Source organism: Peromyscus eremicus, chromosome 5 (genome assembly GCF_949786415.1).
Source record: "Peromyscus eremicus chromosome 5, PerEre_H2_v1, whole genome shotgun sequence".
Taxonomy (NCBI): Eukaryota; Metazoa; Chordata; class Mammalia; order Rodentia; family Cricetidae; genus Peromyscus; species Peromyscus eremicus.
The window spans coordinates 32,671,065-32,815,243 of NC_081420.1; the positions used below are offsets into that span (position 1 = coordinate 32,671,065).

Here is a 144,179-nt window from a genome sequence, read left to right on the forward strand (position 1 = left end):
TTTACAGCGGGGTGGGAATATTGATTGCTTTTTCCTAGGCAGCTTGCACAACACCGTCAGATACTATGAGAGCTAGCCCTCAGGTAGGAAGTTTACAGGTCAGTGCCAGCTCGATTCCTCCAAGTCCTGTGTTTGCAGTGTGTGGTGTCTCGGCAACAGGGTCTTACTTTCAAGTCCTGGAAGACCACCAAGGACAGTGTCAATCGCCCATACTGTTTTGGGAAGTTCGTAGACGCCCCTAACCAAGAACTCCAAGGGAAGTGTCCCATCCCGTGTCTAGCTGTTTGTAAGGTCTTGCTCATTAATTGTTGCCTTTTATTCCTAGGCAGATGATGTCCTATTCTGAGAGCCCTTTCCTGTACCTTGTCTTGAAGGTGTCCTGCCTTTGCTTTCTTCCAAGTTTCACATTGAGCTGCCACTCATCTTTAAGGCTGTTGCAGGGTGGGGGCTTGGGGGAGGGAGATAAAAAACAGAGAGCTCTTTTGGGATCCATAGTCCCAGAAGTGAGGCTGTTTAAGTGTTTTCTACAGGAAGAAAGCATATTTGTGAACAAACCACTCTAGTGGGTCAAAAGACTGTGCTTCTACTCTCATCTCAAGTATGAAGGGGCCTAGTGATGCGTTGGGCTGAGCACTATAATCCCCAAGCTTCAGTTTCCTTAAATGCAGAAAGGCAAAACACTGCTTTAATTCTGAACCTGGTTACACATCAGAATTATGTAGACAGATAATTAATAATACTGACTCTGGGCATAGCCCCAGATACATTCAACCATGATATCTGCAGAGGGGGACTCTGGGATGTTTGTAACCAAGACTCTGTGAGCCATCTCCAGGGAGCCAATGAAGTCCTGAGTGAACACATGTTGTTGACATTAGCATGGCCATGTCAAGGACGCCGATGTCTCAGACCCATGGCAAAGCCTTCCCCAGGTCAGACTCCAGACATAGCAAAGCCTCGCTCTGGTTCTTGTGTGAATGCTGACTGACTGCACATACTCCTCCCTGACATTTATAGCCTGAGACTGCTCTCCTACATGCAGACTAGCTAATCCCTCCTCCTTATGCTGTACATAATAAGCTCGCTGAGTTCTAGGGTTGTAAAATAGGTGCCCTCTGTCAAAGCAAGCACAACCCATCCAATCCCAGCTTTTCTGTATATGTGTCTGTTCTTTCTTCATCCACAAGTCGCCCCTGTCAGGTTTCCAGGACCAAAACATGAAGGATGTGGCAGGCATCCTTACCTTCATACCCCAAGATCTCTTGTGTAGCTGGAGTTTTCTCCAGTCCTGCCCAGCACCACAGACCCCACAATCGCTTATAAAATATCACTCAGAAACTTATATTAATTAAACTGCTGGGCCATTAGCTCAGGCCTACCACTGACTAGCTCTTACACTTAACTTAGTCCATTTCTGTTAATCTATCTGTCTCCACATGTTCCATGGCTTTACCTGCTGCCTTTACATGTTGCTCCCTGGATGGCAGGCTGGCATCTCCTCCAGCTCCCACCTCCCAGCCTCTTTTCTCTGTCACGCCTATCCTATACTTCCTGCCTGGCTACTGGCCAATCAGTGTTTCATTTATCAATCAATCATAGCAACATATATTCATAACTTACAGGACATCCCACAGCACTCTTGCCTTATTGACATGCTTGGAAATGCAAATAATAGGTGCATAGCAACCTTCAAAAACACAGTATCTTAGCCAGTACAACTGGGGATCCTTACAGGAGGCTTAGCTGACTCTAGACATATCTTGGTCCAATTTTTAGCTCCTTTTGTGTTCTCTGTCTTATCCAGTCTTTTCTCCTTTCTCTTGCCAATGTTAAGCAAAATTGGAACCAAGTATAGCGTTTTCTGGGATTAAGACCATTTCTAGGGAGCTGTGGGTGTGGTTCAGCGACAGACCACTTGCCTAGCAGGCATGAAGTCCCAGCACTAAAAAGATAAGTCTTTCTAGCTAAGAGACAAACAACCCAGCAACTAGACACCTTCCTGTGCTTAAAGGTCACCAGAGCAGTCTACCTACCGGAAATTCTCCTCCTTGGACCTCGAACTTCTGTCATGCCCTTGCTCTGCTCCTCAGTCTCTGTGTTTAGACCTCCCAAAGTGTCATTCATTTCTAGAAAAGCAACTTGCTTTTCACAAAAGGCTTCAAATACCCAAAGTCCAGGGAAACTTTGAACCTTTGCATATCCTAAAATACGTCAAGGGCCAGGAGCAGAAGATGCTAGCAGAAGACCTATATCTGTAATGCCAGCTTGGCTTCCACCCTCCTCCTTCACTCCTTGAGTTCCTTAGCTCCCCTGCTGCTTAAAGTAGAGGTGAGGATTAATTACTGCTGCAAAACACAGCTCTCAGCTTAAACGGAATATGGCCAAGATTATTCTGAGCCACAAATGAATGACTGTGGACCAGGAACACAGAATCATGCTGCCCTGAATGACTTGCTCCAATGTGGAAGTGGTTGCATGAACTTTACATCACATCAATTTCTCTACCCCTTGCATGTCCAGTAAGCTTCCAAAGTGCCAGGGCCAGCTAGGGTACATCTGGAAACCTCTGGGCCAGGTGAGTGCTAGCGTTACTCTTGGCTCTAAAGGTGTCTGTTGCTCTGAAAATAATCTCTGCAGTTGGAATGTAAAGTAGACCCTTCACTCATCCAATCCAGGATCCCAATCCCAGCTCCTCCACTATCTGGGTGAACTTGGGCCTGTTACTTGCGTTAACTAGAGTTTATGGGAGGCCACCATTCTGAACTGAGCTCCCACACTAGGCACCAGTAACCCTAATCAAACCAGAACGCAATCAATCATGCTAAGGAAGCAAGTAGATTTCCAAACAGGTTTGTTTCTCCTAAAAGAAAATTTCAATCTACCTTCATATCATATGAAGCACTCCAGGATTCACTTGTCACAAAATATAAATAACCTGAACCAACCTGATGTCTCCCAGATTTTCCCCGTTGTTTCCACCTTATAGAATCTACTGTCTACCACTGCTCACTGGTGACTCATTCTATTTTGTCACCAGAAGCTGTTTGGTTAATGAACAACAAATAAAAGCCAATTGGACCTCCAGCTGAATCTGCCGTGACTTTGTCTCCACACCTGTGTTCCCTGAGCCTGGGCTTCCACCTCTGCAAAGAAGTTCCCAGAACTGTAGGAGGGGAAACAAGCGAAAGGAAGCTGTTCATGAATGCTTCTGCTCTTCTTCACAGCTGGGAGTAGACAAACACAGGGAGTTTGACAAAGCTCATGTGAGCTGGGACTTTTCTAGGAAAATAACTTTCCTCGTGGTCCCCATAAAGTCACTTGCTGGGCCTGGAAATTACCTCTGCAGGCAGCCAGGCCAGTGGAGGCTGCTTGATGGTGCAGCTGATGCCCTGACTATTTGCTTGAGGTCAATGTGTCTTCAGACAAGGGCAGATTTAACTTCTGTGGACAGCAGGCTGGGGGATGTTGCGGTTGCTGTCCTGGGTAGAGCATTAGCCAGAAGAAATAGCCACTCTAAATTTGCAGGAAAGCAGGGGTAAGGCCACCAGTCCAACAGCTTTCTAATTTAGGAGTGCTGCATGTCCCCAGGGCATCCCGGTGGTACAGGGGTCTGAACCACATCTTCTAGCATCACTGTGTAGGGCATCTTGGACTTGCAGTGTCTAAGAATGTCAAGCCCACACCAAATACAACACATCTGCTAACTAAGAAAATGCATTAATTAGTGAATGGAGGGAGCAGGCGGGTTCACACTATGTCAACTAGCTGTTTGAGTGATCCCCCACTCCCATGCCATACCATGCTTCCAGTATCCTCTACAAACCTAGGCCTTTACCTCAAACACTAATTTTGAAAGGCAGGAACATTTCCCCATGCAAACACAGCTCAATCAAAACTGTCAAGAGCAATGACGCATTAAGCTAATCCATTCAACCGTTCATTCACTCAATAAACACTTACTAAGTCTTCATTACACAGCAGGGCCTGTGCCAAGTACCAGAGACAATGGGGGAAGAAAGATGAAGTTTCTAGACCACAAGCATTGATTTTTGTTTTCTAGGCTTCCTAAGTAGTTCAGATGTCCAGCAGAGGTGAGAAAGTGAGTCATCTACTCACTGCCCAGACACTTGAAACGTTCAGCCCGAGCCCCACCAGTTCCAGGAACAACTGTCAACTCCTATGTTCCTGTCCCAGCCTCCTCCCGCTGCCCTTTCCTTTCACCAGTCGGAAGCTCAGACTGAATTCCTTACTGCTTTTCTCAACTACTGAATAATATTGTTCCTTGGGGCTACCTAAAAAGCCAAGCACAAAAAATAAATAAATACCAAACCAGACTACTCTACATTTATCTTTAAAAAAAATAAATAAAATCAGGAGCTGGAGAGATGTCTCAATAATTAAGGGCACTGCTGTTCTTGCAGAGGACCCAGGTTCAATTTCTAGAACCCACAACCATCAGGAACTCCAGTTCCACGAAACCATGTCCTCTCCTGCCCTCTGAAGGCACCAGGCACACACATGGCGCATGTACATACATGCGGGCAAACACTCATACGCATAAACTTTTTTTAATTAAAAAAAAAGCAGAAAATATATTGATTTCAACCCAACCTCCCCCTGCCCATCCAACTCATTTTTATTAAAACACACCTTATATTACAGACAGCTTGGAAATCTATGGCAATAAATATAGTTCCAACCCTGGTCCTAAAGAGAAACCATATGGAAAATGTTCTTGGAGAATAAGGCTGAATTTCCCTTCTATGCGCTGTCCCTTCAGAGCTGATGAAAAGCCTCACAGAAGCAAGCTGGCTGCCAGCTGTCTCCTCCCATCACCAAGGTTCTTCTCTCAGAGGTGAGGATGCTTAAGTACAAGAAAGCCTGGGAAGAAAGAACTTCTCTATTGCAGAAGTTCTATATGGATTACTCGCGCCTCATGCCAATCATGATGGTTACTGTTCTCTTCAGTGTGGGTTTTTTGGGTTTTTTTCCATGTTTGTACTTCACAATATTTCTGCTGAAGGCTCTGGTATGTTTTCACACCTATATCCCACCATTTATTACAAACACTGCTCTTGGGATTCTAAGGTGGGTTTGCCTGATGAGTTCATGGTTAAAATGAAGTGAGCCTCATGCACTGGGTTCACACTACTTCACTACAACACTGTGGAGGAACGCGGGGTCCAGGATGCTCTGATCCTTGCCGCTCAGCTGTAGCATGCAAGAAACCTCCCACTGGTTGTTGCATTCTCCCCATCACCATCAGCTTCCACACGTTTTCTCTTCCGCTATCTACTTCCTCTGGCTTCCTACTGGCTCATTTGTTCCTGTTTCCGCCACATTGGGAGGAGGGGATGGTTACAATGAACACGTATAGGTATCTTCCTTTCTCTCTCCTAAACATCACACTATAACAATAATTTACCCAGAATTTACACTCTATTAGCTACTATACGCAATTCAAGGACTGGTTAAAATACACAGGAGATTATGCATAAGCTTTATGTAAATTCTATGCCATTTTACATAAGAAACTTGATCATCATTAGACTCTGGAATCAGAAAGTGGTTCTTGAACCAATCCCCCATGAAACCCCAGGAAGGGACTTATATCCTCTTACTCAGCACCAAGACTGATACATGCTTTAAAAGTCAAGGTAGAAGACTTCCTCATTTCACTGTCCTAAGACATACTAGAAGGGTACCTCATGGAAAAGCCCTGGATTGAAGTCTCAGTGACATCACTAATTCTGTGACATGAGGCCACTAGCCAGTGTCTATACTCCACAGTCCCTTCCTTTGTAAGGGAATATAATGTGGTGGTACTGTGTTCCCCAAAATATTGTGCACCCTAATAAACTTATCTGGGGTCAGAGAACAGAACAGCCACTAGATATAGAGGCCAGAAAATGGCGGCGCATGCCTTTAATCCTAGCATTCCAGAGGCAGAGATCCACCTGGATCTCTGTGAGTTCAAGGCCACACTGGAAACAGCCAAGCATGGTGACTCACGCCTTTAATCCCAGGAAGTAATGGCAGGAGGCAGAAAGGTATTTAAGGCGTGAGGACGAGGAACTATAGCCTGGTTAAGCTTTTAGGCTTTTGAGCAGCACAGTTCAGCTAAGAGGCAGAGGCATCCAGTCTGAGGAAACAGGATCAGCTGAGGAATTGCCGAGGTGAGGAAGCTGTGGCTTGTTCTGCTTCTCTGTTCGTCCAGCTTTAACCCAATACCTAGCTCCGGCTTTGTTTTTATTAGTAAGTACCTTTAAGATTTATGCTACAATAAGCATACTTACAATGCTGTAAATGAAGATAAGAAATCATATAAAGAAACCGAAACTGTCCCCATTTCTGATGTAACAAGGAGAGCACTGACCATGTTACAGTGCTAGAACTTAAGACAAAGAAAGCCTCAGCTGTGTACACATTTGTGAAAACACATGCAAGTCGAGACAAACAAACAATTCTTCCATAAGGAATCATTTCCTAAAATAGAAATATATTATTTATTCAGTGAGAAACTGATTTTTTTTATCATCTGATCAGAACAAATTTTCAGCTCCCAGGCCATTTGATTGAGAACACATCACTGAAGCATATATTCTATTATTATAATTATTATTATTATAATTATCATTATTATTATTTTCCACATTTTAAATATGTGTTTCCTTCTTTCACACAGACTATTTCACCCAGTAGAAATGCCCCAAAGGAGCCACAGCACAATCATAATGAAGACAGAGTAGAGCATTATCATTCAGTTGCAGCTTCCCAGCATGACAGTTCACCTAAAATAAAGCTGGATTTAATCCACTACAAAAATCAGCTTGTGTCTACATGTTGGCCATGATCACTGACACTTTCAACATATGCAGGGAGAAGACAGAGCCTCTACCTACTGAAAGCAATTATTTCTTGAAAAGGTATTCAGCCACCTTTGACAGTGTCAGTGTCTGGGTGCCTTCTCAGGGCCAACTCAGGTCAAGTCATGCAGATCAAAGCAGTCAAAATGGAAAGCAGTAGCCCCCACCCGCTCCCCAGCTCCAGGGGCACACAGGCAGGAAACTTTCTGATTTTCCAATCTTGGCTCAGTTCAGAAGGAAAGAAGGGAACAATGCATTCCTGGGGGAAGTAATGCAGCCTGCTGGAGGGCACATCAATCCATTCAAGCATTCAGGGTTCATCTTCCCAGTTTGTGGAGTTTTTTTTCAACACCCAGAAAACATTCCTCCATAATCACTTCTTTCCAAGGGCGTCTAAGCATAGGAGTTGTGTCCACAACCCAGTAAGGCATGCAGCCAAGGGTCTGGAGTTGCCAGGGGAAAATCATGTCTGGGAAGGTTCTGATTTCAGAAATCTCGGACAAGTCGTCTCAGCAGACATCTCCTAAGTGCTGGAGGCAACGCCTGGATCCATGCATCCAGATTTCAGTAGGTGGAAATGATTTCAGAAGAGCTAACCCAGTGGCTGTTCTCTACACTGTGTCACTGAAAGGCCCTGTAATATATGAAGACAAAGCTAGACATGGTGATTTAACTGTACAAAAAAAAAAAAGGATTTATAAAAATATTCCCTGCAGTGAAAAAAGACTGCATGTAAACATCTCCTCTAAGTCACTGGAGAACCCTCAAGTCTGTTGGTTTTGTCTTCACAATGTCCTGCAATTCTGCTGTTCAGCTTCTCTCTGTGGGTATCAGTCCGCCTTCTTCTGTACAGAATTTGTACTTTGAGGCTGCCTTTGAAGCTGGCGTGGTTTGATTGGCAGGAAAAGGACTATCAGCAGACTTACGATGTGTAAGAAAAAGAACATAGACCTAGAAGTAAAAACACAAGAATTGCCTTTCAAAGAGGGGCATAAATGGAAAACAAACTCCATACACAATGACATCATCTTCAGCAGGGCAAAAGGAGGCACTGTGCTCAACAGCAGCAGTAGCAATGAGGCACGATGCCTCAGGCTGGCCATGTGCTCCTCGTTTTGGCAGGCGAGCAGGCTAAGGATGAATGAATCCACAAAGCTGGGTGAGGCAAAGACAGACAGACGCAGCACTGCCCCATTGGCATAATCAGACCAAGAGAACTAACTGTGTGAAACCAGACATTTCTGCTGTTTCAAACACTGAGGATGACAGAGCACACGAAGCCCACCCACTCTGTGCTCCAAGCGCAAGCACAGCCTCATCTCTCATGTACTTCTCAAGACTGAGGAGCTCCAGTCTACATTAGAAACTGGAAAGATCTTGATTAAATCAAAAAACAAACAAACAAACGAATACAAAATTGTTTATTTTATGATTTGTTGCAGGGAGGCTTGCAAAAAAGTGCCACAGTCCATGTGTGGCCAGAGGACAACTTTTAGGCGTCAGCAGTCTCCTTCTAGCATGGGTTCCTGGGATCAAACTCAGGTTGTCAAGCTTGCACACCAAGAGCTTTTAGTGGCTGAGCCATTTCACCGGTCCAGGGTCTGCATTTTGAAAGCTCCATTAGAGCTTGAAAATAACTTCCATCTAAACTAATAAGAACCAAGTTTGACTTTTGACAACGGTTGACCGTCATTGGCATAGTGTAAATGCCAAGTAAACACTGGGCACAACGTGTTAATAAACATATGTAACTAGAAATTGTTTCTGTTAGCATAACTATTCCAGATCCATTGGAAAGGCTAAACTAATACTTTAGTCAACTCCCTCTGCCCTGCTTGCCTGTGCTCTTGCTCTCTCTGTCTCTTTCTCTGTCTCTGTCCTCCCCCCTCTCTCCTTACACCCCTCCCTTCTCTTGATAGTGAGGATTGAAACTAGGGTTTTGTGTATGTTAGGTAACACTCCATCACTGAGCTGTATGTCTAACCTCTCTAATGTCCTCTAAGGATTAAAGAAAACAGTTAAAAGACAAGGGATCCACAACTGATGTGGATATTGTTAGGGTCCACGAGAAGTCCCACAAAAGACCACCAGACATGTATGCAATCAACAAGAGCATTTAATTCTCCAAAGCAAACATTCCAGCATGCTGGGGTCAAACCATCTGACAAAGTGGCAAAATGGCAACCCCAAGAGATGTTTGCAGGCTCCTTTTAAGCAGAGCTAGGGGAGTTCCAGCTCTGGTTAGGTGTACTTTGAAGTGATTGGGTCTAGACCCCTACTGGTAGAGGAATCATTTTGTGATTGGCTCGTGACATCTGGTCAGCAACTATGGTTGCAGTGTCAGGGACCTGTTTGACCGAAAATAGCGAGAACAGTTCCTTCTTGTGGCTGGGTAGGACCCTGATTGGCTACCAGACTGGACATACTTCCAGACATGAGTCAATGTAGGATGGTGGGGTAATATGGAGAGAGATCTTAGCAAACTGGCCCCTGGAGAAAGAAAAACAAAAACAACTGGCCCCTGCTAGGGTCAGTCCTGTTATAAGAGGGGACAGCTGCTTCGATATCATTCCTCAGTAATGACAAGGCCAAATAACTCACATCTACCCTAAGCTGCTCCACCTTTAGCAAGAGGAACGGCTCCCTAGAAATATTTATGGAGTAGTCAAAGCACTAATGTATCTGCACTTGCTCGTTTGTTCCTTAAACAGTAACTGCTTATGATGGATGAAGCACAGGGCCAGGACAAAGCTTAGTGGTGGAGCACGTGTTGGCACGTGTGGAGCCCTGGCTTCAATTTTCAACACTAAAAAAGAAAAGAAAAAAACCCAAAAAGTATTAAACTAGGATTTCCAAAAAAGCATGAGTTTCTGCCCTGTCCCCTGGGAGAAGATCAACAGGAAAAGCACAGTGGTCCTTTGATACCCACGGGATATCAGTCCCAGGGCACCTGCTTATGCCCAAATCTCCAGACACTCTATTTCCTTTATGTAACAGTACCATGCTTACATATAATCTACACAAGCCTCTCCTAAGGTTTTTACCACCTGTACTATACTTAGAAAACTGAATAGACTGCAAATGGCCAAAGGAAAAGAGCAAGTGGAATGCTCTGTACATGTTCTACCATAGAACCAGTTTCCTCTGGACTTAACAGGACTAGCCCCATCTTGAAGCAGAATGGCTGTAGTGACCTACAGAAGACCCTGGTCCACAGTCATTATGGTGATAAACAGAACAACATAACAAAAAGCCAATCCACAGAAAGGTTAAGGGGCTGTTTATACTCCCCCTTGGAGACAGAGAGGGTATCACATGATGCTTCCCTGAGATTCCAATCACTTCTCTCTCCACACCAACTGTGCACAGTATTTAAGATATACAAAACTGACTGGGGTTTTGATTTTCAGTAGTGAAACCAACATGCTAAAATTATTGATGGTTTGGTAAATAACCCCAGTAAATAAGCTGACTCCCCATCTGGTCTCAAGGGGTCTTTCTTTAATCTGTCAGCTTCTTTTCTACCTGGGGTGCAGATGTTTCTTTATGTTTTTCAAGGAAAGTCACAAGAGAGACATCAATATGGCACAGTGTCTTAAAAATATTCTCAGCCCATGGATCCAAGGGTCAACTGGGTATGATGAACAGCTATTTAAACGGCAAAGGAGAAGTAATCAACCATCTAACTTAGTGTGTAAAGAACACTGAGAGTGAAGGGGACCTCTTATGAAAATCCCTGGGCACAGACTGGATTCTCAGAGGTCATAAGCAGGGCTGCAGTAAATTACAGCTTTAAAATGAACACACCTAAGATACTTTGTCCTTCTACTTTGGCCCATTTCCTGTGGGACATGAAGCAATTATGTTAAATTAAATCCAAGTAGACAATCAAGAAAAGCAAACTTCAGTCTCCTAGTAAATGTGAGTGACCTTTTCTGACAGTACACATCGCCTCTAAAACTATGTGCAATGTTTCATCTTTCTGTTATAGGAAGTCTTAAATCAGCTATGGTCTACTGAGCACTCTCAACACTGACTTTGGTACTCTAGCTATAAATGATGTTTGTTTCCAAAGAGCCGGCTAGCTATAAAAGTTATTTACAAATTCTAACCTTCTTCTTTTATAAAGTGTGTGTTTGTGTGGTGCTTATGTGTGCATCTGTGTGGGAGAGCTAAAAGACCAGCTCGGGTGTTGTTCTTTAGAAACACTGTCCACTTCCTCTGAGGCTTGGTCTTTCACTGACTGGCCAGACACTCTCCAGTTAAGCTTGGCTGGCTAGGCAGTGAGCCCCAGAGATCCTCCCGTCTCTGCCTTCCCAGCACTGGGATTACAAACGTGCTACCACATCCAGCATCTTATGTGGGTGCTGGGAACCTGAAGAGCATTTTGACATCAGACATGGAGATACAGAGTTTGCCCAGCTGGCTTTGGGTCTTGCTTTGGTCCAGTCTTTCCTCACTATGTCCCTTCCATACGTTTTGTAATGGTAATATCTATCCTGTGCCATTATATGTTGGAAGTATGTAATCTTTTTTTAAAAAAATTTGATTTCATAGGGGATTACAGTTAAGAAATTGCATGATCTCAGAAGAGATTTGAACTTTGGACTAAATGCATTTTGCATTATAATATTGTTACAAGTTTATGGGTGTCAGGGAGTGTAATGTGGTAGTTTGGATGTAATTTGACCCCATAAGCTCATAGGGAATGGCACTATTAGGAGCTGTGACCTTGTTGGAGGAAGTGTGCCACTGTGGGGGTAGGCTTTGAGGTCTCCTATGCTCAAGTGACACAGTGACACAGTTTACTTCCTGTTGCCTGCAGATCAAGATGTAGGACCCTCAGCTCCTTCTCCAGCACCAAGTCTGCCTGCATGCCACCATGTTCCACCATGATGATAATGAACTAAACCTCTGAAACTGTAAGTCACCCCAATTAAATGTTTTCCTTAATAAGAGTTGTCATGGTCATGGTATCTCGTCACAGCAATAGAAACCCTAACTAAGACAGGATCAGACTCAGGTCCTCAGCTTGCAAGGAAAGTGCTTTATCAAATAATCTATCCAAGGCCAAATTCTAACATCCTTACATATTGAATTTAAAAAAGCATTGTTTAAAGATAAGTGTGTGAGTACTGGGCTTTCAAACAATTCCATAGGTTTCTTTTTCTTTCCCTTTATTCAGTTTTTTTAACTTTTGTTTTTTAACAAGGTCTCATGTTGTAGAATATTATTTTAAGATGTGTTACATTTGTTCATGCTGTGGAACATTTGTTTAATGATGCAAAGACATGTTGCATTCTTTTATGTTGCATTTGTTTAACTCTGTGAAGCTGTGTTACTGTGCCTGTCTAAAACACCTGATTGGAGCTGGGTGGTGGTGGCGCACGCCTTTAATCCCAGCACTCGGGAGGCAGAGCCAGGCGGATCTCTTTGAGTTCGAGGCCAGCTGGACTACCAAGTGAGTCTCAGGAAAGGCGCAAAGCTACACAGAGAAACCCTGTCTCGAAAAACCAAAAAAAAAAAAAAAAAAAACACACCTGATTGGTCTAATAAAGAGCTGGGCAAACAGCTGAGTGACTAATAGCAAGGCAGGAGAAATAGGATAGGTGGAGCTAGCAGGCACAGGGAATAAATAGGAGGAGAAATCTGGGAGGAGAAGATCAAGAAGCAAGAAAAGATCAAGGAGTGAGAGAAGGAGGAGGACTCCAGAAAGGTATATAGAAATAGAGAAAGATAAAAGTCCAGAGGCAAAAGTAGATGGGATAATTTAAGTTAATAAAAGCTGGCTAGAAACAAGCCAAGCTAAGGCCAGGCATTCATTAAGTAAGAATAAGGCTCCTTGTGTATTTATTTGGGAGCTGGGTGGTGGACCTCCCAAAGAGCAAAAGAGCCAAAAGAGTGAAAAATAAACAACTACAGTCTCACACAAAGCATATTGGAAATGTAAATGCAAAAGACGGAGAACATCTGAGACGTGAGTTTGTATAGTCCCTTAGCATGTTGATCAGTTTACCAACTCCGAAGTAAAAAAAAAGACAAATGTCCTAGGCATCAACTGCAGGCATCAACTGAGAACACTGGAAACTTACTTGTATAAACTGATGGTTGGCTCAACTGCCAACAGGACAAAGGGCGCTGCCGTGTAAGAGACAGCCAGCTGAGTGGTGGCCCAGGTAACCACGTCATAAGCAACCTTCCGAGCTTTGGAGGAAAGAAAGTGATGTCTGTAGTTGTTCCTCACCTGCAAACCAAGAAGGCAGAAGTAGGAGGCAGGAGCGAAAACTGAAATGACTTCCACTCAGTCACACACACAAGAAGTGGGACCACAGGAACACAGGCTGAAGAGCAGAACCAAACATCTGAGTTCCGTTTTCAACCAAAACCCCACCAGCTTTTCTTATTACATGTATGTATGTATGCATGTATGTATATATGTGTAAATATATGTGTGATATAATACATATATACATATCCTTTTTAACATCTACCCCCCCCCAAAAAAAACAGTTAAAGAACTTGGCACAGAGCTGGGTGGTGGTGATATGTGCCTTTGATCCCAGCACTCAGGAGGCAGAAGCAGGAGGATCTCTGTGAGTTCAAGGCCAGTCTGGTCTACAGAGTGAGTTCCAGGACAGCCAGGTAGCCAGGGCTACACAGAGAAACCCTGTCTCGGAAAAAAAAAAAAGAAGAAGAAGAAAAAGAAAAAAGAAAAAAAGAACTTGGCACAGAGCCCTCCAAAGCCTTTTCTATTTACATGTATCTACATTTATAGTCCTAACGGCACTGGTGAATTTTTTAGCCAGCTTGATGGTTTTTTGTTTTGGTGTAATCTGTTGTATTCTTGTTGCCACGTCCATAAATATTAATCTTCAATGTTATTTAAGGTAATTAGGGAGACTTAGCTTGTCTACTTGCCCCTTGTTTTGCTGCTACAGTTTTGTAGTGCATGCTCTTACTGATAAGTCTCTGTGTTATACCGTTTCCATGGCTACAAGGGTACAAGCATCAACTATTACCACAACTAAAAGCAACTGCTGTTTACTGCGTGCTTCCTGTGTGCCGTGTCTGTGCTAATAGTTTACATGGACTGTGTCTGTTGAGTCTTCTAGCAAGCTACCAACACTTCCTGATGAAGCAAAAGACCTTTCTTAGGCTGGGGATGTACTCAGTTGGTAACTACTTGTCTATGACGCACAAAACACTGGGATCAGTCCCCAGCACCTCTTAAATCTGGGCACCATGGCATGGGCCTATGATCCCAGCACTCCAGATGTCCAGAAATGGAGGCAGGAGGATCAGAAGTTCAGAGTCATTTTTTACATACATAGGGAGTTCCAGGGTAGTCTGAGCTACAGGAGATTCTGTCTCAAAATAACAGTAAACCGAAACAAAGACCCCACCAACAACGATCCTTTTCATCCACTCTCACCGCCTCAGAACAGAGTTTGCGGTTCCATCCATTCAGAAATGCTGGGCAGGAGGTGTGAAATTTTAATAGCTAAGTAGCTGACCTCCAGCCTTCCTGACTGCTGAGTTCATTCTCTTGCTAGAAGAAAAAACAAAACTGTAAGCTCTGCTCCATCAGTCCCCTTTCCCATCCGCTACCTAACATACTTGTGAAAACTGTTTGCAAGGCAGCAATAGACAGGATCTATATAAATCAAAGTCTGTTCCAGAAGAGGCCACTGGAGTAAAGATACTTTAAGGCATGATACTCTGAATACATCAACAAGCAAAGCGCTGACCTTTACTTCTTAGTTTGTTCAAGCAATCTGTTCTTTAGTTTTGATTCAGAGCTGGAGTTGGTACATGAAGAACAAACAAAAGATCTTTCCTGCTTCTTCTCATGTTCAAATATGTATTAATATTTAGAATTTTTAAAATCAGCATGAATAGCAATTTTCTACCTTGTTCATATGTAAAATTTAATATATTTCACCTAAGTAAAACAAGAACCTTCAGGGGAGAGCTCATTTTATCCGATATGATATCTGGACGCCTAGACACTGACTGGCATGTGACAGGGCTGCTGAAATATTCATAGAAAAGTGCACTGAAGAATGAGTAAACAGTAAGAGCTCGGAAGATAACCCAGTGTGAACTGAATATCCAGAAGCCACTTTAAAAAAAGAAAAAAACAAAACAAAACAAAACAAAAAACAACCAGGCATCATGGCATCCAACTGTAGTTCTGGAAGCAAGGGAGTGGAAATAGGTAGATCCTTGAGGCTCATTAGCAGCCAGCCTAACCTGCTGTGAGTTCCAGTCCAGCAAGAGACCCTTTCTCAAAATAAAATAAAATAAAATAAAATAAAATAAAATAAAATAAAATAAAATAAAATAATAAAGGGTGCAAATTGAGAAACAACACCCAAGGCTGTCTCCTGTTCTACACACACACACACACACACACACACACACACACACACACACACAAATGCACCAACAAACACTCACCAACCCACACCCATACCCCATGCACACACCAGGCAAAATGAGTGAATAGCAAAATTTACATATAGTACAACTAACGTTATTGGAGCCTGAAATAAGAGAGACGATCATCATGATCAAAGAACAAAATGAAACCAAATCTAAAACTCTGTACTTAACACAGTAACTTTATGCTTAGATTGTATCAGACATATGAGGTTAGATCTGGTCTCCAATAGATGCGGTTCCTTAGGCTGCTACCTCACTGACTTCTCAGAGACATGGTGAATTACTTCTAGGCGTAGTATAATGACACGAGAAATTAAGCAGGGTATAAGCAAACTGAAGTGTGATAGAGCCTGCATTAATTAATAAACATGATCATCTGTACATGTACATTCAGTTTTCAATGATTAAAAATGTGTCTTTTTCTCAAGGGAGTCATTTGTTGCTTGTAAAATTCTTATTGTTTTACTCTCTGCAAATTAATCAGTTAACCACTTTTACAATGGCAAGTCCTTATACGTTGAAGTATTTCTGTAATAAGACAACGTTTTATACGTTATTTGAGTTTTCCAAATATCATTCCAAAAAAAACCAAACAAACAAAAAACAAAACAAAACAGTATCCAGAGAGGAATTTATCACTCTGCATCAGAAAGTCACTCCCAACAACCTCACACCTTCACCACTGCTTAAAGTAGAACACACACACACACACACACACACACACACACGCACACGCACACGCACACGCACACGTACACACATGCATGTGCACCCCAGGTTGCTAGAGAAAAAGAGCCAACAGCTGAAGGAAGCTTACCGCTCTAGCTGCCAATGTGACAGGGACTCCAGTTAAGAATGTAAAGTAGTATCCCGGGTAAACACCATGCCACAGAGCAGACAGCAGGAAGGTGAGCTCGGTAGGGTACCAGGGGACCCGTTCATAGCACACACTGTAAAGAGAGGAAGGACCAGCAAACCCATGGTGAAAACGCTGCATGCCTCCACCTGCATCCCTTTGGGGCAGATCTCATGGAAGTTCTCAGATCCATTCTGAGAGATGCCTGCCTGACTCTTAGGAGGGGCTTGTAATGCATGTAACCTGTGCGTCTCTGGCATCCTGGAGCACTATCAGACATGCAGCTCATGGCTCTGCTATACATTTTAACCTCATTAGACTAAATGGTCTGAAGCCCATCACATGGTCTACTATAACAAAGGTCTCAGGGGTCTCTTTCAACTCAACACAAGTTCTTGCCTTACAGAAGCAGGGTCCACCAAAGGGCAAATCCACTAGAAGTACTGATATGAGTGTCAACAGCATTAAAATGCCTGGGCTCCAGATAAGCATCCGGAGAAATTATCTTCATTTAGCCAACATTAATTTATCTTTCCAACCAGGCCCCTATGACTAATCGACATGACAACCCTTTTTATCTTTCTGGTAGGAACTCTATTGAGAAATTAGTGTGGCAATTAGAGGACCTGCTCAGAGCACATCAGATTTTAAATCAAGATAGAGGTGAGTAGTTCTTACCTCAAATGCCTGAGACAAGAAGCCTTTTCAATTTGGGATCTTTTTTCAGAGTTCAGAGTGTTTGCATACACATGAGTTATCTTGGGGTCGAGACCCAAGTCTAAAATACAAGCTCATTTGTGTTTTGTGTATATCTTGCACACACAGCTGGAATGAAGTGTCACCCAATATTCTAGTGTGTGTGTTCTGACTGCCATCTGTCACATGAGGCCAGATGGGGAATTTTCCTCATAGGATATCATGTTAGTGTTCAAAAGGCTTCAGACATGGTGATACTTATGGTTTCATGTTTTCAGATACGAGATGTTCAATGTGGGAACTACACTGAGAAGCTAGAAAAGTCAGCGGGTTCCTTTGAAGATCTTTGGCTCTTCTTGAGCCAAAATTAAAGTAAGTGATAAGAAGTGAAAGGGGGCTTTCTCCCCAGAACTCAGGCTATGCATTGCCAGTGGCAGTCAAGGTAGCCACTACATTCTTCAATAGTGACAGGGTCCCAATAGAAAATGCAACAGTAAATTCAAGCAGTTGTCAAGAATCCACCACTGATGGTTCAAAAGTAACTGATTTTTGTTGTTATCCTTGGCTGCACTGGTACTCACTGTAGCCCAGGCTGGCCTCGAACTCACAGAGATCCACCTGCCTCTGCCTCCCGAGTGCTGGGATTAAAGGTGTGTGCCACCCACTGCCCAGCAAAAGTAGCTAATTTACACCTGGATTCAGGGTTTCATCTCTCTTTCATTAGAGGAAAACAAACGCAACTGAAAGAAAAACACAGGCTTGAAACTCTGTTCTCAGTAAGATTTCTTTTTGGCATGAGAACTAGCCATGCACCTTTTTATTTTTTTTCTTAGTTCTTTGTATCTTTTTGCATGAGTGAAATATTTCATTCTCAATCGTCTTGGGCTGTACACTCCTAATGGAAACTGTATGACTCTAGGCAAGCCAGGACTACTCAGCATAAAGAAATAAAGGCTGGTATTAAAATTGCTTACAACATTAATTAAAAACAATCATGTTCATATCAGAATTTAAAAACGGCAGGAACAGGCAGTTTTCAGAGAGCATCACATCAGCTTTATTTGAAGAATTACTACATTGTGTCTCCTTTGCACCAACAGTTTTGAAGATTTATTATCATGTATGTATTTGCATGGTGCTGTGGGATGTGCTGTATGTTAAATGTGTTGCTCTGATTGGTTAATAAATAAAACACTGATTGGCCAGTAGCCAGGCAGGAAGTATAGGTGGGACAAGGAGAGAAGAGAATTCTGGGAAAGTGGAAGGCTGAGGCAGAGAAACACTACCAGCTGCCACCATGACAAGTGAGATGTAAGGTACCAGTAAGCCACAAGCCACGTGGCAAATTATAGACTAATAGAAATGGGTTAATTTAAGATATAAGAACTAGATAACAAGAAGCCTGCTGTGACCATACAGTTTGTAAGCAATATAAGTCTCTGTGTGTTTACTCAGTTGGGTCTCAGCGGCTGTGGGACTGGCGGGTAAGAGAGATTTGTCCTGAATGTGGTCCAAGCAGGACCAGGAAAACTCTAGCTATAGCATGGAGGTTTTTACACATGAGTGCATGTGCCTTGGAGGCCAGAAGAGGGCACTGGATCCCTCAGAGCTGGAGTTACAGGTGGTTGAGACAACCCACGTAGATGATAGGAACCGAACTCGGCTTCTCTGCAAGAGCAGTCCACGCTTAAGCCCACCCACCCCTTCAGCTTCGTCTCAGTGTTTCGAATTGTGAAAGACACTGCTCATCAAAAGCAAAACCTAGTCTCTTCCTATGCTCCCTGCAGGTTCAGGTGCATTCACGAGGTGGAGTTTGGTGCTCCAAAGACAGCATATTCATAGTTCCCTAACAAGTAATGCTTCCCAATTTAGAATGAACACAGAAACAGGTCAGAGAAAGGTCAGTACAAACACAGGCATGTGGGGTATGGTAAAGCTCTCAGTGCTAGGAATAGCAGTGGCCCTCTTCAGGGATTTGATGTTGACACTGACTTCCTAAGATCTGAAAACTAGACTCTCCTGGGTATCAAACTAAGCAGCAGAGAAGCCAAATGCCTAGTTCCGGGAACAGACCTTTGGTCCTGTATCTGTCACTCATAGATCTGTGACTGGGGGCACTCCATATAACCGCTCTGCTCGCTTTCTTCAACTAAAAAACAGAGTAATACTACTAATAGCATCTCACAGGATTGCTGCAAGGAATAAACGAGAGTGTGGAACTGAGTGATGAGCATTATGGGATGAAACAGGCACGTACTGGGATCTTCTCAAGTCACCGTTTCCACTTTTTTATTTACAAGATGTGGATAATAATGTCAAAGTGTCAGATGGTGTGACTGGCAGCCAACTGCTGCCCCCGCCCCCCGGGAGTCCCTAAGCATATCCCTGCCATGAGCAATAAGATAGTTCTTGTGTCCCTTACCATTTCAGCCACGTAGATGTCTGAATATTCCAGTTTTCTAAGTACATTTTGAAACTCGTAGCAGTCTAGAAACAAGAAAATAACACCTATCATTAGCTTTAAAAATACCCAAGCAATGGAAAGTCCTGCCCAGAACTCCCTTGCTCACACAGACGATGTGGATTTCAAGCGGGATTACTCACACACAGTTCAGTCAGCTGTTCTGCCACAGGCAGTAACATTTTCTGGCCTTTATAAGATTTACTTTGCCGCTAAACCTTGGCTTGGAGACTCAAGTCTGCTCAAAACTTATTTCTACATTAGAGCAAAACTGAGGGGAAGTTCTGTCAATTCCCTCCCACTCTGATGTTTAAAAAACAAAGTCGAACGACTTAGAACTACTCTAAAAGGAGATTTACCACAGGGAAAGTCTAATTATCGGATTGTAGGGCTTTCGGGACAAGTTAAATGAAACTGTTATCTTTGTACTGTGTGACCACGTGCAAACTAGGTCAGCCTTTTACAGTCACTTCTATAAATAGCTTCCCAGTCCCAACTGCATCCAATTTTGCCTGAAATAGTAAGAGACTTCATGCATGAAGGGATCACAATACAGAAAAGAAAATAAAGAACTATCACCCGTCTGGCAATAGTGTAAGTCAGTCAACTGCCAAAGAAGACAGCCCCAAATACACTATGACCTGCGCTTTCTCATTCAAAAAGTAGCAAGAAGTGTGGTTTTCCCCCCTGGAAACTCTTCAGCCATAAGAAACCTTGTTTAGGCCACACACCTGCCTAGTGGAATATGCTTGAAAGGAGAGAACAGGCCAAGAAGGTAGATGACACAGAGATGCAAGATGGCCTGACAGATAATACAGATGACAGACAGATGAGAGAGAACACAGGTTGGATAGACAACAGATGATAATAGATGAATGGCATAAAAAAATATATATAGGTAGTATGCTTCTTAGTTTTTTGTCAACTTGAAACAAGCCAGACTTATTTGGGAAGAGGATCTTCAATTGAGAAAGTGCCTCCAACAGATTGTCTGTAGGCAAGACTGTAGGTTGTTTTCTTCATTAATGATTGGTGTGGGAGTGGTGGACACTGTGGATCGTGCTGCCCCTGGGCAAGTGGTCCTGAGATGTATAAGAAAGCAGGCTGAGAAAGCTATTAGTGAGCAAGCCAGTAAGCAGCACCCCTCCATGGTCTCTGCATCAGCTCCTGCCTCCAGGTTCCTGCCCTGTTTGAGTTCCTGTCCTGACTTCCCCCCAGTAACAGACTACAATGTGGAAGTATAGACTGAAATAAACTCTTTCCTCTCCAAGTTGCTTTTGGTCATGGAATTTTATCACAGCAATAGAAACTCTAAGACAAGTAAACAGATATGGATAAATGACAGATAATAGATCAAAAGACAAGAGGAAACTGGATGATGGGCAGATGACAGATGGAAGGTAGATGGATGATAGGTAACAAAACAGACAATGCAGGAGAGATTGTTAGGAGATTTATTACTTATTGAGTTTTTACTTCTAAATCCAGTTTGTTTCTGTTACATAGCTAACAGGATGCTGTAAAACATGGCCTGGAAGGACCGTAACTAATCAGACTTCCTTGTTGTTCCTTTGGTCTTGCCCCACATCAAATACAATTAGTGTTCTCATTTTCTCTTACAGTAACTATGTAACTTACTATCAGCCTTTGACCCCAACCACATGCCCATAATGGAAGGGAGCTGTCTTGGGTGCACAGTTGGGGTAAATTCACGGGCAGCCAAAAGCCAAGGGGGTCAGCTCTGAAGGGCAGTCACCTAGAGTGCTGCAAGGGAGTGAAGTCGCTCTGCAGTCTTCATATGCTTTTCCAAGAATGGGAAAGGTAGTTATGACATCTGGAAACTTCCCATTGAAGAAGTGGTTTACTATAATGGGGCAAATTGCTCACTCAGAACCAGTTCTAAATTTGGTACTTTTTTTTTTTTAACCATATTTGCCAGGGCTTTCTGACCCAAGGAACTCTCAGATTCTCTAGAATCCAAATATCAGTATCTCCCTCACCCCTAGCTGTTTCTGCGATCTGATAAGCCTGAGGCAGCAAACAGCACCAGGAATTTAAACTGAACACATAATGCAATTAGGTACCAAGTGCTAAGTGGCGGTGGAAGAAGAGGAGGAAGAGGAAGAGATGAAGGAGAAGAGGACGAGGAAGAAGAAAAGAAGGGAAAGAGGGAGGAGGAGGAGGAAAAGGAAGAGGTGGGAGAGGAGGATGGGGAGGAGGAAATCGAACCCTCCTTATAAACTTTTGGTTGGTGAAAGGCAGGCCACCTTCCTGCTGGAGGCCTTCCAAACACAGAAGGCCTCAGGCGGAAGAAGGCAGAGGTTTCCTCAGAGGCTCCTTTTGGTCTGCTTTCCACCAAATGTGGGTGGAAGATGGTCAGTCTCCTGGGTTTCCTGCTCTCCCTGTCTGTCCCCGGGTAGATGGAAATAGAAAACTAACCCTGAGTGGGCTGACTAGGGGACTCATGCTCCTGCTGCCCAGCGAGGAGCTGGGCCTTCCTCTACTTCTGAAGGACAAAAGGTTCCGTGGCTCCGAAGTCATGTCTGTGCTAGCGCCAACAAGGTAAAGCAAACTGAGATGATGTGGTCTGAAGGGAACTGTTTCCGGAAGACACAAAGAGAACTGTGGTCCGAGAGGAAAGACAGATGAAAAGACACACTATCCTGGTGGCCTAAAAGGTCTGCGTTGGGATAGTCCTCAGAAAATCAAATGAATTAAAATTGCCCCCCCCCACAAAAAAAAAACACAGCTGAGCATGCTTAAGGCTAAAGGCATAAGCCTCTGGTCTACACTCTGGACTGAAATTCAAGTCAAACACAAACAAAAGAAAATGACATTTTTACTTTCTGCTTGGTGGAAAAAGAATTAAACAATAGAAAGATTTTTCCAGGCTCTTTTTCAAAATTTTGGTGTCATTTTTCCTCAAATCATTAAACGTGTCAAGAAAGTAGGTCTCCTGGAGACAAGATGACGATAATGTGGAGGAGGAAGAGGAGGAGAGGGAAACGATCTGAAATAACAAATGGTGAAGGGAATATGGGGGCCAGGCATCTCCCCCAAACAGCTTTCCCCAGGATTTGGAAAACCTACACTCACAGCAACTGCTGGCTGTATTCACTGAGGCCATTTGTTCCAGAACCACAGTGTTCTCACCTCTATCTTCCAGATGTTCAGGTTAGACAGCAGATCCCAACAGGAATGCCCGTCCGCGTCCACGCCGCTGAACCCAAAGCCAGCTGCATTGTGCACTGCATCCGCTGTGGGTTTAAGACAAAATGTCAGGAACCAGGCAAAGGTCTTTAAAAGAGTGCAAACATTGTCTAGCTCCAATACTGATGCTTATTCGGTAGTTTCTTGGAAAATGAGCCAAAAAACACACAAAGGATTTGGCATCATTATGAATCAGGCTGTTTGGTGACCTTGGTTTCTATTAATTTGTTCTGTAGCCTTTGAGTGCTTGCAAAAACACACAGCACTGAATGTCCATGGAATGGACAGGGGAGTTTCAAGGGGGGTGAAGGAAAGAGGTAAAGATGTTAGCAGTGGGATTCAGTGACTGGCAGGGTTTGGAGAAGAGAAGAAGGTAAAACACACCCCTGCTTAGAGGAAAAGGCAATGACCAAGAGTGATCACTAAAGATGTGACGGGATTTGTTACTTTCCCTGTTGCTATGAGTAAGGCAATTTAAGGATGGTTTCTTCTGGCTCATGGTGGGGAAGGGATGATGGTAGAGACATGAGGCAGCCGGTCACACTACACCTTCAGTGAGGAAGGAGAGAGAAAGAGAGAGAGAGAGAGAGAGAGAGAGAGAGAGAGAGAGAGAGAGAGAGAGAGAGAGAGAGAGAGAGAGAGAATTCTGGCTCTCTATTCACTTTCTTTTTTTTATTCAGTCTGGGACCCCAGACCATGGTTCCATTCACATTGAGAGGAAGTCTTCCTACCTCAGGTAAGCCTCTCCGGAAATGCCTTCAGGCATGCCCAGAGGCATGTGCAACAGGTGACTTGAAATTGCACCAAGCTTATTAACAACATTAACCATCTCAGGTGTTAAAGGGTAGGCGAGCTACCTCAGGAGAGACCCAGTTCTGGAAGAAAACAGGAGCGTATCCTTGACAGGCTACATAAAGGAGATGATTGGCTAACACAAGATACAATTAAGGAAAGTTTACATCCACAACAAGGTAGAGATGCTGGCCTGGGAACTGGAAGCCAGCTGCAGTGGAAGCTACACAAGGCCACAGTGATGAACACCCTGCCAGTGTGTAGTAGCAGAGCTTGGGAGGTAGAGACAAGAGGTTCAACAGTGTGGGGTTATTCTGGGCTACATAGCAATGTAAGACTAGCCTGAGCTATGGAGGAAGTTGAAGACCAGTTTGAACTACACAGTAAAATTCTGTCTCAAAAAGAAAGAAAAGAAAACAGCAAGTCATCTTACTCACGAAGTCATTCTGAAAGTCCCTGCCTCTATCTTTATTTACTTAACTAAACTATAAGAAAATGGCCCCCAAAGGAACAGTCTACCTCAAATCAATGCCTTAATGAGGTGTTTTGTAACCAACTGGAGTCCTGACAAGCCCTCACTGTTATGATGAAGACCAAGAGAGTAATTTTCTCCTTTATCATATTCAAAATTCTGTTAGAATAAGCTCTTCAAGAAAATAGTCGTTAATGACTCACACTAATTAAATCAAAGCACTTTACAGTTCTAGACTGGAGGAGGTCCTAGAGGATCCTCATAAAAGTTTAAGTCCAAATGCAGACAGCTTTTCAAACCCACTGGAAAGGAGCCTGCCTACAGAACAGCCACTCTGAAGGAAACACTCTTCTCCAGGTGGAAGGGGGGCTCTGAGCTCAGGGGTCCAGCATTTGTCCAGCACTTTCCTTGGGTTTCATCCCCAGGACAGAGAGGGAGGGAAGGAGGGAGTGAAAGAGGGAGAGAGAGAGAGAGAGAGAGAGAGAGAGAGAGAGAGAGAGAGAGAGAGAGAGAACACAGCCCTATGTTCATCTCTTCTATTTTTGGCATAGTTGATGATTTAATGATGATTATCTTAGGCTTGGCTTCAGTTGAAAACTATCTGGTTTCACAGAAGAAAGGATTTAAAAGGACAGAGCCCCGTGACATCCTCTCTCCTCTAGAGGGAAATTCAGTAGAGAAGAAAAAGAAAACAAAGCAAGCAAATGCCTGAAAAAGAGCCTCATGGTGTCGACATCTATGTGAGAACAAATCTATGAATGACAAACGTCAAGTAGGTGACAGCTAAAATCACAGCTGGACAGCCCATGGCAAGGCCAGAAGAGCAATTCTTAACTTCTAGCCTCCTCCTTCAATTTTATGCCCAGCACTCCTGGTCAGAGCTGAAAGAAGCAATCAATGATTGTACATAGTGCGCGCATGTGCATGTGCGTGTGCATGTGCGTGTGCGTGTGCGTGTGCGTGTGCATGTGTGTGTGTGTGTGTGTGTGTGTGTTCCCTAGTCGTCATCTGCGATAGTCAGATGTTTTCACAACACACAGGAAAAAAACAACTTCAGGCAGGGACAGATTTACTTCAGCTCAGCCCGATATTGCAATCCATCACTAGAGGGAAGGTGGGGTGTGGCAGAGCATGCCACATCGTGGCGCTCACGAAGCAGGCAGAGCAAGAATTCCCCTGTCCTCATCTTTGCCTTCTCCCCCATCAAATCCCATTTGAACCCTCAGCCTACACATGGTGCTACCAGCATGCAGGAATGGAATTCCCTCCTAGCTCACTGTCTCTGGAAATGCCCATACAGACACACCTAGAAGTGTGTTTTGCTAATAGCCTGTGTGTTCTCAATCCCAGTAAGCTGGTCCTCAAGATGAGCCATCACACACCTTTCAGGGGCTCTGTACCCAACACCTTCCAGGTATTTCCTATTTACCCTCACAGCAGCGTGAGGAGGATCAGGAAGGTAGGCTCAGCAGCATAGTAATGGAAGAGCTAGAGGAGGTGACAAACTTCTGGAAACCTCTCCCCTAAGGATAAAATGTATGTAACAGTGGCACCTATGTTAAAGAGCTATCGAAATGCGCACAAAGTTCACAGCACAGGGTCCATCCAAGGAAGGACTCAGGAGATGATGGTGGGGGCCATTTTTACTGTAGTGGCCTCCTCTGATGGGAGTGCAAAGGAGACTGAGACTGGAGATGTTTGTTCATTGTGCAGACCATTCCAGGGTAGGTAGCGCCAGAATCTGAAGGTCAGAACTGATTCCACATCCTAAAGGGCTGAGAGCTCCTTTTTGAGATAACTGGCTCCCAGAATCGCCCTATTTGGAGAGTCGGGATTCCCTGTTCAGCACGGCGCTTTCCGCAGAAGTTTATCCGAGATTCCATCACGACCTAGAGCAGCCAGAGTGAGGTTCTGACTCATAGCCCCAGACTGGCTCTCCTTTACCCATGCATGGTGTAACTTACATGTCAGACAAACTGATTTGGATGCCCCTTTGTTGGAGTTGGTGGTCCTTAGGACACAGCCCAGACAGCTGGGCCTCTTGAATTAGTACCAATTATTTGGGGTGGGGGGGATCAGAACTGGATGTTAAGTCCAAAGAAAACAGTTTTATTATTTCTGTATAAACAGTAACTAGAGCAAGTCTAACACAGTACAGTACAGCTGACATCCAATGAGAGGCCAGCTTTAAGGATTAAATTTATAATAATTTATAATTAGTACATCAATTATATGTAAATGGCATTTTAAAGAGCCGGATAAAACAGTTATTCGGTTAAGCAATTTAAATATTCCCTGATGGACTATTCATTGCTTCTTTATTCATAAATAATACAAAGGTTAATTTCAGACTAGCCCATGTAATCGAAACTGGAGAAAACTTCAAATCTCAGCTATGCAAATTAACGGAGTGTTTCCACTAAACAACCAGGAAAACACAAAGACGGGGCAGAGGAGACTGGGGAGAAAAGGAGCTCTGTGAGCAGGGAAAGCTGTCCAGAGGAAACACATCTACATTCCAAGAGCCTGGGGAGTTCTCCGCAAGGGCAGAATGACATCCTGTTCCCTGTCCCCTCCCACCCAGACCCTGTCAGCACAACCCACACCCACCTTGTGTCAGACTCTCCCCACAAGGCCACGGAATGGCCTTTTTTCCTCCTTAAATCTGGAGCTGATTTAGTCCAAAGCCAGCCCTAAAGCCCTGAGATACAAAACGTGGGAGCAGACAGGATAGGGAGAGAAGAGAGAGAGCAAAGTCAGTGAAACCAGAGAATGCAGTAAAAGGGAAGACATTCTCAGCACTCCCCAGCCCCTCTCTCATCATAAACACACACACACACACACACACACACACACACACACACACACACACACCCCTGCACACATTCATACTCAGGTTAGAGCAGAGAAAAAGCATTAACTCTTTTGCATGGGAAAACACACAGATACAGGGATCCAAATAGACTCCTAGCTACCTGACATGGAAATGCCTAGCTACTGGAGAAATAAAAAAGGGAGCATTATTAACTAGTAAAGCAACAGCAGAATTGGGAAGGAGGGGAACAGGTTTTTGAAGCACATTTACCCTCCATATTATGCCCCTGGGGCAACTCTTGATGCCTCCTGCCTGGATGATGGAGAGGTCTGTGTTCCCACAAAATGCCATAGTCTTGAGATGCAGAAGATGTTTCCTAGCTCAAAGCCTGGTGTTCAACAAACAGCCCCTAAACTAAACTGAATGGAGATGGAAACAAAACACAGCACACCACAAATTCTAAAACAGTTCTCTCTAATGCTGGGTGTAGTAGTTCACACCATTAGTCCCAGCAGAGGCAGGTGGATCTCTAGTCTACAGAGCGAGTTCCAGGTCAGCCAGGACTACCTAGTAAACTCCTGTCTCAAACAAAATAACAAACAGCTCTAAGTCTAATGTTCTGGCTAAACATTAGAGAAACACTGCTTTTGGGCTGAACTTACACGTAGATATTTTTGCAGCTAAAAATAACCAGGCCCCAGGAGAAACTGCTTATTGGGCACAAAGTTTATGTTTGGGGCAATGAAAGTTTCTGGCTCTTAAGCTTAACTGTCATGAAGAACCTGCCAATGCTGGACTGCATGCCTAAATGGCCAAACAGTCTATTTTGTATTACATATATTTGAATGAAGAAAAAAATAATTCTGCATCTGCAAAGTTTAATTTGGACCATAAAATCTAAAACACAAACTAAGAAGAGAGCCTGAGTCATGTGCTATTCCTTAACCTGCAGTCTGTAGACAAAACACTGGGACCTGCTGAATGACCAGTTTAACTTAAGAAGCGAAGTCCCCGCTCTCTCTAACCTTCCCATCTTAAATCAAAGTCCTTTACCAGTCTTGGTAAGCGCATAGGTTCTTCTCTTAGCAAAGCTTTAAACAAGTTCATCTAAAATTATTTCCAAGGAAAGAGATGAAGCCTTGAGATTGGCCAACATGCCCCAATAGAGAAGGAGAAAAAAAGATGTGTGATAAAAACCAAATGAGGCTGAACTTTTCACCAGGAAGAGGAAAACCTTGAACTCAGCTTCCTTCCGAAGCAGCAAGCTCAACCAGCATTTCCTTCATCACGTGCAACCTCATCTGAGATGCGGGATGGTCAAATTCATCGTACATACATACAACCCGGAGAACAGCAACCCAGATTCTTCTGGAATCTTCTCTTAACTTTGCCCTGCACTGAATGGCCATGTTCAGTGGTTGGAAGCAGTTATGAACATTGGGTTTAAACAGCAGCCCAGATATCTCCTCACAGATAACTGAGTTTACGAAGGGTGGAAGAGAGGAGCGCAATGTTAACAGTTAAAATTGGCACTGGCTTCACCGCCACAGGAAGGATTGGACTTTATCATGATTTCATGATCCAAATGATATTCAGGCTAAACCATTCAAGGAGGACCACTCCATTCCTCATTCATTTTGGGCCACTCCATCAAACTTACCTAATGTCCATGCAAAGTAGTACTTGGGCTTTGCGGCTTGCATGACGACATATAAGTACCAAAGTCGACTCAGAAAGTCGGCCTTATGTACAAACCAGTCATCAACAAGGAAGGTGACAGGAAAGGACTTTGAGAGTGTCAAAAACAACAGCAGAGACATCAAAGTCAGGCACAACTTCTGTATCACAGCTCTCTAGAAATGGGAGGGAAAACCCATGTAACTACTCAGGTATGAGGATCACAGTTTTGGCAATAGCATTTAAAGAACATGGTTATCCAATAACTTCCCTAGAAAGAAGGGCAATGGATATGGGTTTTCTTCCGCAAGACACAAATCTGATAGGATTAGGTTAGGATTAGATACAGAACATACATGTAACCCTTGAGGATTGGAGGTATTCATTGTAAACATGGGACATATCTGAATGTGTCTTTCAGTATCTCCTACCAACATAGGTTAGGTAGGATTGTTGTCCAAAACATGAGGGAAATGGATACCACTATAGGGTAGCAATTTTCTACCTGAAAGCAACAACCATTTGCTTTCCACTAGTACAGGCCTGCAGAGTCAGGGAAACATGCTGTGTCACCAGCCAGGAGGTAGAGGCTTCTGGTATAGTGGCTTCTGCACAGGTGATTGATCACCTGAGCCAGTTCGTGAGCAGATAATGGAGAGCATTAGCTTCCTCGGAAGACTCAAATGTTTAATCTGCAGCTCTGTTACAAGCCTTCTGTGATGAGGGAAGAGGGGAGCTCAGTTGATAACATTCTTTCAGCAGATTGGCCTGTGGCGTGTCTATGGGGCATTTTCCTAATTGCTCATTGCTGTAGGAGGGCCCACTAGGCAGTTGGGCCTGGGCTGTAGAAGTAAGGTATCCCAACAGGAGCCGACAAGCAAGCCAGCAAGCAGTTCTGTGGTCTCTGTTCAACCTGTCTCTGGGTTTTTGCCTGTAGTCACTGCCCTGGCGTCTCTCGGTGATGACTATAACCTGTAACTAAATGTGCCTTTTCTTTACCTCGCTGCTTTGGATCATGGTTTTATCTCAGCAACGAAGACACAAAGCAGAATATCTGGGGTTAGGGTGTCCTGACTTTAGGTTAGTCAGGATTCAGTAATTTTGCCCAGTTCCTCTGTGTTTTCAGTAAATATCATCCTACATGTCTGTAATTTCCAGCTTCATAAAAACGGGTGTCCTTTCTAATACAGCACAGCAATGGTACCCTTTCCAGAAGTGACTGGGGCTTAAGTGAACAGCCATGATGAGGAGCGGAGAACAGTGCCTGGCTCTGAACTGAGCAATCTTACAGAGAGAAGAGCCTCATTCTAGGGACCGAACCCCAGGTCTCGTGCATACTAAGCAGATGCTCTATCACCAAGCTACACTCCCAGCTATGACTCTTTAGTTAGAGTGACTGTTAGCTAGGATCAGCCCTGAGAATGAAACCCATTCTCTGAAACTCCAAAAAAAACATACCGAGTACTAAAAACTTACAGTGGGAGAAGGTTCTGGCAAACTCTGAAAACCTCTTTGCTTCCAGTTCATTTCCAGCAACTTCATATGTATATGTCTCCCTTCGATGAAGGCTACATAGTCCTTGAAGTTATTACAAGGGCCAGCTATGACACTCATAAAGTTGAGATGGTAGCTTAAGTATTCCAAAAGCGAGGGCTTCACTCTGTGAAAGTAAATGAAATTTAAAACTTGAGTCCTCATCCATGCCCAATTCTCCTTCAGCATGTGCCCGTAGACCTGAAACCTTATTGTCCATGGCAAGGCCTTTCACTCTTCTGTTTTCTATAAAATCCAGCTAAGAGAGACATCGTTAAGACAGGAACCATGGATGAGATAGGTGACTGAGAAGGTCACAGTTCCACGTCACCCTCTGCTGGTGAGGACACAGAGGGAGGGATCTCAGGCAAAGGTTACTCTGAGGCTGGGAACTGCTCTTTTCTCATCACCTCTATCTGCTGACATCACAACATGAAGGCATAAACAAAGGCAGGGCGAGAATCTGGCCTAATGTCAGCTGCTGAGATGCTCCAGAGAGGGGAAATTCTCTCCTGACTGCCAACATAAATACAAAGTAAATGGTGGGCGGACCCGACCGGTTTCCACTTGGAAGCCACACAAAACCAACGGTGACAGTCTGTTGTCTGCTTTGGTGTGTCTAGGTCCTGAAAAAGAGGCCAGGGAAAACCTGGAGGGCACAGCTCTGCCTAAGGCTTCAAGGGCACGCAGGAGGCCTGTTCTAGCAGGGTATTACTGTAGGAAAGGAGTACTTGAAACACCGTCGCTCATTGGCTCCTCTGACTGTGCCTTACGCTGATTATAGCTGCATAGTGCTGCGCAAGAGATCAGACTTATTCACACCTGTCTCCAAGTCTCAGTTCCTTAGTGAAGGCACCTCCTGGGACTCCTTAGGGATGCCAGCTGCTTCCGGTACCCTCTAGTAGGAACCTCTCCCCCAGCCATGGCTACTCTTTGTGAGCCACCAAAAGGCATTTTTATCCCCATGTCAATGTTTTTCTCTTGATTCTTTAGGAACCCTTCCTTTCTCTCTAACACTATCCCCTTTCCGCTGCCTGTCCACACTGGCCAAAGACCACCTTCAGAATCCCTCTGACTCCCCAACCTAGACAGCCTTCTGTCCCACTTCCTATCTTTAGGTGCTGGACCTAATCATACTACATGCATTGGCAATTACTATTTCTCAAAGGCCCCAGACACAAGTCCAACAAAAGTAATTCTGGAGTGGACACACACATCCTGGAAAAGGAAACTCTCACAGGACGGACAAAATCAGAGATGACATCCATCTGCTCCTGACCTCTACCCTACAGCAGACTCAAACACACACCAATGATCTATATGCAAAGTCAGCCACTGTTTAGCACTGTCCAAAGGCAAAGATTAGTAGACAGACAAGGGCCCATCAACAGCAGATTCAATAGTAATATCACATCCATATAATGGAATTAACATATGAGTATTAAAGAAACTCTAGAGAAGTGATTCTCAACTTGTGGGTCTCGACCCCCACAGGGGTCACATATCAGATGTCCTGCATATCAGATGTTTACAGTATGAGTCTTAACAGTAGCAAAATTACAGTTATAAAGTAGCAGCAAAAATAATTTTATGGTTCGGGGTTGCCACAACACAAGGAACTGTACTAAAGGGTCACAGCATTAGGAAAGGTGAGAACCACTGCTCTAGACACATCCGAAGGGCTTGAGAATGCACTAGTAATTGCTAACTTACTTCACAGCAAGTCGGTGTTGCTCAGCAGAAAGGTCTTCAGCTTTTCGACCTAATCCTATGGAAGTGAAATGAAATTCAGAGTAAGGTGTTTAAAGTGAAATAAGTAACTGATCCTAAAGGAGTCTTCCCAAACTCATTTGGAAAAAGCCGATTGTTTTTGCTTCATCTACCTTAAAGAATCCCTGCTTTTTCATTTTTCAGAAGCCCTGCAGGAGGAAGGCATTGGTTGAGAGTGAACTTAGAATGCACAAGGCCCTGGATTCCATCTTTCTGATGGGTGTAAAGTTATCCTAGATTAGTCCCCCATGAGTCCATGTGAGGAAGTCTCCATAGGTTTGTGTGCACAAGAGAACATTCTGGGTTCCTTTATTTGATCTGCCTAAGTAGTATATTAACTCCAGAAAACCCTGCCCATCACCTCCACTTAGAGATGCCTTACCACACAGCAGGATTCCATTGCTCTAGCAGTTGTAAGAGTGCCTTTCGTGGGCTGAACCAGTTCAGATGTCTCCCTCATGATGCTAAGTGGGAAACTTGGTGTGACAGCTGACAGTGACTGTCAACTTGACAGGACCTAGAATCACCTAGGAGACAAACCTCTGGGCATGCCTGTGAGGGAGTTTCTAGAAGTGGTTATGTGAGGTGGGAAAACCCACCTTACCTATAGGCAGCCCCACTCCAAGGGCTTAGTAAAAAGGAGAAAATGAGCAAGGCACCCACAGATAGTGTGGGTTAAACGCGTGCTGCTCTGTGGCTGGCCACCGCCCGCTGCGGCCATGCTGGCAGAGGAGAGTGCTGGAGGAAAATCACGAGCCATAGTTACCTTTCTAGAGCTTTATTGGGAGAGAGAGGGGAGGAGAGAGAGAGGAAAAGGAAAGAGAGGGAGAGAGAAAGAGGGAGAGAGAGAGAGAGAGAGAGAGAGAGAGAGAGAGAGAGAGAGCGCAGAAAGAGAAGGAGGTCCAGATGGAAGGAAGGAGCGGAAAGGAAAGAGAGAGACGCACAGAGGGCCCACCCGCTTTTTAGGCTGGGACACCGTCACAGGCTGATGATGTAATTGAGGACCGAATCCTTACAGATAGGCCTCTCTGCTTCCTGACTTCAGGTGCAATGTGACCGTGCACTGGTGCCGGCCGCCATGTCTTCCCAGCCACCTCCAGCTGAGAGCCTGAATGAACGTGTTCTGCCTTAAGTGGCCTTAGTCATGGGATTTTGTCACAGCAACAGGAAAAATAACTAATATACCTAAGAACTGGGACAGTCGTAACAGGGGAAGCTGAGAGGATTGAGAGGGGACATAACAGGGAAAGAAACAGGAACTTTCTCCTTCCAGACAGCAAAAGGAACATAACCCTAACTGCAGGGAAAACACAAAGAATCATCAGACTTTTGTCTTTTGTTCTTTGAACTCAGCCACAGCGGATAAACTTCCAACCACAAGCGATGTTTGCTTCCTGTAAAATGTACATGCTATCTTGGAGTCAAAGAAACTAAAGCATTATCTTGGTGGGTTTTTTCCCCCTCTTGTTTTTTTGTTTGTTTGTTTTGTTTTGGAGATAGGATCTCACTACATAGCCCAGGCTGACCTTGAACCTGAAGCCCTCTTGTGTATGCTATGCAAGTGCTGGGAGTACAGAAGTGATCCCCATATTGGCTCTGAAGTACAAGCATCGTAAGAACTCTAAATCTGCCTAGCAACCACGAAGGCAATTCCACAATGCACTTAAACTCGGGCCTGTAATCATAGCATATGGAAGGCAGAGACAGGTGGATAGAGTTTCAGGCCAGCTAGGAGACATAATAAGATCCTGTCAAAAGAAAATGCCTAAGAAAAGACAGAGTGTTTCTGGAATTCCCTCATTCCTCCCACACACAAGGGGGAAAAAAGAAAAGGAAAAAAGTAAATAAATACTTCCCTCTGTGTTAGGAATACTCCAGGAAATGTGGTAAAGGGAGAGTACTTTAAAATGTAAATTTAGGCCCCAAGTCTATTTCAAAATGAAAAAAAAAAAAAGAAGAAAAAGAATCAGTGTCAAAAAACAAAACAAACAAACAAACAAAAAGACCCCACCCCTTCTAGCCCAGTATGGTTTCAGCTGAGAGGAAACAGGAGGATTCCAAGATCAAGACTAAACTGGGACACACAGTGAGGCCATGTCTACACACATATGTACACACAGAGCCAACAATAAAACCCCACTCTCTTTTTTCCAATGAGATCTCAACACACCCACAGCAACGTACAGAATTGAACTGACTTGGACTATCGGTTCCTTCTGTTAGTCTATACAGGTAGGCGTGTCCAAACTTTTGACATGGTCACACAAAGTTGTCATGTATAAAATTTACACTCAAGCACAGAACAGCATAGCTAATCCCCACCCCCCACCCCCCACCCCCCACCCAAATCTTACAATGTTTTAAGTAAGTTTGTAATTTGTGGTTGGACTACATTCAAAGCTATCCTGGGCTTCCATTCCTCAGGCCCATGGGCCATGGGTTAGACATTCCTGGCAGCCACCACCAAATAGCATTTCCATTTTCCTGGGACTTATTGATTCTGACAGTGTAAGTCACATTTGGGGATGTGTCTGAGCTCTGGGCAAATCAGGATGGTTGGTCACTCTGCAGGCACCCCATTCTTGCTGTGGAATGACCCAGTTCTACGTAGAGTAGCTAAAGCCCCAAGTATGAATGAAATACAGGTGTCAATTAAAATGTAATCTGTCCTCACACTTGAAGTAAAGCAAGGAAACTAATTGTTGGAGAGAAATCTTCTCAACCGGTCTACTATAAAGACATGTCAACAGTTGAGATCCATCTCAGAGCAGTACAAACCCACAGGGCACCTGCCCACTGCACCCCTTAACCCTGTATTGGAATCTTCCACCTGGTTGAAAGTCTTCCTCCCTTCCCTGGAGAACCCCTCTAAAGACGTAAATCGCATGCTCTGACCATTGTTAGGAAGGGCCTAAGTGAAAAAAGTGTTCTGTTTTAAACAGGCAAAAGACTTTTCCTTCTCCTAGCTTTTTATAGGTCAGGATAATCTTATCAGATGATTTTTCCAAGCACACACCTCCCCCAGGGGGCTAAAAACCCAGCATTAAACACCAATTAACCAGCCAATGCTGTTAAATTTTTTATTGCCCTCTAAGTTTTTCGGAGAGGAAATCAAAGCCAAAAAGGAAGCCGTTGTCTTAATAAATTTGGGAAAGGTCAGAGGGCATCATGAATTAACTTGAAAATGTAAACAAAAACCTCACTGTTCTTGGAGCAAACATGTTAGTAAATATGGACTGTGGGTTCAGTAAAGAAATGGGGAGTGATGGCTGGGAAAGTAAAAGGGTGTAACTATGGAGGTCTGGAAACTTTGAACAAGAGAGAGCGAGGCCTGCCAGCGCTCACATAAAGCTTGGACTGTGTGTAAAATACACGCAGGGAGTACTGGACACCTGGATGGCTCTGAGATCCAAGGGGAAGACTGTTTTCTCACCATCGTGAATTTGGAAAGCCAAGGTTGTAATCTTCTGAGTGACAATCATCAGAGGCCTAGAAAGAGGACAGAAAATGGAAACTGGTTCAAAAAAAGAATAGAAGAGAAACTTCTATTACTTTGCATGGTGGTTTTCACCTTGAAGTTTACTAAATCAAATACAGAAACAACTCTAAAATATTCAATTTTTATCCCCCTTGCAATCTGCTTTACTTGTGCAGACATAATAACAGTACTTGCCGTGGTACTCTGTCCTCTCCTCTAGTCTTGATATTGCCTTTGCCAACTGAGACAGTCTGGGACAGTCTACATGAGACCTTCACATGACCGGGTCAATAAACATTGCATCATGACAAGGGGTGAAGGAGAGCCAGCAGGATGAAATGTTCTTTTCCATGTTTCTAGCCTAAGAGCTAGCCCATATCGTTTAGACAGATGGTAGGCTAGACCATTTCTATTTGTCTAAGTGTACTCTGGGATGTTCAAATAATGACGAAATCAACCAATGACACATTTCTCAAACCATGCTCTCAATGTTAAGAGACACAGGATTGTTACTGGCTTCCTCATTCATGCCTGCTGCAGTCTGCTTTGTTTTGTTAAAGGCAAGTCTGGAACGCATACATAATAAGATATATCTGTCAAATGCAGCTGTCAAAAATAAGCAAGTAGTTAACAAAAGTAACAGCAACCTTAAACTGGTAAAGCCAGCCACTGTTGGGAGACCTTTCATGGGAGACACGGACAGACTTCTATTCGTCCCAGATCAGGCGCCAATGAGAGCCAAGAGAAATGAATCCACTCAAGTCTAGCTTGGAGAACCAGTGAGATGGACTAGTGTTACTCACAGGAGCATAGGTGAAGAGTTACCAGTAGGAACGTGGGCAACTTCTGGGCAGCTACTGTATGGAAGAGGACTCTGCCCCCATGTCCCCTGCAAATGTTGACTGTTTGTATATCCTTGAGGAGGGGTCAGACCCCATGAGCTTTAAGGGCCATCTTGTGAAGAACCTTACACACTTCGCTGGTGAGCCATGTGAGGGACTTGTGGGAGTAATTGCAACTGCTCTATTTTAAAACAGCAACAGCCATCTCATGCTCAGAAGATAGAGTCTCACAATATTCCCAAATCAAAACTTTACCTGAAAAAGAGCAGTCATGCCAAAAAGCTAGGATAGTTGGATGAAGGTAAGAATCATCATTTTAACTTTCCGCTATTATATTACATCCCTGTAATCCCATCACCCAGGAAACTAAGGCAGGAAAGAAGGCCAGGAGTTGGGGGCTAACCTGGGTTACCTAGAGAGACCCTGTCACAAAAGAAAAATAAATTTTTGTGCTTCAAAGTAAAGAAAACTAAAAGATGAATGAAAATATTTATAAATCATATATTTTATAACTTAATAACAGACAGTTCAATTTAAAAGTAGTCACATATTCTCAATAACTCTCCTCTCTTTCTGTGTGTGTGTGTGTGATCTGTAAATGGATAATAAGCACATGAAAAGATGGATGCTAGTAATTAGCAGTCACAGAAATTCAAGTGGGAACCACGGAGAGGTACCACTCCCAAGCACCAGTACAGCTGTAATCAAAGTGATAGGCAATGGCAAGGGTTTGCATGGATGTAGAGAAATCAACACCCTCACACACTGCCAGTGAGAGCACGTGGTGATTAATTTTGATCATCCACTTGATTTGATTAAGGAACACATAGGAAATTAATGAAGCACACTTTGGGCTGTGTCTGTGAGTGCATTTCAAAAGGTTTAACTAACGCGGGGAGATTCACCCTCCATGCAGATCGCGCCATAGCCTGGGCTAGAGAAGCAGACTGAATAAAAAGGGGAATGGAGCTGATGAGATGGCTCAGAAGAATACCAACACCTCTGAAATCCTCCTCCATCTCACAGCATGTTTGCAGAAGCCCAAGAGCCAACAGGGAGGACTTAAAACAACATAATGTTTGGGCTAAGAAAAACGGAGCTAGGTCTGCCTAGAAGAAGGGAGGGCATCTGTGCTCTGCTGGATGGAACAGGCGACAGCACCTACAGCCAACAAGAAGGGAAGCAGGTCAGTCACTCTAGGGCAGCAAGCCATGCCATGTTCTTTTATGTTGAGAAATAATCGAATACCATGGTTTTAGTCTTCATAATAAGGGCTACCTCAGAGCTTCTAGAAGACCAACTTGGTCATACAGATCCATGTATCTTTGTAGCTCACCCTCTTGATGTTCAACAAGACCTCTGACCTGGAATGTACAACAAAGGCTGAGATCTATTTTTCTTAAAAGAGGCTCACTATATATAGGCACTGCATTCACGGTAGTTTCTAAATATGGCTTTCAAAGTATCCTAGACGTCTTTCCAAAGCCTTTCTGTCTTTCTTTGCTTTATTTTGGAAGTCTGAAAATGCTAAGAGTCAGTCTTCCTATGCAGATCCCAGCATATATTTTTAAATGTGTGCCACATTCTGTGGTGACCATCCTATTCGCAAAGCTGTAAAGCTTTGCAGTCAACTTAACTCACATTTTCGTGGTGGGGTCTGAACACACGCATACCAATAAAGTGATAAGACATTATGGAATTAGCCTAGATTTCCATCTCTGTAAAAATATAGTATTTGTTTTCACCCAGCAAGGACTACATTAAATGTACTCCATTGCATAAACATTTAATAGTCTAACATGCACAGACATCTCCCTCCCTCTCTCCTTCTCTCTCTCTCTTTCTCTCTCAGAACCAGGGATTAAACCCAGGGTTTCGTGTATGCTAGGGAAGCACTCTATCACTGAGCTATATCCTCAGTCCTTTCTTCAGAGTTTCATTTAGTTGCATAGGTTTGCTTTGAACTTACTAGGCAGGCCTTGAACCTATGACTCTCCTGCCTCAGCCTCCTGAGCAGCTGGAATTATAGGCCCGTGCCACTAGGTCTAGCTTAAATTTCTGTCATATTTAAGACCCCATCTACCCGCATCAGTATCTTCCCTGTGTGGGAGGGGAAAATGTATCCAAGAAATCTCCTGCACCTCTGTTTCCATTTGCGTATCGGCTTCTCAAAGGAAGGATACTAACACAGGCTGTACTACTGGATTGCTCGGCCAAGTCAATAAATACTAATTAGTCAGCATGAACTCTCTACCACTGGAATATGCAAAAACCACACTGTTGCCATGCCTTAGCGAAAATGTCATTTTTATAGGGGGAAAAAAGCAGCAGCAGTTGTGAGTTAAATGTTATCTAGCAATATGTAATAATCTTATCCATTATCTATTGCGTACTCTCAACAGGTAATGCTTTCATTTAAAATATCTAAAGAAGTTCCTAACAGTTTACACACAAAGAAACAACTCAGGGATGAAGAGATGCTCTGCAGGTGAAGCATTTTCTGGGTGAGCCCGAACACCAGAATTGGGATCCCAGCACCCACATAAATGCTAGGTGGGCATGGTGGCCTGCCTGAAATCCTAGGACTTGGGAGGCAGAAATGGGGGACCTGGAGCAAGCTAGTTAGCCATGAGTGCCAAATTGGTAAGCTTTTGGTTCACATAGAGGATCCTGCCTCAGTATATAAGGTGGAAATGATCAAGGACACTCAAACTCAACCTCTGCCCTCAGCATACATGCACGCAGTTGTGTACATCCATCTTCACACACATGTACACCCACATCCGTACACATTCACACTACACACAAGAAAGTAAACAATCATGTGCTTCTAACATATCTAGAACCAGGAGTGTCTGCTGAAAGGAAAGTGGTTCTGAATCCTGAAGACGAGAATCTGCGAGCATGTTGACAGGACAGCAACAGACTGTCCCTCACAGAGCTAACCTGCACCCACAGCTCTTTAGTCATGACTGTCTCTAAATGTGAACGGAGAACTACTGGGTGTAAACAGAGCCTCCAGAAGATAATGAGGCTTGGGAACTGAATCCTGAGAGGCTTCAACCTAAAAATGTAAGTCCCACCTGTGGTGGTATTGTGTTCCCCAAAATATTGTGCATTCTAATAAACTTATCTGGGATCAGAGACAGAACAGCCACTAGATACAAAGGCTAGAATATGGTGGCACTCACACCTTTAATCCTAGCACTCCAGAGGTAGAAATCCCTCTGGATCTCTGTGAGTTCAAGGCCACATTGGAAATGGCCAGGCATGGTGACACAAGCCTTTAATCCCAGGGAGTGGTGGTAGAAAGCAGAAAGGTATATAAGGCGTGAGGACCAGAAACTAGAAGCATTTGGCCTGGTTAAGCATTTGGCTGGTTAAGCTTTCAGGCTTCTAGCAGCATAGTTCAGATGAGAGCCATTGGGATGAGGACACAGAAGCTTCCAGTCTGAGGAAACAAGATCAGCTGAGAAGTTGGCCAGGTGAGGTTAGCTGTGGCTTGTTCTGTCTCTCTGATCTTCCAGTGTTCACCTCAATAACTGGCCTCAGATTTTATTAGTAAGAACTTTTGAGATTCCTGTTACACCCACCTATATTGTATTTCAATCAAATGAAACCATCTAAAGTACATCTGTTGACTTATGATTAGTATTCATGCTCATTTTTGCCCAAAATTCAAAGCTCAGCATACAGGATGTGGGGGTTAATGTTGGCAACTGACAGGATCTAGGATCACCTATAAGACAAACCTCTGGGAACACCTGTGAGGGGTTCTGTAGATGAGGCTAGCCTCTGGGAGCAGCTGGGAGGAGTTCTGCAGACTAGGCTAGCCTCTGGGAGCACCTATGAGGGGTTCTGTAGATGAGGCTAGCCTCTGGGAGCACCTATGAGGGGTTCTGTAGATGAGGCTAGCCTCTGGGAGCACCTGGGAGGGGTTCTGTAGATGAGGCTAGCCTCTGGGAGCACCTGGGAGGGGTTCTGTAGATGAGGCTAGCCTCTGGGAGCACCTGGGAGGGGTTCTGTAGATGAGGCTAGCCTCTGGGAGCACCTGGGAGGAGTTCTGCAGACTAGGCTAGCCTCTGGGAGCACCAGTGAGGGTTTTCTAGATGAGGCTAGCCTCTGGCATACCTGGGAGGGGCTATCCTGAACTCACACAACAAGCATAGAAAGATCAGGAGGAAATCCATAAATGGTTTCCTCATGCAGGTGAAGTCACTCCTCAGCACAGCAAGGTTTCTGAACCTGAGCTGTGCTCTGATTTCTCACCATCAGCACTCAGCCACAGCCTTAGATTCACACACCCTCAGCAACTTCATGCTGTGCCCTTGGCTCTGTGAAGCCTGTGAAATCAAGGAGAGAGGCCAGCATGGGGCGCAGGGCCACCTCCCCATGTGTTATTATTTCCTCCACGATTAAAACAAAAATGAGTAAAATCATACTTTGTCTTCTTGAACTTAAGATGATTAGTCTAATTTGGATAAAGAAACATAAGTGAACAATTAGAAATATAAGCACAGAAATGAAGTAAGGAAAAATAGGCAGGTGAATATAAGTTTGGAACAAAAAGATAAAACACTGACAATCTCCAATCACAAACACACACACACACACACACACACACACACACACACACACACACACACACACACTACTCTTTTCAAAGCTTTAAGCTCTATTCTTTGGCACTGACCAAGAATGCAGTCATCACTTCTCATTTCACCAGGGCACTGGACAAATGAATATGGTGTAACTTTTGTCTGCAAAATAAACTCTAAGTGATTGTGCCTGGAAACCTAGCAAGAGCCTACGGTGTGGGGGGGCGGGCTGTGAAATGTGACAAAATGCCAACACTGAAATCTCTTGGCACATGTCTTCTCCTTTCAAACCATAGAATCCAACTATGTGGACACTGGGCAGAACATCAGATGGGGTTGCCAGATGTCATAAAGCCACAGAGGAAAACACTGCCCAAGGGCAACAGGGCAAATGGCCACCACCAGGAGAGGGGGCAAAGTCATAGTTCTAATGTGCACCCATATGATAGCAAGGGACACAAATGGCAACTGTCCCAAATGTCCATTCTGAATCTCCTTGATCTTTTATTATGCATTTAAATATATTTAAATAACATTCCAGGAGTTTTCATCATGATACTACTAATAAAACAAATATAAAATCACCAGTAATGGTCCCTCCAGGAGAAACTCTCTTACATTTTCATTATTTCTTCCCATTCCTTTTCTATAGATATCCACATCCAGAGAAAGATATAGAATCTCAGCACAGATTCATCTTCTATGCTTTAAAAACATTTTCTTCTTCCTCTGCTTTTTAATTTTTCTTTTTGAGACAGGGTCTCACTCCGTAGCCCACTAAGGCCTCTAACTCAGGACAATCCTCCTGCCTTAACCTCCCAAGTCCTGGGATTGCAGGTGTGAGCCATTACACCTAGCTTAAAAACCTCAATGGAAGCATTAATTTAGCTCTTTGATTTAATTGTTCACCTATTTTAGAACAGTTAGGATACATCCAGCTTTTCACCAGTGAAAATAGCTAAAAATTCTTGTGAATAAATTTTATTTCCTTACAGTAATTCAATTCCTATTAATTTAGCCTATTATAGAAGATGAACTTAGAAAAAAATTCTTTCTTGAGACGTGTGAGAAAATTGCTTTCCAGAAAGGTTATGTGTGTTTCTCCTCCCACCGGCAGTGTGTGAGAGTTCTCGTTTCATGTTTTCAAAAGCATTTGGATGACCTGAACTGCCAACATGAAGGCAGAAATCATCTGCCTGGATCTGGTCTAGACTGGAAAAAAGAAGTCAGAGTTCTGGCTGCCACCCTTGGAAAACATAAGTCCATTTGTACCCTTCTGTGAGTGAAAAAATAAGAGTCAAATCACCATAATTAACTTAAAAAATATCAGCGTTACTATAATTGCTGAGCTTCCTGAGGGAGAGGGGCGAATATTCTAACGCAGTGGTTCTCAACTTCCTAATGCTGAACCCTGTAATACAGTTCCTCACGTTGTGGTGACCCCAGCCATGAAATTACTTCATTGCTACTTCATAACTGTAATTTTGCTACGGTTATGAATCATGCTGTAAATATCTGATATGCGGGATATCTGATATGCAAGCCCAAAGGGGTTGCAACACACAGGTTGAGAACGTTCTAATGCCTCTGTCACCCACATTCAAAGAGAAAACAAGAAGACATTCACAGCTATTAATACATGTATCGATTTAAACTGCATTAGTAGCACCGACCAAAGTGCATCTTGTGTGTGTTCTTTTCTAGGCCAGCCCACGGAAACTTGATTACTTTTGAATGATAATAAACTTTCAAGTCCCAGAACAACCTAACGTTCAAGTGCGTATGTTCTCCCAAATTAAAGACATCCATACATGTTCTGACACAAACACTAATCACATCCAATCCCACTAAACTCCAGTCTGTGCTCTTACACTAAAGGTGCAGTAAAGAGTGTTAAGCACTAAGATTTGCCCACATGCTCACAGGACAGACGCTCCCACATCAGGCTGCTTTGTGACACCACATTCCACTTTAAAACAACACTTTATCTCTTGACACAATCCTAAACACTGCATTTCAGTTGAAAGAAACAGCAAGGTTAAGTCAATTCCATTCTGAAAGAAAGCTTGTAGCTTCTGCATGCTTGTAGTAAGAACCAGCATTCTGGGCCAGTAAGATGGTTCAGCCAGTAAAGGGGACTGCCACCAAGCCTGATGACCTGAGTTAATTCCTCAGGACTCATGTGGTAGAAGGAGAGAACTGACTCACAGAAATTATTCTCTGACCTCCAACATGGGTGCCATGCCATGCACACATACACAGATTAAATAAATGTAAAATATTTTTAATATTTAAAAAGTAATAATAATAATAAATTATTAAAGAATCAACCTTGGTAAAGATTGCCTATAATTGTTGCCAATTTATGATTGAAGCCCCTTGTCAATTTCAGGGTGGGGTACCTCTCTACTTATGATGACTGACATTAGCCAGAAAGATGGGTTTATATCCGCCATTTTTATTCTAAAATAAAAAAGAAACAAACCTCCATGTAGTGGATAACATGGTCACTCATTCTTCGGAAGACTAACTCACATACACTTTTCAAATAGTGAGCACACCTTCTTTGTGTCTGCTCCCTAAGCATGACCTTGCAAGCTGAGAACTCAGCAGTATTGTGTGTAACCTCCAGAGATTTCTTACAGGAAGTTAAAAAAAGCCACAGAATAAAAACCACTTGAGGAAATTCACCAAATGCAGAGAGTGACGAAGATGGGAGCTGATTTGTACCTTCCTTGTCAGTAAACACAACATCAGCTCTGTGGTACAAGCACGTGACTGCTTCCCCCGAATTCCCTTGAACTTTCCATTCTGGTAACTTTCCACGGTTTTGAACATACTAAAAATAATGCAAAAGATGCTAGGTGTGTGATGCATACCCATAAACCCAGCACACATCTAAGAAGCTGATCTGAGGGTTCAAGCCCAGTTTATGCTATAGAGAAGAGACCAGTCTGGAATACATGAGCAGGACTGGAAAGATAACAGGAGAAAAATGGACGGTGTTACTAAAACAAATGGAGGAGGAGGTATAAGACAAGCATCCAAGACGTGAACAGCGAGATGCTCTTACCCCACACAGTCAGGAACAAGAGATGTGTGTTGACCCATCAAACATCAAAAGATGGATAGTCATGAATCAATGTGTATGAGCTGCTTTTAAAGCTGCTATGACAAATTGCCACACGCCGCATGGCTTACAACAACAAAATTTGAGTTCTGTTTTTTAAATTCACAGTCCTAGACAACAGAAGTCCAAGGCTAATCAGATGCACATGGTGGGGGTTCTTTCTGGAGGCTCAGCAGGGTAATGTGCCCCATGCTTCTTCCTGGCTTCTGCTGGTGGACAACAGTTCTTGACATGGCTGGACTCTGGCTGCACCCCCAATTTCTACCCCATCTTCACACAACCATCTTCTCTCTAGATGTGACTTGGCTCTATCTATACAGACCTTCCTACAAAGACCAATCAGACTGAATCTAAAGCATATACTTTGACCCAGGGCCATCTCAACTTAACTAACTACATCTGCAAAGACACCGTTTGGAAATGAGGACACAGCCTGGGGCTGGGTGGACATGAGTTTGGGAAGGACAGCCAATCCTGGGCACGATACTGGTCACATGTTAGTTTCTACGTGATCTAAAAATAGGAGTGCACATTCATTCTGCAGCTGTACTCACTCCTGTCTGTCTCTTCCATGTCTGCTGTACACAGAGTTCCCAGTCTATGTCTGCTAAATAATGAATGAAAGAGCCTTTGATGAAGGAGCAGGGCCTTTCCTTGGAGTGTAGATCCCCTGCACAATGGTAGCTCTTGCATAAACTCTGCTTGAGATCGCTAGGGTCACTTCCTCTAGCATAAATAAGGGAAGAAAAACAAAACAAAAAGGTGCTTGCAAAGCAATCTGAGCAAAGAATCCTTGATATTTTCAGTGTTCTCTAATGTTCCCAGCAGCCTCATCCACATTTAATTCAGCAGCCATTGTTTTTACTATACTAAACTTCCTTCAGTGGCTTCTCAAAGTCCCCCAACTGGTTTTAGACAAACTACTATCTCTCCTTTCATATACATATATCCATATTTATTTATTTACATTTATAGATATGCATACACACTTATGCCCACACATTTATAGATAAGTGTATATATAATCAGCTTCTATGTAAGCTGAGATGGTTAAGTTTATATGCCAACTTAATTGGGTTAAAGAATGTCCAGGCAACTGGTAAACCTTCCTTTTGGATATGTGCATGAAGGTGCTGAGAATCAGTGGCATAAGTGAAGAATCCCTGTCCTCATGGATGGAGATATTATACAGTCCACTGCAGTCCTGGACAGGACAAGCAGGCAAGGCAAGTGTGAATTCTTCTAGTTCCACGCTGGAACACCCATCTTCTCCCTTCAGAGATCTGAACTCCTGGCTTTTAGGCCTTAGGCTCTGGCTTAGTTTGGGTTTCTATTGCTGCAACAAAACACCATGACCAAAAACAAGTTGGGTAAGAAAGTGTTTATTTGGCTTATATGTCCATATCTGTTCATCATCAAAAGAAGTCAGGACAGGAACTCACACAGAGCAGGAACCTGGAGGCAGAAGCTGATGCAGATTCACGGTGGATCCTAGCCCATCAGTTAATTATCTGGAAACACCTTCACAGACATGTCAAGAAGTGTACCTCACCAATCTCCTAGGTGACTCGAAATCTAATCAGGTTGACAATGGATCTTGACTATCAGCATTACTGATCACAGGCATCATCACTTCCCCTATGGCTATGTACAGCACAAGCACCATTGATTTCACACATTTAGGCCAGTCCCAGTTCTTAACCTTATTTAACACCAATGAAATAAGCCTCTTTTAATTGATGTTGTTAAACACCTCATAACTGGTGGCACATCCACTTGTTATGATTCATAGGAATTTATGTATTTTCCCCCCTTAGAGCAAAGCCTATTTACCAAGGATTCACTGAATGAAAAGCAATCTAGCTAGAGGAGAGAAGTTGGGTTCTCCTGATCCATGCTGGGGAATTCCTATCAGATGACATAGAGTCACCAGGAACAACAATGCCTTTATTCCACAAGAGTCATAAAAGGCTGTGCTTGAACTAATATGAACATACATATATACATATATATCATACACACACACATAGATAGATAAATAGATAGATAGATAGATAGATAGATAGATAGATAGATAGATAGAGAGGTGTGTGTGTGTGTGTGTGTGTGCGCGCGCGCGCGCGCGCGCAGGCTCATGTGCACTTGTAGAGGACAGAGGACAACCTTGGGTGTTGTTCCTCAATTGCTATCCTAGTTATTTGAGACAGGGTCTCTCACGACCGGGAACTCTCCAAGTAGGCTGGGCTGACTGGCCAGTGAGCCCAGGAATCCACTTATGTCCATCTCCCCAGCACTGGAATCACGTGCATGTGCCACTATACTTGGCTTTTTTCTGTGAGTTCTGGCGATCAAAGTTAGTTCCTCATTCTTGAAGCTAAGTGCTCTATTCACTTTGCTGACTCCAGATGTCTCAGCGCCATGACACAGAGTTAGCAATGGCCTGTATCAGAGGGCCAGTATGGAGGGGGATGGTCCATCAAGTCACAGGTCACTAGCTGTACCAAGGACTTCCCTTGTAGTTGATACAAGTCTAGAGGATCTGGAGGTGGAATCATGGGTTCAGTAGAGCCAAAGGATGCTAAAAGGCATCATGGTACCACTTGTTTATCAGCTATGGCGTATTATTAACTAGTAAGAGGTGAAGTACAGGGGGCTGGAGAGATGACTCAGCAGTTAAAATTCTTCCTGCTCTTCCAGAGGACTCAAGATCAGTTTCTCTGGCTGGCATCCATCTATAATTCCAGCTGCAGGGATCTAATGTCCTCTTCTAGCTTCCACCATACTGCATTCAAGTTGTACACACACACACACACACACACACACACACACACACACACTTTTTAAATCCTTTAAAAAAGATGAAATATATAAAGGAAGTGTGCTGTAAAGTTTTATGTAAATTGGACACAAGCTAAGGTCATCTGAGAGGAGAAAACCTCAATTAAGAAAATGCCTCTATAATATCCAGCTGTAGGGCATTTTCTTAATTACTGATTGATGGGGGAGGGCCCAGCCAATCTTGGGTGGTGCCATCCCTGGGCTCCTGGTCCTGGGTTCTATAAGAAAGCAAGCTGAGCAAGCCATGGGGAGGAAGCCAGTACGCAGCACTCTTCCATGGCCTCTGCATCAGTTCCTGCCTCCAGGTTCCTGCCCTGCTAGAGTTCCTGTCCTGACTTCTTTTGAATGATGAACTGTGAATCGGTAGTATAAGCCAAATTAACACTTTTTCTTCCCAACCTGCTTTTAAGTCATGGTGTTTCATCACAGCAGTAAAAACCCTAACAGGAAACAGAATAGGTACTTCAGGTTTTGTGGGCCATATGTATAACTATTCTACCCTGCCATTGTAGTACAAAAGCGGCTGCAAACAAGGCATAATCGCATGCCTAACTGTGTTCAAATAAGACTAAAGAAAATGGGAGGGGAGGAGGTTCCTGGGTTGTAATCTGTGACCTTCTTATAATGTATAGAACTAACAGTTGTACAGAACAAGTAAGATTTTTACCTCACCCTCATTAGCACAGCATCTCACTGTAATTTAGCTGGTCATGATAATCCTTAATGTGTACTTGGTGTTTATAGACCCTGAGAGACTTAGTCAAAGTCATCAGTCAAACACGTCCCCATCCAATTAAGATACTCACCCAGAAAAATCTGTAGTGAGAATTCCATAGTGGAAGATGTATATTCGGCTGATGTGGCATATCGTAAGGTAGCCCATTGCTACAAAAAAGGAATACCTGAAACCCAAAACACAGGGGACCAGATTAATGTGCATGACAATAAGGTACTCAATAAATGCTCTCCTTGTCCTCTCTCTCTCATCCTCTACAAGTGACTGGTCACAAAGTCTTGAATGTTCCAGCTACATCCTAGTCCATCCCATCTCCCCTTTCCACTCCTCTAAGCCCTTCATCTTTTCTTACCCAAACTGCAGCTTTGGCGCAAAACGTATCAACTGGAACAGCTTTACAACCTGCAAACCCCTAGGTTCTTCCTCTAGCTATTCTGGTTTAATTGGTACCAGGTACATATGGGCATGTTCTTGGACTTATTCTTGGCACAAACCATTACATTTATATGATGAGCTTCACTAAACACATATCACTACCATATGCTCACAACTCTCCCTACCCACACCTCAGGCATCCATTATCACTTACTTGTGAGCAACTCCCCTGTGTTTTTCAGAGAGATGGCACAGACAATATGACATATGAACTAGCAATACACAACTGTGGCAATGAACACTGAGAGACATTTACGTATTTATGTATTCTTATCAACTTGTAATTTTAAAGACATATGATAATCTGTGCAATGGAAGAATGCATGCCCCCAATTTAGAAATGTTAAAACCCTATATGTGCCGGGTGGTGGTGGCACACGCCTTTAATCCCAGCACTCAGGAGGCAGAGCCAGGCGGATCTCTGTGAGTTCGAGGCCAGCCTGGACTACCAAGTGAGTTCCAGGAAAGGCGCAAAGCTACACAGAGAAACCCTGTCTCGAAAAACCAAAAAAAAAAAAAAAAAAACCCTATATGTATGTTAAAACCCTAACCTCTAGTGTGATGGTATCGGGTGCTAAAGTCTTTGAGAGATGATTATGTCATAGGAAGAGAGCCCTAGTGATTGGGATCAGAACCTATATAAAACAGATCCTTCTGTGCCCATTGTGGTGGCACACAACTGTAATTCCAGCACACGAGGGGTTGAGGCAGGAAGATGAGAGGTTCAAAGTCATCCTCAAGTACATAGGAAATTTGAGGCAAATCTGGGAAAGCCAGGGGATATCCAGAGAGCTTTCCCATAAAAGAATGCAAGAAGATAGATGTTCACCAGAAGCCAACTAAGCTGGTTAAAACCTGGCTTCCATTCTCCAGAGATATGACAGACTAATTTCTGTCTTTTATAAGCCACCTAGCTAGCCTAGCTAGAGTGCTTTGCTGCCAGCCTAAGCAGACTAAGACACTCTGATGAGTGAGCTACTGTCTCCCTTTCTTGACTGTACGTTCCGTGAAAGCACAAATGTCCCTTAGTGTTTGTTAGCCAAATCCATCTACTATGTGTTAAATGTACAAATAAGTATGTGAGCAGTACTTTTCTTTAAAGTGTCCAATGAACTCACCGTCAAGTCAAATAAAAACTCCTGAACACAGTATGCAAGGGATATCCCACGCTAAGCTCTCCTCCACCATGTAGACTCATCTTCAGCTGTGTGCCATGTCCATTTAACGCTCGATTACATTGGCCTGCCAGTGGTCCACAGTTGCAGCTTGTGTTTTCAGGCCAGATGCCTCTCTGTATGCCCCTCCTTTTCCTGTTACTCCTTCTCCATCCTACAGCTCATCTGGAAACTGCCTGGTTTTCAGGCAGGACTCAGCCCCAAAGCCACCTCTCCACTATCACTTGCTCAGACATCCTCCCCAGTTGATCTTGGTTGTCAACTTGACTAGATTTAAAATTGCTGAGGAAATACACCTTTGGACACATCTGTGAGGATATTTCCAGAGAAGATTAACTGAAGGGAGAGATCAACCCTCAATGTGGGTTGTGGTGGTATTGTGTTCCCCAAAATATTGTGTACCCTAATAAGCTTATCTGGGGTCAGAGACAGAACAGCCACTAGATACTTAGGATAGGCAGAGGTAGCACACGCCTTTAATCCTAGCATTCCAGAGGCTATCTGTTCAAATCCATCTGTTCAAGGATACAGCCAAGCATGGTGACTCACGCCTTTAATCCCAGAAAGTGAGCCTTTAATCCCAGGGAGTGGTGGTAGAAAGCAGAAAGGTATATAAGGCGTGAGGACCAGAAACTAGAAGCATTTGGCTGGTTAAGCTTTTAGATTCTGAGCAGCACAGTTCAGCTGAGAGCCATTCGGATATGAGGACACAGAGGCCTCCAGTCTGAGAAAACAAGACCAGCTGAGGATCCGGCGAGGTGAGGTAGCTGTGGCTTGTTCTGGTTCTCTGATCTTCCAGTTCACCCCAATACCTGCCTCAGGTTTGATTTTATTAATAAGAACTTTTAAGATTCATGCTACAGTGGGTGGCAATTCCAACACGTATATAGATACAAAGTCTAAGGGTGTGTACACCTACTTCTTTCTTTCTTTTCTTTAAATATTTACTAATTTTACTTTATATGTATGAGTGTTTTGTCTACATGTATGCCTGTGCACCAAGTGTGTGCAGTTCCCACACAGGCCAAGAGAGGGCATCAGATTCTCTGGAACTGGCATTACAGGTGATTGTGAGCTACCATGTGAGTGTTGGGAATTGAACCAAGGCCCTCTGGAAAAGCAGCCAGTGCTCTTAACTGCTAAGCCATCTCTCCAGTCCGAGCTGCTTATTTTTGAGCATGTGCAGCTATCATTAGACTCCAGCTTCTCCAGCCTTCCAGTGTGGGCTCAGAACCCAAGGAGTTCCAGGTTTTAGTGCCAGATTATGACTTCTGAGACATCTAAATTCCTAGAATAAGTAACTACAAGGTTCTCTGCCTTTCCAGTAGATAACCACTGATGAACTACTGAGCCTCCACCATGTAAGCCAATCTAATAAAGCCCCTTTATGTGTATATCTGTCTGTCTGTCTCTCTCTGTCTGTCTCTCCATCTGTCTCTGCCTTTGCCCCCCCCACTGTGTGCGTGTGTGTGTGTGTGTGTGTGTGTGTGTGTGTGTGTGTGTGTGTATGTGTGTGTTTACACAGGGTCTCACCATGTATCTTTGTAACTGTGGCTGGCCTGGATCTCACTCTATGTAGACCAGGTTGGCCTGGAACTCACAGAGATCTACTTGCCTCTGCTTCTGCCTTCCAAGTGCTGAGATTAAAGGCATACACCATCATGTCTGGAGAAATATATATATATATTCTATTGGTCTTGCTCCTCTGGAGCATCCCACTTATTACACCACCCCTGTTCCCCAAGCCCAGCATAAATCACTGCTCAGCTGCTTGTATTCTTCTAGTACAGAACACTAATAAATTAAAATCATCCACATGGACATCTGCTCCCCCAACTCACTGGAACCCTGAGCATCCCAGCCCTTTGCCTGACACACGGATTGGGGGTAGAGAGGGTATCATGACTATCAGAAGAAATGAATACACTTAACATTTTAAATGTCTCAGGAAACCAACAGATAGAGACATAAATCCAAAAGCTATAACTTCTAACATATGTCATAAACCAGGGAAGATGAATATTCTGACATTAAATTGTACTGAAACTCACATGTTAGCATTAAAATAACTCATGAATTCTGGGTCAGCCCAGAGAGTAGTAAAGTAAGGACAATAGCCAGATAGCGAGCATAAAGAGTTCTCTAAAGCATTACACAACATTGTTTCTCTTTAACCTTAGTCATGGAGGACAATGTTACAGGTGAAGGGCAATGATCGGGCGTTTGCCTACTGTGCACAAGTAGGACCTGAGCGTCCTACTCAGCGTCACCAAAAAGAAAAAAGGAAAACAGTGAGAGTTAAATGGGCTTAACCAAAAAGTTCAAAATCTGAAACGTTCTAAAATGAAAAACACTCCACAATTAAAAAAAGAAGTGTCATGTCAGCCCTCAAAAAATTCAGTTTGCAAAAGATCTCCAAGCTTAAGGTTCCAGATTCAATATTCATGCCACTGTGGTCTACACTCATATTCCAAAATCTTAAAGCCTTCAAAACTGGAAACACTTCTTTCCAAAACATTTTCGATAAAGAATAGTCAGCCTACTCCATACACAAAAGCTCCCCTTACCTTGGATCCATCCTCAATCCCTTCTAACCACGAAGACAGTTGATAAAGTCAATGGCCAAGAACATGTGCCCTGAGAAGCAAGAGCAGGAGTGGGAGGAAGCCTCGCTGCCTCTGGCTTCCACTTGCCTTCTCCAGACAGTTCATGAGCTCAAGGCGAAAGTACAAAGCAGATTCAACAGACAATAGATTCTTCTAGAACCAGGTCAACTATCGTCCCACCTGTTTCTTCCCTGGCTTACAAGGTAAACAGATTCAATCCAGTGGTTGTAACTAAACCACAGCTGTCAATGACAGGGATAAGTACTGAACCCTAATACAACAGGGCATTCTTGCCCTGGCTTGACCTGAATTCCTGTGTGGGGCAGAAAACATATATTGTGAACACAAAATAATAGGAGTTCAAACCCCAGCACTTGTAAAAGCAATCTGTGGTATGAGAAACTGGCATGGTGGCTATTTTTGGAAAGAGGAGTGTGTGGCAGAGATTGGGACAGGATAGTTAGTAATGTTCTCTTGTTGGCCTGGCTGGGTGTATTCTCTTTATAAGAAATCATCAACCTGAATTTACTTACATAAGCATTCATTACCTCAACTCAAAAAATAAAATAAAATCTATATCCTACACGATTGTTTTAGAAAGACTGTGTTAGCAATAATAAAATCAAGTATCAACTGATATATTAATCATTTATATATTGAAACTAATAGAAATACATTAAAAGGAGCTTAGTCTAGTTTGTAGCACAAACAAGGTCTCCAGAATCAATTAACTAAATCACCAGTTGTCACACAAGGCCTCCATCCTGGAAGATATGGAGCAGATCTGCTTCAGCTGGTCCCAGTACAACAAGCTGATGCCTGTGCTTCCTGCCCAATACTGTGATTGGAATGGAAATAGGTAGTACCTAAGAATTCTCTGAAAATATCCTGAGCAACAGCTAGGCCAGAAATGGGTTCCTATAGAGCAGACAACACTACCTTTCCATATCCCTTCCAAGCCACAAGATGGAACTCCCAACACTGGACATGAAAAGGAGGACAATTTAGATGGGATCATGAAATCAGAGTCTTCAGACTTTGCAATCAAGAGGAGTGGGAAGATGGCTCAGTGGGTGAGAATGTTTGCCATGCCAGCATGAGGACTTGAGTTCAAATCCCAGCACCCATGTAAAACCTGGTCATGGCTGTACTTGCCTGTAACTCTAGCAGTTGGGCAGGAGGAGAGACAGACAGATCCTAGAAGTTTTCTGGACAGCCAGCCTAGACAAAAATAGTGAACTCCCAGTTTCAGTGAGAAACAGTGTCTCAAGCCAACAAGATGTCCAGCACCAGAGGAGGACACCAGGACATCTGACATTCAGCTCTGGTCTCTGCATACATGCATGCATGCATACCCATGCATGTACCACATGCATACGCCTACCTACACACACCTGCACACACATGAGGGGGTATTCATAATCATTCAAAAATAACCACACAACAATTTTTAATTTAAAAGAAAAAAGTCATTCACACTTTTACAAAGCCCAGACCTCAAGGGAGTTGGGGAAAGCTCATCCCGGGGAGGCTAACCCACCTGTCCGGAGTTCACATTTTCTGACCTCAGCCTCTTGTTCTTTCCCTGAAACAACTGAGGAAAACAACTTTGGAACATGGTTGAAGTTACATGGAGTTCTTCCTCTGGGAACTGGACCACTCCCTGCTTCTGCAAACTGGCAACCACTCAAGCAAACAGAAAGAGGAAGAACAAGTTTGAGCATCTTCCATGTTTATTCTCATAGCAGAGCCTTCTGCTACCACAAAATTATTATGGTGAAAATCACGGTCTGTCTGTGAACTGCTCAGCTCTGCCCAGGTTGGAGTGTCCCATTCCCAGACTCTGCAGTGGGACTTGGAAAACTAGGCCTGCCGCGGAACAAGGGCTAGTTTTTGACCCTCTAAAAACCAGAACGTACCCCATAAGTGCCATGACAGTATGAGGAAGAGCAGACAAGATTATCATAGGTAATGGCAAAGTCCCACCCCTCACCAAGAAGCTATCTGCTGTTGATGACTGGCGGATAAAGAAAAGTAGTTTAGTTCAATGGAGTGATGCCGGGAGCATCACGTCTACACCCAGGGCAGACAGTGTGCTCAGGAATAGCTGGCGAACATCTAATAGAATCCAGGAGGATTTCGGGTTTTTGTTTGTTTGACTGTTGTTTCATACTTTGTGTTTTTGTTTAAGAGGAAAAAATAAAAGAAAAAAAAAACAAATGTGACAAAATGGAAAAAAAGAAAAGGAAATGTGCTACAAAATGTAACATTATTACTAATCATTTAATTCAGTGGTTATCAACCTATAGGTCATGACCCCTTTCGGGGTAGATGACCATTTCACAGGGCTCACCCAAGACCATCAGCAAATACAGATAATTATATTACAATTCATAACAGTAGCAAGATTACAGTTATAAAGTAGCAATGAAAACAGTATTATGGGCTGGGCGGTGGTGGTGCATACCTTTAATTCCAGCACTCAGGAGGCAGAGGCATCTCTGTGAGTTGGAGGCCAGCCTGGGCTACAGAGTGAGTTCCAGGAAAGGCGCAAAGCTACACAGAGTTTTTCTCTCTAAAAACCAGAAAAGAAAAAAAATAGTGTTATGGTTGGGGGCTACCACAACTGTAGTAAAGGGTCTCAGCATTAGGAAGGTTGAGAACCACTGATTTAACTGCTGTTCAAACTCATGTTTAAGAAGACAAGCAATCTCACCCCCAACCCCAGACCATGACATTTTTAAAAAGGCTTTTATAAGCATTATACATATTGTGTAAAGCATTTACAGAACTTATCCTTTTCAAATCAATAAAACAGACTTCCCAGTTTTCCTCCAGAAGGAATATCTTTTCAAGGAGAGAGAGCTTAGGAAGCACATTTCCACAGCTCATTTGGACACAAAGTTGGAAGACTATGAAATTTAAAAGCACATAAAAAGACTTTCCTCTGAAAATGAAAAATTTATTGTAACAACAAAATGATATACTGAAAAGATACATGTTAGTGTTTTGAAGAAGTGTGGTGATGGCCTTACTAATTAAGGACTTCTGGAAGCCAGAAGGGGGGCTTTCATAGAAGCCAGGAACAGAGAAACAGCAAGTGCAAGCATCCTGTTTGTTTGTTTGCTTGCTTTGGGTTTTTTGCTTTGTTTGGTTTTGTTTTGTTTGAGACAGAGTTTCTCTGTACAGCCCTGCTGTCCTGGAACTCACCCTGTAGACAGGCTGGCCTCAAACTCACAGATCCACCTGCTTCTGCCTCCTGAGTGCTGGGCTTAAAGGCGTGCATCACCATACCTGGCCTGCAAGTACCTTTTCAAAGCACCCTGGCTGTTACTTTCATAAATATCTACTGAGCCTTCACTGTTGCCTGTACCAAGAATCGTTCCAAATGTTGAAAACACAACATAAGCAAAAGATAAAAGTCTTTATATTCACAAAGTGCACTAGCAGCTGAAGAGAGGGCTCAGCAGCTCAGATGGCTTACTGCTGTGACAGCGAATAATTCCCAGTATCTGTACCATGGGGTTTATAACCACCTGTAACCCCAGTTTGAGGGGACCTCATGCTCTCCTCAGGCACCTGTACACACGTGGGGCACATAAACTCACACAGGCACATGCATACATATAAATAAAAATAAATTCTTGAAGATTTACTTAATTTTTAATTGTGTGTGTATGGGTGTGAGTATGTGCATTCGAATGCAGGTGTCCAAGGAGGCCAGAAGGTGAGTTCTCTGAAGCTAGAGTTATAGGCAGCTGTGAGCCACCACACTTAGATTCTAGGAACTGAACTTGGGTCCTCTGGATGAGCAGTATACATCCTTTCTTAACCAGTGAGCCTTCTCTCCAGCGCCCACCCCTGCCAAATAAATTTTTTTTAATAAAAGAAACATTAAAAATAACTTTCTAGAGTTCACAAAAGGCAGAATCAACACTGAGTTTTCAGACAGACCACAGGAAAGACAGACAGATGTTGTCAAACCCACTCCACCAGTCTATCTGCTGATCATGTGATCATACAGACTTCAAGGGAGAATTAAACTACCTCTGTGCCTCGAAAGCCAACAACACAGCACAACTTAGCTCTTTCTCATTGAATAGTTCTCTTATATACTATACATTTACATATTCAAAGTCTACAACTAGTGAGTTTTGATATATGCAAACACTTAGAAAACTGTACTCAAATCTGAGAACGGACTTTGCCTCACCCCTGCACATTTATACATGCTTCTTTTCATGACCTTGACCCATCTCCTGGCACCACCCCACACCATAGATTAGCTTGTGTTTTCTAAAACATAATCCAGGTGGCTTCCTTCATTCAACACATTTATTCTGAGGTGCAAACATATCATTCTGTTTCTCCAGAATTTATTTCTTTCTACAGCTGCATCATACTAAGAATATCTAAGTTGTGCCCAGCTTGAGGCTGCCTGATAAATGGATAAACCTTCTTTCAACTGGATCCCACTTTGCATCCTTTTTCCATAAGTCCTTTTCTGAAGATTCCTCTCTTCCCTGTTCTCTGACATCCTGGAGGCCCTTAGACACATCACTCAGGGGGAATAAGCAAAACACATTTCAGAAGATCACAAAATTCCTCCCCGAACACTGCTCAATCTCAGGATCTTACCTGTGAATATTGGATACACTTGCAGTGACCATGACTCCATAACACATCAACACCAGCACAAAGAGATGTACAGCATACCTTTAAGATAGAAGAAAAGAGGGAGGCGCTAAGAAAAATTCATACTGACCTACGCATTGGATAACCCACCCCTACCCATTCCAAAGAGCGAAGGATTCATTAACTCATGAGAGAACGTAAGTCAAAGAATTGTTCTATGGAAGCAAAACACTATATCTCAAAAAGACACCGGGAAACCTGGACACAGTTTGCAGTTGCAGCCATTGGAACGTCCGGAATCAGTAAGTGAGTAGTTGAAGATGTTCGCATCCCATATAAAGTTGAAAGCCCAAAAGGAATTCTTTTGAGTGGACTATGCTTGTTAAGTCCCATAGCTATTTTTGTAAGTTTCAGAATACCAGTACCAAAACCCCTCTTCCCCATATACCAGGGGTGCTTTGTTTTGTTTTTTTTAACACAGTGGCTGATTCAAAATATGCATCCTTTCCCAATGGTTTGTGGCAGGGTTAGAGAAGTATCCTAATACCTTCGACAAACTCACAAATTTCCCTGAAGAGATACTTCTAGAAATGTTAGTCTCTAAAGCATGTACCCTAAGAAGTACCACTCCCTAGGTATTTGCCATGTTTGGGTGTTAGGAGGTATCTACACTAAGCTTAACCCTCCATCTGATAGAGAATGACTCATGGCCCTAATCCCTGCACTGAAACTTTTGGACTAACACCAAGGTTCCAACAGCAAGACAAGAAACACAGGAACATTTGCAAAGATTAAGGAGGGGTCCCTTGTTGGGAAGAATTAATCCTTATAGCATTCCATCCACATGACTTAAGGAGGTCTGTAGAGGTCTAATCCTAAGGGGAAAAGACAGCACTGACTTCCAATGGCTAGCTTCTTTGCCAGCTCTAGTCTCTGACATGAGCGAAGGTTCCCAGGACATCCCAATTAGTTTACAATAAGTTATCTACAACATTCACAATCTCTCCAAACTTTTCAATACAGGAGGTATTTTACAATGTCATGTATTTCTTACCAAGAATATCATCACAAAACGTCCAAGTGATAAACGTTAGGATTTATGAGGTTCATACTCACCAGCCAAAACAAAACACAACGAAATAAATGCCCAAAATGGTGGCCAATGTGTGACGGACCTCCGGGCTGGCTTTACCAGGATGTAAGTAGATTCTAAACCAGAAAGCAGCAGACAAGGCAAAGAGCTGGCAAGCCACGAAGTTAACCTGTGGAGACAGAGAATAAAGACTTTTCAGTGCTTTGCCTATGTATAAGTCTGGTTGGGGCTTTTCAGGTGTCTATACCAAGATGCCTCTGAAACTTAGATTTCCCCCTGAGCTGAGTGTTTGGAGAAGGAATGAGCAACAGAAGAATGCTGCTTTCATATGGTGTAATGACCAGGGCTGGGACGATGGCTTAGAGGTCGACAACACTTGTTCAGTTCCCAGCACACGCACAGCAGCTCTTACCCATCCAAAACTCCGTTTCCGGGGGATCTGACACCCTCTTCTGGCCTCCTTGGGCACCACACATGCATGTGGTGTACAGGCATGAGTGTGGGCAAAACACTCATACACAAAAAAAAAATAAAGAAAATAACGAAATGATAAACCGAAAGTCCCTTCTCCAGCCCCTTCAAATCTTCAAATGCTCTCCTTCCATTGAATTAAATTTTAGTGTCTAATATTTATCGGTCCTCAACATTCCTAAAGCTGTGACCCTTTAATACGGTTCCTCATGCTGTGGTGACGCCCCAGCCATAAAACTATATTTGTTGCTATTTCATAACTGTAATTTTGCTAGTGTTATGAATCATAATGTAAATATCCGATATGCAGGATATCTAATATAACCCCAAAGGGTTCATGACCCACAGATTGAAAACCACTGCTCTAAGGAGATAGGAAATCTGTTGACTGGGTCTCCTTTCCTGACTTTCAGCACTTCCCTAAAAGGAAGGGTATATGGTCTGGCATGCCTTGTGCTGTGGTTTAAATGCAGCACACCCCCTACAGGCTGACGTGTTGGAACTTTTGAGTCCACAGCTGATGATTTTTCAAAGGTCGATGTACTGTTAGTAGGTGGAGCCTCCCCGGAAGAAGTACATCATGGGGAGGCCAAGGCAGGAAGATCAGTAGTTCAAGGTCATCATCCCTGGTTGCATATATGAGTTCAAGGACATCCTGGGCTATATATGCAAACCAAGGAAGGAAGGGTGGGAAGAAGTGAGGGAGAAAAAATGTATTCCTCACAATCCATGGGAAAGATCAGCTAATTTTTTAGAAAGAACAAACATGTATCATTGCATTTTAAACTTGAGGCAATCTAATTCCAAACATGTTGAGTGGTTCAATCATTATCAAAAGCTAGAAAAGTAATGCAAACCCTTCAAAGTACTGAGGATGAAAATCTGTATCAAGGCACTTTGAGAAAGCAATAAGTTAAAAAAAAAAGGATTTATGACACCACAAGGTTTCATCAGCACTTTTCCAAGACTCAAAGGGGGGCAGCAGTTACTAAAATTCATTAGCTCTGTACCAGGGGAGAAGAGAGGGTGGGGAAGAGAGGGAAGGGAGGAGGAAAGAGGGGGTATCATTCCACATGAGCTCATTTTGTTTTCTCAATAAAAAGCAACCATACTTTAGATCCCTGATAGAAAAATAGTACTTTCAGAAAGATTTGTTGTCTTTAAGGATGGCTGTACTGTTTCTTCTATGTTTAAAAGATTGTATATCACCAGACACCCAAACACACCTGTTCCCACTAGACTCCACCTTTACTTATGACCTGAAAAGATCCAGAGAAAAGGACTTAGGAGCCTCTATGCAAGCTTTGGTCCTACCTTTTAATCTAGGCTAAATGAACAACTGGCATGCATGCACACAAAACAGAGTGAGAAACTGGTGTAGCAGAGCACTCTTGTAATTCCAGCAGAGGGGAGGCTGAGGCAGAGAATTGCTAGTTCAAGGATAGCCTCAGAGTAGACAGTGAGATCTTGTCTAAAAAAGATTAAAAGTGTGTGTGTGTGTGTGTGTGTGTGTGTGTGTGTGTGTGTGTGTGTTTATCACACATTGTTTCCTCTCAGCCCAGGAAGCAGCCTATAACCACAGTACAGCATCTTTACTCAGGAGAGTGGCCACACAGAAATTTGCTTGATTCGTTGTTTGGCCAGGAATCGTGCAGCATTTGCACATGAGAAATGATTATATATATATATATATATATATATATATATATATATATATATATATATATATTAATTAGTATTTCTTAGAGCACAGCCCTCAGGACAGTAGTGATAGCACTGCCTGGAAACCAGTTAGAAACAGACCTTCTCCAGATCTACCTAGTCGGGGCACTTTATGGGCGAGATCCAATAACACATGTTGTGCCCCCCCCCCACTCTGCCTCAGCATAATCCACTTTGAAACTGTAGTGTGAAAGGGAAAGAAAGCTTTCAGTGAGCTAAATAACCAATGACACAATCCAGTCAGGCATAATGGTGTATACTTATAATTCCAGCATTTGGGGGGTGGAGGCAGGAGCATTATCACAATTTTGAAGGCAGCCTAGGTTATTCGCTGTTTTTTAGGCCAGCCAAGCTACACAGCAAGACCCTATCTCAAACTCAAACTACAAGAAAACAAAACAAAAAGAATACGGTTTAAAAATGATTGTATTGTTTGAACTGGCTAAGATTTCTTCCTGCCCAAACTTCATTGAGGTTCCTGTATCTTCTAGATACAGCCTTAGTTTTAGTAAGAACCACACCGCGGCCCTTCATGCCTGATCACCTTTGGTTTCTGATCAGTCCCCTGCTTCTCCTTGGTGTTTGATCAGTCCCCTGCTCCACCATCACCTAGGGTCATCTTTAGACTGAAGAAGCTAATACATATGACCTCTTGAAATAGTGCATGCACTCTCTAGTAGACTACATTCCCAAAATTAGCATGTGCAGAAGTTGAGTGCAGGATGAATTCACCAACTCTTGTAGGGCTGTTTCCAACTGACATCCCCAACCCCTTCCCTGCTTGCTCTGTACCCAGTCTCTCTCCCACCCAACATTCATATGGTACCCAAGTCACCTTCATCCTTTGCTTCTGTATGAAGAGGCAATACAGCCCTGAACCCAGTTATTCTCTGGGTTTTCAGCTCCTAAGCTGAGTTTTATAAACACACAGTAGAGACAAACTTGAAAGTCAAGGAAGTTTCCAGAAAGGGGAATGGAAAGGAGAGAGATCTTTATTTTTTCCTTTTCATTCTAGAAACTTTGCTTCATGAAAAGAATTCAACATACACCAAAGCCCCTAAAGATTAAACCCCACCTCTTAGAGGAAGCATGATAAAGAAATTGTGCTGGCATGCTGTATGATATTGTTTTATTAAATCCTTCACATTCACATGGAACACTGGACACTGGTGGGTTATTTCCTTTTCCAGCACTGCAGCCTCCAGAGGCATGCTGGGGGCTGCAGTTTCATTCCTGAGCGCTAACAGCCCTGTCACCACAATTACAGCATTGTGTGGACCTGCTGTACAAAGAAGTAAAGGGCAGCTGTTTTGTTGATCAGATTCCCAAACACAAGCTAAGCTGGCATGACTCAGATCCAGCACAAGCTCAATTTCCACAGCCTTTACAAGATTTCAAAGGCACTTGGAGGCAATCAAACACACCCCCAAAGTGTGCTTTCTTATCCCACCCACCCAGGGTATGCTGTGCTGAGCTTTTCAAATGGGACTCATAAATAACCTCGGCTATTCACCCACTCCAGTAGAAAGCTGCTGTTTGGGGATTTCTGTCTCATGGCCTTCATGGCTTCCAACTAAAAACAAACTGTGTCCGGACCTAAAAATATTACCTTCCTCCTAATTGAAGAGAGGCAAGAGCACTATTTTTAACAGATAGCACATATCAAAGGTCTAAAATGATTTCCCCCTCCTCCTGCGGTGTACTAGCAGTACACCAAGAGGGGCAGGCAAGAGGGCAGGCCTGGAACGTTTTCCTCCACAGCGCTGCTTTATGCGCACCAAGACAAAACCAACGTGATTAAATGATCCCTGACTCAAAGGAAAGTCTTTCTACCACAAACAGTACTCTCAAAAAGCCGAAGGGGGAACTCAGACTGTGACTCCCTTCTGTCTTCTGTTTCAATGAACAAAAAGTGTCTGTTCCACACCCTTTAGCTACTTTTCACTTTCAAAGAGATCCTTATTACCAGCACCTTGGAATGTCAGCAAGACATGTTTTTAAGTCTGCAACAAGACTGTTTTTCTCCCCAGCCTGTGGGTAAGCAAATGTTATTAAAGATGGATAATCAATGTGCATAACTTTGTAACCCAGCAGATTTTTCCATTGATAGCTCCTCTCATCCTGAACATAAGTGTCTTCTATTGAGTACTTAGGATGGATGGAGGACAATGATTTTGCACTAATGATTCTGACAGCCTTATGCCATAGCCTGCTCCCCTAGACACAGGGAGACAATTAGGAACACTAGCATGAAGTGCAATGGCTGAAGTCACAGCAAAGCCCACGAAGGTCCACAAAGCCCACGGAGGTCACTCGTGGTTCTGTACCACTAAGTCTCAGTTCCTAGCATTTTCCCAAGAAGCACTACAACTCAGGGAAAACTGCCAGCTGCTTATAGAATTTCTGGTGCTGCTATATCGAAGTACCACACAGCAAGTGTCTTGAACAACAGAGACTTATCATCTCCTGATTCTGGAAGCTGGAAGGCTGAGACCGAGATGTGAGCAAGACTGGCTTCTCTGGTGCTTTTCTCCTTAGGTATACTGACTATCTTAACCTGCATCCTCACATTGTCTCTGTGTGTCACTGTCTTAATTTTCCGTATAAGGACACCAACTCTACTACATTCCATATGGCCCACCCTCATCACCACGTCCTTAAAGACCATCTCCAAACACGGTCACATCCCAAGACACTGGAGGACTTCACCGTGTGAATCCAACCTGTAACGCTGCCCAATAAAAACCCTCTTCCCAAACCCATGAGCTGAAGTAGACATCACTTATCTCAGAAGGTAGAGAATAGGCAGAGCCCAAAGAAAGCCAAGGCTGCAGGGGATGCTGTGGGCCTCACCATAACCTGGAGCCAGCTACCTAGAGGCTATACCAAAATGACTGCCAATAGGACCACCCAGCTGCTGGCCCTGCTTGGATGCTACCACCCCTGTGGAATGATAGTTCACCCTAGGTCTGTGCATGTTGAAAAAGTCCACTGTCCTTTGTCCTTTGTTTCAAACACACAAGCTTGAGAACAGTGACAAAAAGCACTTTTTTAAAATGTATGCATTCATGTATGTGTGCATGCACGGTATCCATCCCGAATCTTCTTCTGTCACTCCCCACCTTATTTTTCCAGACACAGTCTCTCACTGAACCTGGAACTCACCAATTAGACTAAGCTGGTTGGCCAGCAATCCCCAGGGATCCACCTGTCTCAGCCCCCAGCACTGAGATGAGCACTACTCACAACTGGAGTTCTTACATAGGTTCTGGATGAGGGAACCCAGCTCTCTATGTTGATGCAGCAAGCAATTTACCTACTGAGCCATCTCCCCAACCTGGCAATCAGCATTTACTGAAACATATCATGTGTCAGGGGCTCAACAACTGTCAGTTACCATTCAAAGTGATTCACACCTACTATCTCATTTAATCATCGCGAAGAGTGTCAGTAACCGCCAAGAAAACTAAAATACCAACTCCGTAAAATACTCGACCATGTGGTAGCACTCTGAGTTAAACTGAGGCTCCTCATCACCTGCAAGACACCAGTGCTGTCCAGCAGAAATCTGAAGTAAATACTACGAGGGCTAAAAGTTCTTGCCAATGACGGTTCATTGAGTAAAACTCTCCAAGTCCCCAGAGTTTGTATTCTCACGTACCAAGCCTCCTTCAGCAGTTTTGAGTAAAATGAGATTAGCCCTCTTAATTCCCAGAGAAACAATCAGCACATACTTGGTGACAGTTTAATTTGCACAGGAAGACGTCTGACTTGCCCTGTCCTGAAAATATCATGCAGCATTGTGTTAGTTACAACTGAGAATGAACAACCTTTAAAGACTGACACATTGGGGGGCAAATGATTATGGTGTCTCTTTAGCCATGAGAAGGCTAAATCTACCAAAAAGTCATATGTTTATAGTCCTTGACTCAGTAAACAGGGAAGGATACATAGACTTCAGGACTATGTGGGATCTGAAAAACCCTATATTCAGACTCGCTCTCACCTACCTCCTCTGGAAGTAAAACTCACTACTACTGTTAGCCAGTATAAAAAGCCAATAATAATGGTGGTGTGGCTAATAATTATGGTACCAAGAAAATGGCCAGAATTTGTCTGAATCCTCTTGTCTGTCTAAATAAGTCCTTTCATCTTCAAAACTCTAAAGATATTTGAAGTCTATGGTAGACAAAGAAAATAAGTCACAAAAGAGTTAAGAAATTTACCAAAAGTTCACACACCAGAAAGACAGTGGCAATCCTGGATTTGAATTCAAGGGATCTAAGCTGAGAATGTGGCTCCTTTGACACAGTGCCTGCCTCGCAGGCACAGAGACCTGGGTTTAGTCCCTAGTACTGCATAAAACCCAATGCGATGCTGTGCACCTGTAATCCCCACACTGAGGAGGTAGAGGGAAGAGGATTGGGCGTTCAATGCTATCCTCAGATCAACAGCGAGTTTGAAAGCAGCCTGGGCTATGGGAAACCCTGTCATAAAGAAAAAGAGTTCAGGGAGCCTGGCTCCTGAGCTCAACAATGAGCTCACTTCATTCCACCTTCTCACCCAATTCCAACATCCTGTTTTCTAGAAGAAGAAACAAGCCTAGTACGCGTTCTGGGTCACAGAGTGCGAGCCTCAGAGTTGAGAACTAGACCTCGGGTGTCCTGTGTGAAATCTGTTTCCTGTGACTATGATGCACACATGAAAAACATTTAAAAAGAAAAAGGCTTTTCTTTTGGCTCATTTTTCATTTGGCTCATATTTTCAATCCATGGACAATGAGCCTTGGTGATTCAGGCACAAGGTGGCATAGAACATCAGGGCAGGGGCATGTGGTAAAGAAGGCCTGCTCACCTCATAAGGTCCAAGATACAGACGGGAAGAGGCAGAGGTCCTAACATCCCCTTCAAGGGCATGCCCCAGTAACTAAGCTTCGTCCAACTAGGCCTCACACCTTAAGACATGGGTGTTTGGAAGACATTTTGGGTCCAAATACGGCTTCCTGACTCACATCCAGCAAGCCTTGCTGTGGCTCTTCACAGTCTTGGAAACAGGTGGAAGTAACACAGAGTGGGGAGTCAGAGGGGCCCATGTAAGAACAGGGTCTTATCAAAGAACTCTGGATGTCCGAAGAGGATAAGGGACGGTGAAGAGGCCTGGAAGAGCATGTGGAACATTTGTGGATGATGTTGTAAGCTTGAATGTGTCAAGATTCACATATAGAAAAACAACCCTACTGCTAGCAGGTGTGTGTGTGTGTGTGTGTGTGTGTGTGTGTGTGTGTGTGTGTGTTTCATATAGGTAATATACATTTGTATAATGTCTAAATGGCTAATAGAAAATATAGACATTGTGTATATATTAATAGAAAATGTACATATATAGTGCATAAGTGTATATTATGTGTATTATATTATATGTTTTTATGAAATCTGAAATTTTTTATGTGACTCAGTTCTACCCAGCCAAGGTTGTAATCAACTTCTCTCAATCTGGATGAATAATATAACATCCAGTACAGAATTGCCACCATGTTCTTGGTTATATGAGAAAATAACATCTATCCACAGGCTTGTTATGGGCTTTAAGTGGAATGTGCTAGCCCTTTCTGAACTGTGAAATTCCATATGAGTTAGCTGAGCTACAAACGGTAAAGTTAATTGACTAACCAGACCACCCAGAGACAACGACTCTCAATTGACCACTAGAATCAAAGGTACGTTTAGAAAATATTTTTAATTTAAAATGAAAAGAAAATTCCTCCCAAAACAAAATTGAAAAGGGCTGATGTTTGAGCTTAGAGATGGCTTGTCAGGTAAATAAGCTTACCGCCAAGCCTTGGTGATCTGAGTTCAATTCCCAGGATCCATGTGGTAGATGGTGAGAGCCAATTCCAGCAAATTGTCCTCTGATGTCTAAACCCATGCAGCAACACACACACACACACACACACACACACACACACACACACACACACACTATGTAATAAAAGTTTTGCTTCCTCCCAAAACTAATATTCATAGAGGCTGAGACCTCACAATGGAAGAGGGAGTCCTTTCTGCTGTAAAGATTTCCTGGGTGATTCTAACAGGCAGATAGAACTGAGTCCTGCTTCCACTCATCACACTGCTAAGTAGCAGATAAAGGGAATGTAAGTATATGCTGCAGTAATTAACCGCATTACAAAAACATATCAGACTTATATTGATTTGATCCAAATTTCTCAAGTGTTCCCCAGAGGGGTGGAGACCATGGTCACACTCTACAGAAGGAGATGGAGTCTCCTGACAGCTAGATCTGCTTTTACTACCTGGCTCAAGGGAACTATGACGTCACTGGCACTTTTTTGACATGGCATTCCTAGGTGCTGGCTGACAAGTCCAGTGTGCCTTTTGTTAACATTCCCTTGCTCTTGCGCATCCTCTGCTTTATGTATCAGAAGAAGGCTACAGGAAGACTCAACACATAATAGACCTAAGTGTTTACACAGGGCTTAAAAACAAACAGGGATCTTCCTGTCTCAGCCCCTCAAATAGCACTGAGGTTGCAGGCTTGGAGGGCCATGCCTGGCTCTTTACATACGGGCTGAGGATTTGAACTTAGGTCCTCAGGCCTGCACAGCAAGTACTCTTACCTTTCTAAGGCATTCCCTAGCCCAGGGTTTGGTTTTTAAATGCTGTTATAGCGGAAGATGTCTTTAAATATGCTAAACTTCATATGAAATATGTATCTCTAGGTTGCACTTAATAAAACCATAATGTGATTTGAAATTTTAGTAATGAGCAAATAGGGAGGTGCTATAGAGGTGATTCAGTTAACAAAGTGCTTGCCATGCAAACATAGGGACTGAGTCCAGATCCCCAGCCACTGTGCCTGGCATCACAGACATCTAGTATCCACCTCTGCCCTCTATATACACACACACAGGCACAAATACATAAACATGTACATATACACACATACCACGTGTGCGCATGCACACACACACACACACACACACACACACACACACACGCATTCACACATATACACGCACGCACACACACACATGAAAACCGATTGGTCCATATGGAGTGTGTAGGGCCATTCAGACAAATTAAACTAACACCTTGTGTTCCAGGACTGAATGAAACATACTGCAGGTATGCCATGCCCTTCCTTCTTCTAGGCACCGAGTAAAACCACATCTAAATGAAGTCTATTATAAGAAGCCATGTGAATTTTCAGTAATTTCATTATATTATAAAATTAATAAATGCTCATTTTAAATAAGACAACAGGAATCTATTTTCAATAAAAGACGAAAAAAATTAAATGAAGGGACAATCTCACCATCTACCTTCCTTCTTACAAGATCTGTGAACATTCCTTACTACATCTTCTATATTTCATTTAAATGGAAAAAGGTAGTTTCTATTTGCAGACATTGGTTTCTCCTTTGGCTTCTACAGTCATGGTATAATGCCTACCCTGTGATGTGGTTTTCCACTCAGCTAAGAAGATGGGTATCTTTCTCAGTGTGGTGATTAATTCTGTCAACTTGATTGGATTAGCAAATGCCTAGGGCATTAGTCAAGCACTCCTCTGAGTATGCCTGTGAGGGTGTTTCTAAAGAAGATTGGCCAAGAGGGGAAGACCCATCCTCAATGTATGGCACCATGCCATAGACTGGGATCCAGACTGAATAAAAAGAAAAAGGGGGAAGTCAGCTGAGGACTGGGTTCCCCCCCTCTGCTTCTTTACCCACCATGATGTCAGCAAGCAGCCTTTTGCCATCACAGCCAGAGCTGGTCCCACAGCCATGCCTTCTGCTCCAGGCTGGACCCTGGCTCATGGCTCATGGCTCCCCTGAACCATGAGCCTGAGTAAGTTTCCCTTCCTCAAGTAATTTCTCTACAGCCCTGAGAAAAGGAGCTAATACACCAGATCTGTTCCTCTCAAGTTAACTTTTCCTTTTTAGATCTTCAGGGTATTCCACAGTATGAGGCAGTGGAAGGCTCAGTGAACATTCCTCATTCCTTAGTTTTTTACAGACAGCCTGAATTTCCATTTCATTTCCCGGGAAGGTATGTTAGTCAGCTTTGGGTTGCTGTGACAAAATACATGGCATAGGTCATCTTAAAGGAGGAGAGGGTTTGTGGCCCACAGCATCAGAGGTTCCATTCGTGGGCACCTGGTCCCATAGCTGTGGTCTTGTAGCAGGGCAGAACATCACGGCAGAAAATAAATGAGGAAGGAGGTCTGTTCACCTAATGAAAGCTGGGAAGCAAAGTAGGAGAAAGGAAGGGCCAAGGTCTCCATTTGCCCTCCAAGGCATATCATACCCCCCAATACTCACTAGTCCCCACTCTTGCAAAAGGTTCCAACACCTCCCAACAGTGCTAATGGCTAACAACCAATCCCTCAACACACGACCTTTGGAGGATGTCTAAGATTGAAACCGTAACAAGGAAGATGCATTCCACTTCCTATCCACCCCAAGGAGTCCCCAGGTGGGTGGGTGGGGGGTGACGTAACAAAAGTCAAAGGGAGGCACTGAGCATGCCCAGTCCAGGCCCTAAGGGCTTCCCTCATGGAGAACTAGCCTGTCTACACAGAGGCATTCTTAATCTGTGCTCTCTGCATATTATCCTACCCCAGGAGTCTTGCTGCTGTGAGGACAGGAAGTCATTTTCATTCCAGAGTAAAAATGTAAGGCGGAACTTGGAGAGATCCTGTCCCCAAATAAAAAGTGAAGAAAGGGGCAGGACTGGATATAGAGCTGAATGATAGGAGTTACAGCTCAGCATGCATGAGGCCCTAGGTTCAACCCTTAATACTCCAATAATAATAATAATAATAATAATAATAATAATAATAATAATAAACAGTAAACAGAGAGAAACTATTGTGATCAATCAGTTCCATCATTATTAAAGTAATATTTTAATCTCTGGTGGTAGTTGCTTGGGTCTTATTTTCAAATCAGTCCTATATCTAGGAGAGAAAGCAAAATGTACTGTGTGTCAATGGTCCAGGATGTTATCATGTGCATGACAGCATTCTCTCAACCATTCTATGAGTTCTCATTTGCTTACAGCTTTTGTTGTTACAAACAACACCGCACAGAATACTTTTCTACATATAATTACTTACTGGTGAAGTCTTGGATGTAAGATAAAGTCCTGGCTCCATTGAATGATGTAGTTACTCAAAATTCTAGTCCTGCTAGTTCTGTTTTCCAAATGCTGAAGTCAGTTTCAACGCCCACTAGTCGAATATAAGACAGTTTCTCCCCGACCGCCACCCGCACCCCTTGAGGCTGGCACTGGATGAGGAATCTGCCCAGCTGTTTTCAATCAACTAGTGGTGAGAAACTGGGGTGCACTGCTTTCAATTTCCTGGCTAGTGGTTGAGCACATGTTCACTGCTGATTGGCCTTTAGCCAGGGAGTCTCGCGGTCAGTAGACTAACATCTTCAAGCATTCACCGCAGAGGAGGAGCATCACCCAGAGGAGCTGGGCACAGTCCCCAAATCAGCAGAAAGCAGGAGACAGTAAGTAGTGCAACAGCACAAGTGTGAAAGTGACCTTGTGGAGCAGAAGCCACCTTGTTCCCTGGTGTAAGTAAGACACAGGCTAAATCATGTGGCCTGTGTCTCTGTAAAGTGAGAAGAGGGCAGGGAGGATGGCTCAGTAGGTAAAGACACCTGCTGCCAGACCTGAGTCCAATCCCCAGGACCCAGCTGGTGTAGGGATCCACACACACACACACACACACACACACACACACACACACACACACACAGAGAGAGAGAGAGAGAGAGAGAGATAAACATAAACCAGATACACGACAGTTGGAATAGTGTGGCTACTCTGACAGAATTGAGTTAATACGTGTCAGGTGGCGAACACAGCACACCCACAGCCTTAAATGTGCGACACAAGCTAGATGTCACAACCGGCATCCCTTTTGTCCCTTTGAACTGTTTTCTGATGCTGAACAGAGGAGGGATGCTCGGAGGAACTAATTAGAGGCCACCAGTTTCTCAGAACAATCTTTAGTAGAAATCATGCACAGGATGCGGAGACTTCCCCCAAATCACAACTCCCTCACAAATAATAAACTCCTACACAGTTCATTAACTCACACGGCCTACATGTAAAAAGGCAACTGGCCCGCCAGCTTTTCCAAATGGCATTTGGGTTAATAATTGTGTTTTAAAGACACAACGTTTACAGCTCAGGTTCTCTTCTCCTCTTTACTTTTCAATTCTTAGTTACTTATATTTACATACAAAATGTAAAAATTAATTTTAAAAATTAGTCCAACCAGAATCAATACTATGACAGGGTAGTGCCATCCCACTAAAAGGACAAAAAAAACGTCTCTCTCTCTCTCTCTCTCTCTCTCTCTCTCTCTCTCTCTCTCCACACATGTTTAGCTGTTTCCCGTCACTAATAAGGCAGTCAGTAGAAGTATCATCAGTGTTTTCCCAGTGGGTAAAATGAAGGTTAAAGAAGGCAAAGATAAAGAAAAACAAACTCCCAAGTGGTTTCTTCGCCCCATAACCTATGTTGTCTCCTAAACAAACAAGAACTAACCATGAACAACCTTTGCCTTGGTGACGTTAAGATAGAACTTCATCACTCCAAATTAAGTAATAATAATAATAATAACAATGGTAATAATAATAATAATAATTGCTATTTAGGATCTTAGCATGAGTGAGACCTTCAGGGACAAAGGAAAAAAGCACAGCCAGGGCTGCTGTCTTATGCAATACCCAGGGGCAAAACCAATTATCTCAGAATACTTTGTGAAATTCTCAGAAGTCTCAAAACAAAATTAATTTTAATTTGGTTTAATTTCAAAATAAAATACATTGCCATTTAGTTTTCATAAAACAAAGCTCTCATGGGGCTAGCTGGAATACAGCACAAATGTCACATCTCCAAAAGTGGAGGGACCTCAAGGCTCGGTGGCCTTTGAGGAATGGAGAATGGAAGCTGTCAAAAGAGGGATACTGTCACTATGTATATCCCCTAGGACCTACGCTATTCTGAGCTCTCATTACATCAGCACCTTCTCCAAAATATTTGTGTATAATAAAAAGGAAATCAACATGGACCAAGATTCGAAGCAACTGCACATCCCTACGAATCAACCTTCCTCAGTTGCAAAGACACAATTATCAACTGTAGGTTAATTTTAGTTTCAATAGTAAGCAAGCTTTTCTTTAGTGTGTATTAATTTTCCAACCTTCTCAGCTCTCTATTGGGTTTACAGGAAAAAGGAAATTATTTGAAGTTTTGTTTGTTTTGTTATGACAGGGACTTGGTAGTCCAGGCTGGCCTAGAATTTCCAATTGTCCTGCCTCAGCCTACCAAATGCTGGGATTACAGACATGTACCACCATACTCAGTATGGATTTTCACTTTCACAATCAGACTCCATTGCTGACCCTTGTCCCTTAATTCATAAACTATAGAACATTCACAACATTCTGCAGCTGCTCTGGCTGATGCGCAGATTCTCCTATTTTACTAAAGCCAGTGAGCAGCAGGACTTCTTAGTGTCACTTGCCCCCACATGACTCTGCTCTTCTGGACACAAGAACCATGTTTTCCTGCCCCCCTTCTCTTGCCTTTCTGGTCACTGCTATTTCCTCTCCATTGAGGATGCTGCCTCCAAGGGCCGATGCCAGGCCAGGCTTTTCTTCTGCCACACTATAAAGGCAAGGTGAGCGTGAGCGAGGTGGTGGTGGCTCACACCTTTAATCTCAGCACTCGGCAGCCTGGTCTACAGAGTTAGTTCCAGGACTACCAGGGCTACACAAAGAAGCCTTGTCTCAAAAAAACAAACAAACAAATAAATAAAGGCAAGGTGATCAATCACTTCTACGTCAACAAAACCCAGTTGTTACTTTCAAATTGTCTTCTCAACTCAGATGTCTCTCCTGAATTCCCAGGCATATACCCTACTGTCCTACTGAAATCCTCACTTGGAAAAACCACACTCATCCATTTTATTCCATCTACAACAGCTCACCATTTTCCTCTTGCTTATTGAACTCTATCGTTTATCTAAGGGAAGGTAGATAGCTAGTTAATTTATCCACTGAACTAGCCAGACAACTGCATCACTCTCTCTCTATCAACCTAAATAGACTCAGTCTCCACACACTGTATATGATGCCTCCTTCACCCATTCTAAATCCGTCCACTCCCCTACCTACACCTACCTTCCTCCCGTCAAGCCACCCTTTTATCACAATGGTAACCTACAATAACTCCAGCAGCCATCTAACCGACCCCTGCCTCTGGCTTTGTCCATTTCTCCTCCTCGATCCTGATCTCAGCTCAGAATCATCACCTGCTACCAGAAGCTCTCTTTCACACAGTCCCAAGATAACAGACATGCTACTCTTGCTGGGGTAGCACCCTCCACGTCCTCAGGAAGATAACAGACATGCTACTCTTGCTGGGGTAGCACCCTCCACGTCCTCAGGAACATTCTTCTCGAGCTCTTCTGTAGTGATCTCCTTACCTAAGCAAAAACCTTCAAGAAGGTGGAGGCCATGCTTCATCTGTGTAGCGTCACATGATTTTTGTTCTGAGAAGACACTGGCAAATGTCTATTCATTCTTCACGGGGCACCAATAACCAGCCAGAGGAACAATCCTACTCAAATCTAGTTTGAAAAATTAATGACTTTACTGGGAAGCCTTACAGAAGGTTGGGCCAGGGGTTCTCATAGGAACATGGGTGTATCTCAAGCTGCTGCACCCCAAAAAAGCTTACCCTGAGTTGGATAACAATTTATGAAAGTTATAGTCCTAGCTCCCTTCCCAACATGCAGGCAGCTCCACCAGAATGTCTACTCTCTCCAGCAACTGTTTACGACTTTTGTGACCATGGGGAAGAGCACTGTGAATTTTGTAACTTTCATGAACTTTTGGGGTCTTATAAGTTTAGTAAGTTACCTGTTTTATGAAGTGCCTCTTCTCTCCAATCAGGGATGCTTCCATTCCAAAGAAACAGCTACCTAACAGTATCCATAGTGCCTACCATCTCCATTAGGGTCTCAATAATGTTAATGAATGAATGAAGAAAAGAATGAACGAAGGTTACATTCAGAAGCAAAAGAGTTGGTGAGCATGTCGGGGAAGTTTTCAAAAAGTAGATAGAGGGAGACAGAGTGGAGAACTGGTGGACTTGGCACCCTGTATTCTGAAAGGACAATGTCAAGTTGGTCAAGCCTGGGTCAGATACTCAGAAAACCTTTGTCAAAAGTGTGATATGTGACCATGCATGTTCTAGAACCATTAGTGATTTCATCAAATGTGTGACCTCTTGAGGGTCAGGTGACACTGTTTCATTATCAAAAACACTGTGTTCAGATCAAATCCTCATTACCAACGTGAATGGGAAGCATTATAATAATCCTGCTAATCTAACCAGGAGTATCACTGACAGTAGAAAACATGTTTACAACTTTAATGAAGGAAACTATAAGAGAAGTTATTACATATACTGGAGTAAAAAGTGCTATGAAAACCAATTCTCAGGGAGGTTAAAATTTCTCACACTATATTTACCAAGCCAATAGAGGGCCTGCAGCCTTGTCTCCTCAACTCTTGTTTTTAAAACTAACCAGAGTGGCTGGAGAGACAGTGTGGCTGATAAAAGCACTTGTTGCTCTTACAGAGGCCTCAGGTTCCATTCCTAACATGGGAGGCAGCTCACAGCTGTCGGCAACTCGAGTTCTAGAGGATCCATTGCCCTCTTCTGGTTTCTGAAGGTACTACACACACACACACACACACACACACACACACACACACACACACACACAGTGGACAGACACACACAGGCAAAAATTCATACACATAAAATAAAAAGAAATAAAGTAAAATCTTTTACCTTCCCAAGTCTGTAGTTACCAAGGCCCTTATATTCCAAAATTGTGCTCTAAGAAAATTCTAACAAGATTGCAGTGAGAACTCAGTAAACATGAAAATATAAAATAATTACGTGCATATATAATATTTACCTTATGTATCATGAGTATATTTATTAATAGCATATTTAATAGCAATGGCATATTTCATAATAAATTATATATGTTTCGACATAATAAAACATGGTGTTGGTTAAATACAAAAGAGTAGAAACATGCGATTGTCTAACTTTCCTGAAAAAACCTGAGTCCTCATTCACTACACCAACTGGCATTTCTAGACCTCTGCTTCCATAAAGGAAAAAAAAAAAAAAACTCTGATAGTATATCTAGGATTTAAATCTCAAAGTTCCATTAGATAATCATAGGTTAAAAGGATTTTAAGAGATGCCACAATCTAATGGAAATCTTTCATCAGAAATGATGAATTACTCATGCTGGAAAAAAAAATACCTGAAACTAAGTCAAAACTCACTTGGCTGCTTGTAAACCAGCACACAAAAGAGAGTTTGAATTTTTTTGACTGAAGAAGAGGCAGGCCAGAAATCATACAGCTTTTTAAAATCTGAGAACTGCATGTAGAATTGGGCCATGCAGGTAAAGATTTAGGAATATAGAGTTTAAAGACTAGAGGATGGAAAGATATAAATGTTTGGGAGGGAAAATAAATAAAAAGCAGAGTAGTAAAAAGGATGTGGAAAGAGTCCCTCTTCTCAAGACAGCTGTAAAGCTCAGCAGAGAGCCTAACGTTGACAGACCGATAAAAATAATAAAGACTCTAAAGCTGGAACACACTCCGGGTAGAACAGGAGGCTCCATTAAGGAGCCGTTTCCTCCAATCTGAAGTGCTTCCTCCTGGAGGGAGGGTGGAGGCTCAGAAGACTCAGAAATCAGAAAGCTAATGAGATTTCTGAGGTTTGGGAAACCCATGAAGGTTACAGGATCCCAAGACTCCATCCCAAGGCTCCCAAAGCCACGGACCATTGCTGGAGAAAGGAGTCTTTCTATCGGAGCTGCCTGGGATACGGGGAAGGAGAAAGGAGATCCAAGGATGTAACTTTTGTGAGTCGGTACCCATACAGGGGACCTTTTCAGTGATGCAGCTACCTGTGAGTCACCTATGCTCCTGTAGGCATTCCCAACAAACCCGCTGGTCCTCCATACTGTACATACATGGACGAAATCATTTCCATCATCTCGGAGATTAGTTTGTATCCTCTTAGTAAAAGTCACATGACAGCCTCATTCACAGAAACCTAGAGGCTTGCTACTCTTTGGCACTGCATGCATTCACAAAGGAGACAGCTAAAGAAAATCCAGGAGAAAAAGTTGTCATATTAAGAGGATTCCAACAGGTATCAATGGCTCCCCTAACTAGTGGCTCCAGAAATCCCTCCTTCTTGACTGAGCCTAAATGTGTCATATACTCAGCCAGTATACGACTGGCAGGCATTCTGCTTCACTGAATGGGAAGACGATCTGGCTTCTGTTTTCGCTAGAGCTGAAAAGCAAGGGAAAACTAGCTCAATACTCACACTACGTAACTCACCTCTTTTCAACTCCCAAAGGTTCAATAATGCCACAGGGAAGCGTTACAGGCCAGAGAGTGAGAACAGCTCTCCACACAAGTCAGAGGGCCAAGTTCACCCGCTACATGACAGAAGCCAGTGACGGGCTTGAATACAATGTGTCTCCCAAAGGCTCATGTGCTGGAGTCGTGGTCCTCAATACAGCAACCTTTGGGAAATGGGACCTACTTTGGGAAGGTGGTTAGATCACTGGGGGAACCATCTTCAGAAAGGATTAATATATTAAGATAGTCCTTACAAAAGTAGGTTATCAAGTGACACCACCCCATGCACTTGTCACTTTCTGAAAATAGCTCCTGCCATGTTGTGACCCAGCCAAAGGGACTCTTCCCACAAGAGTCCAACAGACATGGCCATCTGGTTTTGAACTTCCACCCTCCAAAACTATGAGCCAAATAAACGGAGGTGTCTCAGTAGGTAAGAGTGCCTGTTGCCAAACCTGGTGACCTGAGTCCAGTCCCCGGAGCCCTTCTTCTGAATTCAAACTGCATGCTGTGGTGTACACACACACACACATACACACACACACACACACACACAAATATGAAAAATATTGTGGAAAACATTCAAGAAATCAAATCACCTTTAGCACAGACATTGCTTCCTAAGTATAGTATTAAAGCATGGGTTCTCAAAGCAAATCTGTGTTTTTTGTCTTGAAAGGGAGCTGAAGGCACAATGTCATCTGTTGAAAACGGTAACTGCAATGTGTCATGTAGCCCAGGGCATCTTCATGGCTGTTTGCAAAGCACTGAAGGCCTGGCCATGGAGGCTCATGTCTTTGTTTTGTCTCTGATTTAGAACAAACAGAGCATTGTGCCAATGAGCACAGGATCTAAAGCCTACCTGGACCCTCATCTGGTACTCACCCACTGCTTACTACCTTCATCTACAGAATGGGCACACGCCCTTCCACATTCCAAGGAAATAAGGTCTTAGCACATCAAGATACATAAATAGTAATATTCATATCAGCACCCTCAAGGACTCTGTTGATGAAGATGATGATATTTTATTTATTTATTTTTTTTTTGGTTTGTTTTCAAGACAGAGTTTCTCTGTGTAGTAGTTTTGGTGCCTGTCCTGGATCCAGACTGGCCTCGAACTCACAGAGATCTGCCTGGCTCTGCCTCCCGAGTGCTGAGATTAAAGGTGTGTGCCACCACTGCCCGGCTGATATTTTATTTCAAAACGAACTATTTTAAGCTGAGCCTTTTTTATTACATTTTTCAGTGTGTGTGTGTGTGTGTGTGTGTGTGTGTGTGTGTGTGTGTGTGTGTGTGTATGTGTGTGTGTGTGTGTGTGTGTGTGTGTGTGTGTGTGTGTACCTGCACTGCCATGGTACAGGTGTAGAGGTCAGAGGATAACTCGTGAGAGTCATTTCTCTCCTTCCACCAGGTAAGTGCTGGGAATTAAACTCAGGTTGTCAAGTTTTCTGGCAAGTACCTTTACCTGCTGAGCCATCTCACCAGCCCTTAGAGCTTTTCCTTTAAACAGGCCCATTACATGACTCCAGGGAGAGGATGGCCAAAACTATTCATTTCTTTTTTTATTCCATTTCAAAGATTAGGGAGAGGTGTAGCTTCGTAATTCCAATTATAATTATAAGCAGAACTTGACTTCTTACAAAGCTACTCCACACAGAGAAGAAACCCCAAGTTCCTTGACAGTCTAACTGCCCCATCAAGAATGACTAGCTACTCTCACAACCCAGAAGGACACAGTAACAAGGACCCTGCTGGGGTGGAGGCTCAGCAGTGAAAACCAGGCCAATATTAGTCATTTTCTGCCAACGATCTGGTCTTTGATCTTCAGGAAGTTTCATCTGTTCCTGTTTCTTAAGCAGCAAACAAAAGGCCTCTGATCTACATGGAGATGGCTGTGATAACAAATAGGACTATTTTTAAAACCCACCAAGAAATGCAGCTATGCACACCAAATGCCCTGGGTATCCTGATGTCTCCTGCAATCTGGCAGGCTTGTTGGAGACATTCCTTAAGGGGTGAGCTTTGTCTACCACCTTTTTCTTTTCTCATTTCTGTTCCTTTCCCCCAATCTCAAGCTGTGGCTCCACCCCCAAAGGCTTCCCTTGCCTCATCCATTGACCTCTACGCCAGTTCCACAAAGTCCTGCTGGAAGAACTGAGCATCACCTGAGCGACTCACACCCCGTGGCTCTCTAAAAGATTCTTGAATGTTCTGAACTGGCATCAAGGCTAGTCTCACCAAGTGTCATGGTGCACACCTATAATCCTGGCACTTGAGAATGTGAGGCAGGAGGATGGCATGTATAAGAATAGCCCTGGATACGTGTCAGTTCAAGGGCTAGATGGTGGGATGCTATCTGAACAAGTGGTACTCACACCTCCAGAACTCTTCTAAGCCAACATGAAAGCTCCTGTCTCCTATGGCGGTTCTTCTTTTTCTGTTTCACATTGGAGCTGGATCCTTCCACACTACCATCAGAAGTGGCCACCTGATGCTACTAGCTGGTTCTCAGGAATGCAAGTTCTATGAGGAGGGAGGGTGGTGTAGGGCAGGGGACACCTGCACACAGGGAAACAGAACACACGGAAGTCCCTACAATCTTGTTTGGGATGTCACCTGCCCGCCCCCCTCCCCAGGACAACACTTCCTTCTGAGCAGAAGCTAGGCTTGTTAGAGCTACTAAGTAAAATGCAGGCCCATCAGTACAATCCTTATCAAATAGCTAATGCCATAGGAACACACTAGTGTGGAGAATCATGGGAGAAAAACATGTTAAAATTAAGAATTGCTACTGGGGTCTGGATAGATGGCTCAGCAGTTAAGGACACATACTGCTCTGTTCCCAACACCAATACGAGGCAGCTCTCAATTGCCTCTTTCTCCAGTTGCAGGAGAGCTGATGTCTTCTTCTGGCCTCCACAGGTACCCACACGTATATATGGCACACATATATTACACTCAAGCTCATACACATAAAATAAATAAATCTTTTTTTTAAGAGGTGCTACTACCTTAAACATGATGGTCTTTCCAAGCACACCTGGTTTACAGTGAGGACACTGGTTCCCTAGTCCTGTATCAGTCACTAACCAGCTCCGTGACAGATGCAGAAAGAGCGGCTGTCAACCTCTGGTATGAATTTCATTGGACAGCCTTTAATGAAGATGCTATGCACACAGATACTTACTGCACCACACACAGGTACAGTGATGCTGCCTGTATAAACTGTCCTGGTCATCAAAAGGAGTAAAGACTGAGTGCTTGCCTCACCCCATCTTACCCTTCAGGGTCAAAACACTCTAAACAGGAAAATCTGGATCTCAGATGAATGATCTATAAGGTTCCTAAAAACTTCCTATAAATGTGTTTAATATTTTGGCAAAGATAAAATGACTTATCCTAGGAAACAGGGTTTATGGCCACTCTGATGGCAAATGATGAGCTGATTCGCTACACATGAAGTTGCCATTGGTGAGATAATCAGAATACTATCAGATATTCTGTGTGCACACTCTATGAGACAATCAGTACACTATCAGATGTACTGTATGCACACTCTATGAGACAATCAGTATACTATCAGATATACTGTGTGCACACTCTATGAGACAATCAGTACACTATCAGATATACTGTATGTACATTCTATGAGACAATCAGTATACATCAGATATACTGTGTGCACACTCTATGAGACAATCAGTATACATCAGATATACTGTATGCACATTCTATGAGACAATTAGAATACTATCAGATATACTGTATGCACACTCTATGAGACAATCAGTATACATCAGATATACTGTATGCACATTCTATGAGACAATTAGAATACTATCAGATATACTGTATGCACATTCTATGAGACAATCACTATACATCAGATATACTGTATGCACACTCTGAGACAATCAGTATACTATCAGATATATTATATGCACACTCTATGAGACAATCAATATACTATAAGATATGCACATTCTATGGAAAAGCAAGGTCGTCCCATCAAACATCTTCTCACCAGTCATGAACATACTATGAGTATCTAGCACTCAGGAATTCCCAGCATAAAGTTAAATAATAAGCAAGATGTGGGAAAGTGGAAAGTCCCTAACCTTTACCGCCTTTTGATGATTGCTACAATTTACATATGCTAATTTTATTGTGGCATCCAGTCTGGGACATTAAACATCTTCATTAATAGATTGTGTGATGTTTAATTTTGATTGTGAGCTTCGTTGGACTAATAATAATGCAGGGCATTAATGAGGCACACTTTGGGGTGTGTCTGTGGGGACTTTTCCAGAAACAGCTAACTAAGGAGGGAAGATTCACCCTGAATGTGGGCAGCACCCTTCCATGGGCCCAACACTAAATAAAAAGGGGAAATGGAAAAAGCATGCTGAGTACTGACTTGCCTCTCTCTACTTCCTGACCCACCATGATGTGAGGAGTCTCAGCATTACAATCCCATCAATATGAACTCCACCACGCAGGCGCGCGCACACACACACACACACACACACACACACACACAGACAAGCACATACACACACAAAAACACACACAATGGCTGCACTTTAAATTGTGAGCCAAAAAAATTTTTTTCCTTGTTTCACTCTCTCCTTAAGTTGGTTCTGTAGGGTATTTTTGTCACAGCATCAGGAAAGTCACTAATATAGACTGTCTTAACTGAAGAGTCCTACTTGGCTGTTTTTACCATCATCCAGAAAGTACAAGCTTTCATGGGCTCTTGACAGTAACCCAGAAACACCTTTATCTCCCCCGACTTGCCCAATGACCCCTCTCTCCAACCACCCCACTTACCCTGCCCTCACCACATGCTGATTTCATACGTTCTCCAACACCACTACCCTTCTTTTTCAGCCCACAGCTTGCCAGGCCCCTCTAGTTTCCTATCCCCTTCCTCCTAAGAGTATCCCCACATACACTCTCAGGACTCTCCCACAGCTCACTCCAGTAAATCCCCCAGCTCAGGCTGCCTCATCCTATTTTCTGACCCTTCCAGAAACAGCTGTTCCAATATTCTGTTAACTGAGCTCGACCCATCAACACTTAGAAAGCTGCCAGCAAAAATCCACATGGCACTGCCCTTGATGTCGCTGAAATTGCTGGACTTTGAAATGGAATTTCTGACCTCTAAATACGACCCCAACTCTTCCTTCGGCCATTTAAATACCAATTACTTGGGACTTTTTTTTTCTAATTCAAACAGATCATTTATCCAAGCGTAAATGGATTTTATTAAAACTTTCATTTAATAACTGGCTTCTCTTAAGGAAACTTCCAAACTGCTTTAAATTGGAAGTTTATACAAAAGCTTAATTAGAACTTAAAAAATTGAGAACAAAAGGAAATGAGCTGACCAGAATGCAGTTGGATGTAGCCCAAACTGACTTTAATGAGACACGTAATTAAAATAGAAATGCCACTGAATGATTACCTCAACCAACTCAGGCCAGACAGTGCTGAAGACAGGTTAAAAGAGAACCTGCTTTCATCTGTGTACTTCTTAGTGGCTTAGGGACCTACCCATCTGAGGGCACTTTCAGGCTTGGTGGTTCTGAGAGAGTGGGGGTAGGTTATGAAAAACAATCCAGCCACGACAAAGTCCAGGCTGGCCATTGCTGTGGTGCTACCTGCCTCCCAAGCACCACAAGACAGAGAGGCCCAGGGCACACTGCTGGGTAGCTCCACAGAGGGACTGAAGCATCACAGATACAGGACCACCACATCATGGTCCATCTGCCTGCTGAGTGTGAGACCCTTCCACTCTGTCTTTCTAAATTTCTGCTCTCTCTCCTAGGACCAGCTCCCTTCTGCCTTCTTCTCCCTGCCCCCACTTCATCCTATTTGTGTCTTGCTGCCCTTTTCTCTCATCTGTCTCCTTTCATCATCTATATGTGCACACATGTGTACAAGTGGGCATGCATATGTGTGTGTGTGCATATAGAGGCCAAAGGTCAACGTTTGAGGTCTTCCTCAGTCATGCTCTACCTCATCTTTTGAGACCAAGGCTCTCAGTGAACCTGGAGTTCATCAACTCGGATAGTCTGGCTGGCCACCAAATGCCAGGAGTCACACTGTCTCTGCCTTGCTCAGTGCTGGAACTACAGAAATGTGCTGCCGCACCAAGCTTTATACATGAATGTTGGGGGCCTGAACTCAGGTCTTCCACTTGAATAGCTAGCACTTCATCATCTGAAGACTACGTCACATCTGCCGGGAATTTCAGGAGCACATACCAGGACACATGAGTTTTGGACCGGCAGCATGTATCACAAGATGACCTAGGCTAGACAGTCAGAAGTGCTTAGGGTTAAGTCCTTGTTCACCGTGTTCACCTACATAGATGGGCAATGACTCAAGACAAATTGCTCAAATTCCTTACCTATAAAACAGAAGCATAAGCCAAGCATGATGGCATACACCTTCATTGCCAGCAGAAGCAGAGGCAGGCGAATCTCTCTAAGTTTAAGGCTAGCCTGGTTCAGACAGCAAGGAACAGGACATGCAGGGCTACAGAGAGACCTTGTCTTAAAAGAAACCAAATTAAAAAAAAAAAAAAAAGAAACCAAATAACAATAAATATTAACAGTGATAATGCTTAAATGGAAGTATAAATACCCCAGAGCCATGGAAGTAATTACATGGAAAGTGCTGGATAACTGTCTTGGTCTTTTGTGTTAGTACAGCAAATCACCTTGAGCTGGGTAAATTATAAATAACAGAAGCAGTTCTTAGAGACTGAAAGTCCAAGGTCAAGCTACCAGCAGACTTTGTGTCTTCTGGACAGTACTTCCTATATATCCTCACTTGGCAGGAGTTCCCCCCACTTTTTTTTTGGGGGGGGGGGTTTCGAGACAGGGTTTCTCTGCGTAGCTTTGCGCCTCTCCTAGAACTCACTTGGTAGCCCAGGCTGGCCTCGAACTCACAGAGATCCGCCTGCCTCTGCCTCCCAAGTGCTGAGATTAAAGGCGTGCGCCACCACTGCCCGGCTCCCCCCACTTTTTATAGGGACATGAATTGCCTTCAAGAGAGCAGCTCTCTCTCCCAATACTACTACTGCACTGGTCATGTGGTTTCATTACATTCATGTCAGAAAAGACTCAAGGGTTCACACCACCAGCCAAATTGAGCAGGCTGTCAATCCCTCCACCTGGATCCATACTTTATCAGGGATATTTCATTTCTGGACCACTGGAAAGTGGCCTTTACCATTCTTCCTGTCCTTCTCAGTCACCTTGCCTAAGGGAGGGGAAAGATTGCCATGAGGACTCTCTTCCTCTGAGGAGACCAATGTGCCAACGACTCACGCTCTCACCCTCCTGCTTCCAGCCCACAGGCTGCTGTCACCCTCCTGGTGCATCCACCCACCCACCCCCAAACACAGGGCAGTCAAGCTCCCCAAAGCACTCCAGTGTCATGACTGCAACCGAGACAGATCATCTCAGCCCAGGACACAGAAGCACCTACTTCATCTCTGGGTCCATACTGACACCTCCCCGTTAGCTTTGCCCCCGTTAGCTGGAATGTGGAGGGCTGGAGAGATAGCTCAGTGGTGAAGAGAACTGGCTGTTCTTCCAGAGGACCCAGGTTCAACTCCCAGCACCTCCATGGCAGCTCACAACTGTCTATAACTCCAGTCCCAGGAGATCCAACGTCCTCTCTGGCCTCTGCAGGTACTCTACACACATGGCACACAGATACACATTTAAGCAAACACTCAAGCCCAGCATGGGCAACTTAGTGTGTCCCTGGAGCAGATTTTCAAAGGTTAAAGAGATAGCTCGGTGAATAAGCATGACTTGCTGCCAAGCCTGACAGCTGACATCAGCATGAGTGACAACTTTCTAAAGCCACACCCCACCCCTGGTGTTCACTGCTCAGCTTGCAGGCCACTCCACTGGGGACTCTCCTCTGCTACAGCAACTGTGCATTGCTTACAGAACCTTGCGGTGAGGCTTTGTGAGCCCTGCAACTTCCTGAGTGTCCTGAGCCTTGCAAAGTGTCATTAGACGCCTGATCTCTTGTGACCTTCTCCTCCTCCCTCCAGGAAGGAGTGTGTCGGTGTAGAGGAAATGGTTATAGAACACCTGGCACTAAAAGAAAAAGAGCTGACTGTGTGAAGATGCCCTAGTGTGCTGAAGGTGTCGCCACCAGCTGCGTCAATTACAACCTGAGGTTAGAGGATGAGGGAAAGGAGAGGGATGGTCCTATCTAAGGTGATGGCATGTGATGACCAGTGGACAGAGATGGGTAGGTAATAACCCAGTGTGACTGTGGTGGAAGGCCACACTGGGCAACAAGTATTCAAGAGACACGTGATGAGACGACTCGGCAGAGCTCTAGTTCCAGCATCAAGGCTGAGGGTTAGGCCTCCCTGCCTCGAGGGATGACTTGCGCTTATGTGTCTATCAGTCTCTCCAGCTTTCATGGTTGTTAGTCTGCACGTTCCCACAGCATCCTCTACCAAATGGACTACCCACCCACCCTTTCTCTCCCGGACCTAGAGCCTTTCAGATACCTCCCTGTTCCCTGCAGAGGGAAGCTCTGCCATCATCTAAACGTTTCGCTGCTTCCCTGATTCCCTGGGCAACACCTGATAGACTAGATGTCTGCTTGTCCTACCTCTATAGTGCCTTGCGTACTTATATTCTTCTCTCTCTTTCTCCCTTCCTTCCCCTGTGTGTGCGTGTGTGTGTGTGTGTGTGTGTGTGTGTGTGTGTGTGTGTGTGTAAGTGCATATGCACATCTGTGTGCACAGTAGCTAGACTACAGAGATGTAGGCTGTGAACAAGTTTTGTTCATCTTTGTAAATGTGGTGGTTTATTTTACATGCCCGTTTGTCTAAACCCAAGTACTTGGGTATCGCTCAAGTGCTGTTTAGATGTTTCTCTGATATTTTAGATGAGAAGGGGAAGTGGACACAAATTTCCACAGCTAATTAAAAACACATTTGCAACAGACATCTTTTACTGCAATTTAATGTAATAACATTTAAATGAATAGAATGAAACAGTCTGCATTACTGAAATTAGTCTACTCAAAAAGAAGATAAAAACTTTTCTAAAGGGGGTGGGCCTCACCCAACAAGCAGCAACACCAGAGAAGAGAGGTTTCCACCAGCAAGCAGTCCTCTTTTGAACTTGAGCTGCAGCCTGTCCCGGGTCTCCAGCCTGCCAGCTTGGCTGTAAATTTTTGGACTTATCAAACCTCCACATTCTATGGGCCAATCCTTTAAAAGACACCCAGAGGGGGGGATGGAGGGATGGACAGGCAATCAGCTATAGGAAGAGTCACACACATCTCACTGGTTCTTACTGAAACAAGCCATGGCACACACGGCAATGCAAATTAATTTTACTCTTGAGGGCAGGCAAGATGGCTCAATGATGAAGAGTATTTGCTGTTGAGCCAGTACGGTGGCACATGCTTCTAATCTGGGAAGCAGAGGCAGGTGATCTCTGTTGAGTCCAAGGCCAGCCTGGTCTACCAAGCAAGTTCCAGGCCAGCCAGGGCTACACAGAGAGACTATGAAAGACTACCTCAAAAAAAAAAAAAAAAGGCAGTTCCCAGCACCACCCACATAGGTGGCAGATGACTCTTCTGACCTCCTCCACAGCACCTGCAGGCATGTGGTACACATACATACATTTGGGTCCATGCACACAATAAAAGTAAGTTAATAAAATCTTTCTTAACAAATTAATCATATTCTTTAGGATCCAAGGGCTTTCTCTATTTTTTTTTCCATTTCAACACTTCCTTTCCAAAGATGAAGGCTAAAACTTAAGGACTGGCTGCATGCCCAGAGCCTCGCCAGTTCTGATACAATTCCAGCTGCTTCTGGCTCAAAGCCTCAGATCACTATGTGGAAGGGAACGGACTCAGCTGCGATGCCGGCACAAACTTACTTGCGTGCCCTGTGCACGGACAACACAAAGGGGTCCTGGCCTCCTCTACTATGTGCTGTCCACACTATCACCAGTGATCTGTCTGGCAAGCCACGGCCCAGGGCTTCTGCCTCCACTCTCCAGGTCTGAGCCCTTGAAGACCCACACAGCCTGAGTTTCCTCACCCTTCCTGCAGCCACAGATGAGGGCTTGAGAAACAGAGAGAGAAGCCAAGCGTGATCCTAGGTAGAATGGGAGGCTGCTGGCTTAAAGTGAAGGGCTTGAGACCCTGGCTGCCTGTGAGGCTCTGAATCAGGAGGGTCCACGGAAGGCCAGCCTCAAATCCCATCACTTCCAGGCAGAGCTTGTGGGAGAACCCTTCAAGACACGGCATATGTTGGGGTCACAACCTAAGGGGTGAAAACTGTGTCTTGCTGTGGGATTTAGAAGAGCTGCATGAGAAAGAATATATATACTCCTGAAACAAAATAACTAACCAGAAATTCAGAAGGAAAACCACAACACCTGGGGCCAGTCACAATGATCAGTTCTAGTTCATTTAACAGTTCCACACTCTCAGCCTTCCAAAGAGCAAAGCAGGAGCTGTTGGCATGGTGACCTGCTCAGCTTTGGGCAAAAGCTAAAACTTGTAAACACAGTTTAAACTACTTACCAAGTTGGTTGGAAAAGTTTATGACAAATTTAAACGTCTTTAGGATAAAAATAGCTTTGCATATCTATTCCTCTAAAACTTCATTGACTCCCCCCAACTCACTCATTCAGATATTAATACCACGGCTTCCCAAGAACACCAGAGAGAATTCCTAAGCTGCTTGGAATGCTTAAACACCAATCAACAACTCCATCTGCAGGAACCTAATTTGGATGTCTAGCCTTCTCTTTTAATTTTCTTTCTTAAAAATTATTTATTTCTTCATTCATTCATTCATTCATTCATTCATTTATCTGAGACAGGGTTTCACTGGCTGACCTGGGACTCATTGTGTAGAGCAGGCTGGCCTCAAACTCACAAGAGATCCTCCTGCCTCTGCCCCCCAAGTGCTGAGTTTAAAGGTGTGCACCACCACCACCACCACCCCAGCCTAGCCTTAATATGGTCACATTTTACTGATTCTGAAGAGATGAACAGATTAAAAAGCATGCAAAATTGGAAAGAATGTGGATTTTTGTGTCAAAAAAAATCAGTTCTACACCAGCTAGGTGGGTGTCCTTGGGCAAGGTATCCAATTATGATGAGCCTGGGCCTTCTCAGCTATAAAGTCAGAAAAAGAATAAGATCATAGCTGTGGTCATTCTTAAACTTCCTTAACAAAAACAAATAAAACATGTCACATGCCTCCGAATGGCCCATTCACAGCACACTGAATGAGGCAAGAATGCTGGAGTTCCAGAGCATTCGCTTTCTTCCTCCCATGGCCCCTCTGAAGTTTCAAATTCTAGTTTTCCAGACTGAAAACCATTTACAGAGCTGGAGGGATGACTCGGTGATTAAAACTGCTTGCTGCTCTTACAGAGCAGCGGTATTCAGTTCCCAGTACCTACATCAGGTGGCTCACAACCACCTGTAACTCCAGCTCTAGAGAACCCAATGCCCTCTTCTGATCCCTAAGGGCAACCCACAAGCACAAACCCCAGCAGACACAGAACACATACACAGAATTTTTTTTAACTTTTAATCTTTTTAAAAACTACAAAAGCAAAGAATTCAGCAATCTCTGCTTTCAACAGTGAAGGGGGAGTCACAATATTGAGTGCTAAGTGTTAAGTCTCAGACCCTGGACAAATGGCTAAGGTGCCTATTTAACTTATCAGAGTGAACCTGGCCACCAGGTTCTCCCAGCATCCCTCAGCCTGTACCTGTTACAGGTTCTCCTGACTTGCATACTGGGCCCCTACCCAGAACTCTCCAGCCCAGTGGACTGGGCTGTTAGCCCCTATGTAATCCAATCAGTGCCCTTTTTGAACCTTTGCCCTCTTGGCTGTTGCACCTGGTTCCCCTCTCTCCCTTTCCCTCCCTCTCTCCCCACACGGCCCAGCTCAGTCTGGTCATGTCCACTCTGGACATTCCCAGATGTCCTTGTCTATGCCTACACTCTCCCTTTTATCTACAATAAACGTTTTCCTCCACCGTATCTAGGAGCAACCATGTCCTTTCTTTCTTCTTTCTTTTTTTTTTCATTCACTAAGTCAATGGATGGAGTCATTTGTGAAAGAAGTATAAAAAGGATAATGGGGCTGGGTGCTGGGGGTGCACACCTTTAATCCCAGCACTCAGGAGGCAGAGGCAGGTGGATCTCTGTGAGTTCAAGGCCAGCCTGGTCTTCAAAGCTAGTTCTAGGACAGCCAGGGCTGTTACACAGAGAAACCCTGTCTTGAAAAAAAATGAGAAGAAATAAAAAAAAAAAAAAAAGATAATGGGTTTTCTAGCTACAGTGGAAACTGGAGCGTTGAACCAAGTATGGTGGCACACATCTGTAATCTCAGTACTTGGGGCATTAAGGCAGGAAGGACAGGAGATGAAGGCCAGCCTCAGCTACATAGCAAGTTTGAAGTCAGCCTGGACTACCAGAAATGCTATCGAAAAGAAAAGAGAGGAGAGAAGAGATGGAAGAAAGGAAACGGAAGGGAGGAAGGAGCTGGTACACTTTATGCAAGGAAGAGGGAAGCCTATGAACCCCTAAACAGAATCTAGAGAGGAGGATTCGAGGGTGTGCACAGATTAAACAGTAGGCTGAGAAGAGTGGAGAAAACCAAACACAGAGCCACAGTTCAGAGACGGCTTCAGCCTTGGAAATAGTAAGCTGCCTAATTAGTACGGCAGACAGGAAATTTCCAAGGGGGGAAAACTCAAGTGACCCTTTGTACAAAGCTCAGACTACTGTGACCTGGAAAGGTCTGCTTCGTCTTTCAGCCCCCAGTGCATCCCAGGCAGGCAGCGTCTAAGACCCTCAGAGAGGCGAGAAGCAGGCAGCGGAATGAGGCCAGGCTAACTGTGGTGGTGAGCAGCACTGAAGAAGGACTTAAGACGATAGAAATGCTCAGTCCCATGAGAGACCCGTTCCTTCTGGCTTTGGGCCCCACTCCACCACGTGATTGGAAACATATAGGCACAGAAGAAAAAATAAAGCACTTGTGTTCTTCCAGTGTGTACCCAGAAGTGGTTCTAACTCAACACCAACCCCAACCTCTTCCCGGGGTATTCAGGCCATCAAACTCCTTATCCATCCTTTTCGGATTAACTTCCTTTTGTCTCTCACAGCTTCCCAGGTTTTGTGGTTTCTTCACATCTGTCTTCAAATATAGCCAATTCCTTTCTACCTTTAAAAACATTAAACATAACTCTCTTGCCCTTCCTGACATCTTCATCTCTCTTCTTTGAAGCCGTCAGGTTTCCCTCTGATACGTACTGTCCTTTCCTCTCACCTCATCCCCTCCTGAACTCAGCCATTAGTTGTGCTCACAAGACTCCATTCTCCACTAACCCCAACAGCTTTCTTCTCAGGGAATCTGAACACTCCTCTTCCTGTGGGCCTGTAACACCCATTTCCTTGCTAAAGAGCCTCTGCCATGCTGTGTCTCTTGGAGGTCCTCCCTTGCTCTGACAATGGGTCATCAAAGACACAGGTTCAAGGTCCAATGCTTTCCCAATCTCTTTCCTTCAACAACATCTCAGTGTGCTAATGTCCTTCCTAAAACCCCATGGCCCACCTACAGAGTGACATGACTTGACCTACACAGCACGAACACTATGACCTACCTGGCACAGGACAATGGTGCAGAACAAGTCCCTTGGTCACTACACAAGCCAGAGAGTTGCCAAGCTCCTGAGGGAGGGAGCAGATGTGTTCCCACACTTATCCAAATATTTTCAAGTCATCCCTGCTTTGAAGCATAGACATCAATGAGTCGATAAGAATGGAGGATCAGAATCCACATGGCCTGGGTCAAAATTCTGGCTGTACTGCTGGTCAGCCATGCAGCCAACCACAAGTCACTTACCCACTGAGGCTTTTATGGAGGGATGTTATTTCTTACCACCTCAAGATGCTCTGAAGCTTAGAAGAGATAAGATGGTAATATAGGAAGCCCCTGATTTCAAAGTCTCACTTGTAGCTCTGTTAGCAATATACCCAGAGGCTGAAAACAATATACTTCTAAGGAATAGGATGAATAAAGACACCTTAGCCCAGACCTTTTCAGAAACTAAATGTATTTCCAGACCTGGCCATGGTGGCCCATACCTGTAATCCCAGAAACTGGTAGCCTGAGGCCAAAAAAGAATGTTTGGAGATCAAGGTCAACCCAAGCTAAGTTCAAGGCCAGCAAGGGCTGCATAGTGAGACCCTAACTCAAAAGACAAAAAGTAGTCCCTTTTCATTAGAAGAGACAGAAAGCACATCTTTTTATGTATCCAGTAGCTCAATGTCTTTTTAGAGACAACTGATACTTTTTTTTTCAGAAGTTCCACAGGCAGAGCTATTGTGGTGGCGAATGATACGAAACCAACACACTAACAATCACCGCACTGGCAGCTCAGAGATAAGAAACAATCTTTATGTAATAAAAAGGCCATTCCTCTGAGACACTGCAACATTTCCTGAATATTCAAACTCTCTTGAATCCTGGTCATAATTCCATTCCATTCTCCAATTTCACTACAATCAAAACCTTTTCCTTCCAATCTGTCATCCATTATACCTTTCCTTATGCCTTCTCTTGGCCCGTTTTTTTGGGGTTTTTTTGGTTTGGTTTTTTTTTCTGCCTTAGAGAACCCTGGTCATTATCCCTAAATTGAGCTTTCTTTCTCTTCTAGGAGTTATCCAGACATCTCCTTGCCCCTGCATCCCAGACACTCATTAAGGAAGCTCCAAGGACAGACTGAAATCTGAGATGGTCCAATGGAGTTGTTTGTCCAACTTAGACCACTGAAAACAAGTAGCTAGGCCTACAGGTGTAAGCTCAGTGGTGGAACTTCCACACAGCATGCACAAAGCCCTGGGTTCTGACCCCAGAAGCACCAAAATAACTCTAAGGTAACTCCTGAAAGAGAATTCTTTGCCCACGTGTTCTAACAGAGAAGCCTTTCTCTCTGAGCTTCAAAACCGTGGGGGAAATATATGTGCTGACTGAACAATTTACTAAACCAAAGCTTTCCCCGGAGTCAGCTACACCATCTGAATTCACAACCACCCCTTAATGTAGGTTCATATGCTCACTTTAAAGATGAGAGATCAGGCCCCGAAAGTTTTGTTTTTTGCTTTTGGTTTTTGTTTGTTTGTTTGGTTTGGTTTTTTTTTTTGGGGGGGGGGTTGGTTTTTGTTTTGTTTGGGGTTTTGTTTTTGGTTTTTGTTTTGTTTTGTTTTCTGTTTGTTTGGTTGGTTTTTGTTTTTTCGAGACAGGGTTTTTCTGTGTGACCTTGGTTGTCCTGGAACTCACTCTGTCGACCATGCTGGCCTCAGACTCACAGAGATCCACCTGCCTCTGCCTCCTGAGTGCCAGGATTAAAGGTGTATATTGGTGAAATCATTAAGGCCACTCCACGTAGTTAAAAGGGAGGTTTATTTTGTGGGGTAACTTACAAGTGAAGGGATAGGTAACAGGGTTTGGAAAAGGTGTGGTGCAGTCTGGGGGATCCAGGAACCAAGAGACATGGTGCATCTGGATCTCGGGTCTTCAGGGTCCTCTCTGGGCCCCGCCTTGTAGGCGTGACAGCTACCGAACCCTCAATGGGGGTTGGAACTTCCAGATCAAAGCTGGAATGGCTACCCACTACATCTCCCCCTTTTGTCTAAATAAGAAGGTTTTAACCTAATACAAGACTATATACAAAGGGATGGTTATCAAATATTGTCCAGGAGTAATGAGGGATAATGACCTAGATAAGATGGAACTACAACCAATGTGAACAATATCAAGGAAGAAATACATACTAAAATCCAGAGAAGTCTAGAGCGTAGGTAAATGGCATGTTACAAAGATCATTCCAAAAGGTGTCCTATCCTAAAGAACCTGAATCTAATACTTAATGTGTTCTATCTAAGATATTATATATATACTAAGTTGTAACTATAACTGCTAGTCTTCAACTACATCAAAGACCTCAGAAGGATATACTATTACCTGAGAAACGGGAGAAGGATGCAAGCAACTTTTAGGAGTCTTGTAAGAGTAGACCGAGACAGCTGGCAGCCTGGACAGTCACCTAATGTTTCTTTGTAAAGTTGGGGCATCTGTCTTCAGCCTACAGGCCTAGAATCTCTCAGTTACTTCTCTCTGTGTCCTGTAGAATGTCTGGCAGTTTCCTCTGCAAAGCAGGAACCTGAAGGACCATTTTGCCAAGCAAAGTTCAGTGGTCACCTTCCTATGGTTCCTGCATGTCCAGTCGATCAAGCAGTCTAGGCAAGAACAGTTTTTTGTCCAAATGGCTATTTTTGCCAAGGTGGAGATAAACACCATATGGAGTGTCTTCGATGCCCATCCTCCTCTCTGAAGTAAATCGGTGCTGCCAGGAGCAGACATGTCTCACTATCCAGAAAGTCTAAATTTTTAAAACATTTTAAATGCCATATTCTGTAGGTCTTTGAAGTGTTTGAAGATTACCTGTCTAATTGAATTATATCTATGTATACCTAGAAAACTTAACTGACATGGCTACAAGTATGATTATCATAGATGACTAATTATTAATCTATTTTTTAATTATCCATTACAATTTTAAATGAGCTGTACAATCATAATACCTTAAACAAGAGTACAAATATACACACAGTATAACAAAATTAACTTTAAATTTGTATCAATAAACTAAAATCTATAGCAATGTAAAACATTTCTAAATGAGTTGTTGTTCTCTAAAAGTAAGTTCATTAATTTACCCTTTCATCCTATCATTATCTATACTATCCCCCTTTCTTCTTAGAAAGAGATTGCATTTATAATCAACCGTAAAAATATTGGTTTTTCTTGGTCCCATATCAGAGGGCTCTTCTGATATAGGACACAAGAATCTCTCAACCTTTTATTTTAGAAATATGCTTGGGTTTAGAGGAGTGAGCCAATTTTATCTCTAAAGCCAGCTTGGTATATTTGGGAATTTGGGCATAGCTTCTTATAGGTGGGACAAGCAGAGAGGAGAATTCTGTTGGAAGGCAGAGGCAGAGAGACGAGACGCTGCCAGCTGCCACCATGAAAAGCAAGATGTAAGGTACTGGTAAGCCACGAGCCACGTGGCAACTTATAGACTAATAGAAATGGGTTAATTTAAGATATAAGAACTAGATAACAAGAAGCTTGCTGCGGCCATACAGTTTGTAAGCAATATAAGTCTCTGTGTGTTTACTCGGTTGGGTCTAAGCGGCTGTGGGACTGGAGGGTGAGAGAGATTTGTCCTGACCTGGTCCATGCAGGACCAGGAAAACTCTAGCTACAGGTGTATGCCACCATGTCAGGAGAGGCCTCGAAAGTTTAACTGGCTTATACTAATAAATATTGCCTATAGATCTAGAATGAAATCTCTATAAACCAATGCTTGCACATCAGTAGTTCATAACTATCTGTAACTCCAGCTCCAGCTCCAGCTCCACAGGCATCTGATGCCTCCGGCCTCCACAGGCACCTACACTCACACACACATTAAAAAAAAAAAACTTTTTTTAAAGCAGAAGGTCCCATGAAACCAAAGACAGGGGCAGTCAAATTCAGGATTACACAAGCAGCATTTATTAGAGACTTACAGAGGGGTGGATCCTTGCACCCCACGGTGGAAGCTGGGGGCTCAGATACAGTCTACACAGAAGGAAGCTCAAGCCAATCAGAATGCTCTGACCTCTCACCTCTCCCAAACACCAGCAACATGGCAGTGTCAGTTAGGAAACAGCCAGAGTGTCCATGGCTGTCATGAAACTCCTGGCTATCTTAGCAACTTTGTCCTACAAGGGTTGGGACAGTTGTCACGGTCACCTGCCTGGCCTAATGGTGCTTACAAGCAAGAGGGCTGTAGTTATCTCAAGGCAGATACCCGAGTTCCTTACAAGTGGACTCCTGTGGTTTGAACAACACACACACTTAAGGCATTCTATAATAAGGAGAGACTGAATGGAGAATGGAGGGGCAACATTCTGAGATCATTCCCATTTAAGTCAAATCTTAAAGAGTGGAGCCTGAAGATTTAAGATGAGCCAAAGTCCTTACATTCTCACAGAAATGACTGAAGATGTATGCAAAGATTTTAATAAAGCTAACTGCAAGATGAAAGTAAAACTAAGCACTATTACATACTGATGCAATTGTATATTCATGTTGCAGTCTTTCAACCGGAAGATTCTGCAGAGGCGGGGGGCGATAGAGCTCAGTGGGATAGCACTGTCTAGTGTGTGCCCTGAGTTTGATCCCCAGCACAAGGAAAAACAGAAAAAGGAGAAGGGGAAGAGAAACAGAGATGGGTGGGAAGAAGGAGGAAGGAAGAAAGGAAATAAGGAAGAGAGGGAAGAAGGGGAGGGAGGGAAAGGAGAAAAGAGGAGAGGGGGAAAAGGGAAGTCCCCGAAAGTACGGGTCCTAATTCCATTTCCACCAGTATGTAAATATGATGTTCATCAGCAGAACAAAACTAAGAGTCCTAGGTCACAGTTAAAAGGTATCAGCGTCGGCTCTCCCAAGTCTCAACAGCAAGAAGTGTGCAGCAGTGGTAGTCCAAACTCCCGGTGAACATCTCCCACCAGCTGACTGTGCTTACCACGGTCAATGAACTGTTTTGACACATTGTTACAATTAGATGATCACTGTTCTAGACCAGCCTCCTGCACCGGGTCCAAATAGAAGCCGCTAAAAATAAAAAACGAAGTTACTCATACAAGGTCTCTACCACTGAGTTCTCCCATCAGCCCCCACACCAGATTCCAAAGGCACAGTAATGAAATTCCCTCGACCTTACACACACACACAATAACCTGGTGCTAATTTATTAGCTATTTTCCTAGTATTTTATTGTCTACAGTTTCCATCTTAAATGTGTCCCAAGGGCCCATGTGTTAAAGACCTGGTTCATAGCCTGTGGCATTATGGGAAGATGATTGAGCCTTTAGAGGTGGGGCCTAATAGAAAGTAGGTCACTGGGGAGTATACCGTTGAAAGGGAGGATATGGAGACTCCAGATTCTTCCTGCCTCTCTTTGCTTCCTGACCACCATGAGGCAGAAACTCCTCTGGCAAACGCACAGTGGGATGTACTGTGACCCACAGCCCCACAGTAACACGGCCAGAGCACCTGAATCCTCTGAGGGAGAGACCCAGAGCAAATCTCTCAGTTCTGAGTTGAAAAATCTCAGATAACTTGAGAAAGCAATGGCAAGCAGACAAACACGGTCTCATGGGGCCTGCCTTACGAGGGAAGCTGCTAAAGTGGCCTGTCCATGGTTTTGTCGTGTTTCTGCATGACTGAAGAGCTCTGTCCAAAAAAATCAAAAACCTTTTCCCAAATCAAAGGAATATTTATTCAATTTTATGGAATGGGAGGTTGCCTCGTTCTACAATTGAAAATAAAACCAAAAATAAGTAGATAGGCAGGAAGGTAGACAGATAATAAATAACAGACATAAAAGGTTATAGATAGATGAGAGAGAGAAAGAGAGAGAGAGAGAGAGAGAGAGAGAGAGAGAGAGAGAGAGAGAGAGATATTGATTTAAGGAAACAAAAACACCAAACAACTTTTTAAAAGAAGAAAAAAGAGAAAGCCAATTAAGCTCATTAAACTGTTGTAACATGAACCTTTTGCATTAGTAACTAAAATTCATGCTTTTCCAGATTCCTGACTTTCCTGATGTTTCTTCTCTGTTTAAGGATTCCAGGATACCACATCATAATTACTTGTCATTTTAGGCTCCTCTGTTGTGATAGTAGCTCAGGTTTTCCTTAGTTTTGATGACTGTGACAGTTTTCTTCACCTATGTGGTAGGCTTATTACATGTGCACTACACACCACTCTGCGTGTTAACTTTAATACACTACATACTGTCTGGTGTGTTATTATACGTATACCAGACACTACTCTATGTGCTAAGTTTAACACATGCACACTCCACATCACCCCATGTGTTAAGTTTAACACATGCACACTCCACACCGCCCCATGTGTTAAGTTTAACACATGCACACTCCACACCACAGGCTCACTTTGCTCGGCTCTTAAGAGTCCAAAGCTGGAGGTGCACACTGTACTGTGATGAAATGTTGCATGGTCTCTGTTCCTTTCTCAAGCTTGTTCAACTTTTTCATTCTGAAATAATTTTAGACTTACAGAGAACTGGCCAGTCAGTTCCTGTATGTGCTTTATCCATCTCACGCGATCATTTTCAAAACCTAGGAATTAACTCTGGTTAGTGTTCTTAGGTTGGTTTTAGTCTGAACTTACAGGAAAGCATACTTATGTGTGGTGTAAGCGGGATGTTTCAATGTGTACACAGTATGTAACAATTCAATCTGAGTAATTACCGTACCGCCTCAAGCATTTATCGTTCCTTCCTATCATTCCTTCAAAGTAGGAATATCAAAAACTTCCTCCCATTTTGAAATATACAATATATTATTTTTTGACCTTGACCTTTGAAAAATCTTTGCAGAAACTCTCAATTAGTTGGGGTGTGATTGTGCACATCTGTAATCCCAGCTCTTAGAAGGGGAGTCAGGAGGTTCTGTTGCTAAAAACAACCTGGCTGTATAAGAGTCTGACGTCAGCCTGAGCTACAGGAGATGCTTTCTCAAGAAATGAAATAAAAGCCAGAAACTCAAACTCAGTATCTGCCCCATACTTTGCTCATAATCATACAGGATTTGGGGGTTATGGCTTTCTGCAAGGAAGGTCAGAGCAGTAAAATGCCACTTGTGCACATGTTCAGGGTGACCTGCTGTGGACGAAGCCATCACTGCCTATGTGAACACACATTGAAGCGATCCCTGGCTCCTCACCGTGAGGTCACTTGCCCCACTCTGTTCGCACACTATAACATGCAGAGCTGTAATAGAGGAGGTTATAAATTAACTAGTATTCTATAGAACGTTCTAGATGTTCTGTGTAAAATACAGAGTATTCTATGTAAGTTTCTTCTGAGGGGGAGGGGTCCTTACCGCCCTGCTTCCTCCACTTAGCTGTCTAAGCCATCATTTGTCCAGGCACTCACACTTCCTGGTGTGAGCTTACGGAATGTGTACTTCATACCTGTGAAATGTCTACCATCTCTAAGTATGTCTATGTTATAAACTTCTCAAATACATCCTCCCACAATCATATAGTTCTTTCTTTATTAGTTGCACACTTTATTCCAGGATTCTCCATTTTCAACTGGCTCCTTCAACCGACCACCATAATCTATAAATTTTATTTATTTTGGGGGAGACAGTTGCTTTTGGGTACTTCTATACTTTCTGGAACTACAAACAACTCCAGGTTCATATTATAGATTTCACAGTTGAGCACTAGAAGTATTTCTCCAAGGACTCCAGTTCCTTGTGATGGAGAACTGCATTAGAAACCATGATCTAGGCTTAGGTCCACCCACTGCTGAAAGAGTTTAATTCTTACAGGCTGCCTGGCTGACAGACGAAGCGAATGTAAGCATGTGGGGCTAACCTTTGAATCCTCAAATATCTATATTTTTTTCTTTGTTACTTTCTGTATTTATATTAAGCTAAGCATGGGTTTATAGTGATGGATTGGTCATTTCCATGTACATCTGATCTAGTAAAAAAAAGAGAATGCTTGGAGCCGGTGAGATGGTCATTTTTAGTTTTTATGAATATGGCAATGACGATAGAACCTTCTCAGGAACTGAAGAGAATTCTTTAAAAGTTAGCAGAGCAAAAAAACTGCCCTCCATGTTCAAGGTCCTCTTCAGGAAACGAGCCTCACTGATACCCCACCCTGCCCCAATGATACCCAACTCTGCCCCACTAATACCCCTTCCTGTCCCATTAGTACCACTCCCTGCCCCACTAATACCCCAACCCTACCCTACTAATGATTTTCCACCCTGCCCCACCAATAATGCCTCACCCTGCCCCATTGATACCTCATTGACACCCCACCCTTCCTCACTGATACCCCACCCTGCCTGGCTGCCTAAACAGCACATTGAGGTCTTCTTGGTAGCTGTTCCATGATCATATGGCTTTGTGCCCTTCTTAGTCAACCCATCTTACTTCAGTTCACTTCCTTTGGTTTAGCAGTCTTTGGCCAGCCTGATTTTCTTAGAGACATGTTCCTTCCTCTTTCCTGATGTCTCCAATTCACCCAGAAAGTACCATGTGGAACCAAACCTAGATACACATTACTCTAGACTAACAGGTGTTTGAAGGTTGCCAAGTACGCAGGATGTGGCTTTACAACTCTGATAAAGCCATGAGAAGTTCATTTCTAAATTACTTTATAACCCACTGCTTTCCTTCAAATTTTCTCTGTAATGTCCACTAGCTAAGACACACAATCATAATTTCTTATTCATTATCATGAGTCAGGGCCCCACCTTGGATCTCGATGAAATGACTGCTTTTCATTTACAACCTCATTATCTTATAAACTAAGACAGCAAAACCAGAGTCAAATAAAGCCATCTCTAAAGACATTCTAAATGCTTAAGTGGAAAGATGAGAAATACAGCAAATTAAGTTTTGTAAAGTGGAAAATTAACCATAAAACCGAGAATACGGACTAGGGATGCAGTTTCGTTGGGAGAGTGCTTGCCTACCAAGCACAAGGCTCAGCATCTGAGCCCCAGAATCGAATAAGGCAAGCATGGTATTGCATGTCTGTTATCTTGGAACAGGAGAAGTGGAGACAGGAAGATCAGAAGTTCAAGGCTACTTCTCCATACATATCGAGTTTGAGACTAGCTTAGGAGACATGAGTCTCTGTCAGAAAAAGAAGGAGGAGGAGGAGGCAGAGGAGACAGATAGGCTGTGCAAAATGTTTATAAGGCAGCAAGAGGTAGGCCAGTTTGGCTTCTGCGGCCTTTGTGAAGTCCACCTCATGCCCCACATATTTAAAAAACAATTTAAGAAAAAGTTAAATTAATTTTCCCTACACAATCTACCCACATGGGTTCCCTTTTGTTAAATAACCTATAGGTAAATTGACAGCTGTTGTTGGGAGACCAGGCCAGGCAATGCTCCTTTCTCATGGAAAGAGAGGCTAAAAAGCTCTTCCCTGACAGACAAGAGTGAAAAGCTGTTCTCTGCATGAACTCTTCTACAGAGTAGCATGCAAGTTCCTAAGACATTCAGCCTTTACGCTACCAGGGAGAAGATTCCAGAATCACAAAGGCCAATCCACTTTGGCCAATACACACCAAAAGGAGCCCCTTTCATTTAGAGAAATAATAAAACTGTGAAATATACAGCTATGACCTTTAAGGCAAGCCCACTGGAAAGTAGAAAGGAATGAAGGCTCTTAGTTTGTGGTGGTCCTGACTCTTAAAACGTCCTTCTTTATCACCTAAAGCCAACCCGTCCTTGATACCAGAAGGAGCCTAGTTTGCATGGCTTCTCAGCTTTTGCTAAAATCAAGTGCAGCATGTGTTCTTATCAGTTTAATTCCTGGTGTGTCTTCTATCTGACAACAACAAAGTCAATGGATTTTTATTTAAACGGGAGAAAGATTAAGAGCCTTCTCCAGGCCGGGCAGTGGTGGTGCACGCCTTTGATCCCAGCACTCGGGAGGCAGAGGCAGGCGGATCTCTGTGAGTTCGAGGCCAGCCTGCTCTCCAAAGCGAGTTCCAGGAAAGGTGCAAAGCTACACAGAGAAACCTTGTCTCAGAAAAAAAAAAAAGAGCCTTCTCCATCTACCCCATGCATCCACCTGGTATTAGAATGCCTCCCAGAATGTACCACATCAAATAATAATAATTGCAAAGGGTACCATTTCCAGTGGATGTGAATTATCAAGACTTCCAGGTTAAGTGCCTTGATCAGCAAGCTAGCCAAAGATGGAGCCATTTTCAGCCTGCTGCACGGGGATGCTGGAATCCATGTCCTTACAGGTGTGTCTCACTTCTCTTGTCTGTCTGAGGGGGGCAGTGAAAACAAGTCTCTCCTCTCATAGCTCCCACCTGAAGGGACTATCAGAACTCTCTGTATTCCGGGTCAGGTGTTCAGAGACCTGCCCAGCCCCTTACACCCCAAACAACAGCAGGCTGGTGTGTGCAAAAGGCCATGGCTGTCCCTACAAGGACAGAAATGGAACAGAAAGGGCAGAAAGGAGGTCAGGTATCTTCAAAGCTCCACGGGATGATATGAATCAGTTTCTAAGAAACAAGGGTAAGTGGAGGAGGAGCAAAAAGTAGCAGAGGGAAAAAGCACGCTGAAGAACTGTAGGTTGTCACGTGTGCAGAGAGCAGACAAGATTCTGGGTGCACATAGACATAGATTGTGTCTGAAACATAGGGAAGGGGAAGAGCCATCTGGAAAATGGATGAGCAGAGGAGAGAGACCGGCCTGCACTATCCATCCTTCTCTGTCTGCCTATGTGTTTGATACCAAGTGTATATGCTACCTAGTCTAAAATTTAATTGTTTGTTTGTTTGTTTGTTTGTTTGTTTGTTTGTTTGAGACACTATTTCATTATACAACAAGGCTGGCCTGGAATTCACAATGTATCCCAGGCTGGCATCAAATTCATATTGATCCTCCAGCCTCAGCCTCTAGAATGCTGGGATAATACTCATGAGTATACACGCCTGACAGAAAGGTTAATTTTCAAAATTCATCCACAACAACCAAAAAAAGTAATGATAAAATATTTAATATACTAGAAAGATATATACTAGATTCCTATTGTCATTGGCTTCAGTAAACAAAAGAGTAAAAATTAATACCCTTGAGGGGAAAAAAAACTTAGAAACAAAGAACTTTTGAGTGGGACAAGTGACTTCACTGCACGACCTTTGGATCTGGTGAGTTCCTCTTTGCAGCCCCTCTCCAAGTACCTGGGCTGAGTCATCCCTCTGAATCACCTGCCACAGGTTGGAGCTGCAGAATGATCAAGAAGGACCAAGCAGAGAGGGGAAATAACCCCAGAGAGCATTTTTCACCTTAACCCCCGGTGTGAAATGAGAGTTTAGAACAAGCGAAAAGCAAACACATCACATCACTTGTCCCCTTGTTCTTTTCCAAACTTGACCAGAACCTGAGCAGAGTTCTGCGTTGTTTAGGGAACTAAACCTAAAGATGGAAGATGGTGGTAACATATGGATGGGTGGTCCCCAGACGCTCAGCCCAGAAATCTGAATTCAGTGTTTTAAGCTGTGTTGATGCTAGCATGGACCTTCAAATCCATACCTAAGGCAGATAAGATCACAAACACACAAAAGAAGATTAACCGCTGAAAACTTAAGTAATGGTACAAACAGAGCTTGGGTATTACAAGGAAGTTGGTCAATGATTCACCAAGCCCACGTTTTTTTTTAGAGAACTAAAAGCACATTAGAAATGGGTTAATAAGTTCAGTTGGCTGGGGGTAGTCACAGTTCAGCCTAGGGGATGGCAGTCTTCTACTAAAACACATTTTTACTTCAAGACTAACTAGTCTTGTGCTCCCGGCAAAATTTCTAAAAATTGTCTTTCAACTGAAGAAAGTTCTTCCTGTGTCTATCTGCTCAGAGGCCTCACTTGCTTGAACAGAAGATCTCTTTTCTCAAGGACACACACTGAATTTGCACAAGCTGCTGCCACCAAAGCTGTTTGCAGAGTGTATCTCTTCAAGTACATCTGTCCCTAAATTTCTCTTATAGACTTCAAGGACCATGTTTCGGAATATTTGAGAGATTTTTTTTTTAATATGTGATTTGACTCTAGACAGAAAAAGAAAAGCATTAGACATTATATACGTAAACTGGAGTCAACTTATCCAGAAACAACACAGAAATCAACAGTAATCTCCAGATATGGTACTTCAACTCCACATGAAGAGAACAGAAATGGAGTATGTTATAATTAAGCATAATTAGATTATCAGTAATGGAGCCAGAAAGTAGAAATAGATCTAATCGGCACGAAATTCAGGCTCTAAATAATACACAGGCCTAACTCTCTTGGCAAAAAAAAAAAAAAAAAAAAAAAAAAAAAAAAACTGCTTCCCAAATTTATCTCAACTTAGTCATTCATTCCAGACCAAGAATGTAAATAAAATTCCATCACAATTCAACAAACATATATTTAACTCCTACTCTGTTGTAAGCATACAAAGGTGCCTCACACTCGCTCTCACTGACATTAATAAAAAAATGACTGGAGGCCTTTGTTAAGAATCGGCATCTGCTCTTAGATCCAGATTCTTATAAACCAGAGCAGGGTCACGCACACAAAAATCAACCCCCAAATGGACCAGTGGCTTTGTTTGTTTGTTTTTTGTTGTTTGTTTTGTTTTTAAAGGGAGGCTTGCAGTAATCAAAGCTACATAGGTCCCCCAGGGGTTGGGAATGTAGCTCAGTAGATAAAATACTTGCCTGGCATGCCTGAAGTTCACTTCCCTAGGTTTGATTCCTAGCAATCCAGGCACAGTGGTAAACCCCTATTAGTCTTAGCAATCTGGGGGTAGAGGCAAGCGGATCAGTAGGTTAGGGTTATCTTCAGGACACAGTGAGTTTGAAGCCACTCTGTGCTGTGTGAGACCCCTCAAAGGGGGGAAAAAAGACCTCCCCACCAAGGTAATCTAAGCTACTTGGCAAGGGAGTTCCACCTTGGTACAGTAATTTTGAGTTTTCTATCTGATTAGCGGGGAGGGGGGGCACCATCAGAGGATAACTTTATTCAGGTAGTCAGGCTTTGTGGCAAACACCTTTACCTGCTGAGCCATCTCACTAGCCCTGAAAAATAACTTTGACATAACTTAGTGTCTGGTTTTATTTCTTATTTCTGCTTCCCTTAGCCTTTCAGCCTGTAAAGCCACCTCCTCACTACAACTCAGATTCCTAAACCACTACTAAAGGACAATCAGGCCTTTAAACTCTGTTTGCTGACATTCTGTTTTGCGATGGTGATCGCTACCCACAAAGAATGTGACTCTTCTAAATCTTGGCGCCTGTGCTGAAACTGCTTCTGTCTAGAATATTCTGCTTGTCCCACCTAGCCCAGAACCACCGCCCCCCACCAACTCCTCTTTTCTCTCTCTTCTCCAGGAGCATTCCTTCTAGCACTGGGGGGGGGGCACCCAGAGGTTCTGAGACCTCAAGGTCTAGGCATGGAGTGCACGCATGCACACTGAACACTTTGACATGCCAAGAGAGCAGTTTAACAAGCATCTACAGGTCCTCCTGGAAGGCACAGACCACGTTTATCTCTGCACTTCACATGAGGCAAGGTGTGCTTGGCCACTGAGTACTTGGGGTACTCAAAGTGTAACTTTTAAAAGCAGACTTCCAGTGTTGGGCGGGGCAGAAAACACTGAATAATAAATACATGCCCGAGACATAAGGAAAGAGGCCCCATAATAAGAAAGAGAGTGTCTGCAGAATCAAAAGAGTGGGAATCAGAGGTGCGGCTCAGCGCTACAGCATTTACCTGGCATTCACGACGCCCTGGGTTCAAACCCAGCACAGGAAACAAAATACTGACTTTATAAGTTTGAACTTTGGAGGGAAATTATACTTGGTGTTTATTGCTATTACTTTATGTAAATTACAAAAAAATCAGCTGCAACAATATTACCCATTTGTTGTGATGACAATAAAATGTAAACCAGGGGCAAGATCACAATTTTTGTTGTTACTGTTTTGGTTTGGGGTTTGTTTATTTGTTTGTTTGTTTGTTTGTTTGTTTGAGACAAGGTGGGGGTGTGTCTCTCTACATAGCCCTGGCTGTTCTGAAACTCACTATGTAGACCAGGCTGGCCTGGAACTCACAGAGATCCACTGCCTCTGCCTCTGCCTCCCAAGTGCTGAGATTAAAAGTGTGTGCCACCATGCCCGGCATAGTTTTTTTTTTTAGAAACCCAATGTACCTTAGGCATGAATGCAGCCATTTATACAGGATGGCATCCACTGTTTTATCCCTTTATCTAGTCAGGAAACTGTATTCTCATTCAAACTTAGCCTTTTTTCAAATTCTAAGATGCTGGGCTAGCCGAACAGTCCTCAGATATCTGTATAAATTTTAAAATATAATAACCACGACAGTCACAAAAAGAAGAACCATGGGAAAAATCAAGAGCTCTCCCAGGCCCCGGGGAAGAGGGGACCAGGAGGAATGGAGGCGGACAAGAAGGCACAGGCTAGGAACAACGTGCCAGGGGAGGAAGTGTGTGCCCAGAGGCTGGAAGCTGTGAAGACATTGGAGGGACAGGGACCGAACCATCCACTGGGGTGAGAAGGTGGCTCAGTGTGGCTGGGACACAGTGCAGTAATAACACAGAGCCTTCAGCAACAGCACGGGTTCAAACCCTGCCTCTTCCTCTTCCTACCTGAGGAACTACAGACAAGCCCTGCAAATCCTGGGGATGTGTTCCTTCATTTGAAATTAGGGGAATGCCTCTGAAGTATGTGTGTGTGTGTGTGTGTGTGTGTGTGTGTGTGTGTGTGTGTGTGTATACACATGTGTGTGTGTGTATATTCCAGTTCATGTGTATACGTACAGGTGTGCATGTGGAGACTAAGAGTCCCAGAGATCTGCCTCTCTCCACCTCTCTAGCCCTTCGATTACAAGTGTGCCCAGCTTTTTATAAGAGTTCTTGGGATCTATCTCAGGTCCTGATTACCAAATGAGCTGTCTCCCAGCCCCTGCCTTTTGATTATTTAGTTTTGCCTATCAGTTGATTGAGATCGTGTAGCCATAACAACTGGCTAGATGCCAATAGCACAGGCCTTCAATATGTAGAGTTTATAATGTCATTAAGCCAGATAGGCAAGTTGAGGCCAAGATGTGAAGACCACCTCTTATCCACAGCAGGAAAGTTAAAGTCCCAGAGTGCCTGCTTCAAATGCTAGGGAATACATGGTCACACAGACAATCTACCAGCCCTTCTTCCGGCCACCACACTGTGGCATAAACCAATATTCTGTGTGAGGGACATCCTGGAGACCCTAGGGTGGAGACTGTTCATCTTCCTGCTCCATGTGTACAGAGTCCTTATCTAAAAGGAGAGGGCTGGGCGGTGGTGGCGCACACCTTTAATCCCAGCACTTGGGAGGCTGAGGCAGGCGGATCTCTGTGAGTTCGAGGCCAGCCTGGGCTACCAAGTGAGTTCCAGGAGAGGGCTGGAGTGAGGGGCACCCCCACCCCACCAGCCTTGTCCCCCAACAGTATGGAATATAAAATTTATACCTATGTGGCCCTAACACACCCATGTGATGTTCTCTAGCTGCTCCCCAGAGCCACCTTCTACCTCCCCATTGCCATCTCTTCAGAGGCACAAAGAAACTTTCCACCACAGTCATATACTGCTCTAGGAAAGACTGCAACCTCTGAGGAAGGTCTCTGGACTCACTGGCTTCAGGGAAATACCTGCACCTCCCAAGACCATCCCATTAGCCTAACCTCAGACTCAGCTCCCTAGACCATCCCATTAGCCTAATCTCAGACTCAGCTCCCTAGACCATCCCATTAGCCTAACCTCAGACTCAGCACACAAGCTCCACTCCCAGCCTTCACCAGTGCGCTCCTGACTTCCTCCTCGTGACTCATCTCCCCACAGGCCTCCTCCCTCCCACTACTAACCTCACTTCGCTCCCATTTCACCACTAAAACTGCAAAGTCAATGTCAGGAGAAAAGGGTCAGTGTTTCCTCAAAACCCCACTGCTGCCTGGGATCATTTTTCTTCCACCGTTCTGCAAAACCTCTTCTCCTTCCAGACTCCCCCCCGGTGCTAGCATTCAATGAGACAATTCAACAGGAAGGCTGGCACTGCGGGTCATATCCTCCTTTGCTCTTTTTTCCTGTTGCCCGAAACTTTCCGCAGTCCTGAGATCTTACATACCTCATATCTTCTCCATCTCAAAGCCCCAAATACACAGGAGCAGCTTCAACCATGAGGGCAATCCATCAGCTCCTCGGCACCTGGGGCTTGTGCAGGTGACCCGGCTTTTACCCTAACCCCCACGCCCACACCCTGCCTTGCACGGTAGCCCAGAAACCTTCCACTCAAGAATCTCAGCCCCCACCCTCACCTCTACAGCTCCCTTTTCACTGTTTTCACTTTGGCCTACTTGTCAGCATCCTTCAACACCCCTTCTTAACTTCGCAATAGCCTTCTCTGAAAACTTCATGTGTTCCATATTGCTCCCAGAAGGAGCTGTTGAAAGAAATGCAAAGGTGTGACGCATGCTCTGAAAGTTGGACAGCCAGAGGAAATGGCTCAGACAGTGAAGCATGTCCCTTACAATCATTAGGACCTGAATTTGATCCCCAGCACCCATGTGAACACTGGTGGTGTGGTGACACTTTTCTAAGTGCAGCCTTGATGCTGCAGAGATGGGAGCCTCCCTAGACTGGCTAGTCAGCCGGCCGAGCCTAAGGAGTGAGCTCTAGGGCAGTGACAGGCCCTGTCTCAAAGGAGGCAGATGATAACCCTGAGAATGGCACTGGAAGTTGTACTCTGGCCTCCACACACAGACATTTATATGCCCCTGTGTGTGTGCGCGCACACACACACACACACACACACACACAGTAAACCACTAGAAATGTCATTTCCAGTGAGTGGATTTTACGTGGTAGCACACTGCATTGACCTCTTTCTTCAATCCCCATTAGGATTGGGTGTGTAATGTCCCCCACAGGCTCCTGTGATTGAATGCTTGGTGCCCAGCAGGTGTCACTGGTTTGAAATCTTGGGGAGGTGAGGTTTCACTAGAGAAAATGGGATGCTGATGACAGTCTGACATCACTTCCTGTTCTCTCTTTGCTTTCCCTGTGGATGTGAAGAAGCAGCCACCATGAGTTCCTGCTTCCACTGGCCTCTCCCACCACCTGCCTTTCTCCATCATGGTAGACGGACCCAATGTCTCCACTGGCCTCTCCCACCATCTGCCTTCCCTGCCTTGATAGATGGACCCAATGTCTCCACTGGCCTCTCCCATCACCATGCTTTTCCTATCATGATAGACTATACCTTCACATTATGGGCTAAACATATCTTTCCTCTCACAAGTTATTTCTTTTCAAGTATTTAGTCACAGAGATAAGCAAAGTAACTAATACACCCCCTTAATGATCGCTCTAAGGCAATGGTTCTCAACTTTTAAGGGAGTCGAACAACCTTTTTACAGGGGTCATATGTCAGATATCCTGCATATCAGATATTTACATTATGATTCATAACAGCAGCAAAATTACAGTTGTGAGGTAACAAGGAAATAATTTTATGGTTGGGGTGTCACCACGACATGAGGAACTATAATAAAGGGTTGCAGCGTTAGGAAGGCTGAGGACCACTACTCTAAACCTTCACCCATCCTCAAAGATGCTGCACCCTGTATCCTTGCCTCCTTCAGCAATGACCTCCTGTATCACTGTAGCATGACAATCTTTCTGTACTTCAACCCTTCAATGTCTTCCCTTAGACTCACTCTATTAAATCTCAGAAATCTTTCTGCCTTAAATTGCTAAAATTACAGATGTGAGCCACCACACCTGGCTTAGATGGGTCATTGCCAACAAGTTCTGAGGAAGACTCTGTTAGTCCAGGTGGTACCCAGAAAATACATCCCTGTCTTACCCCAAATGAGCTTTTAGTGTCAGGATCACTTTACTCATGCTTGAATCACTGCTTCCCATGACTCTGGAATCCCTCTGAACCCAAAGGAAACTTGATTCTTGTGGCCTGAGGTCTAACCAATTAATCTCCTTTGTAACCCAGTCATTTACAACACCCAACAATGACAGGAATATTAACTGGGAAGAGATTTGGCTTTGCCAAACTGACTGAAGCTGAAGAAGAAGCAAGAAGGTGGGAAAGAAGAGGGATGGGGAGGGGAGCTGGAGGTGGGAAGGCTTTCTCTTGCCTGATGCTCTGTGTCCTGATGGGTGTTCACGCCCATCCTGAGCTGAGGCTAGATGTAGCAAACCCAAGCCACAGTCTGGAGGCTGCACAGACAACGGCGGTGTTAGAATGAGGTCCCTTCTTTCTAAAGGCCAACCTCTCGTCCCCTTTAAAAACAAGGTTCCAAGCCAGGCATGGAGGTGTACACCTTTAATCCCAGCACTCAGGAGGCAGAGGCGCAGATCTCTATGAGTTCAAGGCCAGCCTGGTCTACAAAGCAAGTTCCAGGACAGCCAAGACTAGAGAAATCCTGTCTCAAAAACAAATAAACAAAACAAACAAACAAGGTTCCTGGGCTGGGATCACCTCCTTAGTAGAGAGTGTGCCCTAGTGTTTTCAAGGCCCTCAGTTCAATCCCTGGGACCAAAATTCACAAAATCAGAATACCGTTCTTTGCATAGAACTTTAATAATTAACAACATTGGCATCTTCTGTTATGACCAACAGACATTTTTTGGGTATCTAAAATCCCCCGGGGAAGCAGTTTCATGAAACCATGAAGAAACTTGAGTTTGAAATCGTCTGCAAACCCAGCAATGTCACAATACAAGGTGACTTTCACACAGTGTCTTGTTTGTATAAAGTCTACAGGAGTCAAATGTGTCCTTCACTTCTCTTCCCGTGCCCCTGAGGTGCCAGCTACAAACTGGAGCATACACCCGTTTACTTGTGTGAGCCTCTCCTCTGCTGATACATAAACTTTTCTACAGTGGGAACCTTGACTTTATTTCACCACACAGCCAAGTACCTGGTACTAACAGGATTAAATAAATGTTTAATGTATTTAACAATGGCTGTGGAATGTGAGCCGAGCTTTTAATGTGAGGCAAGACTTAGATAAGAACAGAACCTGGGTTTTCCAAGCATAGCCAAGGACTTCAACCAGGTGACCAAAAGCTCAAGGAAACCTGAGGTCACAGATCTCAGCGTAATAATCTTCTGCTGGGTCACCATTAGCCTAGTGCCGGGTCTCCAAGGCTAGCCTTCTTGAGTGCACTTAAAAAAAGGATGTATTTTTTGGGGGTTTTTTTTTTGTTTGTTTTTTTGTTTTTTTGAGACAGGGTTTCTCTGTGTAGCTTTGCGCCTTTTCCTGGATCTTGCTCTGTAGACCAGGCTGGCCTCAAACTCACAAAGATCCACCTGCCTCTGCCTCCTGAGTGCTGGGATTAAAGGCGTGCGCTACCACCGCCCGGCAGGATGTATTTTTGTGTGTATGAGTGTTTTGTCTGCATGTATGAATGTATGCATGCCTGGTGCCCTCAGCTGTCAGAAGAGGTCAATTCCCCAGAACTGGAGTTACAGATGATTGTGAGCCACTGTATGTATGCTGGAACCAAACCCAGGTCCTCTGCTGGAGCAGCAAGTGTTCCTAACCACTGAGCCATCTCTCCAGCCCCATGAGTTCTCCTTTAAATGGGATCACAGGTCTATGTTAAACTCTTAAACCCTGGCTACTTTAACCTCAGTATCATTTCCTGGATTCTAATTCTAGTCTGTCTCTTTCTCAGCAGATGATAAATTGAGAGAAGGGGAGGGGGAAAGGAAGGAAGGAAGGAAGGAAGGAAGGAAGGAAGGAAGGAAGGAAGGAAGGAAGGAAGAAAGGAAGGAAGCAAAGAAGGAAGGAACAAATGAACGAACGAATGGACAAACGAATGAATGAACGAACAAACCTGGGCAAAGCATCATGGCCTAAGGCTTAACTGACCCTTGATAAAAACACATAAAGTTTGGGGACACCATTAGGCACTGATGTCCTCGGCCCCCAGAATTCACCACCACCACACTGACATCCCTCAAAATCTGAAAAATAATTCTTCCCTATGAGCATTGTTCCCAAGCTACAATCACACACCACATGAATGAATAATGTCAGAACTCCAGATTCCATTCAGGTGGTTGAGCCGGCCATGCTTTGTAATCATGGAGGCTACGGTTCAATTTAAAGTTCATCATGTTGTACTCCAAAGTCAGAACTCTCTAGAGAACATGAGCCTTCACCTCATCCTCCATTCCTTACCTAATTAATCCTAAGTGAAGGTTAGTGTCTAGATAATCCATGGCCACACAGACAAAGGTTCGTTTAGAAAATCAGGTTTAGTCTTTTAGGGTTTGTGTGTGTGTGTGTGTGTGTGTGTGTGTGTGTGTGTGTGTGTGTGTGTGAGAGAGAGAGAGAGAGAGAGAGAGAGAGAGAGAGAGAGAGAGAGATAACATATGTAATAATATATAGTATAATATATTATATATATCATTTATATTGTGCACGAGTGTGTGTGCACATGCTGAGGTCACAGGACAGCCCGTGGAAGTTGGTTTTCTCCTCTCATCACGTGGGTCCCTAGGATTGACCTCAAGTCATCAGGCTAGCCTCAAATGCCTTTTAACCCACTGAGCCATCTCTCTGGACCTCATGACACAGTTTTCAGCAAACATATCCAAGCTGCAGAAGCTCTGAGTCATCCCCATTTCCTATACTTCATTTGAATTGCAGTGCTCTAGCTGTCTGTCATTAAATAAGAATTTCACACTTAACAGCTTCAGGAGCTTGTCAGGCAAGGCAAGTACATATTTTTTTTAAAAAAAGCTATAAAAACAGCTATAGACTTCTATCATAGACATAACTGGACACAAGCATTCCTATCTCAGACTGCCCTCAAGAACAGGTAAAAAGGATCATCAGATGAGCAGAAACAAAGAGTTCCTCCCACAAGCCAGGACACAGAGCATAGTACAGGGTTTTGCGGATAATAAACTTTTTAAAAGATTTCTTTTCTTTTGGTGTGCGCGTGCATATGTGTGTGTGCGTGTGTGTGTGTGTGTGTGTGTGTGTGTGTGTGTGTGCAAACTCATGCATGGATCCTCTGGAGCTGGAATTACAGACGGTGGTGAGCTGCCTCATATGGGTGAAGGAAACCAAATTCAGGTTCTCTGGAAGAGCAGCAAGCAGTCTCAACTGCTCGCCCATCTCTCCAACCTCAATAATAAACTTCTTGATGCAGGGAAAGCTAGAGATTGAAGGCAATCACAGAAATGTGATTTATTAAAAAGTATGAACAGGAACGTGAAACCTTGAGACACTGGGGAAATGATCAAAGACAAACCCACTGCCACAGTTTGGTCCCAAATTATACTAGTTATGGCTCAGGATTTTTCCCCCAGGCTGAAAACAAGTGATTTAAGGTATCATATGATGAGCACTTCTTTCACCAAAGCTCAGACTGACCCCGCTGGTCAGGCTGACCTAAGATCTCAAAGATGCCAAGTGTTCCTGAGGATTTTCCATTCATCCCATGATCTGAGTTGATATGTGGTGTGAACTAAAATCATTCACGTCTGTAATGCTCTTCTCTTCCTTTTCATAAATTCAAAACAGGATTGCTTTGGGGGCTGGATAGATAACTCGGAGGTTAAAAGCAAAGGCTGCTCGTTCAGAGGACCCAGTTCAGTTATTAGCACCCACATCCAGCAGCTCACAGTTGCCTATAACTCCAGCTCCACGGGACCCAAGACCCTCTTGTTCTCAAGTACACATATCCACCAGGGGCTTGTGTGTACACACATGTGCAATGCACACACACACACACACACACACACACACAATTTAAAGTAATAAAATAAATCTCTTCTAAAAACCAGGTTAACTTTTACAAAAATTCTACAGCTTGGGGAGGGAGGTGGATGCAGCTAAAAGCTTGATAACACACTAGGGCCTCCTCTCAATTTGCCTTAGTACTTCACCAATCTGTTTCTTTCTGTACAAAGGGGGAGAAGCCCCCTCTGAAAATTTCCTATGGAAATTCAGCAACAGATAAATTTAGTTTCCGAGTGACAGAATTTGTTCTTGTGCCTGCCTGCCTGCCTGCCTGCCTGGGTCCCTTGGACTCCTGGTCTTTACTACAAAGTGAAGAGTGATTGACTTAACATCTGATAGATCTACCAAGTTCCTGATTCTCAGAGTTTCGCAACTGATGAGAAGGCAGTAGGCAGAACCTCAGAAGCTGAGGGGACGCTGAGTAAATGCCAAGGCCAGGTCCAACTTCATCATTGCCGGAGGAATGGAGAGGCAGCAGGTACAGGTAGCTCTAGTGTGAAAGGAAAGAAAGAAAACAGCTCCAAGAAGATGGGAAATTTTTGTTCTTGTTTCGCATTTTTGAGCCACGGTTTTACCATGTAGCCCAGGCAGGCTTGGTGCTCTCCACATGGCCTATCCTGGTCTCCAACTTGAAGATGTTAAGTCTCGAAGCCTGGGACAGATGGCTGAGGTGCCATTTAACAGAAGCAATCTTCCTGCCTCAGTCTCCCAAGTACTGGAAATACAAGCATGCACCACAATACCCAGCAAAAGAAGGTAAAATAAACACAGAAAACTCAGCAGAAACGAAATAGTAGGGGGAGCGGGAGTCTTATTCCCACCTGCCCTGAGTCCATTTAAATCAATAGGCATCTTACACAAGCCTGAGGCCCAAAACAAAGTAACAAGGCTACACCCCAGGAAGACTTTTCCCCTAGTCCTGGGGCTAGCACCCAGACCCTCCTGGATACTACAAGCTCTACCTCTGAGCTGCAGCCCTGGCTGTCTTTATATGATTGCTTACCAAGTTACTGTTGCCAATTTTAACTGTAATGTAGCAGGCAATTCCTGAACAGTTCAAAAGATTTCCCCGCAGCCCCTCTTCTCCCAAGAACCGGCCCTACTCATCAGCTTCCCACAGCAGGGATGAGTAAAGACTGATAACAAAGGCCCTCGTGGTCTGATAAGCATCTCCACACAGAAGGAAGAGGATCACCACAAGTTCTAGCCCAGCCTAGGCAAAATAGAGCGTTCAATGCCAGCCTGAACTACAGAGTGAGTGTCAAGGAAGTCTGGGCTACACAGCCAGATGCTGTCTCAACAAACAAGTCACCGCCATATGCTAGACTATATACCTACACACCTGCGTAGTCGGGCTGTTTACTTCTTGTGGTTGTTTGGTTTTGTTTTGGGGTTGAGGCGTCTCACTCAGTTACCTAGACAGTAGACTGGAACATGCAGCAATTTTCCTGCCCCGGGCTCTGGAGAATTGGGATTAGAGGAGTGAGCCATCACCACGCCCAGCTCGATCAGACTTATTCTTAAAGTAGGCTCGCCTAAATTTAAAATCACAAAGACCAAAGTGCACTAGTGGGAAAATGCTGGATTCCTGAATCTCACCACTGAAGTTTCGATCACAGACCAAAACTTAAGTTCAGTCCAACTTGCCGGTTTAGGTGAAGTGGTAGCTTTCGCACAGAAAAAGGAAGCCCTCGCACCTGTGGCCTGTGGGCGGGGACCCGGGCGCATCCCTCTCCCCAGACCGAGGGTCGGGGTCACGGGTGGGACGCTGTTACCTGGTCTAGCGGGATGCCGAGGAGCTGGCTGAGCGGGTGCAGGCAGGTGGAGCCCGTGGTTCGGTAGGAGAGGCTGGCGGGCGATTGCGCAGCCATCCTGCATCTTCGGGTATGCTATCGCCCGGGCGCTGCACACTGGTCACCTCGAGGGTTCTGGAGGATCGCGCGGGAACCCGTCGCCTCCTCCAGGGCGCGGACCTGGTGCTAAGGTCCCCCGCGCCTGGGAGGGCTGGGCCCCCAGCGCTCGGCTTCCCGCTCCGCACCGCCCGCCGCCCATTGGCCGGCAGCCGGGGACGCCCCAGAGGAGGAGCCGGGCAGAGCAGGGCGCGGATCCCCGGGAGCCCGGCCCCGGGCGGCCGGGAGACGCCCAGCCTGCTCCCTAGCTCGTCGGCCTCCGGGGGTGTGGGGGGCCGCCCTGGGTTCCTTCAAAGTCGTCTAACTCTCCTCCCAGGCAGCAGGGGTGTCCTGTGCTCTCTTTACAGGCCCGGTTCCTGCTGCCATTCCGGAAGCCAGAAGAGATCTTCGGGCTAGCCAACACCCAGATTCTGCTCACTTTTAAGATTTATTTATTTGCTATTTATAGGCAGGATGGCCTGTAAGCCTAAACTAGCAATGAACTCCCAAATACTGGAATTACAGGTGCGCACTAACCATAAAACTCGACTCCATATTCCTTTTCTTCTTAGCCCCCGCTTCCTCCCTCCCTCCCTCACTATTTCTGTGTGTCTCTCTGTCTCTCTCTTTCTCTCTGTCGTTGTTGTTTGTTTTCTGTTTGTTTGTTTTTGTTTTGAACTCCTGGTCCTCCTGCCTGAACCTCCCCAGTGAGGGATAACAGGTTTCTCTCTTTCACACACACACACACACTCTCTCTCTCAATGTTTATTTTACTTTACACATTTGTGTGCCCTTGTGACCGGATGCCTCTGGAGGCCAGAAGAGACCGTGGAGTTACAGTGATTGTGAGCCACCGGGTGGGTGCTGGAAACTGAATTCAGGTCCTCTGCAGGAGAGTTAATGCTCTTAGGTCCTGAGCCATCTCCCCAGCACCCAAGGCTGGTCTGTCTTTACCCTTTCCGGTCAAGCCGCAGTTTCCAGCAGCCCGACCCACAGGCCCTGCTTCACCCAGGCGGACACTGGAGACTGCTAGCTTCATCTCACTTTGACCAGGAGCTGTTTCTTAACTGTAAACTGTGTTTGCTCTTTACTATGCACATGCTGGCAGCTCTTCACTGGCCACAACATCTCCGTATGCTTGGGAAATCCTTTTCAACTTTGATATATATTTAAAAACATCAGGGAGACCCTCCCAGCACCTAGGACTCTGCTGCATCTAGCCAGTGTCAAAGTAGCTGTTCAAATTGGAAGTTTGAGAAACACCCAGGAACCTACTGAACCAAAAGGAAGCCAGAAACTAGAGCCCGTAGCATGTGTGTGTGTGTGAGTGTGTGTGTGTGTGTGTGTGTGTGTGTGTGTGTGTGTGTGTACCTCTGGAGGCCAGAAGACAGAGTCAGAGCTGGAGTTACAGGCAATAGTGAGCAGTTCATCATGGGTGCTGGCAACAGAACTCCAGTCCTCCGGAAGAGCAGGAAACGCTCTTAACCCCTGGGCCATCTTGCCAGCCCCTACAGCCCTTTGCTTAAACTGTAGAATGACTGGGAAACTGGGGCCTTTCTGTTGGAGTGAGAAGTAGTTGAACATGAAGTCCACTTCAGAGAAGAGAAGATCCACATCATGTCTAAAGCTATTTCTCAGCATCCTTACAAGATGGTGATAATGACAAACTGGAGATGTGCCACATCCCCATGAGCTTACAGGATCTATAAGGTACTATTTATGCAGCCAGTAAGAGACTACAGAGTAAACCCTCGTTCTGTCCTATGGAGCCCCTGCACAGAATACTGAGATACAGAGAAGAATGACTACTCCCTGTGATGACACTGCTGATCTCCTACCTCCCATATGCCTCTACCTCCAGTGTTCCTGACACAACTGTGGACCTCCATCCTCCATGGACCTCCATCTTCCATGGACTTCCAACCTCTGTGGACCTCCAGCCTCTATGTACCTCCAGCTTCTGTGGACCTCCAGCCTCCATGGACCGCCAGCCTTTGTGGACCTCCAGCCTTTGTGGACCAGCTTCAGGACTATGGCATCCTAAATCCATTCAGGAAGTTTCAATAGGCCCCATTACCAGTCGTCCATCATCATGGGGAGGGGATCTTCTAGCACCCTGGAGGTGCTATTGAAATTAGATGGGGGCTGCACGCATTTGTTTAAAAAATGAAAAGGGAGGATCATGGTATATGTGCAGTCTTATCTATTGGGAAGGCTGAGGCAGAGTCATCCTGGAGCCCAGACGTTTGGAGGCAGCCTAGGATTGTCTAGAACTTGTCTAAAGAAAGAGAAGGAAACTCTTAGATGGGAATGGACAGAACAGAAGTAGGCCACTGGCTTAATATCCTCAAGCAAATGGTTCCCATAATAAGGCTAAGCTCCTTGGACTTCTAGAAATTGTCCTCTGGGGGTGAGGGGGCTGGAGAGGTGGCTCAGTGATTTAGAGTACTTGCAGCTCTTCAGAGGACCTGAGTTTATTTCTCAGCACCCATGTCGGTGGTTCACAACTGCCTGTACCTCTGGCCTCAAAGGGCACCTGCACTCAAAATCATAAGCAAACCAACAAGCAAACAAAAACAAGGAGGCAGGGATAGCTCCATGAAAATGAATGTTATCTATAGCAGTACATCATGATAAAAACTGAAGGTCAGGTATAAAAAAGATCGGATAAAGATTGTGGCCTGTTGTGGAAAGGTATATGCCACTGTTGTTGGGGGAACCACACCCGTGGCACCAGACTGTAATACCAACACCCAGAGGGCTCAGGCAAAAGATCATGAGTTCTAGGCCAGATGGAGCTACAGAGCAAGAACCTGTCCTGCCATCTACCCACCCCCTCACACACACTAATAACACCAGTCATATGCTAGTTCCAACAAGCCTAAGATAAACAACTGAATTAAGACCATCTTCAAAGTTTTCAAAGATCCAAACCCCTTCTTTGAGGACAATGAAAACTATCTTCACACCATGTATGGAGCTAAGCTTGCCTCTTAATGTTATGTATACACAATGACAGCATGGACTCGTGGAGAACTAGCATTTGTACGCTTTTCTCTGACCCTCCCAACAACTGTGGGAGGGTGGGGGACCACTCTTTCGTTATGTCGTTTCCATTCTTATTCGTAAGAATATCGAGTTACCGGTGACTTGCAGATGTCACCAGGTTTATTCAGCCAGTACACAGTACAGAAGCAAACAAAATTCATGGTTCCATTTAATTATTATGAGATCTTTTTATTATACTAGGAGTCCACCTTCAGGAAACAGAAGAAACTGTTTGCATGAGATGTTAAACCAGAGGTTCAACATCTGTGAGCTGATCAGAGAAGGGTGGAAACTTACCCACTGGGGGCATTGTCATTGGCTTTGAGCAGTTTCTACACTACCCACAAAGCAGTGAGGAACTTACATTTTGCAATCCATGCTCCAGTTTCCTCATGCTTTAGCTCAACTGATAGATGTGTATTTGGACATATAGTATTATCTATTGGCCAAACATGGCCAGGCTGGAGATCAAGTATAAACACTACTTTTCTATTTCACATGTTCAGAAAATAAAGAAACTAATAACAACTGTCCAATGTACTACCACAATTACCACATTTTTTTCCTTAAGAATACTTTGTACATGTAGGCATTTGAGATGTATCAATACCAGTTATCTCAGTGAGCTAGCTTCTCACATCCAGGGGATGCTGATAAATCCAAAGACAACAGAATCTGTAATAAGATAAAATAAATCAGTCACGAGAAATGCAAAACAGAAAGCCAGATGCAGAGGGCAAGGCTGCTAAAAACACTCTGTTAATTAGAATACTCAGACCAGTGTTTTAAGATATGATTTTGTGTATCTGTGTGGTCATCATTTAAGCCCAAATAAACGGTAAAGGGAGGTAATGAAATCCCTCAAAGCCTGAGTGGGTGGAAATACTACTGCTCTTTTTTTCTGTTTTGATGACTTTGAGCCATCCACATCTCAGGCTTCAGATTCCTCCATCACAAAGTAGGCATTAGAATGATCGTTTTGAAGCCAGGCAGTGGTGGCACACGCCTTTAATCCCAGCACTCGGGAGGCAGAGCCAGGCGGATTTCTGTGAGTTCGAGGCCAGCCTGGGCTACCAAGTGAGTTCCAGGAAAGGCGCAAAGCTACACAGAGAAACCCTGTCTCGAAAAACCAAAAAAAAAAAAAAAAAAAAAAAAAAGAATGATTGTTTTGTCCAGTATGATGGTATACACTGTAATCCCAGCACTGGGAAGGTACAGCAGGAGATCTGGAATTACAAAGCCAGCCTGGGCTATGTAGGGAGATACTATCTGAAAAAAAAGGGGGGTTGGGGGAGGAGGAAAGGGAAGAGAAGGGGAGGAGAAAGGGGAAGAGGAGCTGAGGAGATGTATGCTGATAAAGTGCTTGCCTTGAAAACCCAAGGACCTGAGTTCCATCCCAAGTCCACATAAAATAAACTGGACATAGGGGCTCCTGCTTGTAATCCCACCACTGGGGACCCAGAGACAGGGAGATCCCTAGAACTCACTGGCCAGCCAGCCAAGCCTACTTGGTGAGTTCTAGCCAATGAAAGACCCTGTCTCAAGGAAGTAAAGGTAAACTGCTGGGGATGTCTTTCTGTATGCTGTGAATGTGTTGCTCTGATTGATTGATAAATAAAACGCTGGCCAGTAGCCAGGCAGGAAGTATAGTATAGGTGGAGTAAGCAGAGAGGAGAATGCTGGGAAGTGGAAAGCTGAGTCAGGAGATGCTGCCAGCTGCTACCACCATGAGAAGCAAGATGTAAAGTACAGGTAAGCCACAAGCCATGTGGCAACTTATAGATTAGTAGAAATGGGTTAATTTAATATATAAGAACTTGATAGCAAGAAGCCTGCCACAGCCATACAGTTTATAAGTAATATAAGTCTCTGTGTGTTTACTTGGGTCTGAGCAGCAGCGGGCCCAAGCGGAACTGGAGAAATCTCCTCTGTCACATATTCAGAGGCTTTTCCCTTCTTATTTCCTGCTTTGGTAGGATCCCAAGTAATTTTTATTGCAAAAAATATATTATTTATGAATAATAAAATGTGGTTACAGACAATGCTTTGGGATGTAGAAGTAGAAACTGGCATAGCCAGAACCTGAGGTAGGCTGCAGGGTTTGGGGGAGGGGGTTGCTGTTGGGGTGTTGGTGTTGTTGTTGTTGTTTAAGGGAACAGTTGACACATGGTCTTGCTATATGTCCCCAGGCTGACAATGAACTCATTGCAATCCTCCTGCATCAGGCTCCCAAGGTGTTAGGATTACAAACAAGAACCACCACACATGGCTTGGGTTTTGCTTCAAAAATCACCTAGATCTCTACTATGTCCCTGAAGCCTTTGGGTAGCCTAAGATGCTTGGGCCTGACACACTCCATCCTTACTCCCTTCACATCCCTCCAGGGGTGCTGGGGGTGAAGTAGCAGCTGTCTTAAGCTTCACAGAGCTCTGAAGAACAAGCCTTTCAAACCCAGACTGTGTTCTTGGAGGCTGTTCAGAATCACCTTTGACCCTTATATTTTACCCTCTTCTCCATGCCCTGCTCAGCAACCTCATTCCCCAGAGCCAATGTTAGGACCAAGCATAGTGGTGTTATTGGACAAATAGATGGATGTTTCCTGGCAATCAACACAGCCGACCAGGCTCATGACTGTCTCTTCTATTGTTCAGTGAAATCCTCATGACCTAACTCTTTGTACTAAGCATGGACAGTGATCAGTCAGCACATTAGACTGGCCAACACAGGTGCTACATGTTAGAGAAGCTAAGGTTCATACACCCCATGGCTTTTTTCAGGTACCCCTAACATACCATATGTTAACCTTGGATTTCATTTGGATTTTTCAATCATTCAAACATCAATCAATATTCCAACTATCTTGTTCTGTTTGTTATTGCTATTTTTAGTGGTTATTTCATTTTGTTCTGTTTGTAACAGGGTCTCACTATGTGACCCAGGCTGGCCTTTAGAGCACCATCCTCCTGCCTCCACCTCCCAAGTGATGGGAATGTAGGCATGCACCATCATGAGTGATACCAGGGAGTCCTTCTTAAACTGTCTCCAAGAAGAGACTTCAAGATTATCTGACCACAGCCTTGTCTGCAAATCTTGCTTCAGGATTTACATCCCACATGTCACACTTGAAGAATTTGTGCCTTCTTTTATGAACACTAATTCTATATTCAGCAAATATTTATTTTAAGAGGCTATGTATGGTTTGATTTTTGTCATTGATTGGTTGGTTTTGGTGGATTTGTTTGTTTGTTTGTTTGTTTGTTTTGAAACAAGGTCTTACTATGTAACTCTATCCAATCTGGAGCCCACTATGTAGACCCACCTCCGATTCACAGAACTCTGCCTTTCTCTGTGTGTTGGGCACTGGGATTAAAGGCTTATACCACTACTCAGGGCAGGGCTATGATTCGTAAAGCTCTGTTCTCTGTGCTCCAGATACACAGGAAGCAGTCCACCTACAAAATCCCTCCCTCCCCCTGTGCATCCTCAAACAGCCAACAAACCACTTAAAACTAGTACTAGTTACTAGACAATGCTAAGTACATAGAAAAAAAGAGAGGTACTGCAGGGCAGATGGGGTGGTAGGTTACTTGTGTCAATGCAGAAACAGCCCTGATCTCTGAGGAATAAGGGATACTTCATTCTAGAGCTGAATATGAGTGACCATAGACTGAGAAAACAGATTCCGGTTAACCCATACACCCCACTCTAATGTGGTAAGTTTCATGAAGGTTTTACAGTTGTAGAACAAGAGAAAGTCATGAGTCAATGCAATTTTCTTAAATGGTGGTAGAACCATCAGGCAAGTAGCTAGCAGCTAAGTGAGGAAAACTCTAGACCTCAGATGCTATCAGATGACATTCTTAGCTTTTAAACTGAGGGAAGCTCATGACCTGTTAAGTTCATATGTCCTAGGAGGTTTCACATGATAATCACAGAGCTGTTAGAGCTGACAGAGGTGGACAAGGAGTGGCTAGTAAGGATCCTAAAGTCTGCAAGACAATTGAACATTTCAGATGCAGCACTCCAACTCTCCACAACAATGGCGTTCTAATCAGTCAGTCAGCCTTGTAGCATCTTTAACACAGGAGGCACTTCTTTCCTGTGAACCTCAACTCACTTATACATGGCAGTGTTTAACAGAGTATGTACAACTGGTCCCAATGAACAAGATTTGTAGGAAGTAAATGATGGACCCAGCAGATCTCTCTTCTTTTTCCAGTACATGAGACAGTTGAGGATGTGGTCACATTGGTCCACAGTCATGAAGCAGGGAAAGAGAAATGCTGTCACTCAGCTGGCATCCTACTTTGCCCTTTCTGATTGCTGTGGCAGACTACTTGGCAACAGCAACAGGAAGAAGGAAAGGTTTCTTCTGGTTTATAGTTCATGATGGTGGGGAAGGCACAGTGGGAGGAGCTTGAGGCAGTGGGTTACATTGCACCTACAGTGCGAAGAGAGAGATGAACGCTGGCACTCAGTTCACTTTCTTATTATCCAGTTTTGGACCCCAGCCCATGGGCTGTCCATAGTTAGGGAGAGTTTTTCCACCTTAGTTAACCCAGTCTAGGAAGTCTCTCACAGAAATGCCCAGAGATTTGTCTCCTAGGTGACTCTAGATTCTGTCAGGTTGACAATAATAGTAACTATTCCAGCTACTAAGTGAAATAAAAAAGATAGATAGATAGATAGATAGATAGATAGATAGATAGATAGATAGATAGATAGATGGATGGATGGATGGATGGACGGACGGGTGGGTGGGTGGACGGACGGACAGACAGACAGACAGACGGATAGATAGATAGATAGATAGATAGATAGATAGATAGATAGATAGATAGATAGATAGATAGATAGATAGATAATAGAGAGAGAAATGATAGATAGATAGATAGATAGATAGATAGATACATACATACATACATACATACATACATACATACATACATACATATAAACAGACAGATAGAGAGATAGAAACAAAAGCTAAAGCTGTGTGTATGAAACAGCCTAACTTGATCTGATTGTTGCCATCTTGGCTATAACCTTCATTTTGCCTGTCATATGACCCTGGTGTGTGTCACAAACTCTATAGGTCAATATTGTTAAGGAGTCAGCCAGGGGTATTGTGCTGGCCACTGATAACTGGACTGTTTATTAGTGGACCTTGGAAACATTCAGGTTTTTAGAAAGGCTGGCCACATTCCAGCTGGTTTGGGCCACCATCTGTCTAACTCAGAATATAGACCACTTCCTCCTGCCTTGAAGCTCTGGGATCCATGACAGAAGTCCCTTGTAAAACCAACTTGTGTGATTCAATTTGCTACCTCTGTCTATGGCCTTTTGACATAGTCTGCCTTTGGTGACAGGTTCTCATACCCAAGACCCAGGTCCTTTTTGAACATTATTTCCTTAAATAATACACAGCAGTAATGGTGGGGGAGGTAAGTGTGACTATAATGGTCCATCTTCACTGTCAGCTTGGCTGGATTTGAATCACGTAGGAGACACACCTCTGGTATGTCTGTGAGCGCATTCCCAGAGAGTTAGAGGAAGGATGATCCATCCTGAGTGTGGGTAACATTATCCCATGGGTTGGGGGTCCAAGACCGAATAAAAAGAAGAAAGTAGCTGAGTACCAGCATTCAACTCTCTCTGCTTCACGACGTTAGGTGTAGTAGGAATGATGGCCTCGAGTCCACTCCTTCCTTCCCCACCATGATGGACTATAACTTCAAAGTGGAGCCAGAACAAGCCCTTCCTTCCTCAGGTTGCTTCTGATACATGTTCTGTCACAGAAATCAGAACAATAACTAACACCAGAGCTAGCAAGACAGCTCAGCAGGTAAAAGTGCTTGTCACTTCAGCCCAGCGTCCTGAGTTCAGTCCCCAGGAGCTACGTAACAGACACAGCTCCATCCACAGTCTCTATGCTTTGAAGATTGGGCAATGGCCATCTTGAATATCAAATTTCTCTATGAAGGTGCCGTTCCCATGCAGTCTCCTATCTGCCCCTTTCAGCTGACAAGTTGCCTGACATTCTAGTTTGATCTCTGCTGCTGTGGCAAAACATTCTGATCAATAACAACTTAGGGGACCGAAGTGTTTATTTCACCCTACAGGTTACTGTCTGTGCAGGCAGGAGTTCCAGCAGGAACTTCAAGGAGGGTCTGCCTGCTGTTCCACACAGCATTACCTCTGTAATGGACCGAGGAACTCACTTCACACCAAAGAAGTACATCAGGACTCCTGACTGCTGGCTGCTAGCTGGATCACAGACCGGCTTACACTCAACTCACTTTCTTGCATAGTCCAGGACCACTTGTCCAGGGTACTACCCACATCAATTAACAATCAAGACAACCCCCACAGACATGCCCACAAGCCAACCTGGCTTGGACAGTTCCTCTCAGCTGACTCTAGACTGTGTCAAGTTGACAGTTTAAGCTAACCAGGACTCTCAAGAACCAGACTCATTCTGTCCTTCTAAATGAAATCCTACGATGGACTCTCATTGGCCCTGGGTGGGTCATGTGCTGACCTCTGAACCAAGGAATGAATGAACCCCTCTAATTTGTACCATGTACTCTTTTGCAGGGCTGGAGATGGAATTGGATCCTTTCAGACTGAACGTATGGTAGGGGCAGTAAAAAGGGCTCTGTAATCAAAAGACAGGGAAATGAACAGCAGGCTTCCAGTAAAAACGGACGTCTACTTCAGCTCTGAATTTTTATGTATTAATCCCTCTTCTGATTCTGTTGATGTTCCCAACAGCTACCTCTCTGGTTTTGGCTACATTAGTTACTCTCTTGGAGTTAATTTACTCACTGTAGCATGAAGAAAAACGTAAAATAATTACCAAAGCCATTTCCATTCTTAATTTCCTCATTTTGTGATATACATGTTAAGTGAGTAGAGAGAGGGAAGGCTTGGAAATGCAGTCTCAACAGAAAGCAGTGATAGAATTAAAATTCCAGTGGCTGTGAGGTTTATCAAGTACACAAGCTCCCTAGGAACCCCACAATTAAATTCTAGCAATCACCACTGAATAGCTGGGGTCAATTAGTGGGCAAGGCTTTTTCAGTGGAAGGACTCTCAGAAAGTGCTCAGGAGAAAAAAAAAAATCCTGATTTACTAATTAGAGGTGACCTCACAAGGGTGAAAGAAGATGACAACAAAAGAGATTTAATTATGGGCTCTTTGTAACTCAGTTTTTATACTTTTATTACATTGATTTTATGTGTGTGAGTTCATGTATGTGTATGCAAGCACACATGTCCTACCTACAGTGTACATGTGCAGGAAAGAAGATAAGCTGCGGGAACAGGTCTCTCGTCCACCATGTGGGTCCTGAGATTGAACCCAGGTCATCTGCTTTACAGGAAGTCATTACCTGCGGAGCCATCTTGCTGGCCCATAATTCAGACATTTAAAAAGATACTCACTATTCAAGTGCGTGTGCATACATGCATTCGTGTGTGGTTGTGTCTGCATGTCTGTGTGTTGTAATTTGAAGTGTAAAGTGTAACCCAGGGGTTAACTGTTGAAACACATCATTTCCAGCTGGTGGGGTCATTTAGGGTGATAGTGGAACCCCTAGGGTGGGAAGCATGGCTAACAGAGAAGAGTCACTGGGGACCATTGAAGGGGACAAGCGAGCCTGCTTTCAGCCCACGCTCATGACTAGCTGCTTCATGCCCCCACTGCCATGAGCAGTTTCTACAGCCACTATGCCTTCCCCACCACAAGCCAAAACAAATCTCTCTCCTCTTAAGTTGCTTCTGGTAGATATTTTATCACAGTGATGGGAAAAGTAGCTAAATATAGTCTATATGATTTATCAGGAAGTCCACAACCTAGGTATCTGAGTCCACATCATGAGACATGGCATGATGTACATGAAAGAAAAGTAAGGCCTTGGACCATGTGATGGACATCTCCACTCTCGCTGTTTGCAGGCTGCAAAACTGGAGCAAGCTCCCAACCCACTTCATCTCTTTGCTCATGTGCAGAATGAACATATTTATCTTAAGAGAATGGGATAATATAAATAAAGTCCTTGACCTTCAGAAGAGTCCCATCTTCCACCAATAGGGCTGACCTTATAAACCTTCTCCTCAATGGCTTGCCTGAAATTAGACATTCACTATCGCAGGATGTCTGCATGGGCCACAAACACAGCTCCATGCTTCACCGTTAGCAGCCTGAGGCTTGCTTTTCACAGGCCCCTCCTCAGAAGAAGACAGGATTCTCGACTCTACTACAGAAAAGAATCTGGGGACCTAACTGTGCAAAGCAGACTTGGAGCTTATCAGGGAGAGATTTTAACATGAATCTAAGCAAGGGAGGTAAGAAAGAGATGGTCAAAGAAACAGTACAACACAACCCAAGCTTGTGGGTGGGGCTTCTCAAGAGAGGATGCTCTTGGTGTCTTAGCTAGAAAAGGAATTTGGAGTCTTCACATTTTCAAAGATTTTCTAAAAAAAACTCCTTCTCTTTATCTCCTTTTTGCACCAGTTTTTGATAAATGGGATTACAGAATAGCTCAGCCTTAGATAGAATTACAATACGATACTGTTAAATCAAGAGCCACAAAGGTAGGACAAGGAGATGAAGATATGTCTTTTACTGTAAACGGGGGTCCTTGGGAAATTCCTAGAAATGATCAGGTTTGCAGCTTGGGAAGGAAAAGAGCCATACATGCTTAGGCCTTAAGCATGATTCATTGCTATTTTAACAGTTTTATTTGAAAATCCATATAAAAGGAGTATTGTCTACATGCAGCCAGCCTTCACAGCAAGTGTTAATTGTGCTGGAATTCCTGCCTGGAGCTGGTGAGAGTCTTCCCTCAGACTACAGGGTGAGGGACACCTTTCCCTTCCTATGTACTAAGCTGTCCCTGTATTTCTATCCTGCCTCACAATGGCGTGAAACAGTGGCACAAGTGTGTGAGATGCCTCAGCAGCTAAAAGTGCTTGCTGCCAAGCCTGGAGACCCGCGTTTGATCCCTAGGCCCCACATGGTAGACAGAAAGAAAGAATTCTTACAAGTTGTCCTCTGATTCTCTGCACATACACGAAAGCACATAAACATTCACAAATTAGTTAATCAACTGCTTTCATTGTGTGGTCCATTTTCCTAGATACTCTTTCAATTTTCTTTCTTTTCTTGAAAGAATTTTAGCTTATTTTTAATTATGCCTGTGTGGGAGGAGGTATGTATACATGAGTATAGTGCCCCCAAAGGCAAGAAGAGGGCAATGGATCTCCTGGAACTAGAACTTACAGGCAGTTTTGAACTGCCCTGTGAGTGCTGGGAATTGAACTCAGGACCTCCAGAAGGGTAGCCAATGCTCTTAACCACTGAGCATCTCTCCAGCTCCCACCCCACCTTTTCAGCCTTCTATCCTGGAGTTATTTATTATTTAAGAACCATTTTCATGCACAAGCGACTTGCTTTAAGCCAAAGCTCATAGTGCTGGCTTCACCTCAGAGTCACTGGGGGACCTTTTTTCTGAATATTGCTGTCACAGATCTATTCTAACCCAACTAAATACAAATCTTCTAGGGTTATTCTCAGCAAAACATGGACAAGTTTGTGCTAATTAATGGAAAAGTAAAGGGCCCAGGATAGCTAAGATTATTTTAAGAAGAATAAAAGGCCCCAGCTGCCCAGACCAACCAACTCAGCTGCCACCCAGCACACATCCAAGGCTTGGAGTTGACATACCCCAACATCTACCTCATTTATGATCTTCTGGAGTATTTGAAGGGACTGGTCCTGCAGAACCATAGCTGCAGGATTTCCATGACTTGGGGCAACAGCAAGATATCAGAGAGGAAAATCGGTGGAGGTCCAGTTTTGATCGTATACCAAAGCCAGCGGCCTTGAACCTGACCAACAACTCATTACACAGAGAACACTTGCAAGTAAGGCTGTTTGGACAAAAGGGTTTACTGCACAATATACAGCAGCTCCCAACACCACTAAGACGAATGAAGAGGAGATGGAGAGGCCAGGAAGACGAGGATCAAAGTATTTTCCCCTTTTTTGTTTTATTGTTTATTTTTATTCTATTTTAGCTTTCCTTTGCATGGGACATTACAAGAGTGAGAAGCAGATATGGAGGGACTGGGAGATGAGCAGGGTTGGAGTACATAATGTGAAATTTCCAAAGAATCAATTAAAAAAAAGAATAAAATGGGAGCCATGCTAACAACTATTAAAGCTTGTGTGTCGACAGTATTAAAGATCCCATGGCACTGATGAGGGTAACAGACAAACCAGTCAAGGAAACAGAACTGTGTTTCACACTGACAACTAGAACCAGATCCACATGAGCATGTCTGGGAGGCTGGGGATGGGGAAAGGCACAAAAGCAACTTACTTGAGAAAAGAGGTGCTGGAGTGATGAGATTTACATAGACAAAAGAAATGAGCTATAGTGATATTTTATTTGTGTTGAAATGTGATTTTATTTGTATGTTAATAAATAAAGTTACCTGGGTGTCAGAGCTAATAGCAAGCCATAGCAGAAGTCTGGCAGTGGTAGCACACACCCTTAATCCCGATCACATGACAGGCAGATCTCCATGTGTTCAAGGACACCACTAGCATGGAGACACACTCCTCTAATCTCAATACCAACCATAGAGAACTAGAGGTCTGTATAGACAGGCAGTGACAAGGAGGTCATGTGGTTGGGTTTACAACCAATGAGAAGGCAGAACAGAAAGTCAATAAAAAGACAGATACACAGGAAGTAGGTCTCTTTCTCAGGGAAAGGATGGCAGCAGCAGCAAGGAGTAAGAAAGGGTTTTAGTCTCTACTCTTAGCTACTTCTCTGACCTCTTGGGCTTTTAACTCTGCATTTGGCTCTGTGTTTCCTATTTAATAAGACTGTTATATCTATAATGAGCCTCATGGGTTCGGGCAATGGTTCAGTGGGCAAAACTGATTGTTGTATAAACCTAAAGACCTGAGTTTGGTCCCCAAAACCTGAGGAGGAAGGAGAGAACCAATTCCCAAAAGTTGTCCTCTGACCTCTACATGTGTGCTGTAGCATATGCACCTGTACACACCACACACACACACACACACACACACACACACACACACACAGAAATTAAATTTTAAAAATTTAAAACATGAGCCTCAGAATAAACCTCACACATTGTACAAAAAGAAAAAGTGGATCACTGGCTTAAATATAATAACTACAACTGTTCATCTTACCTGGGTGTGGTGGTCCACCCTGTGATCTCTGTACTAGAGAGGCTATGGCAGACAAATCATGGGTTTGAAGTCACAATGAGCTACATAGGAAGACTCTGTCTCAAGAAACAAGAAAAATGTAAAAATAAAATAAAAATAAAAATAAATGGGCCAAACAAACAAACTCAATACTAATCTTGAAGGAAAAAAATTAAGATAAAACCTTCAGGATATAAAAATGATTGATTTTTCACTCGTGTGCTTCCGGCACTGAATTTGTGGTTTCTCCTGGGCCCACCACCACTCCAGCTCTCCTGATACAACTGTCCAGAAAGTCCATTCAGATCTATGTAAGGGGCTTCTTCCCAAGATCGACACTTGCAGCTGTATTTCTCACTGGCAGGCAGTCAGGGTTTTCCTGGCCCCGTTCGCATACTGGATTAGTTTCTGAAATGTTCTCATAAGAATTTATGGAAGTGCCATAGTAACTATTACCAGTTTAAAAGAAAGAATATTTCTTCTTGTGTATATAAATTACTATCCAAGAGAAAGGGCACATAGGTGAGGTTCTGGAATGGACTTGATTGACCCACTGACCTCATGAGGGATGTGCTTGCTGATGCAAAAGCCCGAACTCCACTGTTCAGTATTGGTGAAATTATTAAGACCACTCCACATAGTTAAAAGGGAGGTTTATTTAGTGGTGTAACTTACAAATGAAGGGATAGGTAGGTTGCAGGGTCTGGCAAAGACGCAGCACAGTCCAGAGGTGTTCCCTGGAGAACTCTGCTCGGTCTACCTCCAGCATCCAGGGTCCAGGAACTAAGAGAGAGGGCGCATCCAGATCTCGGGTCTCCAGGGTCCTCTCTTGGCCCTGCCTTGTAGGCGTGATAGTTACCGAAGCCTCAATGGGGGTTGGAACTTCCAGATCAAGGTTGGAATGGCTACCCACTACAGTTCAGAGTGAAAAAAAGCACATAGCAGAGCAAACTGCTCATCTCATTGTCTGGGAAGAGGAGGAGAAGAAGGAGGAAGAAAAGGAGAATGTGGAATGAGGAAGGGGAGGAGGAAGAGGGAAACAAGAAGAATAGAGAAGAAAGGGAGGGGGAAGAAAGAGGAGGAAGAGAAGGGGAGAAGAACAGACCATAAAGAATGAGTGGAAAGGGAGGTAGACGTTGGGGAGGAAGAGATGGAAAGAAATGAAGGAATACAAAGCAGAGGAGGAGAGAAGTTCACGTGGACCTTGGAAGGAACTTGACCATGAAAACTATAGGAGGGCAGTGGGATGGGCTGCCCTCAACAGCAGGACCTGGGCTGGTCATGGCTGCATTGTTTACCATGTAACTTTCATTGGACAATTTGCTCTCTCGCTCTCTCTCTCTCTCTCTCTCTCTCTCTCTCTCTCTCTCTCTCTCTGTGTGTGTGTGTGTGTGTGTGTGTGTGTGTGTGTGTGTGTGTGTGAGAGAGAGAGAGAGAGAGAGAGAGAGAGAGAGAGAGAGAGAGAGATTGTGTTCATTAGGGGCTCAGAGTTAGATCTATATTGAATGTTATTTCACTGTAGCTTAAATAAGGAAGAAGCTGTGTTTAAGGGTAGTTGGAAAATTAAACAAGATAATGCACACAAAGAATCCCCCTAAGACTCAGGGAACATCGTAGAAGGTACTGAGAAAGGATAATAGGAAATTAAAATGGACCAAGATGCATTACATATGTGGGAAATTACCAAAGAATTAAAAAAAGAAAAGAAATTAAGAAAATCATCTCATTTACAATAGCTATTAAAAATATTTACGGATGCTGTGCAGTGGTGGCGCATACCTTTAATCTCAGCACTCACTTGGGAGGCAGAGGCAGATGGATTTCTGTGAGTTCAAGACCAGCCTGGTCTACAAAGTGAGTTCCAGGACAGCCAGAGCTGTTACACAGAGAAAACTTGTCTTGAAAAAATAAATAAATAAAATTTTAAAAATATTTAGGGATAAATTTGATTGAAGAGATAAAAAGACTTATCCACTGAAAACTATAAATTTTAGTGCTAGAAATAAATGAAGACCAAATAAATGGAAAGATAACTCATGTTCACAACTGGAACTATTAAGAAATTCATGCCACCCGAAACAGTCTACAGATTAAATGCAAACCCCATCAAAATTTCAATAACATTTTTCACAGAAATTGTTGTGGATATCACTCTGTGTAAATAAAATGCTGATTGGTCAGTAGCCAGGCAGGAAGTATAGGCAGGACAAGCAGAGAGGAGAATTCTGGGAAGTGGAAGGCTGAGGAAGAGAGATACTGCCAGCCGCCACCATGACAAGCGAGATGTAAGGTACCAGTAAGCCACGAACCACGTGGCAACTTATAGACTAATAGAAATGGGTTAATTTAAGATATAAGAACAGCTAGCAAGAAGCCTGAGCCATTAGGCCAAGCGGTTTAAATAATATAAGTGTCTGTGTGTTTATTTTATAAGTGGGCTGTCGGACTGACAGGGCTTGGCAGGGCTGGAGAGAAGCTCTCCAGCTACAAAATAGAAAAGATGATCCTAAACTTCATCTGGAAACCACAAGACAAAGTCAAAAGCTAAGGCACTCTGGAGCAAAAAGAACAGAGTCAGGGTCATTTGTTCCTGATTTCAAACTATGCTACAAAGCTATCATACCTAAACTAGTATGCTAATGACACAAAAATATATACAATGGCCAGTGTAACACAACAGATCTCCAAGAAATAAACCCTCACATTTGTGGTCTGTGATATAACAGGAAAACAGATGCTCTCTGGAATAAAGAGAATAAGGAAAACTAGATAGATGCAAATGAATGAAATTGGGCCTCAATCTTATGCTGTATGAAAAATTAATACAAAATTGAAGCCAGTTGCTGTGGTGCATGCCTTTGAGTCTAGCATTTGAGACATAGAGGCAGGCAGATCTGTTGAATTCCAGAACAACCAACTTCACACAGAGACTTTCTCAAAACAATAACAGTAACAAATTAATACAAAACTGATTTTAAGTTCAAACATGAGATATGAAACTATAACATTACTAGAAGAAAACAGAAGGAACTATGCAACATTAATCCAAGCAAAGAGTTTTTTAATTTGAGCCCCAAAGCTCAGGCAACAAAAGGAAAACAGACACAGGTTCACAACACACAGGAGCCCCTGTGTGACAGAGGAAAGGGCACAGGGCAGTCACCCTGCAGATGGAGAAGAGATCTCTGAGTCACACGGCTGCTAAAGGGTCAATGTCTAAAATGGATGCGGAACTGTAATTACTCAATAGTAAGAAATATAAATAACTGAGGTTTTTTAAAATGAGCAAAACCCTTGAGTAGACATCACTTAATAGAAGACTATGAATGGTTGATTTTTATGAAAAACTTCTCAAAATCACTATTATTAGAGAAATAAAAGTTAGACCCATAGCGAGATAACATTTATAATTAAAAAATAAATTAAAAGCAGGTGGCAGCAAATCACAACAAACAATGTGCTAAGAATGAGTTACTCCTGAGCACTCAGCCCTACATGGGACATCTGTACCACACCCTCCAAGAGTCAGGAGCATGCCTGGAGAAGGGAGGGAAAATGTCAAAGTCAGCGTTTAGGAAGGATGCCCTGAAACGCTGCTGTCTTCAGGAAATGATGTGGCTTTTGCATTATGAACTCAGTAGCTGAAGTTACCTGGCAAGGTGGGTCCCATCAACCTTCTATCAGATGGGGGTGAGCTCCTAAGGCTCACCTCTCCCTGAGGAATGCTGGGAGTTAATGGTTTCTGGGGAAGGGGAAATTTTTTCCACCAGTGGTTTTGTTATTTGCAACACAGGTGAAACGTGGAGAAAACACCATAATCCAGAACACCAGCTGTAAGTACCACACATGTATAAGTACCACACATTCTATAAATGCCACACATGTACAAGCACCCCGCATGTACAAGTACCACACTTCTTCACTTACATGTGGAATCTAAAAAAGCAAACTTACAGGATAAGGTAGGGTGGTGGTTACCACAGGCTCAGAGGGATGGAAAGATGCTGGTCAAAGGGTACAGGGTGTCAGTTACCCCAAAGAAACAGAAATAAGTCTCAAGATTAATTATACAGGGGGTGACATTAGTTAACAACACTGTGGTTTATATTCAAAATTGGTAACTGAGTAAAATTCAGTTGTCTTAACCACAGAAAATGATAAGTACTTTTGGTGACGAATATGCTATTTAGTTTGATTTAGTCATTCCACATTATACATATAAATTTTACAGCAAATTATTATTTGACAAACCATTACAGCTTTTCTCCATGTAGAAAAATTATGTAAGTGTCAAAGAGAAAAATAACCCATAATCTTTCTAATATATTTCCTTCCCAGAGTTCTTAAACCTTCTAAATTATATAAAATGTTTCTACATTTCCTAATACTGGCATCTCTGTAGCACTTTCTACTTCTTGTGTTACAACATTCTATCTTGTGTTGTATCTGTAAGTGAACAAATCCTAAATCATCCTTTGATACTGAATATCAGAAAGGCAGGTTATTTCTTGTGCACACCCCACCTTTTAAAACTCTCCAAGACATAATACTTTGTACAGAGGAGAATGAATAAGTGAATGAATGAATGAATGAATGAATGAAAGTTTGAATGGCAACCATTAACCTGGTGGCAGGTTCTTATCCAGCCCCAAGTACTTTTGGTTATTAGAGAAAGATGACAAGCACATCAATGTACTCACAGGGTAAAACGAAAGGGTAGGGGTATGCAGTACATGCTTAGATACTGAGGTCATAGTGTGTGTGTGTGTGTGTGTGTGTGTGTGTGTGTGTGTGTGCATATGTGTGTTCCTGCTTGTGAAGGCCAGAGGTCATCATCAGATGTCTTCTATCACTCTCCACTCTGTTTTTATTTTTTGAAGCAGGGTCTCTCACTAAATCCAAATCTCACCAGCTTGCTAGACTGGCTGTCCAGTGAATTCCAAATGTCTACCCATCTCTGCCCTCCCAACACTAAGATTTCAGATGTTCACCACTATGCCTGGCTTTTATGTTGGTGCTTTGGGATACGAACTCAGATCCTCATGATTGTGCATCCGGACTTGACTAACAGAGCTATCTCTCCCGTTCCAAGTGATCAGATTCTTGCCTTTTGCAATTGTTCTAACAGGAAACCAATCAGAAAACTTTGGTTAAAAGGCTCGTTTTCTCTTAGACTTGATATCTTTTTCTCTAAAGAAAATAGATGAGGAAATTAAGTAACGTGGCATTTTAAAAAAGGGTCCATGCACAGAGGAGCAATGCTAATTGGATTCAGTTTGTTGAAATGATGAAGACTTGAAGTTGGAAAGAGGACATGGTGGTCGGGCTCTGGAAGGAGTTCAAGAGTATAGCAAGGTGGGTATGCTCAGAATACGTTGTACACACATATGAAATTCTCAAAGAATAAATTTTGAAGTATTTCAATGCCTTACCTTTATAGTATATAAAAACAGCCTTTTTAAAAAAGCTGTCGTGATTGTACCTGGAGCAGGCACTTGCTCACAGAAGATCAAAGCTCTGCCTCCAGGCCTGGCTTCGCCCTCCACTGAGCTATTGCGTAATCCCAAGCTGGCCACTGCCAGGTCTGAATCCTCCCTCTCAACCTAAATGAGATTGAAGGATTTTGTCTATTATCTTTGAGATCTCTGCAGATCTAGGGCTTAGAAAATGAAGTTTAGTGTATCAATTCACCATAGTACCATGCTTGACATTCCATGTTTGGGTCGAAAAGCTCCATCCTCTCCCTTGCCTTTTTTTTTCTTTTTGAAACTATAATTGTAGTAGTTTAAATGTAATTGGTCCCCATAAACTCATAGGGAGTGGCACTATTAGGAGGTGTGGCCTTGGAGTAGGTGTGGCCTTTTTAGAGAAAGCGTGTCACTGTGGAGGTGGGCTTTGAAGTCTCATATACGCTCAAGCTGCTCCCAGTGAGATAGTTGACTTCCTGTTGCCTGCAAACATGTAGGACTCTCTGCTACTTCTCCAGCACCATGTCTGCTACAGGGCACCATACTCCCAGCCACCATGCTCACCATGATGAACCTCTGAAACTGTAAGCTGCCACCTCAATTAAATAGTTTCCTTCATAATAGTTGCTGCAGTGGAGGAAAGATGCCTTCCCCCATCAGTGCCTGCAGCAGGTGGGAGAGTTGGCCCTGAGGTCATAAGAGCAGGAGAGCTGCCCCTGCCCCACATCAACTGCAGCAATCAGGAGAGTGGCTCCTACACCTCCCCTGAACAACACAGTAGAGCTGGCCCTGAAGGTACAGGTGTGGGAGAACCAACCCTGAGGATGTGGAGGTGGGAGAACTGGCCCCGCCCCATGCTCATTGCTGCAAGGGGCAAACTAGCCAGGGCAGAGCTGGAGAGCTCCCCCTGGTGGTGAAGACAGGGGAGAGCTGGCGGGCTGACCAACCTTGCAACTACCTGGTGTTGCCTGGCCCAGCATCCACCCCAACTGTGATCTGCCTGAAGAGGAAGAGGTGAGGGTGGGGAGGAGGGTAGGATGGAGGAGTGTTAGTTCTGTGGATCCAGGGCTGCAGGATCTCCGAGACACAGGGCAGGAAGAGTCCCAGTGAGGGCCCAGAGTCAATGGTGCAGCAGAGAACAGGGGCCTCAAGCCAGACCAATGATTCCTTGCGATAAATGCCTGTATATAAAAATGAATGGATAAAGGGCTTTACTGAGTGACTCACTGTGTCACACTGCAGCTTCCATGATGAGATTTCCCCCCTTCTTCTTTTTATTTTTTTCCTTTTTTTCTCTTAAATTTTATCTTGTTTTATTTTGGGGTGAGGGGAAGGAGATGGGTGGGATCAGGAGGTGAGATGTGAAAGACACAGAGGAGAAAAAGAGAGAAAGAGACAGAGAGAGGGAGAGAAGAGAGAGAGAGAGAGAGAGAGAGAGAGAGAGAGAGAGAGGGAGGGAGGAAGGAAGGAAGGAAGGAAGGAAGGAAGGAAGGAAGGAAGAGAAGAAAGAGTTGCTGCAGTCATGGTTGTCTCTTCACTTCAATAGAAACCCTCAGACAATAAGACAACAATATTATTACAACATAGTTCTCCCTTCTCCTTCTCACATATCCCCCTTGTTCACTTTCAAATTCATGGCCTTTCTCCATTAATTATTGACACATATGTGTATACATATACACACGTATATGCACATATATATTTTATACATATGTGTATGCTGTATAGATGCAACCTGCTTAGTCCATATAATGTTGCTTGTATGTATATGTTTTCAGGCCTGGCCATTTGGTATTTGATTATCAACTGACGTGCTCTTCCCTGGGGAAGACTGTTTCTCCCTATCTCAGCCTTCTTCAGTTGCCTGTAATTCTCACTGTACAGTTGGGTCCTCATGGATTTCCCCCTTCCACATTAGTATGTCTCTTATTGTCCTTGTTCAGCTCATGTTTAGGCCATCATTTTGGTGAGATTTATAGGTGTGACTTCTGACATTACTATGAGACACAATCTTACAGCAAGCTCACTGTTCCTCTGGCACCAACAATCTTTCTGCCTCCCTCTTCCACAAGGACCCCTGTGCCTTAGGTGCAGGAGTTTGAGTATAGATCAGTTTGGACTGGGCTCCACAGCTCTGCATTTTTATTGGCTGTGGTTTGCTGTAGTGGTCTCCATCTGTTGCAAAGAGGTGTTTCCTTGATGTAGGGTAAGGACTACACTTACCTGTGGGTATAAGAGCAAATATTTAGAATGTAGTTAGGGGCTTATGCTGGTTTGGTAAAATAGAACTTGTGTCTTCTCCTCTGTGATCCATGACTTCACTAGCCCTGGGCAGTTGAGTAGATTTCCCTCTTTTTCAGCTGGTCTTAAGTCCAATAAGAGAGCTGTTGGTTAACACTAAGGTATGTGTGTCACCATTTCACCTTTAGAGTTATTGTACCATGATGGTTATTGCTGTGGTTCATAGGCATCGTAGCTGGTAGGGTATGATAGGCAGGACTGTTGGTTGCTTCCCTCCTTTGGAAGCTTGCATGACCCTTCTGGTACCATGAATGCTAGTCCTCAGGGAGGAGGACTTCAGGTCAGTTCTGGCTCAGGGGCCTTTAGGTCCTGCATCTGAAGTGTATGGTGTCTCCAGCGCTAGGGACTTAACCTTCCACCTAAATGGGACAACCAAGGGCAACAGCAATATCCTGGTTTGGGGTCTCTTGGACAACCCTGACCAACAACTCAGAGGAGCTTCTCATGGTTGGTGTTGGAGTTTTTATTAAATGGTCTTTGACTCTTGGAGGCAACATTGTCAGCCCAGATGGAAATTTTTCATTTAAACTATACTTGTATATTTATATACCAACTTAAATGTATTATAGATATTTTTAAGTAGATAAATAGTATGATTTCTTATAACTTTTCCAGACATCCTTATTGTTACTTTACCCTCTTCTCTCCTTCTTTATTTATATCTCTCCCTAACCATCCCTAATTAGACACCATACCCTGTTTTTTCCTTTTTCCCCTATCAGATCACTTGTACCTTACTAATCTGCCCCTTTTCTGTCTCTCATTAGAAAACAAACGGGCTTCTAAGGGATAATAATAAAATCAAATAAGCTGGACAGTGGTGACACACACCTTTAATCCCAGCACTCAGGAGGCAGAGGCAGGTGGATCTCTGAGTTCAAGGTCAGCCTGGTCTACAGAGGAAGTTCCAGGACAGCCAGGGCTATACAAAGAAACTCTGTCTCACAAAGCCAAAAGTAAATAAATAAAATATAATAAGATAAAGCAAAAATAAACACATAGAACAGGACAAAACAAAACACAGAAAGAAAAGGGCCAAGAAACAGATACAAAGAGGCTCACTCGTTCATACAAAATGCAAAGGACATATAGGATAAAAAAAATAAAAATTAAAAGGATAGAAAATTTTTTAGAAAGCCCTGACATGACATTATGAGATAGTCTCCAAAGATGCCACTGAGTTCATTTTCTGTTGGCCGTCTACTGCTGGGCATGCGGCCTACCCTTAAGAGTAGTTTGTTTCCCCAGTGAGACTCCCTTGGAGAAAACTACATTTTCATTTGCAAGTGGCTGTCAATTGGAGATGATTTCTGGGTTAGGGATGGGGGTGTGTGTCCACTTCTCCTTTCAGCTGTAGGACCCCATCTGGGGCAGACCTGTGCAGGCCCTGTGCATGCCGCCTCAATGCCTAACTTCACACATGTGTTGATCCTGTTGTATTTAGAGGGCTTTGTTTCCTTGGTGTCCTCCATCCCCTCTGGCTCTTACACTCCTTCTACCTTCTCTTCCACAAGGTTCTCTGAGCCGTGAAGTGAGGCATTTGATGGAGATATTCCATTTAGGGCTGAGTGTTCCAAGGTTTCTCTTTGCATAATATCCGGCTGTGGGTCTCTGTATTTGCTCCCATCTGCTGCAGGAGGAAGCTTCTCTGATGATAGCGGAACAAGGCACTGATCTATAAGTGTAGCAGAAAGTCATCAGGAGTCATTTTATTGTTAAGTTCTTTTACTAGACAGTAGTATTTCGTTTTACCCTAGGTCCCTGAGCTATCTTGGTTAACAAAGCAGCATTGGGCATGTGTTCTAACCCCTGGAGTGGGCCGTAAGTCAAATCAGATATTGGTTGGTGCTGTGGAATAATCCTTCTGTACACTGTGAAAATGTGTTGCTCTAATTGTTAATAAAAAGCTATTATAATCATCCCAAAACAAGAGGCCGAAACACCAGTGTAAGAATGCAGTCAACAACAGCAAGGGCAATATGACACCCCAGACACCAGCTATCCTACCACAGCAAGACCTGAATATTCCAAGGCAGCTGAAGCACAAGAGAACAGCCTTAAAAACAGCTTTATGAAGATGATAGAGGACCTTAAAGAGGAAATAAAAAAAAAAGAAATTGAGGAAAAGACAACCAAAAAATTAGAGGAAATTAGTTAATCCCTTAAAGAATGCCAAAATAATCAAGAAAAAATCAAACAGGTGAAAGAAACTGTTCAAGACCTGAAAATCAAAATAGAAGCAGTAAAGAAACCACAAAGTGATAGAATTCTGGATATGTGAAATCTGGGTAAGCAGACAGGAACTATATAGATGCAAGCAAGCATCACCAACAGAATACAAGAGATGGAAGAGAGACTCTCAGGCATTGGAGATACAATAGAAGAAATAAGATTCATCAGTCAAAGAAAATGTTAAATATAAAAAATTCCTAACACAAAACATCGAGGAAATGTGAGACACTATGAAAAGACCAAACCTAAGAATAATAGGAATAGAAGGATGAGAAGAATCCCAGCCCAAAAAACCCAGAAAATATATTTAACAAAATCATAGAAGAAAATTTTCTAAATTTCCTAAAGAAGGACATGCCTATAAAAGCACAAGAAGCTTACAGAACACCAAATAGAATGGATCAGTAACGAAGATCCCTGTGCCACATAATCAAAACACTAAACATACAGAACAAAGAAAGAATATTAAAAGCTACAAGGGGAAAAGGCCAAAATTAAATTTAAATAGTATCAGCTGGGCAGTGGTGGCGCAATTTGCTGGTGGGAGTGGAAACTTGAACAGCCACTTTGGAAATCAATAGAATGGTTTCTCAGAAAACTGGGAATCGACCTACCTCAAGACCCAGACACACCACACTTGGACATATAACCAAAGGATGCTCAATCATACCACAAGGACACTTGTTTAGCTATGTTCATAGCAGCATTATTTGTAATAACCAGAACCTGGAAACAACCTAGATGTCCCTCAACCAAAGAATGGATAAAGAAAATATGGTATATTTACACAGTGTAGTATTACTCAGCTGTTAAAAACAATGACATCATGAATGTGAATAGATGGAACTAGAAATAATCATCCTTAGTAAGGTAAACCAGACCCAGAAAGACAAATATGGTATATACTCACTTGTAAGTGGATATTAGCCATAAAGGATAATCATGCTACAATCCACAGACCCAGAGAGGCTAGGTAACAAGGAGGGCTCAAGTTGGGACTCTCAGTTCTCCCTGGGAAGGGGAAATAGAAGATATTTCATGGGTGGACTGGGGGCAGGTGGGGAAGGAAATAAAGGGATCAGGTTGGGGAGACTGAGGGAGAGAGTATTGAAAGAGACAACTGGAAAGGGGGCCTCATTAAGGGTCAGATAGAAAGCTGGTATAAGAGAAACTTCCAGGAATCTACAAGAGTGACCCCAGCTAAGACTCCCAGCAATAGTGCATATGTAGACTGAAACTGGCCATCTCCTGTGACCAGGCAAGACATCCATTGGAGGACTAAGACACCAACCTAGCCACATAACTTCACCCTACAGTCCAACCTGCATATGGATGTGCTGGGGTAAGGGTGTTGCAGAGATATGGGAGTGGCCAACCAATGACTGGTCTAGCCTGAGCCCCATGCCATGAGAGAGTGAACTCACCCCTGACATTGCCTCAAGTACCAGGACCCAGAGGCTGGATGGCCCAAAGACCTAGGATAGAACCAAACAGACTGGAGAAAAAAAAATGTCAATGTAATGATGCCTGACCATATTCTGCTACACTCACAGATTGGCGCCTACCCCAATTGCCATCAGAGAGAATTCATCCGGTAACTGATAGAAACAGATGGAGACCCACAGCCAAACATTAGGCTGAGCCTAGAGAATCCTGCTGAAGAAAGGGAGGAAGGTTTGTAGGAGCCAGAGGGGTCAAGAACATCACAAGAAAGCCAACAGAATCAACTAATCTGGGCTCATAGGAGCTCACAGAGTCTGAACTGACAATCAGGGAGCCTGCATGGACTGACCTAGGCCTTCTACACATATGTGACAGTTGTGTAGCTTGATCTTCTTGCAGGATTGCTAACAGTGGGAGCAGGGCTGTCTCTAATTCTTTGACTGGCTTTTGGAAACCTACTCCTCATACTGGGTCGCCTTGCCCAGCCTTAATGACAAGGGGAGGTGCTTAGTCTTACTGAAACTTGATATGCCATGTTTTGTTGATATCCATGGGAAGCCTACCCTTTTCTGAACAGAAATGGAGGAGGGGTGGGACAAGACCCTATCCAGATAAGCTTCCAGCTTGTGAAAAGAAACTAAAAAAAGGTGAAAATTAATTAAAGAAAAGCTTAGGGCCAAGTATGGTGGTGCACACCTTTATTCCCAGCACTCAGAAGGCAAAGGCATTCAGATCTCTGAGTTCAAGGCCAGCCTGGTCTACAGAGTGAGTTCCAGGACAGCCAACCTTAGGCAGTGAAAGGAAACCATCAAAACAGAAAGCTGGTAATTGAACAAAAGGACTATGTTTCAGACCCAGCAAGCAGCAGAACTTGGCAGCTTCGGCCACATAGTTCTGGATTTAGAGTCAACAATACAAGAAAGGGGTTATAGAGCATTACTCTAAGACTAAGGAAATCCCCTGAGGCCAGGCATGTGTCAGGGGTATCCCTGAATGAAGGCCTGGAGAGGCTATTACATGAAGCTGTGAAGGTGAAGCCTGGATTGTCTTGAAGACCCTGAGATGTTGGAGATGCTGAAGTCATGGGATACCTGCCAAGGAAAGCTGATAACAGGGAGTGGAACCAGCCCAGGAGAAAGAAGTGTGTTTCAGTCAACAAAGCTGAAAGGAGTTGGAGATATGAAGAGCATTTTGATATCAGACATGGAAACGCAGAGTTTGGAGTTTGCCCAGTTTGGTCTTGTTTTGGTCCAGTATTTATTTCCTCACTCTGCTCCTTTTCCTCCCTTTTGGAATAATAATGTATATCCTGTGCCATTATATGCTGGAAGTATGTGATGTGCTTTCTTATTTTGATTTTATAGGGGATTGCACTTAAGAGATTGCCATGATTCTCAAAAAAGACTGGACTTTTAAGCAGAGTTGAGATTGTTATAGACTATGGGGACTTTCAGAAGTGGACTGAATGCATCTCTGCATCATGATATGACTACAAGCCTAAGGGGGCCAAGGAGTAGAATGTGCTGGTTTGAGTGAAAATAGCCCCTATAGGCTCCTAGGGAATGGCACTATTAGGAGGTGTGACCTTATTGGAGTAGATGTGGTGGTGTAGGAGGAGGTGTGTCACTGGGGGTGGACTTTGAGATCTCAGATGCTCAACCTAGGCCCAGTGTGGCACTCACTCTTTCTACTGTTTAAGAATTTGGATGAAGAACTCTCTGCTCCTTCTTCAGCATCATGTCTGCCTGCCTGCCACCATGCTTCCTATCACAATGACAATAGATGAAACCTCTAAACTGTAAGCCAGTCCCAATTCAATGCTTTCCTGTATAAGAGTTTCCATGGTTATGCTGTCTCTTCATAGAAATAGAAACCCTATGACACCATGGGAGCCCTTTGGCCCACAGCTCAATTATATGTAACCCATTCCTGGTACTGGAAACTTCATTTGGTGACAAGAGATGTCCAGCGGGGGCTCTGTCTCCCCCTTAATTTGGCCATTTTATTTAGATCACCTTCATATATAATGAATCTTCAATGGTATTGTTTCCATACAATCCCTCAAATGGCCTTTGATTTTAGCTGTTTCTCCCCATATTCCTTCCCTGTCCTTATCTCTTCCTTCCCTCTCTCCACCTGATCCTCCAGTTCAAACACTCTCCCCACCCCCTGACCCCTACTTGGTCCTCCAGTGAGTACATACATTATCTGATATCATATTTGTCTTTCTGGGTCTGGGTTTCCTCACCAGGAAGATTTTTTTTCCTGTTCCATCCATGATTTTATTAACTGAATATATTTCACAGTGAATGAATATATACCATATTTTCATTATCCATTCATCAGTTGACGTATATTTGGGTTATATCCATTTCTTAACTATTGTAAATAGAGCAGCAATTAACATGGCTGAGTAAGTATCTGTGAAGATGTCATAAGTCTGGCCTAGAATTTGGGATGTAGACCCGACTGGCCTCAAACTCACAGAGACCTGCTTGCCTCTGCTTCCCAAGTCCTTGGATTAAAGGCATACATCACCATGCCTGGCCATATTTTGACTGGTTTATGGTATGCAGTACTTTTGCATATGGTTCTGCTCTGTACATTAAAAATATATATTTTAATATATATAGCTTTAGATAGATAGATAGATAGATAGATAGATAGATAGATAGATAGATATAGATATAGATGGCTTTTAAAACAACCTAGTGCCATTCAGATAAAGACACTTAATTGTCTTTACATAAAATTGCCTTTATAGGCCAGGCGGTGGTGGTGCACGCCTTCAATCCCAGCACTCGGGAGGCAGAGCCAGGCGGATCTCTGTGAGTTTGAGGCCGGCCTGGGCTACCAAGTGAGTTCCAGGAAAGGCACAAAGCTACACAGAGAAATCCTGTCTCGAAAAAAAAAAACCAAAAAAACAAAAAAAAAAAAAATTGCCTCTATATATGGTGCCATTGAGTATGCCTACAACATATTTTTGCTGAATGAATGAATGAATGAATGAATGATGCTTTAGTGGGTGTTTGCTAAGGGTTCTGAGAATAATAACTTACATTCCTTTCTAGACTTGATTTCTAATAGGAGCTAGCTTTGGCTTTTGTTTTGTTTTGTTTTTCCACCCAAATTTGCTTTGAGTCACTGATATGATTCATAACATTAAAAACAGGTTGAACCTGAAAGCACCCTGCAGGAAATGAGCTAAGGAGCAGAGATCGAGTGAAAGGGAGGGGCTTTAGAGAGAGAGAGGGAGAAAGAGAGAACTCACTGAGTTTCTGGTGCGATATGAGGAAATGCCAGCAGCAGTTTTGTTCTCATTACTCCAATTACATTGTTTGAAATAGTTAAATCAAATGCAAAGTACAGAGCAATTCAATCTCCAGGATCCCAAAGGCACATTTCCCAGGTGTGGCTGGCCTCCCCACTCCACCCCCAGATGAGTCACTCTACAGAGATTAGGAGAGAGGGACCAACCCATCCTTGAGCCCTCCCACACCCATGCACAAAATCATTACCTCAGGTGGGGAGAGGTGGGTGCATGGATCGCCACTAACGGTGAGGTGACTGTCTCAGCCAGTCCTGCTGGGGCTCTTCTAATGGGAAGAGGAGGCAGAGGAGCAGGAGCGATGGGCACCTTGGCAAAGGGCTCTGAGTCAGGTAAGGAGGTGACAGAGCATTTGAAAACATCTTTAAAGAAAAGCTTGGTCTCAGAAACCCGCTTTCAGTGTCTTCTCTGCAACGCAAGCTTCTGGTACCATCTGGCACCTCCCTAGGAAGCCCGTGCCCTTTTCCTGCCTGTTTCCCTATAAGTGATGGCATTATCTGAAAACCCATAAAGATGGCCAATCTAGAAAAGCAAACAGCTCACCCTGAAAAAAGATAATAGTTCAACAGGAGGAGGGTAGGTTCAGCCCTTAATGTTAGCTCAAGGAGGCTTCTGGTCCCTGCCCTATGGTATGTGTAAGATGTCCCACCCATGACCTCATGCTTTAAAGAATGAACTCTCCCTCCCCTGTGCCCACATACTAAGCTCTCTTACTTCTAAATCTCACTCCAGGTACCCAAGATTCTTCCTCTCAAATGACCGTGAACTCTCCTCTGGTTCAGTGTCCTCTCTGTGTGCGGCTGGAGTACCCAGCCCAGCCTGTAAAGTAGAGAGACAACTGTCTGCAGCTGTTGTAGGTGGATAAAGATGTACTTGCAAAGCTAGAGTGTCCCTGTAGGTTCCATGTGCCGCGGGGCCTCCTGAGTACAGGAGCCCTTGGGGAGAAGCTGAGTGGCAGGGAATGGGACTGGTAACCGGATCACCTATCCCCAGATGACCACAAATCTGTGTGCAGCAGTAAGTGATCCCAGAATGTGAAATTAGACTTTGCCTTTCAGGTGCCAAGAAAGTATTCTTGTCAGTAGAAGAAGATAAACCAAGTTTGGGGATTTGGTAGAGTGCTTGCCTAGTATGCACAAAACCCTGGGTTCCATCCCCCACACTCCAAAACTGGGCATCATTGCTCATGCCTGTATTCCAACCCTCAGGAGGCTGACACAGGAGGATCAGGAGTTCAAGGTTATCCTTGACTATATAGCAAGTTTGAGCACAGTCTGAGCTATATGAGACCCTACCTCACCACAGAAAAAGAAAATGAGGGTGTCTTAGTCACTGTCCTATAGATGTGAGGAGACACCATGATCTAGGCAAGTCATAAAAGGAAGCATTTAATTGGGGGCTGGCTTACAGTTTCAGAGGTTTAGTCCACTATCATCCTGGTGGGGAGCATGGTGGCAGGCACACATGGTGCAGGAGCAGTAACTGAGAGCTTCATCCTGAGAGACTGAGCCTGGTCTGGGCATTTGGAATCTCAAAGCCCACCCCCAGAGACACAGCTTCTAATCCTCTCAAGTAGTGACACTCTCTGGTAACAGAGCATTCAAACACATGAGCCTATGGGGCCATTCTTATTCAAATTACCACAGAGCAGGGGAGGGAGGCAGGGAGGGCCTTACCACAGAGGAGGAAGAGGAGGGGGAGGAGGAGGAGGAGGAGGAGGAGGAGGAGGAGGAGGAGGAGGAGGAGGAAGAGGACAGGGAGGAGAAGTGGGGGAGAGAGAAGGGAGAAAGACTTTTATTTAACAATCTCTTGAGTTGGTTTACGACCTTTAGACCTATCATGTGATTAGTACTAGATCCTAATTTGGTAGTACTTTTGCTTGAGCACCGAAGACAGCAGACATGGGTGGACCCACTACATGTCTCCATACAACACAGGCTGTTTATGGCTTTCCCAGTAATTCAAATTTGGTCAATACTGCGGGATTGCCTCTGCCACATACCAATTTCTCAGTCTGTCAAAGAGATTACTATGCTTTCCTTAGCAAAGAAATATCTAACTTGGTGTCAATAATTCATGACAATAGCAGGAAAGGGCCATAGTTTTTCATAGAAAAGAAAATGAAGGTGTCAGGTTGGATTACAGCTATGAAAGCCTCTCACCTCATCTGGTTTAAATTTCTAGCTACTCTACCCAAGTTTCTTTAACAAAGGATTCCAGGAGGTTCAGGATTTAGCAAATTAATGAGTTTCCTATGTTTTGGTTTATTTTAGAGAAAGCATTATCAAAATATTTAAACAACTTTAATCCTATAAATATTCTAATGGAGCTGAATTTTTACACTAGTCATTACTATAGCAACACCTAGAGATGCTAAGGTATCGTGCTTACTGCTCTACAAATCCTCAGGGTACCAAATTGGCACCAAAGTCTTGTTAAATGCACCCTGACACGGTATAGAAGCCTGTCACACAGTCTGACACCAACACTGTTGAAGGCGTCTTGTTGCCAGGGGAACCTCATTATCAGAGCCCTATCTCTGGCACTGACAGTGATCACAGAGCAACAGCATCACCACAAAATGCCAGTTACCATGGATGGAACTGCCATAGGAGTCTCTGTTCAAAAGGGACAGGAGAGTCCTGGGGATGGATGCAGCTTAGTGGGTAGAGCGCCTGCTTATTGTGCAAGAAGCCTGGGGATGGATCCCTGGCACTGCATGAACTGGACTTGGACTTGATGAAGTATGTCTACAGTCTCAGCACTCAGGAGATGGAGGCAAGAAGATCAGAAGTTCAAGGCC

At 43.7% G+C, this 144,179-nt stretch overlaps 1 protein-coding gene and 1 pseudogene across 1 annotated transcript; one reads left to right on the forward strand and one right to left on the reverse strand.

Moving 5' to 3' along the window:
• Positions 1-6,532: 6,532 nt before the first annotated feature.
• Positions 6,533-112,411, reverse strand: Mboat1 (membrane bound O-acyltransferase domain containing 1). Its single transcript, XM_059262340.1, has 13 exons — positions 112,190-112,411; positions 57,183-57,328; positions 56,070-56,147; positions 47,286-47,381; positions 35,027-35,082; positions 31,537-31,591; positions 29,767-29,950; positions 28,274-28,466; positions 22,478-22,581; positions 19,286-19,350; positions 16,129-16,261; positions 12,959-13,110; positions 6,533-7,817 (listed from the first exon to the last, which is right to left on the reverse strand). The coding sequence occupies exons 1-13, from the start codon at positions 112,283-112,285 to the stop codon at positions 7,697-7,699; spliced, it is 1,479 nt and encodes a 492-aa protein (XP_059118323.1). The 5' UTR covers positions 112,286-112,411; the 3' UTR covers positions 6,533-7,696.
• Positions 98,333-98,511, forward strand: LOC131912164 (U2 spliceosomal RNA; annotated as a pseudogene).
• Positions 112,412-144,179: the final 31,768 nt, after the last annotated feature.

Excerpts from the sequence above, each read along its gene's own strand:
- Mboat1 (XM_059262340.1), bottom strand. The coding sequence starts at position 112,285 with ATGGCTGCGCAATCGCCCGCCAGCCTCTCCTACCGAACCACGGGCTCC. Across the intron at positions 29,951-31,536 it reads CAACACCGACTTGCTGTGAA|AGTGAAGCCCTCGCTTTTGG; the intron begins GTAAGTTAGCAA and ends TTACTTTCACAG. Across the intron at positions 22,582-28,273 it reads CTACTTTGCATGGACATTAG|CGGATGCAGTGCACAATGCA; the intron begins GTAAGTTTGATG and ends TTAAACCCACAG.